This window comes from Oncorhynchus mykiss, chromosome 24 (assembly GCF_013265735.2).
Source record: "Oncorhynchus mykiss isolate Arlee chromosome 24, USDA_OmykA_1.1, whole genome shotgun sequence".
Lineage (NCBI taxonomy): Eukaryota > Metazoa > Chordata > Actinopteri > Salmoniformes > Salmonidae > Oncorhynchus > Oncorhynchus mykiss.
Window position 1 is genome coordinate 26459739 of NC_048588.1, and position 142961 is coordinate 26602699.

At 42.5% G+C, this 142961-nt stretch overlaps 2 protein-coding genes across 2 annotated transcripts; both read left to right on the forward strand.

Moving 5' to 3' along the window:
- The first annotated feature begins 38713 nt into the window (after positions 1–38713).
- Positions 38714–102743, forward strand: LOC118944061 (chloride channel protein 2-like). The gene is made up of 23 exons (XM_036961697.1): positions 38714–38902; positions 44605–44758; positions 52122–52253; positions 56109–56237; positions 56308–56441; positions 60436–60513; positions 64110–64188; positions 64661–64786; positions 74572–74656; positions 75989–76090; positions 76385–76469; positions 77964–78119; positions 85786–85855; positions 85984–86094; positions 87703–87916; positions 89094–89227; positions 89839–90035; positions 92683–92800; positions 93089–93159; positions 94706–94744; positions 97712–97816; positions 98569–98655; positions 101060–102743. The coding sequence occupies exons 1-23, from the start codon at positions 38858–38860 to the stop codon at positions 101264–101266; spliced, it is 2658 nt and encodes an 885-aa protein (XP_036817592.1). The 5' UTR covers positions 38714–38857; the 3' UTR covers positions 101267–102743.
- A 20922-nt stretch (positions 102744–123665) lies between these two features.
- On the forward strand, positions 123666–131789 carry LOC118944053. Its single transcript, XM_036961606.1, has 11 exons — positions 123666–123744; positions 124889–125050; positions 125203–126741; positions 127108–127200; positions 127789–127893; positions 128074–128183; positions 128399–128593; positions 129160–129322; positions 129687–129852; positions 130587–130681; positions 130978–131789. The coding sequence occupies exons 2-11, from the start codon at positions 124894–124896 to the stop codon at positions 131061–131063; spliced, it is 2709 nt and encodes a 902-aa protein (XP_036817501.1). The 5' UTR covers positions 123666–123744; positions 124889–124893; the 3' UTR covers positions 131064–131789.
- The last annotated feature ends 11172 nt before the right edge of the window (positions 131790–142961 follow it).

The following is a 142961-nucleotide window of genomic DNA, read 5'->3' on the forward strand; positions in this document are numbered from 1 at the left end:
CAGGCATTGTAGGGAGGTAATACAGACACGTGGAGGCCACACACACTACTGAGCCTCATTTTGACTTGATTTAAGGACATTGCATCAAAGTTGGATCAGCCTGTAGTGTGGTTTTCCACTTTAATTTTGAGTGTGACTCCAAATCCAAACCTCCATGGTTTGATACATTTGATTTCCATTAATCATTTTTGTGTGATTTTGTTGTCAGCACATTCAACTATGTAAAGAAAAAAGTATTTAATAAGAATGTTTCGTTCATTCAGATCTAGGATGTGTTATTTTAGTGTTCCCTTTATTTTTTTGAGCAGTGTATTTTTTGGTCAATGGTCACAATAGCTTCCTGCTGATAAAATATACTTATGCGGTCAATCTTCATGGTATGAAACTGGATCTTATTAGTAGAGGGTCTGAAATACCCCCCTTTAATGATGATGACTTCTATCAAAATAAATGTTATAGAATCAAACATCTGTAGATCATCGATCACATTTATTTCATAAAGCCCTTCTTACGTCAGCAGTTGTCAAAAAGTGCTTTACAGATACCCAGTTTAAAACCCCAAAGAGCAAGCCATGAAGATGCAGAAGCACAGTGGCTTGGAAAAACGCCATAGAAATCAGGAACCTGCTGTGGGAAGAAACCTAAAGAACCAGGCTCTATATTTTTTGTCTTTTCAATAAATGTATGTTTAAGTGACTTTAAACTATATATGTTTTGTGGTTTTAAATGAAAAAACGTCCTCTAACAGTCAAGTAAAACATTTTCAGGGGACTTTGTTATTAGAAAATTAGCGTATGATTATGTCAAGTTAATGGCGCTAGCTTTTGTGATGCTGGTCGTGTTCGAGAGCATCAAATCCATGATGCATTGTGGGTTAATGTTGACTGACTGATCTACAAAGTAGTTATTTATTATGCAAGGTGATTTGTAGATCAGTCAATCGGCAATTGCCTCCGTTTACTTGAAGTCTTCTAAACGGAGGACTTTTATTTTGAAGCTATTTGCGCAATTTGGGACCCGTTGATGTCGCTTATTGGTGCTGATTTCATGGAGCTCAATCCGTTCACTAGATTTATCATGTGACGCCAGGATTTTCTAGTTTGTCATCCGATCATATGATCCAGCCCGTTCGTCCAATCAACTCTCTCCAACTTGTAAATGCACTTTGGCTATGTCTTAAAATATTACATTGTAAAAACCTCCATGTCTTACTTCCTTATTACTGGAAACTTTGTATCTAAACGAAAGTTGACACCTGTTTAGACTCAACAAGTAACATTGTATCGTTGGAATACATTTGCCTACAGTAATTCCGTTGCGGTTAGCTAATCCTTCTATTTACCATGGAATTGCAACCTAAAAACGGCCAAATAAATCACTGAGTCCAACACTGATACCCAAAATGCACACTCTTGGATTAGATTTAATCTTATACTGATGTAGTCTATAAATAGAAACCAAGGGTGGGCTAATTGTTATAACATTCCATGTAACAGTCTGTATCATGCATATAAAAAAAATACAGAAATAAGAAGCAAATAATATTTCAATATAAAACATGACATAGCCAAACAATTTGTTTTCGACAAGGACACTTTAATATCAATCCTTATACCCAGAGAGAGATACATATAGAATACAACACACAAACTCTTTCTCCCTCTCTCCACATTTTCATTCAGTCTTTTGGCTCAACTTTTTCCAAACCACTCATTCTTCAAAAGTATGCCTTTTTACAAATATTCCTCTTCCATTCTTCCAACCAGTGCAGTAATCCATTTTAACCAACTATACTTCCACCGTGGATGTTTCTTTCCCTCCTGACATGGCTGGGAAAATCTATGCATGTTAGGCTACCTTTACTCTGTTGATATTCCCATTTGAAAATACTGTTGATAGTCTTCTTCCAATTTGGCACAGAGGCACTTTAAAGTCAGGGAAAAGTCTTTAGAATTGTCTAATCTAATAAGAGCATAGGTCCAGTCTCTTTGGTCTTGGTTTCTCGAATAGTGCCTGCTTCTGATAGAGCACAATAGTAATGGAGTCTTTTTAAAGGCACCAGCTCTGCCATAGCTCATTGGCCAAAGCCAATGGGGAAATGAATGGGGCTTTTGTAGGGTTTTTGGATAAATGCTGAAAATAAGGTCTGTGGTAAACACAGGTTTAGGAGATATAAATGTTTTGCTCTATGAGATCATTTTCATTAGCTAACGTCACATTTTCTGAATTTTGATGCATTTATATAATCAAAACTAGCACATAATGCACATAAAGGCTTCAAAAATCAGAAATGTCAGGTTAACTGACTGATATAATCTCATAGAACAAAACGTATAAGATCTCCTAAACCTGTGTTAACCCCATTCTTTCCACATTTCCCCCATAGGAATGGGTGAACGAAGCAGAAGTAACTCATTCCTAGTTTTTAGGACTACAAGCTGGCGAGCTCTGTAGAAGCCAGTTGTAGCCTACAGATTGCACCTACTCGTCAACAGGTACGGCACCATGTCATAATGTATATCACCAGAAGAGGGCGAGCTAACTCCATCAATAAATCTAGGTGGCAGCGAAACACTGCCATGTAGTACAGACAGCCTCCACCAGGGAGTGCTAGTGCAGTCTTCTGGTCACCCTAGATTCCTCAACCAGTTCAGCCTTGATAAAGTGGGAGAGAGCTAGAAGAACTCCCAGGCTATTATCCCTGATCACCGAAAACGACAAGACAGCCTATAAGGAGGAGGTCAGACACCTGGCAGTGTGGTGCCAGGACAACAACCTCTCAACGTGAGCAAGACAAAGAAGCTGATAGTGGACTACAGGAAAAGGAGGGCCGAACACACCCCCTTCACATCGAGGGGGCTGCAGTGGAGGGGGTTGAGAGCTTCAAGTTCCTTGGTGTCTACATCACCAACAAACTATCATGGTCCAAACACACAAAGACAGTTGTGAAGAGGGCATGACAATGCCTATTCCCCCTTAGAAGACTGAAAAGATTTGGCATGAGTCCCCAGAATTTTCAAAAAGTTCTTCAGCTGCACCATAGACTGGTTGCATCACCACCTGGTATGGCAACTGCCCGGCATCCCACCGTAAGGCGCTACAGAGGGCCGTGGGTACGGCCCAGTACATCACTAGAGTGACTCCAGTCACCCAAGTCATAGACATATCTCTCTGCTACCACATAGCAAGCGGTACCGGAGCTCCAAGTCTAGGTCCAAAAGGCTCCTCAACAGCTTCTACTCCCAAGCCAAAAGATTGCTGAATAATTAATCAAATGGTCACCAGAACTACTTGCATTGACACCCCCTACATGTTCATATTACCTCAATTACCTTGACTAACCTGTAACCCACACATATTCACTCGGTACCGATATCCCCTGTATATAGCCTTGTTATTGTTATGTTTTTGTGTTACTTTTCTGAACTACATTTTCTTAAAACGGCATTGTTGGTTAAGGGCTTGTAAGTAAACATTTCACGGTAACCTGTTGTATTCATTGCATGTGACAAATGCAATTTGATTTGATTTGGTCCAAGCAATTGTCTCTGAGGTCCAGTGAGAGCCACTCCAGCTTCCCCCGGAGCAGCCTGCCGTACAGCTGCAGCACCTGGGTCTGCTGGCTGGGACAGCCTGGGTCTGGATCTGTCACCCTGTGGACCAACAGACACACAGTCAAGTGTTTGTGAGGGCAGATTGGGAGTGAGGAAGAGAGAGAGAGCTGGCATGAATGAAAGAGAGTGAGTGTGTGTGTGCCTCTGTCTGTGCATGCGTGAGTTTGTGTGTATGTGTGTGCATGTCTGTGCGTCTCACTGTGATGTCCAGGTTGGTGACTGTGCAGGTAGTTTGTGATTCCATGCACCAGTCTCTCCAGCAAAGATGACTGACAGCTGAGTTTTCCGTGTCCTCACTCTTCCCACACCATCCAACAACACCCCCAGAGCACCTCTCACCTCAGCATGCTTCTGCTGCAGCTAGGGAGTCACACACAATCGATTTGCAACTTTGACTTTATGTGTTATAGAGCATTATAGATGTAAGTGTTATAGAGAAACACTTACAGATTTGTGATGCCAGGATGGCTTTAGAATCCTGACACAGGGTAGCTGAAGGGAGGAGGGGAGTTGGTCTGAACCACTACAGCCAACCTGTATGGATCAGGTAAACATAAAAGATACATAAAACAGACAAGATAGACACAATGTGTAGATTTCTGTGTGATTGACAAGTCTCTCACCATGGCAACCTCCAGGTTGTTCATGTTCCACCTTGTGCGTACGTCGCACACAAAGTTGAGTGATCTGGTCTGGAAGTTGGGTACCTCAGAAGAAAACATGTACAACAGCAGGAGCAGAAGTCCTAAAGAAGTGAAGAGCAGAGATTTTTGGCCTTCATGAGTACATCCAACTGTTATTGGTTCAGCAACCTCATCCCTCCAGTCAATGGCAATTAGTTTAGTATTTTTAGACTTTGGCGATTTCTTACAAATGTTTATTGACTTTACATAAAATAATATTTCCTTAAAGCCCCCTGCAGGCACGCAGCTCCCCACAGGACTGCCACACAGAAGAAATAGCAGCCCGTGCTAAAACGCATGAGATTGAACTTCACTCAACTTTACTAGAACTTTGCACGTTAGTTTACACTATCAACATTTCCCTCTACTGTGGGAATTGTGATCAAATCAACATTATATTAGCCCCTTTCAATGCAACATACCAAAACAAGTCTGTGATTTTGTTTTAGGCAGAGTGTATCAGATGAGGATTCTGTTTAGAGATCAAAGCGTTTAGCCACTTGTGCACATTTATTCATATTCTTTGCTAGTTAGTGAGTTATTAGCCTAGCTAATTTCTGGTCAGCAATGGGGGAGTGACAGAGACTACTCTGGCCGTTTTAGAGCAGTGTGTGACCAATTGACTACTTAAAGAGGATCATAGTTACCCACCGAATACCCTGCTTCATTCATTTCTTCACTTTGACATGAGGAGCACCGGCGAAACGGGGCTTGGCTCCTTTGAATATCATCAATATGTCATTCGGTTCAGCCACATGTCAGTTTAGTTCTAATCCTTTTCTGGTTTACAGACTGGTCGTCAGTCACCTTGTCTAGACATCAATGTGCTACGCATTTACTTACCTGGAGAAGAGAGATCCAAGACCTGACGCTACTACCCAGGGTCCTTCAGCTGGGTTTATTTTCACTGCTTGTCCCTGTCCAGAATTCGGAAAGACCTGAAGGCAATACAAGAGGGATTATTTGGCTGGGAATTGGATGTATGAAAGTGTAAGACTATGTGTGAGTTTTGCCAGTGTGAGTGTGTGTGTAATACTTGGTACCAGACCGTCTCTGCGCTTCTTACCAAGCGTGCATATGTGTGTGAGTATGGGTGGATGTATGTTGTGAGCATCTCCTGTTTACTCTCTTTGGCCTGCACCGTCACCAGAGTCCCACATTCCACCAGCTTAATTGGCTTCCAACCGCGGTTAGGGTATTCGTTTTATGGAGTAGGGAGGAAGATCATTATGCACTTAGCCTGTGTGCCCCGGGTTGTTTAAATACCCTTGTGCCTTTGTGCATCTTCCTCGAGCTGGTCTGCACAGAATAATTCTCTCAGCAGATCTATGGAGTAGAACAGGACACCAGCTTACCAGCTTTGTGAAGGCCGCTCTTCGGGACCGAGATACTCCCATGGCTCGCAATACTTGATTGTTATGAGTCGGCCACTTGCCCCTGGCCCCTACCGGGAACCCAAAGAAGGTGGCCCTATTGACTCCTTGCAGAATGTTTATGATTGAGCACTACCTCCCTGTTGCTCCATCCATTCTTTCAGATCTAGCCATCTCGAAGGTGTCAAAGGTGACTTCGTATCGCACCGTAACATCAACAACCAAATTTGCATAGTTTTTTGCAAATAACTAGTCTGGTTTCCTAAGTCCCCCATCCAGTGTGGAGATGCGCATCTCCTTGATAAAATTCCATCTGTTTCTTTCGGCTTCCATTACTAATAGGTCACACACCTTGTTGTGCCTAATTATGCGTGCTCCTTGGATCGACGGGCATTGACCCAGGATGTGTGAGCAAGATTCATACAAGGCTGCCAGCACCTGCAAGAGGAATCCATCTCCGGGCTTCCCTTTGCGAGTATCCAGGTGGGATAAACATTGGCCCTCAACTTAAGTCCTTTGCTGTACGGACCTTGCTTGAATCCCACTGTGGAGGGATTAGCAAGGCCTGGAGGGATTAGCAAGGAAATGTGGAAATGGATCAGCCTGGCAACTCAAGGTATGGGGACGCAAGCCTTTGGTAATTACAAGACCAGTACTGGATTGGGCACTGCGGCGTCACTAAGCCAGTTGTCAAGGGAGGGCATCTTTGTGTTGCTCCCACAGTCTGTCAGACATATTTCTTTGAACTCTGATTCATTAACTGTGCAGTGAGCTATCCTCCGGGTGCACTCATCTGCTGAGTGCCACAGCCGGTAGATCTTTCTGGCCTGGATCGATGGAATCTGGTGGGCCAACTTCACAATGCCGGGCCTCCTGTCTCAGTGTTTCTCATACAACAACCTGTTAGAGGTGGGAAGTGGAGCCATTCCTTCACCACAGTTCTATTCACGTACAGTTGGAGTCGGAAGTTTACATACACTTAGGTTGGAGTCATTAAAACTAGTTCTTCAACCACTCCACAAATTTCTAGTTAACAAACTATAGTTTGGGCAAGTCAGTTAGGACATCTACTTTGTGCATGACACAAGTCATTTTTCCAACAATTGTTTACAGACAGATTATTTCACTGTATCACAATTCCAGTGGGTGAGAAGTTTAAACATTAAGTTGACAGTGCCATTCAACAGCTTGGAAAATTCCAGAAAATGATGTCATGGCTTTAGAAGCTTCTGATAGGCTAATTGACATAATTTGAGTCAATTGGAGGTGTACCCGTGGATGTATTTCAAGGCCCACCTTCAACCTCAGTGACTCTTTGCTTGACATCATGGGAAATTCAAAAATCAGCCAAGACCTCAGAAAACAAATTGTAGACCTCCACACGTCTGGTTTACCCTTGGGAGCAATTTCCAAACGCCTGAAGGTACCACGTTCATCTGTACAAACAATAGTATGCAAGTATAAACACCATGGGACCACAAAGCCATCATACAGGTACAAAAGTATCTATATCCACAATAAAACAAGTTCTATATCGACATAACCTGAAAGGCCACTCAGCAAGGAAGAAGCCACTGCTCCAAAACCACCATAAAAAAGCCAGACTACGGTTTGCCACTGCACAAGGGGACAAAGATTGTACTTTTTGGAGAATTGTCCTCTGGTCTGATTTAACAAAAATATAATTGTTTGGCCATAATGACTATCGTTATGTTTGGAGGAAAAAGGGGGAGGCTTGCAAGCCGAAGAACACCATCCCAACCGTCAAGCATGGGGATGGCAGCATCATGTCTTGGGGGTGCTTTGCTGCAGGAGGGACTGGTGATACGTCACAAAATAGATGGCATCTTGAGGAAGAAAAATGATGTGGATATATTGAAGCAACGTCTCAAGACATCAGTCAGGAAGTTAAAGCTTGGTCGCAAATGAGTCTTCCAAATTAACAATGAACCCAAGCATACTTCCAAAGTTGTGGTAAATGCCTTAAGGACAACAAAGTCAAGGTATTGGAGTGGCCATCACAAAGCCTTGACATCAATACTATAGAAAATGTGTTTGCAGAACTGAAAAAGTGTGTGTGAGCAAGGAGGCCTACAAACCTGACTCAGTTACACCAGTTCTGTCAGGAGGAATGGGCCAAAATTCACCCAACTTATTGTGAGAAGCTTGTGGAAGGCTTCCCAAAATGTTTGACCCAAGTTAAACAATTTAAAGGCAATGCTACCAAATACTAATTGAGTATATGTAAACTTCTGACCCACTGGGAATGTGATGAAAAGCTGAAAAAAAATGACCCTCTACTATTATTGTGACATTTCACATTCTTAAAATAAAGTGGTGATCCTAACAGACCTAAGACAGGGAATGTTACCGAGGATTAAATGTCAGGAATTGTGAAAAACTGAGTTTAAATGTATTTGGCTACGGTGTACGTAAACTTCCGACTTCAACTGTAACTCTAATTCTGTGTACACCTATTACTATGACATCTTTAATGGGGCACCACTTGCTACAAATCAGCAGGAAACTATAAAATAGTTACAATTATAACTACAGTTAATTTATAATTTTGAGGCAATTAAATTCTTAAAATGACAAGGCAATGCATTCCTGGAGACTGTAGATATTTTATAAAACAAATCAGATTTATTTAGAAATAACCAGGGTAAAGGCTTCCCGAGTGGTGCAGTGGTCTAAAGCTGTGCCACTAGAGATTCTGGGTTCGGGTCCAGGTTCTATCGCAGCTGGCCGCGACCTGGAGATCCATGGGGCGGCGCACAATTGGCACAGCGTCGTCCGGGTTAGGGGAGGGTTCAGCCGGCAAGGATGTCCTTGTCCCATCGCACACTAGCGACTCCTGTGGCGGGCTGGGCGCAGTGCATGCTGACACGGTCGCCAGGTGTACCGTGTTTCCTCCGACACATTGGTGCGGCTGGCTTCCGGGCATTGTGTCAAGAAGCAGTGCGGGGTTGGGTTGTGTTTAGGAGGACACACGGCTCTTGACATTCGCCTCTCCTGAGTCCGTACGGGAGTTGCAGTGATGAGACAAGACTGTAACTACCAATTGGATACCATGAAATTGGGGAGAGAAAAAAATGAAATTCATACAGATGGGCCCAAAACAAAACAGGAGAATACCAGAAAGCAACCAGTAAATCCAAACACTTAGATAACTTTCTGGACATCACATCCACTCACAATGGAGGCATCAATCTAGCAGTAAAAAACATCAACTATATATTCAGGCATTTTTTTGTTTACATAACCCGGGTAAAACAATTGAATGTACAGGATAAATGAATAGTGGAGATTGTGATTGCATAATGATGTACTAATGTGATAGGCTACAGAATTAGAGTCACAAACAGGGAATGGGGATTAGAGGGCCTAAAATCAAACAAACATTTATTCTTTATATTTCAGAATGAAACAAGGCAGGGATTATAGGAGAAATATAGATAGTAATAATAAAAGTAGTAGAATAATGTGTTGTTATACAGGGTCAGCCATAGTAGTATAATGTGTTGTTTTACAGGGTCAGCCATTTTTGATTTTTTTTTATTTCACCTTTATTTAACCAGGTAGGCTAGTTGAGAACAAGTTCTCATTTACAACTGCGACCTGGCCAAGATAAAGCATAGCAATTCGACACATATAACACAGAGTTACACATGGAATAAACAAAACATAGTCAATAATACAGTAGAACAAAAGAAGACAAAAAGTCTATATACAGTGAGTGCAAATGAGGTAAGATAAGGGAGGTAAGGCAATAAATAGGCCATGGTGGCGAAGTAATTACAATATAGCAATTAAACACTGGAATGGTAGATGTGCAGAAGATGGATGTGCAAGTAGAGATACTGGGGTGCAAAGGAGCAAGATAAATACATAAATACTGTATGGGGATGAGGTAGGTAGATAGATGGGCTATGTACAGGTGCAGTGATCTGTGAGCTGCTTCCCTGAAAAGTTGCATATCACGGGGGCTATTCGATGCTAATGCAGAACGCAACAGGATGTTTTTGTGCTGGTCAAGGGCAGACAAGTCTGGAGTGAACCAAGGACTATATCTATTCCTAGTTCTGCATTTTTTGAATGGGGCATGCTTATTTAAGATGGTGAGGAAGGCTTCTAATGTAGGCTTCTAATGTTAACATGCATGAAAACAAGGCTTTTTCGGTTACCTAAGTCAACAAATGAGAGCACCTGGGGAGTGGGAGTGGAGCTAGGCACTGCAGGACCTATATTAACCTCTACATCACCAGAAGAACAGAGGAGAAGTAGGATAAGGGAATGGCTAAATGCTATACGAAATGGCCATCTAGCACGTTCAGTAAAAGGAGCAGGTTTCTGGGCACGATAGTATAGATTAAAGGCATAGTGTACAGACAAAGGTAAAGTAGGATGTGAGTACATTGGAGGTAAACCTAGGCATTGAGTAATGATGAGAGAGATATAGTCTCTAGAGATGTTTAAACCAGGTGATGTCATCATAAATGTAGGAGGTGGAACAACATGGTTGGTTAAGGCATATTGAGCAGGGCTAGAGGCTCTACAGTGAAATAAGACAGTAATCACTAACCAGGACAGTAATGGACGAGGCATATTGATATTAGAGAGAGGCATGCGTAGCTAAGTGAACATATAGGTCCAGTGAGTGGTTGGGCTGACTGGGAACACAGCGATTCAGACAGTTAGCAGGCCGATGCTAACACTCTAACAGTTAGTAGGCCGGGGCTAAACAAGCTAGCAGTTATCAGACCGGGTTAGCAAGCAAGCAGTTAGCAGGGGCTAGCAGTTAGTAGACCGGGGATAGCAAGTTAGCCTTTGGGGGACGTCGCGATGGGGGTAAGTCTGTTTTTGCCTCTTTGTGAGGTGACGCCGATAGACCAGTCGTGGAATTAGTAGGGTTCCAAGTAGGTCTAGGTAGGAAAGCATGTAAGCAGAATGGGCCTTCAGCGGGCGTCGTGCCTGAGGGGCCTGTTAGAATCCTCGGGCAGATTATGTCGGTATTCCAGTCGTAGAGGATCGGCGGGTTTCCGTGCCCCATACCGGCGTGAGCCGGGAGATGGTTCTAGAATGGGCTATCCCCAGGCTAGTTGGTGCTAGAAATGGGATGGAAACGTTAGCCAGGAGTAGTCAACCCTGGTTGCGGTTAGCTAGCTGTGATGATCCAGATGAAAAGGTTCAGAGTTTGTGGTAGGAATTCGGGGATATGGAGAGAAAGATAGGTCCGGTATGCTCTGGTTTGAAACGCGTTGTACGAACTGGTGAGAGCTTTCCGAGCTAAAGGTTAGCTGATGACCACTAGCAGTGGTTAGCTGACTGATAGCTGGTAGCTAGTTAGCTAGCTAGCGTCAGTTGAGGTATTCCAGTTCGGAAGTAAATATAAATACTTTAGGGGGAAAAAAACAAATCCACACCACATTGGGTGAGGCAGGTTGCAGGAGAGTGTTTTGAAGTTGAGGTTTAGGAAAAATATTAAAAAGAATGTGAAGAAAAAGATATATACACATGGGACGAGACAAGACAAAGACGTCTGACTGCTACGCCATCTTGGAAGTGAGTGAGCCATTGTAGTATAATGTGTTGTTTTACAGGGTCAGCCATAGTAGAATAATGTGTTGTTTTACAGGGTCAGCCATAGTAGAATAATGTGTTGTTTTACAGGGTCAGCCATAGTAGAATAATGTGTTGTTTTACAGGGTCAGCCATAGTAGAATAATGTGTTGTTTTACAGGGTCAGCCATAGTAGAATAATGTGTTGTTTTACAGGGTCAGCCATAGTAGAATAATGTGTTGTTTTACAGGGTCAGCCATAGTAGAATAATGTGTTGTTTTACAGGGTCAGCCATAGTAGAATAATGTGTTGTTTTACAGGGTCAGACATAGTAGAATAATGTGTTGTTTTACAGGGTCAGCCATAGTAGAATAATGTGTTGTTTTACAGGGTCAGCCATAGTAGTATAATGTGTTGTTTTACAGGGTCAGCCATAGTAGAATAATGTGTTGTTTTACAGGGTCAGCCATTGTAGTATAATGTGTTGTTTTACAGGGTCAGCCATAGTAGAATAATGTGTTGTTTTACAGGGTCAGCCATAGTAGAATAATGTGTTGTTTTACAGGGTCAGCCATAGTAGTATAATGTGTTGTTTTACAGGGTCAGCCATAGTAGAATAATGTGTTGTTTTACAGGGTCAGCCATTGTAGTATAATGTGTTGTTTTACAGGGTCAGCCATAGTAGAATAATGTGTTGTTTTACAGGGTCAGACATAGTAGAATAATGTGTTGTTTTACAGGGTCAGCCATAGTAGAATAATGTGTTGTTTTACAGGGTCAGCCATAGTAGTATAATGTGTTGTTTTACAGGGTCAGCCATAGTAGAATAATGTGTTGTTTTACAGGGTCAGCCATAGTAGAATAATGTGTTGTTTTACAGGGTCAGCCATAGTAGAATAATGTGTTGTTTTACAGGGTCAGCCATAGTAGAATAATGTGTTGTTTTACAGGGTCAGCCATAGTAGAATAATGTGTTGTTTTACAGGGTCAGCCATAGTAGAATAATGTGTTGTTTTACAGGGTCAGCCATAGTAGAATAATGTGTTGTTTTACAGGGTCAGCCATAGTAGAATAATGTGTTGTTTTACAGGGTCAGACATAGTAGAATAATGTGTTGTTTTACAGGGTCAGCCATAGTAGAATAATGTGTTGTTTTACAGGGTCAGCCATAGTAGTATAATGTGTTGTTTTACAGGGTCAGCCATAGTAGAATAATGTGTTGTTTTACAGGGTCAGCCATTGTAGTATAATGTGTTGTTTTACAGGGTCAGCCATAGTAGAATAATGTGTTGTTTTACAGGGTCAGCCATAGTAGAATAATGTGTTGTTTTACAGGGTCAGCCATAGTAGTATAATGTGTTGTTTTACAGGGTCAGCCATAGTAGAATAATGTGTTGTTTTACAGGGTCAGCCATTGTAGTATAATGTGTTGTTTTACAGGGTCAGCCATAGTAGAATAATGTGTTGTTTTACAGGGTCAGACATAGTAGAATAATGTGTTGTTTTACAGGGTCAGCCATAGTAGAATAATGTGTTGTTTTACAGGGTCAGCCATAGTAGTATAATGTGTTGTTTTACAGGGTCAGCCATAGTAGAATAATGTGTTGTTTTACAGGGTCAGCCATAGTAGAATAATGTGTTGTTTTACAGGGTCAGCCATAGTAGTATTATGTGTTGTTTTACAGGGTCAGCCATAGTAGAATAATGTGTTGTTTTACAGGGTCAGCCATAGTAGAATAATGTGTTGTTTTACAGGGTCAGCCATAGTAGAATAATGTGTTGTTTTACTGGGTCAGCCATAGTAGAATAATGTGTTGTTTTACAGGGTCAGCCATAGTAGTATAATGTGTTGTTTTACTGGGTCAGCCTACATTTCACTGCACCTATCTGGTGCATGTGACAATAAAAAAATATATATATATTTTTGCACAGATACCAAACAACATACTTTCCCTTGGACCACTGAGCCTGTTCATTTTCAGCAAAATATAGCGAACACATCTTGAATATAAAATCACACACATCTCAACACTTTTAACCATGTCATTTTCAATCTGTTTACTCTGTTTGCTTGAGAAAATCAGAGAGTTTGAGGCACTTTCGCATGTAGTGTATTGTTAGCCAATGGAACAACAGGTGTAGGCCTTACCGTGAAATGCTTATTTACAAGCCTAACTAACAATGCACTTTAAAGAAAAGAAAATATTTACTAAATAAAACTGAAGTGGAAAAAAGTAGCACAATAAAATAATATAGTGAGGCTATATACAGGGGGGGTACCGGTACAAAGTCAATGAGCGGGTGTACAGGTTAGTCAAAGTAATTGTAGGTAGGGGCGAAGTGCCTATGCATAGATAATAAACAGCGAATATCAGCAGTGTAAAAAAAAGGGTGGGGTTGGGGTCTTATGGCTTGGGGGTAGAAGGTGTTAAGGACCCTTTTGGACCTAGACCTCATTTCTTGGGCCTTCCTCTGGTACTGCCTAGTATAGAGGTCCTGGATGGCAGAAAGCTTGGCCCCAGTGATGTACTGGGCCGTACGCCCTCCCCTCTGTAGTGCCTTACGGTCAGATGCCGAGCAGTTGCCATACCAGGCGGTGATGCTAACCATGTGTATGTGACAAATAAATTTGATTTGATTTGATGCAACCACGCTCTAACTATATGAGTATTTGGGGACCCATGCCAAATCTTTTCAGTCTCCAGAGGAGGAACAGGCATTGTCGTGCCCTCTTCACGACTGTCTTGGTGTGTTAGGACCATGATTGTTTGTTGGTGATGTGGACACCTAAGAACTTGAATATCTCGACCCACTCCGCTACAGCCTTGTCGATGTGAATGGGGGCGTGTTCGGCCCTCCTTTTCCTGTAGTCCACGATCAGCTCCATTGTTTTGCACACGACAATTTACCACTGCTACACCTGGCTTTCAGCGGAGCCTTGTCTGGCAGCGAAACAGTTCATTCAGCCTCATTTACTGCCTTTTAAAAAAACATAGCTGATATGGCTGACTTGTGTAAACAAATGTGTTTTTTTCTGACAATTGAGATGTACAAACTTTATTGTAAATAAGAATAGAATATGTTTCTAAACACATCTACATGAATGTGGATACTACCATAACTATGGATAATCCTGAATGAATTGTGAATATTGATGAGTGAGAAATTTATAGACGCACAAATATCATATCCCCCCCAAAATGCTAACTTCCACTGTTATTGTAACGGTGAGAGGTTAGCATGTCTTGGAGTTATGATATTTGTACGTCTGCAACTTTCTCACTCATCATTATTCATGATTCATTCAGGATGATCTGGAATCATTCATGTAGAAGTGTTTAGAAACTATTATATTCTTATTTACAATAAAGTCACACCAAAATGAAACAAACAAATGTATCATACATTTATTTCTATTGGACACAAAATAATCTGAAACACAACCAAAACACACACTAAATATATCCAACAAATGTGTAGAGTAACAAGATTAATGTGGTCATTGGGTTCTATGAATGTGGGACCAATTCATTTACTTTCTACTACTTTAGACATACAGGTGAATTCGTCCCAATACTTTTGCTCCCCTAAAATGGGGAGACTGCGTACAAAAAGTGCTGTAATTTCTAAACAGTTCACCCGATATGGATGAAAATTCCCTTACATTAAAGCTGCACTTCTTGGTGTACATTACATTATCCAAGACCATAATCAATGGTTCAATAATTGAAATGACCAGTATTCCCAGATCCCAGACTGAAGCTTTAAGCTGCTGTCATGTAGCTACTATAGACCTACCTATCAACTCTAAATTGAACTTTTTATCTATTCACTGATTGTTACAATACACTGCAAAATTCACCTGAGCTCTGTAAACTGGTTTTCCCTGGCTGTCTGACCCTGCTGGGACACCTGTCACCATCTAATGCTGCTAAGACATGATGAGCATTGTGTTGTGTAGTGTGTACTGATTGTGCACAATGAGTCATGACAGTGAAGCCTTTAGAGCTGTTAATGCTGTGTCAGTGTGAAAAGTAGGGAATTATACTGGCTATACTGGCTCTAATGAAAAAAACTCACATTGTGCTGTCAGAAAATGTAAAAACAACGGTCTTTAATCGTTTGGCCACTGGCCACTGGTTTCAGCAGTGTAAAAAAAAGGGTGGGGTTGGGGTCTTATGGCTTGGGGGTAGAAGGTGTTAAGGACCCTTTTGGACCTAGACCTCATTTCTTGGGCCTTCCTCTGGTACTGCCTAGTATAGAGGTCCTGGATGGCAGAAAGCTTGGCCCCAGTGATGTACTGGGCCGTACGCCCTCCCCTCTGTAGTGCCTTACGGTCAGATGCCGAGCAGTTGCCATACCAGGCGGTGATGCTAACCATGTGTATGTGACAAATAAATTTGATTTGATTTGATGCAACCACGCTCTAACTATATGAGTATTTGGGGACCCATGCCAAATCTTTTCAGTCTCCAGAGGAGGAACAGGCATTGTCGTGCCCTCTTCACGACTGTCTTGGTGTGTTAGGACCATGATTGTTTGTTGGTGATGTGGACACCTAAGAACTTGAATATCTCGACCCACTCCGCTACAGCCTTGTCGATGTGAATGGGGGCGTGTTCGGCCCTCCTTTTCCTGTAGTCCACGATCAGCTCCATTGTTTTGCACACGTTGAGAGAGAGGTTGTTTTTCTGGCACCACACTGCCAGGTGTCTGACCTCATCCAGTTGCGATTTTAGCATGTAAATCTTGGTGGGGCAAAAAAATTATAAGTGGGATGCATGCCAGCAAAGCCATTAAACAATACATTAATTGCACTCTAAGGGTGACAAACGGTGACCACAAACTGTTAGGGTCTACATAAAGCTGTCCCAACAGCAGATTATCAACAGCAGTCCCAACAATTTACCACTGCTACACCTGGCTTTCAGCGGAGCCTTGTCTGGCAGCGAAACAGTTCATTCAGCCTCATTTACTGCCTTTTAAAAAAACATAGCTGATATGGCTGACTTGTGTAAACAAATGTGTTTTTTTCTGACAATTGAGATGTACAAACTTTATTGTAAATAAGAATAGAATATGTTTCTAAACACATCTACATGAATGTGGATACTACCATAACTATGGATAATCCTGAATGAATTGTGAATATTGATGAGTGAGAAATTTATAGACGCACAAATATCATATCCCCCCCAAAATGCTAACTTCCACTGTTATTGTAACGGTGAGAGGTTAGCATGTCTTGGAGTTATGATATTTGTACGTCTGCAACTTTCTCACTCATCATTATTCATGATTCATTCAGGATGATCTGGAATCATTCATGTAGAAGTGTTTATAAACTATTATATTCTTATTTACAATAAAGTCACACCAAAATGAAACAAACAAATGTATCATACATTTATTTCTATTGGACACAAAATAATCTGAAACACAACCAAAACACACACTAAATATATCCAACAAATGTGTAGAGTAACAAGATTAATGTGGTCATTGGGTTCTATGAATGTGGGACCAATTCATTTACTTTCTACTACTTTAGACATACAGGTGAATTCGTCCCAATACTTTTGCTCCCCTAAAATGGGGAGACTGCGTACAAAAAGTGCTGTAATTTCTAAACAGTTCACCCGATATGGATGAAAATTCCCTTACATTAAAGCTGCACTTCTTGGTGTACATTACATTATCCAAGACCATAATCAATGGTTCAATAATTGAAATGACCAGTATTCCCAGATCCCAGACTGAAGCTTTAAGCTGCTGTCATGTAGCTACTATAGACCTACCTATCAACTCTAAATTGAACTTTTTATCTATTCACTGATTGTTACAATACACTGCAAAATTCACCTGAGCTCTGTAAACTGGTTTTCCCTGGCTGTCTGACCCTGCTGGGACACCTGTCACCATCTAATGCTGCTAAGACATGATGAGCATTGTGTTGTGTAGTGTGTACTGATTGTGCACAATGAGTCATGACAGTGAAGCCTTTAGAGCTGTTAATGCTGTGTCAGTGTGAAAAGTAGGGAATTATACTGGCTATACTGGCTCTAATGAAAAAAACTCACATTGTGCTGTCAGAAAATGTAAAAACAACGGTCTTTAATCGTTTGGCCACTGGTTTCATCATTTGATTCAGGTCTAGTGTAATTTGCTAGCTGACGTTAGCCAACTTTTGGCTAGCTCTAATGGTACATCAACTGGTGAAAACTATCCAAGATCATTTACTTCTGTTGAAATGGGACAAAACAAAGGCTACAAAACATTTCCATTCACAAGACAGCAGTTAGATACTGCTACCGGACAGATACTGAGACAGCTAGAGGCTAGAGCTGAACTGGCTGTGGTAGCTACTAGCTAAAGTAGCTACTGTGAAACATTAACTAATGTTACAGTTCAGTTAGCTACACTATTAGCTCAGCACTGTGAATCTACATTTTTCCTCTGAAGTCAATCAGTAGTTACCTTTTATCAGTCAAATAAAAAAGTAGCCAGTTTCTGCTCTGCTTGCTTTTACAACTCTGAGAAAAATCACAACACAGACTGCACCTGCCTCTATTCATCTCTCCCGTGAAGGTCCTATAAGCCAGCTTTGCCTCCACACAGCTTATCCGCACACTCTCTGGTGTCCGCACAGAGTACCCTCCAAGCTTGTCATCAAGCTCGAGACCCTGGGTCTCGACCCCGCCCTGTGCAACTGGGTACTGGACTTCCTGACGGGCCGCCCCCAGGTGGTGAGGGTAGGCAACAACATCTCCACCCCGCTGATCCTCAACACTGGGGCCCCACAAGGGTGCGTTCTGAGTCCTCTCCTGTACTCCCTGTTCACCCACGACTGCGTGGCCACGCACGCCTCCAACTCAATCATCAAGTTTGCGGACGACACAACAGTGGTAGGCTTGATTACCAACAACGACGAGACGGCCTACAGGGAGGAGGTGAGGGCCCTCGGAGTGTGGTGTCAGGAAAATAACCTCACACTCAACGTCAACAAAACTAAGGAGATGATTGTGGACTTCAGGAAACAGCAGAGGGAACACCCCCCTATCCACATCGATGGAACAGTAGTGGAGAGGGTAGCAAGTTTTAAGTTCCTCGGCATACACATCACAGACAAACTGAATTGGTCCACTCACACAGACAGCATCGTGAAGAAGGCGCAGCAGCGCCTCTTCAACCTCAGGAGGCTGAAGAAATTCGGTTTGTCACCAAAAGCACTCACAAACTTCTACAGATGCACAATCGAGAGCATCCTGGAGGGCTGTATCACCGCCTGGTACGGCAACTGCTCCGCCCACAACCGTAAGGCTCTCCAGAGGGTAGTGAGGTCTGCACAACGCATCACCGGGGGCAAACTACCTGCCCTCCAGGACACCTACACCACCCGATGTTACAGGAAGGCCATAAAGATCATCAAGGACATCAACCACCCGAGCCACTGCCTATTCACCCCGCTATCATCCAGAAGGCGAGGTCAGTACAGGTGCATCAAAGCTGGGACCGAGAGACTGAAAAACAGCTTCTATCTCAAGGCCATCAGACTGTTAAACAGCCACCACTAACATTGAGTGGCTGCTGCCAACACACTGACACTGACACTGACTCAACTCCAGCCACTTTAATAATGGGAATTGATGGGAAATGATGTAAATATATCACTAGCCACTTTAAACAATGCTACCTTATATAATGTTACTTACCCTACATTATTCATCTCATATGCATACGTATATACTGTACTCTATATCATCGACTGCATCCTTATGTAATACATGTATCACTAGCCACTTTAACTATGCCACTTTGTTTACATACTCACCTCATGTATATACTGTACTCGATACCATCTACTGTATCCTGCACTCGCTACACTCGCATTAACATCTGCTAACCATGTGTATGTGACAAATAAAATTTGATTTGATTTGATTTGACAGTCCTAAATCCAGCCGACTTAAACCGCCGAACAGCTACCCAACTGCTCTTATGCATCCGCATGGTCCTAAAGCATACAATACCTATTTTTGTACCCCAGTGTAATGATAAAACTGGAGCTGGGACAAAAATGCAATTTCAGATTGTGGAGGGGTAAAGTCCCCCGTCCCGAGTGAAAGTTGTGCCCCTGTATCATACTAATTTGAGTATCCAGGATTTATTTTTACTATGTTACGTCTAGTCTATAAGATCAGGCTACACGAGCTGCTCACCTCTCCGTCTAAGATTAGGGCGCCCAGTTTTGACTGCTCTTTGTCAAACAACAACGGTTGCCGACGGAAGTCTGCCAATTTTTTCTTTCATCTCTTATTTCCACTCATAGCCAAAGACCTGCTTCCCGCTGCAGCGCTCTGCCCAACTTCTCCTCCCGCAACTTCTGTATTTCCGTTGTCAAAGACTCGATCCGTGCAGGACTCTGATCAACACCCCTCAAAGGGTAATGTGATGGCCCAGATTTCTAAATCTTTATCCACCCCACCTTGGCCTAGACCGCAGCCCGAAGTTTGTTGCAGGCCCAGTGTCTTGAGGGGCTTCCTCAAGACCACCTTTCGAATTGCCGGAGTTAATTGAAAATAATGCCATTGTTGATTAGATGCTTTTTCAATATTAGGCTATTTTCTTTTGAACCATATGGTCTATACATTCGAAACAAATGGACAATATGGACAAAGATATAAACATATACACATACTATAGTTTTCAGCTGTGCTAACATAATTGCAAAAGGATTTTCTAATGATCAATTAGGATTTTAAAATGATAAACTTGGATAAGATAACACAATGTGCCTTTGGAACACAGGAGTGATGGTTGCTGATAATGGGCCTCTGTACGCCTATGTAGATATTCCTTTAAAAAATCAGCCGTTTCCAGCTACAATAGTCATTTACAACATTAACAATGTCTACACTGCATTTCTGATCAATTTTATGTTATTTTAATGGACAAAAAAGTTGCTTTTCTTTCAAAAACAAGGACATTCCTAAGTGACCCCAAACTTTTGAACGGTAGTGTATATAAATATAGTTATTCAATAATTAATTTCCAAAGTTACCATAGATTACCTTTTACTTACCAAAATTACAGAAGATTCCGGGTAAATTTGGTAAACCCTATACTGCAAACAACAGCCAAAGGTGAAATGACAACTGTTCCACTTTCATCAAATACTGTACATATTTTCTCTTCAATGTTGTGTGTGTGTGTGTGTGTATCATTTTGTCTGTCTGTCTGTTAGTTTTGTGGCACCATGGTCGGTTTGACTGAAGACATTCTAGAAAGGTCCTTTTGAAGATTAAGCAAGGATCCATCTCTTTGTGTGCATAAAAAAATTGTGATAACACTTTACTTAAAGCCGACTTGTAATGCTTTAAATGCTGCTTTTTTGATGAATATACAGCCAGCAATAAACCTTTCAACTTGTTATATTCAAATTAATCTTCCACCTTCTTAGAACTACAGTGTCACCTCTATATTTAGGATACTGGATACAATCCACAAACTTAATACAGAGAACTAATCTGTTTGTTTCAGCATCTGCCAGTCTGTCTTGTATGTAGCCTGCAGCAGAAAGTAAGTTGGGAGGAGATATGGCTTTGAGCCAGGAGAGGACACACCTGAAGAACATTTTAAATTAGCAACCATAACATGACACTGCCATTACCTAGAAACGGGTTCTTGTTGATAGTAATTTCTCTTTTCTACTTAAGGTGTGAGGGTTTGTGTGGGATCTGTATCATGTGTGTGGGATGTGCATCATGTGTGTGTGGTTAACTGAATCATTTAATGTTCATTGCCAATCAATAATTCACTCCACTTACAAAGGTAGACAAAACACACAAATTAATGAGTCAATATCCTATGGTCAATATGCTGTACAGGTAGGGTTGCAAAATGTCCAAATATTCTCAGGTTTTCCAGTACTTCTGGTTGGAGGATTCCCTGAATTAGCAGGAAATCCAGAAGCATCCAACCAGGATTTCTGGAAAACTGGGGAATTTAGAGAAAGTTACTGGAATCTGCCATCCTTATAGCTAAACCTAACAATGAACTATGGAGAGAGAATGAGTTGGGTACTTTCCTTGACTCAGTATGAAGAATGGAGGTCAATGAGGAGAGGGCGGTGCAATGACAAACAATATAGTATTTTATTATTATTATTATTCATTTCTAAAATATATTGTCACAGAGATCCAACTTATACATACTATATTGTATGGATTAAACATACAGTATATGAGATGGATATTGAAAAGATAAACATATGTGTTGCTGCTCTATGGTTTAGTCTGAGTGGGAGTGTCTATAGAATAAATTGTATTGTTCACGTAACATATTTTCCTAGCTCCAACAGTGCAGTAAAACCTAACAGGCAAATCCCAAAAATAAAGGAATTTAGAAATATTAGAACGAGCAATGTCAGAGTCCGGAATATAAATCTATTCAGTATTTATATGATGGTGGGTATAGACATTATGGACAGTATACGAATAGACAAGGTGTGTACAGCAGTAGTTACTATATACTGTATAGGATGAGCCTTGACTAGAATACAGTATATATACTGAACAAAAATATAAACGCAACATGCAACAATTTCAACGATTTTGCTGAGTTACAGTTTATATAAGGAAATCGGTCAATTGAAATAAATTCATTAGGCCCTAATGTATGGATTTCCCCACAAAAAGGGCTTTATTACAGACAGAAATACTCCTCAGCTCATGGAATATGGGATCAAGTCTTTATATGTTGCATTTCTATTTTGGTTCAGTATACATATGAAGTGGGTACAACATTATGTAAACATTATTGAAGTGACCAGTGTTACAATGACTATGTACATAAGGCAGCAGTGTCTAAGGTGGGCTGAGCAAGCACCTGTGTCGAGAATCAGCGTAGCGGAGGTGTTGTTGCCTACCTTCACCACCTGGGGTCGATCCTTCAGGAAGTCCAGGACCTAGTTGCACAGAGTGGGGTTCAGACCCAGGGCCTCGAGCTTAGTGATGAGCTTGGAGGGCACTATATGGTGTTGAAGGCTGAGCTGTAGTCGATGAACAACTTTCTTACATAAGTATTCCTCTCGCCCAGATGGGATAGGGCAGTGTGCAGTGCGATGGTGATTGCATTATCCATGCATCTGTTGTGGCGGTCTGCAAATTGTAGTGGGTCTAGGGTGTCAGGTAAGGTAAGGTGGAGGTGATATGATCCTTAACTAGCCTCTCAAAGCACTTCATAATGACAGAAGGGAGTGTCATTTAGTTAAGTTACCTTTGCTTTCTGGGTACAGGAACAATGGTGGACATTTTGAAGCAAGTGGACACAACAGATTGGGATAGGGAGAGATTGAATATGCCCATAAACACTCCAACCAGCTGGTCTGTAATGCTCTGAGGACGAGGCTAGGGATGCCGTCTGGGCTGGCAGCCTTGCGAGGGTTGACATGCTTAAATGTCGGCCACAGAGAATGAGAGCTCACAGTCGTCGTGACTGTGTTTCCCTCGAAGCAGGCGAAGAAGGTGTTTAGCTTGTCCGGGAGCAAGGCTGATGTTCCCTTTATAATCTGCGATTGTCTAGAATCCCTGCCACATGTGTCTCATGTCTGAGTCATTGAATTGCGACACCACTTTGTCTCTTCGCTGACATTTTGCCTGTTTGATTGCTTTACGGAGAGCATAGCTGGACCATTTGTGCTCATCCATGTTCCCAGTCACATTTCCATGGTTAAATGTGGTGGTTCGCGCTTTCAGTTTTGCTCTAGCCACAGTTTTTGGTTTGGATACGTTGTAATCGTCACAGTGGGAACAACATCGTCTATGCACTTCCTGATGAACTCAATCCCCGAGTCAGTATATACGTTAATGTTATTCTCAGATGCAACCCGGAACATATCCCAGTCCGAGTGATCAAAACAATCTTGAAGCATATATTTTGATTGGTCAGACCAACGTTGAACAGTCCTTACCACGGGTACTTACGGTTTCTCTCAATTTGCCCTACCTGAGTCGGATGGAGATGCGCTTGGACACCAGGGTTGGGGTCAATTACATTTAAATTCCAATCAATTCTCTTCCATATTTTTAATTTGGAATTGGGTTTTCTTTCTGATTTAACTGCAATTTAAATGGAATTGACCCCAACACTGTTAAACACTGAATTTAGGTACGTTTTCTGATTAGGGGTTTACAGCGAAGCTTGTTATTCTTAAATATGTTTTTCCCCTTGCCAGGGTATCTGCAGGTAACTTCAAGTTGAATTTAAGACTTTAAGACCTTTTTAATGCAACTTGGAATGCAATTTAATACAAATGTTGAGGACTGCACACGCCACACACCTTATAATATCCCTCCAGAAATGAGCCCATGTTGGCAAAAGTTGTATTTTTAGGGGTGTCTCTTTCACCTAAGGCTATAGCCTACAACCAAAAAGTCTAATAAAATAATGCACTCATTCAGTGAATCATGTATCAAATGGCTATACTTCGAAGAAAGGTAGCTAAGCAAAAGGACTCTAGACTGACTTTTTCCAGTGCCAAGTAAGACATAAAAGAAGTTAGCTATTTCATCTAACATGTTCAGGGAATGCATGATGGACATTTTGATTTGAAACATGTCAAAATAGATTCCAGAATAATTGGGTATCTTTTTGGCTCTTTAGAGATTATTTTGCCTTCATGTTTATTGTGTATATTGTCCTAGCCTATAGGCTACAGAATTATTGTTGTTAGATAGCCATGCAATTGATCTAACAGTAAATTAAATGTCCAACATAATATGTTCCATTGGTAGGCCTATAGGCTGCTTGATGTATTCACCGCAAATGGCACGCTCCGCTCTGTTCCGCTGGTGCATCATCTCAAACACATACTCTGCTAGACAGAGCAGATACTTTCATTATAGTAAGCAGGTTAGTGTACATTACTGTTGACAAAATAATGGTTTTAGAACCAAAAAATCTACAGGAATGTTCTGTAGCCTAATCACTGAAATTACCGATGCAAGCAAAATTGCTTTCACATGAGGTAAGGTCATTTTTGGTTCATCGTCCCACCTCTTGTTAGTGTTGTCATCTATCAAATTGTATAGGCTACCTTGCAGACCAGGCGCCAGGATAAAGTGACTAAGGGGGCAGTTGAAATTGGTGATTGGGCACAATTTTGGAGGGTTCTTGCATTGGTATAATATTGAATTCTGCTTATATCACGCTATACCACAAACATTAAGTTCCAGTGCAGAGACCCTGAGACCATTGAGTGTTTTGAAGTGACAGGTTGGCATGAAATCTGTAGCCTATCTCAAATTTACTGTATCCGCACAATGGCCAGCAACCTACACACTAAAGCAAGGCTATTTAGGTAATGAATATAGGCTACAAGATATTTAGGCTGTTTGCAATAGGTGATTTACACTATGTGAATGCAGCCGTACACACATCTCTTTTACCAAAAAAACACAAACTAAATGCTGAAAGTGGTAACCTAGTTATTCATGCATGCAAACAAAAATACTGAATAGCAGTTTGGCTTAGAATACCGACACAACTGCGAATGCAAACGAATGAACACGAATGAACGCTAACAGAACAAAACAGCGGTACCAAGTAGGCCTAGTAAACTCAATATCTGATGGATAAAGGCAGGACACAATCTATATGTAGGCTAGTTACATTAACAGTAAATAAACTCAGTAAATAAAAGGCAAATGGAGATCCAAATAACCAAAACATAGCCTACAAACTACTACTGAGATGCAGCCATGCACAGCTGTCTTGACAAACAAATAGGCCTATAGGCCCACTTATAGGAAAACCATGCTGCTCCTGAGTAGAGCAACAAGTTGTGATATGGCACAATACACTTCTGTGGATCACATTTCACCCACGTAATCAATTAAGCAATGCCAGCCTACCATAAACACATTTCCAATACTTACAGTTCTATTTACAACCAAAACCAACAACCAAGAAAACCATAATAGAATGCATCTATTTCTATGATGAAACATACCGATATGTAGCTATACCCAGGGGCGTCATTTGGGTTCTTGCATTGGAATTATATTGAATTCTGCAGTACGAATACTCTAGACACTCTCTTCCTATGAACCCGTTGCTATTAAATAAAACATTTTTGCACAGAAAACCTGTGGCTAGGGTAGGATTCTAGGTTAACCTGGGCTGACTCCTATGTTCCAAGATAGTCAGGAACAGTCAGAGATGGAGGATGCTGTGGAGCGATTATCCTGGCGATGCTTGTGGAAGGGTGGGTAGGCTCTGCTAGCGGAGCTAGCTGGAGCTCATCGCTGCTGACCTTACCAGCGGCCTCTGTGGTTTGATGTTGCTGCTCATCGCTCTCCTTCTCCTTTTGGAAGTGGCAGATTAGCTGGTACAAGCTAGCAGTTAAATTTTTTATTTAACCTTTATTTAATTAACTAGGAAAGTCAGTTAAGAACAATTTTGAATTTACAATGATGGCCTACCCTTCAGGCTAAGGCTAAAAACACGAATGCTTTTTACAGCTAGCTAAGAACCTAACTAAACTCTGTAGTGGTGGGGCGTGAGGCAGAGTTAATTGAAGGAGCTTCAACTGTAAACTTGCCCCCGCCCTTATAAATCCAAATCAAACTCAAAGGAGTCATACCTAACCACCCCAATGGCTTTCCATAGCCCCCCTACAGACACTGTGGCACGCTCGGTCCATTGTGCTGATACAGCGCAGCAGAGATACAGATTTTTCTCCAAACTGTCACTCAATCATTTGAACTTTTTTTGGTATTTGTATATAGGGACATAAAACTAAAACTGAGGGGGCACAAGTTTCAACTGAGGAGGCTAAGCCCCCTTTTGCCCCCTCGTGGTACTGGGTCCTCTACTTCGTGCTCTCCTGTCTCTCTTCTGGCAACGGCCTGACTCGCACTGGCACACGCACATGACATGCACACACAGAGGCGTGCCTCAAGTATTATTTGATGTTCATTTAAAAAAAGATGTATTGCCGCAGTGGCAACAACTAAGCAGCAGCACAATATAACGGAAATACTGTAGTCATCTCCGTCACATTTTTTGGGTTAAGAGATGGCTGAATTATTGAGAAATCAGGAAATCTGATTTTATCTGTCCATTGGCCTATGGACTTAACTTTTTAGGGTCATCAAAGACATTACCATGATGAACCATGTTAGGTTTGGCATTGATATCTTAAAAGAACAAGGAAACTATTAGCAATTCACTTTTTTATATTTCTTAGATATTTTATTTTCCCTTGACATCCATTTTTGGGAGACAGGGTTTTTGCATATCCGGTTGCGAATTTCCTTTAAGGAGGCAAAGTCATTAACGTCTGTCACGTGATTGGTTGAGGCTTCTTGGGTGTATGACGTCACTCCGAATATCATACATGGCAGACAGTTTCTCTTGCTATCTGAAGCCAGTAGTAACCACCAAATTCAATTAAAAGATGAATGTAACATTCCCACACCCCAATAACATTGTCACCAAGAAGGGCTTGCTATCTAGTTACAGTGTTTGAGTCATCTCAGCCATTTTCTTTTAAAACAAAACTAGCATTTTGCTAGCTGGCTAAGACATTAGACAGACTTCTTCAAGACTCAGTCATTGGGGCTTCAGAAAAAAGAAACTGCTGCATGTAGACCCGTGTGCACATTTGTTGATATTTCCTGCTAGTTAGTTTTCCCAGTTATAGCTGATTTTTGGTCAATAAACAGTGTTGCACATCAAAATATCCATCATGCATTCCCTGAGCATGTTAGATTAAATAGCTAACTAATTTGATCTGTGTAATGGTTGTTCAACTGATATCCGCACTCAAACAACGAAGATGGATAACTATTTCCACTGCTTGAATTCATTTTTCTAATTTCTTCCACAATAATGAATAATCAACAGAGACTGTGTGGGCGTGGAGAGGAGGGGCTGCAACATGATACATGGGCTAGCAGTTTCCAAAGTAAAGGCTGTGTGACTAATATTACCTGACAATCACACCAGCTAGCAAGCTAGCCTTCGCCAGGTTAGCTATAATAAGGGCCACCAACAAGTAACATTAGTTAGTTAGCTAACCCTGGGGGCATCTTCAACACCCCCGCACCTGTTACTTCCGGCGCCGACAGAGATGGCCGCCTCGCTTCGCGTTCTTAAGGAAACAATGCAGTATTTTGTTTTTTTATGTGTTATTTCTTACATTGTTAGCCCAGGAAATCTTAGGTTTTATTACATACAGTCGGGAGGAACTATTGGCTATAAGAGCAACGTCAACTCACCAACATTACAACCAGGAATACGACTTTCCCGAAGCGGATCGTCTGCTTTGCCCACAACCCAGGACAATGGACCGGATCCCAGCCAGCGACCCAAAACAACGACGGCGTAAAAGGGGCAGATGAAGCGGTCTTCTGGTCAGGCTCCGGAGACGGGCACATTGCGCACCACTCCCTACCATACTACTCGCCAATGTCCAATCTCTTGACAACAAGGTAGACAAAATCTGAGCAAGGGTTGCAACCTGTCGGGCTGTTTCACCGCCTGGTACGGCAACTGCTCCACCCACAACCGTAAGGCTCTCCAGAGGGTAGTGAGGTCTGCACAATGCATCACCGGGGGCAAACTACCTGCCCTCCAGGACACATACACCACCCGATATCACAGGAAGGCCAAAAAGATCATCAAGGACAACAACCACCTGAGCCAATGCCTGTTTACCCCGCTATCATCCAGAAGGCGAGGTCAGTACAGGTGCATCCAAGCAGGGACCGAGAGACTGAAAAACAGCTTCTATCTCAAGGCCATCAGACTGTTAAACAGCCATGACTAACATTGAGTGGTTGCTGCCAACATACTGACTCAACTCGAGCCACTTTAATAATGGAAAAATTGATGTAATAAATGTATCACTAGCCACTTTAAACAATGCCACTTCATATAATGTTTACATACGCTACATTACTCATCTCATATGTATATACTGTACTCTATACCATCTACTGCATCTTGCCTATGCCGTTCTATACCATCACTCATTCAGATATTTTTTTATGTACATATTCTTAGTCATTCCTTTACACTTCTGTGTATAAGGTAGTTGTTGTGTAATTGTTAGGTTAATTTACTCGTTGGATATTACTGCATTGCCGGAACTAGAAGCACAACCATGTGTATGTGACAAATAAAATTTGATTTGATTTTTACCTTGAGGACACACATTCTGGCTGCATATCAATAGTCTATTAGCTTCCTCTCACAGGCATTTTACTTAGGAAAATACTGTTCTTGTTATCACTTGTCACTAGTATGTACAGAGGCCCTCGAGATCATCAAATATGATTGTTTTAATGGATGTTTTGTATTTTATTTAGTGATTATGTTTCTAATGTCTACTGTTTTTGTTTGTATGAGCTGCACTGAAACAAATTCCAATAAACTCTGTTGCTATGGCAATTGCAAGAGTTACAGTTATGTCAGTTGATGTCAATAAAATAAAATGTATTATTTCATAACTTGTATATTTTCCATGCTTTATTTCTGTTAATAAATGCTTTGGCTCTGATGTGATGCCCCCATAAAATAGTAAGAATAAAGTTATAAATGAAAGTAATGATATGGTTTGGATAACTTTGCTGCCCTGATTTCCTAGGTATATTATAATGTGTACTCCCAACACATATCAATTAATTAAATCCATCAAAACATGAAACGGCTTAATCTACCAAACAATCATCTCCCACAACACCTTCCCCCTAACGCTCCCCTGTACGCTAGCACCCCACAAGCACAGAGGCATGCCTCGCAGTTGTGTGATTGGCTAAAATGTATTGATGACAAATACTTTACTCAGTAAGTCCCATAGATATCTATGGTCACTCCCAGTAAGGCCAACTTTGAGTGGTCGATATCCCAGGCTTACATGTGTTGTGCACGATAACCTGGACAAGGTTATGTTTGGTGTGACCGTGTATTGACCCTGTTGTGTGGTTAATGTATGGTCTATCTGTGGTCAGAGGGAGCTGGCGTGCAGACAGTGGGAGTGGAGGTGGTGGAGGTGTTTGGAGAGGACATTGGAGTCAGTAGAGGACAAGCCAGCCACTTGGCAGTGTTGGCACTGCTACTTCCTACCTGAAGGGTAAGAGGACATAACTGTTACTTCCTACCTGACGGGTAAGAGGACATCACTGTTACTTCTCATCTGACGGGTAAGAGGATATCACTGCTACTTCCTACCTGACGGGTAAGAGGACATCACTGCTACTTCTCACCTGACGGGTAAGAGGACATCACTGCTACTTCTCACCTGACGGGTAAAAGGACATAACTGTTACTTCCTACCCGACGGGTAAGAGGACATCACTGCTACTTCCTACCTGACGGGTAAGAGGACATAACTGTTACTTCCTACCTGACGGTTAAGAGGACATCACTGTTACTTCTCACCTGACCGGTAAGTGGACATCACTGCTACTTCCTACCTGACCGGTAAGTGGACATCACTGCTACTTCCTACCTGACGGGTAAGAGGACATCACTGCTACTTCATACCTGAAGGGTAAGAGGACATCACTGCTACTTCCTACCTGCCCGGTAAGTGGACATCACTGCTACTTCATACCTGAAGGGTATGAGGACATCACTGCTACTTCTCACCTGACCGTTAAGTGGACATCACTGCTACTTCTCACCTGACCGGTAAGTGGACATCACTGCTACTTCTCACCTGACCGGTAAGTGGACATCACTGCTACTTCTCACCTGACCGGTAAGTGGACATCACTGCTACTTCCTACCTGACAGGTAAGAGGACATCACTGCTACTTCCTACCTGACAGGTAAGAGGACATCACTGCTACTTCCTACCTGACAGGTAAGTGGACATCACTGCTACTTCCTACCTGACAGGTAAGAGGACATCACTGCTACTTCTCACCTGACAGGTAAGAGGACATCACTGCTACTTCCTACCTGACAGGTAAGTGGACATCACTGCTACTTCTCACCTGACCGGTAAGTGGACATCACTGCTACTTCTCACCTGACCGGTAAGTGGACATCACTGCTACTTCCTACCTGACCGTTAAGTGGACATCACTTCTACTTCCTACCTGACAGGTAAGAGGACATCACTGCTACTTCTCACCTGACAGGTAAGAGGACATCACTGCTACTTCCTACCTGACAGGTAAGTGGACATCACTGCTACTTCCTACCTGACAGGTAAGTGGACATCACTGCTACTTCCTACCTGACCGTTAAGTGGACATCACTTCTACTTCCTACCTGACAGGTAAGAGGACATCACTGCTACTTCCTACCTGACAGGTAAGTGGACATCACTGCTACTTCTCACCTGACCGGTAAGTGGACATCACTGCTACTTCCTACCTGACAGGTAAGAGGACATCACTGCTACTTCTCACCTGACAGGTAAGAGGACATCACTGCTACTTCTCACCTGACAGGTAAGAGGACATCACTGCTACTTCCTACCTGACAGGTAAGAGGACATCACTGCTACTTCCTACCTGACAGGTAAGAGGACATCACTGCTACTTCCTACCTGACAGGTAAGAGGACATCACTGCTACTTCTCACCTGACAGGTAAGAGGACATCACTGCTACTTCCTACCTGACAGGTAAGAGGACATCACTGCTACTTCCTACCTGACAGGTAAGAGGACATCACTGCTACTTCTCACCTGACAGGTAAGAGGACATCACTGCTACTTCCTACCTGACAGGTAAGAGGACATCACTGTTACTTCCTACCTGACAGGTAAGAGGACATCACTGCTACTTCCTACCTGACAGGTAAGAGGACATCACTGCTACTTCCTACCTGACAGGTAAGAGGACATCACTACTACTTATACAATCAATAAATAATTTAATCAAGTACAATTATATATGGCATTTTATTTTACATCAGCAGTTATCACAAAGAGCCTTTACAGTAACCCGGCCTACACCAGAGAAACCCAGGACATACAGGGCACCACTGCTCCTGGCATCTCTTTCTCTCTGTGTAATGTGGTATCCTGTTCCTGTTTAGGGCCAGCCGAATGCAGGTGTGCTCTCCCGTCAACATGAGGCTCATGCTGCTCCCGCCCCAAATACAAACAGGTACACAGACACACACACACACACAAACACTATTAGGAATGTTCCCCTATTTACATGTTTGTGTGTATGTTTGTTGTGTGTCAGAGTTGAGGGACGATAAGCCAGTTTTTGAGAAGAGGCGTGTGGTGTGGGAGGAGGACATGCAGATGCACTCCAAGTTCCTGGACAGAAAGGTGACATATTTGTTTTCCCTACACCCTACCATTACCATGTACTGTCACCTTAGCCCCTAAACCAATAATCCCTACGTTTCCAACATACGTTTCCAACACGACCTGATTTGTGTGTGTGTGTTGAAGGCAGAGCATGCCTCATACCTGTGGCTGGCAGCTCCGCGCATGCCTCGTACCTGTGTTATATATATATTTTCCATGCTTTATTTCTGTTAAGAACTTTATCATCGAGTGTGATCATTTCAGTAACTGCTACTTTGCTTTGGCTCTGAGGAGGTGTTGAAGGTGCGCAAACATAAGATGTCGCTTGGTTTTCGTAGTAACAGGTACTGCAAGAAGTCGGCCATCATGGCGAGGAGCTCTGCGTTCTACTGCAGGTACAAGACAAGCTTCACCTTCAACTCCTCCTGTAACACACACACACGTCATGTTAGAAACTTAGGGGCTAGTGGTTTAAGGTTAAGGGGCAAAGTTGACAGTAAGGGATAATGGTAGGGTGTAGGGAAAAACTAATATGTCACCTTTCTGTCCAGGAACTTGGAGTGCATCTACATGTCCTCCTCCCTCACCAGATGCCATAAAATAGTAAGAATAAAGTTATAAATGAAAGTAATGATATGGTTTGGATAACTTTGCTGCCGTGATTTCCTAGGTATACAATCATGTATACTCCCAACATATATTAATTAATTAAATCCATCAAAACATGAAACGGCTTAATCTACCAAACAATCATCTCCCACAACACCTTCCCCCTAACGCTCCCCTGTACGCTAGCACCCCACAAGCACAGAGGCACGCCATGCAGTTGTGTGATTGGCTAAAATGTATTGATGACAAATACTTTACTCAGTATGTCCCAATAGAATTCTATGGTCACTCCCAGTAAGGCCAAATTTGTGCGCAATAGACAGGACATGAGGTTACGTTTGATTTGACCATGTCTTGACCATGTTGTGTGGTTAATGTGTGGTCTATCTGTGGTCAGAGGGAGCTGAGGTGCAGATGGCAGACAGTGGGAGTGGAGGTGGTGGAGGTGTTTGGGGAGGAGAAGACGGTGGACTCAGAGTTGTACACCGCTGCCACTTGCTACCTGATGGGTAGCAAGTGGTATCCTGTTCCTGTTTTGGCCAGCCGAATGCAGGTGTGCTCTTCCGTCACCATGAGGCTCATGCTTCTCCCGCCCCAAATACAAACAGGTACACACATACACAGATACACACACAAACACTATTAGGAATGGTCCCCTATTTACATGTCCGTGTGTATGTTTGTTGTGTGTCAGAGGTGAGGGACGATAAGCCAGTTTTTGAGAAGAGGCATCTGGTGAGGGAGGAGGACATGTAGATGCACTCCAAGTTCCTGGACAGAAAGGTGACATATTTGTTTTTCCCTACACCCTACCATTATCCCTTACTGTCAACTTTGCCCCTTAACCTTAAACCACTAGCCCCTAAGTTTCTAACATGACGTGTGTGTGTGTTACAGGAGGAGTTGAAGGTGAAGCTTGTCTTGTACCTGCAGTAGAACCCAGAGCTCCTCGCCATGATGGCCGACTTCTTGCAGTACCTGTTACTACGAAAACCAAGCGACATCTTATGTTTGCGCACCTTCAACACCTCCTCAGAGCCAAAGCAAAGTAGCAGTTACTGAAATGATCACACTCGATGATAAAGTTCTTAACAGAAATAAAGCATGGAAAATATATTACATTTTATTTCATTCACACCAACTTACATAACTGTAACTCTTGATTTGAATTAGTTTCAGTGCAGCCTCATACAAACAAAAACAGTAGACAGTAACAACAGAATCACAAAATAAAATACAAAACATCCATAAAAACAATCATATTTGATGATCTCGAGGGCCTCTGTACATACTAGTGACAAGTGATAACCAGAAGAGTACTGATCTCAGTAAAGTGCCTGTGAGAGGAAGCTAATAGACTATTGAGATGCAGCTACAGTGTGTGTCCTCACGGTAAGGAGGTGTTGAAGGTGTTTGGAGGGAGTGGAAGGGAGAGAAGTCCTCACGGGCGACCATGAAGACATTGCTTGGTTTATGTAGTAACAGGAACTGCAAAAAGTCAGGCATCATGGCGCAGAGCTGACAGCCGCAGGTACGAGGCATGCGCGGAGCTGCCAGCCGCAGGTATGAGGCATGCTCTGCCTTCAACACACACACACACACACAAATCAGGTCATGTTGGAAACGTATGTTGGAAACGTAGGGATTATTGGTTTAGGGGCTAAGGTGACAGACAGTACATGGTAATGGTAGGGTGTAGGGAAAAACGAATATGTCACCTTTCTGTCCAGGAACTTGGAGTGCATCTACATGTCCTCCTCCCTCACCACATGCCTCTTCTCAAAAACTGGCTTATCGTCCCTCACCTCTGACACACAACAAACATACACACGGACATGTAAATAGGGGACCATTCCTAATAGTGTGTGTGTTTGTGTGTGTATCTGTTTATGTGTGTACCTGTTTGTATTTGGGGCGGGAGCAGCAGGAGCCTCATGTTGACGGGAGAACACACCTGCATTCAGCTGGTCCTAAACAGGAACCGGATATGACATCACACAGGGAGAAAGAGATGGCAGGAGCAGTGGTGCCCTGTATGTCCTGGGTTTCTCCGGTTCAGGCCAGGTTACTATTAAAGCACTTTGTCATGGGGCCTCTCGAGTGGCGCAGCGGTCTAAAGCGTCACTACAGACCCGGGTTAGATCCTGGGCTGTATTACAACCAGCCATGATCGGGAGTCCCATAGGGTGCCGCACACTTGTCCCAGCATCGTCCGGGTTATGGGAGGGTTTGGCCGGAGGGGCTTAACTTGGCTCATTGCGCTCTAGCGACTCCTTGTTTTTGAGCCGGGCGCCTGCAGGCTAACCTCGTCATCAATTGAAGGGTGTTTCCTCCGACACATTGGTGCGGCTGGCTCCCGGGTTAAGCGGGCTGGTTTTAAGAAGTGCGGTTTGGCAGGTCATGTTTTCGGAGGACGCATGACTCGACCTTTGTCTCCCGAGCACATTGGTTATTTGCAGCGATGAGACAAGACCGGAAAAGGGGGTAAAATACAGCTTCCTGCCAGGACCTCCATACCAGGCGGTGTCAGAGGAAGGCCCTAAAAATTGTCAAAGACTCCAGCCACCCTAGTCATAGACTGTTCTCTCTGCTACCACACGGCAAGCGGTACCGGAGTGCCAAGTCTAGGTCCTAGAGGCTTCTAAACAGCTTCTACCCCCAAGCCATAAGACTCCTGAACATCTAGTCAAATGCCTACCCAGACTATTCGCATTCCCCCCCCCCCCCCCCCCCCCAGTGCCCCTGCACATTGACTCTGTACAGGCACGCCCCTGTATTTATTGTTATTTTATTGCTGCTCTTTAATCACTTGTTACTTGTATCTCTTATTCTTATTTCTTTTTTTTTTAACTGCACTGTCAGTTAGGGGCTCGTAAGTAAGCAATTCACTGTAAGGTCTGTTGTATTCGGCGCATGTGACTAATAAAATTTGATTGGATATGTGACTTAGTCACAAAAAATCCATATATAATTGTGCTTAATTGATTGATTGTACAAGCAGAAGTGATGTCCTCTTATCCATCAGGTAGGAAGTAGCAGTAGCAACACTGCCAAGTGGCTGGGATGTCCTCCACTGAGTCCACTGTCCCCACCACCTCCACCACCTCAACCCACCATCTGTCATCTGCTGTCTGCATTCCACCTCCCTCTGACAACATATAGACCACACATTAACCACACAACATTGTCAATACATGGTCAAATCAAACATAATCTCATCCCCAGGCTATTGCGCACAGCGCATATAAGCCTGGGATATCAACTACTCAACGTTGACCTTACTGGGAGTGACCATAGAATTCTATGGGACCAACTGAATAAAGTATTTGTCATCATTTAATTTGAGCCAATCACACGACAAGGTGTGCCTCTGTGATTGTGGTGTGCTAGTGTACGGGGGACGGTTAGGGAGAAGGTGTTGTGGAAGGTGATTGGTTGGTAGATTAAGCCGTTTAAGCCAATGCTTACACACCAGGAATATCGCCCGGCATTCTGTATTGGCTAACGAAGGCCAAATTTGACGCAATGGACCAACAGACTCTTTGCGCATTTGGGCGAAATATATTGATAAAAGTCGCCTTGTCCGAGAGATTTACATGGTTATCAAAACGTCACAACAGGGTAAGCCTACATGAAACACAACCCTTATTTTAAGTGTTTCTAAAATCTCCTATGGAAAACAATGAATGGTTGAAAAAACAATTGGAACCATTTCCCTGTTTGACCACTAGGTTATATTGTTTTTTGACACCACTATGGGGCTCTATTGTGGAGGAACCGTGAGCTCACGAGGAAAAACATGCTCACAAAAGAGATGAAACACCCACTTACACGGACAAGAACCGTTACAATTTTTTTCAATGGTAAACGGTATGACTAAACAATCTTATCTATCCACCATCTTTGACTGAACTTTCACTGTTCAGAAAACAAGAGGACAGACTGTACCATTTGAACGAGCTAGAGGGGTGTGTCATACATCTGACCAAGCCACACAAATCCAGGGGTGTAGTGCTGCCGAAGCATGAGGGCTCTCTAACTTTTTTCAATTTGAGAATACACAAAGCTGGTAAAAATATTTCTGGGACATGATTTCTGAAGCTCAATCAATGCCTGGCAAGATCACATAATAATGAATTAGTATTTACAAAAATCTAATCAAATCAAAATTGATTGGTCACATACACATATTTAGCAGATGTTATTGCGGTTGTAGTGAAATGCTTGTGTTCCTAACTCCAACAGTGCAGTAAAATCGAACAATTCACAACAATATACATCAATCTCAAAGTAAATTAATGCAATTAAGAAATATATAAATATTAGGATGAGCAATGTCGGAGTGGCATTGACTAGAGTACAGTAGAATACAATATATTATCACGGCTGTTGAAGGATGAGGACCAAGGTGCAGCGTGGTGAGCGTACATTTTCTTTATTTTAAGCAAAATGACGCCAAACAAAACAATAAACACTACAAAAACAAACCGTGAAGCTTACAAGCAAAGTGCTCTAAACAGAGACAGAACCTCCCACCCCCAAAAGACCAAGCAGCGTGGTGTAATGGACTCCTGGACATGGGAGGAGATCCTGGACAGGTAGGGACCCTGGAGGCAGGCTGGGGAGTATCGCCGTCCACAGGAGGAACTGGAGGCAGCTAAGGCTGAGTGGCAACATTACGAGGGAACACGGCTGGCAAGGAAGCCCGAGAGGCAGCCCCAAAAAATGTTTTTTTGGGGGGGCACACGGGGAGTGTGGCAGAGTCAGGTTGGAGACCTGAGCCAACTCCCCGTGCTTACCTTGGCGGGCGTCGTACTGGTCAGGCACCGTGTTATGCGGTGGAGCGCCCAGTGTCTCCAGTGCGCGTTCTTATCCCGGTGTGCTACATCCCAGCTCCCCGCATCTGCCGGGCTAGGGTGAGGATCCAGCCAGGACGGATTGTGCCCTACTCTCCAGACCTCCAGTGCGTCTCCCCGGGCCAGGATATCCTGCGCCGGGTCTAAGCACGGTTTCCCCAGTTCGCCAGTAAAACCCAGTGCGGCCTGTTCCAGCTCCCCGCACGTGCCGGGCTAGAGTGGGTATTCAGCCTGGAAGAGTGGTGCCAAGGCTATGCACCAGATCTCCAGTGCTCCCCCACAGCCCGGTCTATCCTGTGCCTCCTCCACGGACCAGGCCTCCAGTAGGTCTCCCCAGCCTGGTGAGTCCTGTGCCTGCTCCCAGAACCAGGTCTCCTGTGTGTCTCCCCAGCCTGGTGGGTCCTGTGCCTGCGCCCTGTCCAGAGCTGCCAGAGTCACCCTCCTGTACGGAGCTGCCGAGTCGCCCTCCTGTCCGGGGCCCGCTGCGAGGGTTCCAGTCCGGGGTCGGCGAGGGTCCCCTCGAGAGGCGCCACCTAAGTGGGCCAAGCCTGAGGTGGAGCGGGGTCCACGTCCCGCACCAGAGCCGCCACCGCGGATAGATGCCCACCCAGACCCCCCCTATAGGTTTAGGTTTTGCGGCCGGAGTCCACACCTCAATCAGGAACAGCTGTATATCGTTGTCTCTGATTGGGAACCATACTTAGGTACCCTTTTCACACCTGTGTGTGTGAAAACACCTTGGGTGGTTAATTTTGTTGGCAATTTTGGGGATTTGTCCAAAACATAACGCTTTGTATTCAGAGCAAAAAGTAAATTTCTTTGGCACATTTCTGCAGTATTACTTGAGTGCCTTGTTGCAAACAGGATGCATGTTTTGGAATCTTTTTTCACTCTTTCATTTAGGTTAGTATTGTGGAGTAACTACAATGTTGTTGATCCATCCTCAGTTTTCTCATCTCACAACCATTTAACTCTGTAACTGTTTTAAAATCATCATTGACATCACGGTGAAATCCGCTCTGGAAACTGAGTTAGGAAGGATGCCGGTACCTTTGTAGTGACTGGGTGTATTGATACACCATCCATAAAAAAATGTATGTTAACCACTATTATTGAACACGGAATGAGTCCATGCAACTTATTATATGATTAGTTAAGCACATTTTTACTCTTGAACTTATTTAGGCATGCCATAACAAATGGGTTGAATACTTATTGACTCAAGATATTTCAGCTTTACATTTTTTATACATTTCTAAAATGTTCTACAAACAATATTCCAATTTGCCATTATGGGGTACTGTGTGTAGATCAGTGACACAAAATCTCAATTTAATACATTTTAAATTCAGGCTGTAACACAACAAAATGTAGAAAAAGTAAAGGGGTGTGAATACTTTCTGAAGGCACTGTAGGTATGCCAAACTTGGTATACCAAACTTGATGTTTGAGGGTATTAAAAATATACGTTTCTTGAGACAATATGTATGGGCATAGGCAGACGTTGCAATTGGAGGATACATTTTATTAATATTCTATAATAATATTCAATAAGCTACATCTGTCGGTACAAACTTTGATTGCGAAATAATGATGTAACTAACTTTTTGGAGGGCGCTCCCGCACCTAAAGCACTACACACCATTGCACAAGTCCCGCCTCTGGATTGAAGAGATTTGGGGATATAAAATGAAGGATGCATGCACTTTTGAGTTCATCTCGTGAACGTCATCATCTTCACAACACGTTAATTCGCGTAGTGTTCTAGTCACTAGCAAACAAGAGAGAGCTTTTGTGTCTCCTACCTCAAAAGAATTCCTCATCCTCATCTCTCGCACCTCTCTGCCGGTAGCGCGAGCCACACAGCGCAGTCATGGCCAGCGACGATCAGCGGGGGCTACATTATGAACAAACGTTGGTAAGTTAACTTGTTGCTAGCTGAGAAACGCTTTTCTCCGTTCTCTCGATATACAAGACCAGTTGAGCGTTCGTCAGCTAAATTGTTGCCACTTCAACTTCACTTCGTTACACGAGTGAAAGGGCGGCAGGGTAGCCTAGTGGTTAGAGCGTTGGACTAGTAACTGGCAGGAAACCGGCAGGTTGCAAGTTCAAATCCCCAAGCTGACAAGGTACAAATCTGTCGTTCTGCCTCTGAACAGGCAGTTAACCCACAAATCTGTCGTTCTGCCCACTGTTCCTAGGCCGTCATTGAAAATAAGAATGTGTTCTTAATTGACTTGCCTAGGTAAATTAAAGGTATATATATTTAAAGAAACACAGTGAAATCGGTGTGTGTTGTCCGTTACATCTGCTTGATTATTGTTCATTGTTTTTACTTCAAAGCTTCAAAGTTTTGGGCTCGCACCTGGACTGGACTTGGTAAAATTTTATTTTTTATTTTTTTAATTAAAAGGCCTATTTTAAAACACTGTGCATAAGGTGAGAGTATATTATTCACAAATGTGCTAACAGGTGTTGTGCCGAAAATCTCCCCCTGCCAGAATCCCCCCTTCGCGTGAACGCGCACACACTCAATTCTTCATTGCTGCGATTTTCTTGCTAGTAGAGTTCTGCTCTTCAGTCCGTTGTCAGTTTAGCCTACATTTTACTGATCTTAGTAGCAGAAAGCATTTTTATTTGTGTCCTTCAAGGAAGCTGTCAATGATAACGTCAGACTGCGTTTCATATAAAACATGTTTTATGACGTTTTGGATCGCGGGGGAGGCACTAGTAATGTCTGCAGTTTTCGGTTTGGCTATTTGTTTAAAGTGTATTAGTCTATAAATAAGTCGCTTTGCCAAAATTCGTTATCTCTCCCAAGTCTTATTAGACTAGTAGTTGTTCTGAAATGTGTATTGCTTGCCAACATTGTACTCCCTCTATGTTTAACACACATACAGTACATTGAGTATTAATTTCAGTTGCTTATCCTGACGTGAAGTTTGTTCTATAGAAAGTATTTGACTGATGTGTGCCACAGAAAGTATTTGACTCTAGTGACAAAATTAAGGAAATTAGAAGGAGGGGGGGGGGTGGGGGGGTTCGGCAAGGCCATTTACTTGCCCTGCGGACCCCCCCCCCCCCCCTTTCTATCTTGAGACTGCAAGACCTGGCACACATCATAATCATTTTGGTAGCTCACACCAGTAGTGTGTGCCACAGAAAGTATTTGACTCTAGCCACAAAATGAAGGAAATTTGAAGGGGGGGATTCTGGCAGGGGAGAGGTTTTCGGCACAACACCAGAACGAACACCTTACAGAATCATTGCATTGTCATAACCCCCATCATGATACCGTTCTAAATATCTTAAGAACTCTACTTTACTATACAGAAAACTTTTTTTGCAGTCCATACTGGTATTTTGGGACACTTTGATTGGCAAAGTGGGACACTTAATTCTTTATTGTAAAGAAGGATACTTTAGAGAGTATATGAGTCATTTCCATATTTTTTTTTATTTTTTTTTAAATACTCATCAACCTACACACAATACCCCATAATGACAAAGCGAAAACATGTTTTTCGCAAATGTATAAAAAAAATATATATATATCTTATTTACATAAGTATTGAGACCCTTTGGAATGAGACTCGAAATTGAACTCAGGTGCATCTTGTTTCTACTGATCATCCTTGAGATGTTTTTACAACTTGATTGGAGTCCACCTGTGGTAAATTCAATTAATTGGACATGATTTGGAAAGGCACACACCTGTCTATATAAGGTCTCACAGTTGACAGTGCATGTCAGAGCAAAAACCAAGCCATGAGGTTGTAGAGCAGCATTGAAGGTCCCCAAGAACCCAGTGGCCTCCATCATTTTTAATTGGAAGAGGTTTGGAACCACCAAGACTCTTCCTAGAGCTGGCCGCCCGGCCAAGCAATCGGGGAAGAAGGGCCTTGGTCAGGGAGGTGACCAAGAACTTGAGGGTCACTCTGACAGAGCTCCAGAGTTCCTCTGTGGAGATAAGATGATCTTCCAGAACAGTGTTTCCCAAACTTTTTATAGTCCCATACCCCTTCAAACATTTAACCTCAAGCTACGTACCCCCTCTAGCACCAGGGTCAGCACACTCTCAAATCATTGTAAGCCTGCCACACACACACACTATACAATACATTTATTAAACATAAGAATAAGTATGCATTTTTAAGTGTGCATTTTTGTTATAACCCAGCTTGTGGGAAGTGACAAAGAGCTCTTATAGGACCAAGGCACAAATAATAATATAATAATAATCAATAATAATTTTGTTCTTTATTTTGCCATTTTACATATAAAACCTTATTTGTTCATCAAAAATGGTGAATAACTCACCACAGGTTAATGAGAAGGGTGTGCTTGAAAGGATGCACAGAACTCTGCAATGTTGGGTTGTATTGGAGAAAGTCTCAGTCTTAAATCATTTTCCACACACAGTCTGTGCCTGTATTTAGTTTTCATGCTAGTGAGGGCTGAGAATCCATTCTCACATAGGTACGTGGTTGCAAAGGGAATCAGTGTCTTAACAGCGCGATTTGCTAAAGCAAGAAACTCTGAGCGCAGCCCTATCCAGATATCTGGCAGTGGCTTCTGATTCAATTAAATTTTCACAGAACCGTTTGTTGCAATTTTGATGAGGCTCTCTTGTTCAGATATCGGTAAGTGGACTGGAGGCAGGGCATGAAAGGGATAACGAATCCAGTTGTTTGTGTTGTCCGTTTCGGGAAAGTACCTGTGTAAATGCGCACCCAACTCACTCAGGTGCTTCGCTATATCACATTTGACATTGTCCGTAAGCTTGAGTTCATTTGCACACAAAAAAATCATACAATGAGGGAAAGACCTGTGTGTGGTCCTTGTTAATGCAGACAGAAAAGTCTTAACCATAGCCTCAATTCTGTCCCGCACATTGAATATAGTTGCGGAGAGTCATTCAGGCGAGAAAAAACATCACCCACATTTTTTATTTATTTATTTAACCTTTATTTAACTAGGCAAGTCAGATAGGCCAGTCGTGTGAAAGTCATCATCATGCAATCGGTCAGACAAGTGAAAATTATGGTCAGTAAAGAGAACTTTAAGTTCGTCTCTCAATTTAAAAAAATATGTCAATACTTTGCCCCTTGATAACCAGCGCACTTCTGTATGTTGTAAAAGCTTTACATGGTCGCTGTCCATATCATTGCATAATATAGAAAATAGACGAGAGTTCAAGGGCCTTGCTCTAACAAATTTAACCATTTTCACTGTATTGTCCAAAATGTCTTTCAAGCTGTCAGGCATTCCCTTGGCAGCAAGAGCCTCTCGGTGGATGCTGTAGTGTACCCAAGTGGCGTCGGGAGCAACTGCTTGCATGCGCGTTACCACTCCACTATGTCTCCCTATTGTGGTTTTTGCTCTGTCAGTAGAGATACCAACACACCTTGACCACCAAAGTCCATTACTTTAAAAATATCCTCTCATGTTGTCCTGGTTTACAGTGGTTTGCAGAAGAGGATGTCTTCCTTAATTGACACCCCATAAACGTAACGGACATATTCCAGGAGATGTGCCAGGCCGCCATGTCTTTTGACTCATCCAGCTGTAATTCACTGGCTTGTATGCGAAGCAGTAATTGTTTCAAAACATCTCCTGCCATGTCACTGATGCGTCGTGAAACAGTGTTGTTTGATGAAGGCATTGTCTGTATAGTCTTTTTGTCCTTTTCCCCTCAGCATTGTCCCAGCCATACCCGCGGCAGCAGGAAGAATTAAGTCCTCCATAATAGTATGGGGCTTGCCTGTCTGTAACGTGTGTGCTGGGAGTGGTGACCTAGAGGCCAGAGAGGGAGCACACATCTTAGCCACTCGGTAGCTCACCATATAAGACGCTTCTAGACCCTTCTTATTAATGGTGTCTGTTACTTTTATACACGTCTTACTACTCGAAAGGCGTCTTTATTCTCGCTCCAAACACTCTGTGGCTTATTTTTCAAATTGTCATGTTATGTTTCTAAATGTCTGTGCAAGAGTGAAGGTTTCCTGTGAGAGAGTAACGGTTAATGTGATTGGATGTTAATTATTTGACTAGGCTACTTGTATTTCACATTGTGTTGTTATTTCGCTGAACATTAGATGGTTTAATTTTAATTTTGGCAGTGAAACGAGGCTACTCATGCGAGAAAAAAAACTTGCCCAAATGTACAGCCCCGTTGGAAAATGTAAATGTACTGTTTGAAAATGTGAAGATAATACAAAATAAAAAGTGAAATGTGAATCACATTTTTATTTGGCTTACCTCCGACTGCATTGCTACCCCAGTTTGGGAATACCTGTTCCAAAAGGACAACCATCTCTGCAGCATTCCACCAATCAGGCCTTTATGGTAGAGTGGATAGATGGAAGCCACTCCTTAGTACAAGGCACAAACATACTGTTCATCATATATCTGCTGCAGAGGGACAAGAGAGAGCCATGAGAAAAGGAGTTTTGATCAGTCATGGAAATAAAAGTGCAGAAAACAAATTGGCTCCCTATTTAAAAAGAAGATGGAGAACAAGCTATGAAGGAAAAATACTGGAGTTTTGGTGCAGGTACAACAACCTAGTGCAAAAATAATATTGTGATGTTATATTTCGTAAAACATATTTCGGTATGTAACTATATCGATTCCCCCCCATCACTACTCTTCCTCCCCCTCTCTCATATATCCTACCTGTTGTTCTGGCTGATACAGTCCTATACACTGTAGATATGGTCAGTTGTTCTGGCTGATACAGTCCTGTACACTGTAGATATGGTCAGTTGTTCTGGTTGTTCTGGCTGATACAGTCCTATACACTGTAGATATGGTCAGTTGTTCTGGCTGATACAGTCCTATACACTGTAGATAGGGTCAGTTGTTCTGGTTGTTCTGGCTGATACAGTCCTATACACTGTAGATAGGGTCAGTTGTTCTGGCTGATACAGTCCTATACACTGTAGATATGGTCAGTTGTTCTGGCTGCTACAGTACTATACATGGACCATCTACATAGGCCATACTTAGACCGTCATTGCAATGTGCCATTGGGACCCATTCATTTAACAAGATGTCTAGAAATGTCCTCTACAGTATGTGTAAGTAAACTAGTGTTGTAGTAGGTAGGGTTGTCTAGTGTGACACCCAGTCCTTGCTGTAAGAACATGGCATGTCTTGTATATGTTTGTGTGTGTGTGTTACCTACTGCTCTCCCTTAACCCTTTCTGTGTGTTCTTCCAGATGTATGGTCGCTACACACAGGAGTTGGTACTGCTCTCCCTTAACCCTGTCTGTGTGTTCTTCCAGATGTATGGTCGCTACACACAGGAGTTGGTACTGCTCTCCCTTAACCCTTTCTGTGTGTTCTTCCAGATGTATGGTCGCTACACACAGGAGTTGGTACTGCTCTCCCTTAACCCTGTCTGTGTGTTCTTCCAGATGTATGGTCGCTACACACAGGAGTTGGTACTGCTCTCCCTTAACCCTTTCTGTGTGTTCTTCCAGATGTATGGTCGCTACACACAGGAGTTGGTACTGCTCTCCCTTAACCCTTTCTGTGTGTTCTTCCAGATGTATGGTCGCTACACACAGGAGTTGGTACTGCTCTCCCTTAACCCTTTCTGTATGTTCTTCCAGATGTATGGTCGCTACACACAGGAGTTGGGGGCGTATGCCAAAGAAGAGGCAGCTCGCCTGAGGGAGGAGGGGGTGAGGAGGCGCTCGGTCACAGAACGCTCACGCTCCCTGGAACTTCTGGAGAATGACAAGGGCTGCTGCGCCAAGTGTCGCAGTGAGTACTGACCAATACTCACCACTCCAGCTGGACATACTGTAACCAGACCATATTCTCTGACCAAGTCTCTCTCTGTCTCTTTGTTACTGTGAAACAAGTCTCACTTCACATAAACTTTGCCAGATACCATGTGGTTACATTGTTACTAACATAAATAAACTGGAGTGTATTTAAGGAGGGATTTGGGAGGGAGAGTTTTTGAGTGTTTGTGCAGTCAGTGTGTGTGTGTGTTGATGTTTATTTGCTAGTACAGTGTTTGTGGTGTGTGAGCCACCTCATTCTATTTACTGTTGATGGTGATAATAATGATTCATATGTTTGTTTTTGGTAGACTGAACAGCCTGTTAACTAGAAATAGACTGCACATGTAGAAAACATTATGAACACCTGCTCTTTCCATGACATAGACTGACCAGCTGTATCCAGGTGGAAGCTATGATCTCTTATTGATATCACCTGTTCAATCCACTTCAATCAGGCTAAAGAAGGATTTTTAAGCCTTGATGCAATTGAGACATGGACTGTGTATATGTGCCAATAAAATGGTGAATTGGAAAGACAAAATATTTAAGTGCCTTTGAATGGTAGTAGGTGCCAGGCGTACCAATGTATGTTAAGAACTGCAAAGCTGCTGGGGTTTTCACGCTCAACAGTTTGCTGTGTGTGCCAAAAATGGTCCAACCCCCTTGAATAATTGCCCAGCAGTGGGAGCGAAGTTGTAATGGGTGGAGTCAGAGCACACTGCTCAGACCAGAGCTCCACTGCAGTTCACATTTCTCTAGCAAGCCTGAGAATACTTGATGATACAGTAGTTGATGGAAACAACCATAGCCCTAACCGTAACCACTCAGACCCATAATGACAAAGCGAAAACAGGTTTTTCGACATTTTTGCAAATGTATTAAAAATAAAAAACAAAATACATTATTTACATAAGTATTCAGACCCTTTGCTATGAGACTTGAAATTGAGTGCAGGTGCATGCTGTTTCCATTGATCATCTGTGACAGGTTTATACAACTTAACCACCTGTGGTAAATTCAATTGATTGGACATGATTTGGAAAGGCACACACCTGTCTATATAAGGTCCATAGTTGACAGTGCATGTTAGAGCAAAAACCAAGCCATGAGGTCGAAGCAATTGTCCGTAGAGCTCCAATACACTATTGTGTCGAGACACAGATCTGGGGAAGGGTACCAAAAAATGTCTGCGGCATTGAAGGTCCCCAAGAACCCAGTGGCCTCCATCATTCTTAAATGGAAGAAGTTTGTAACCACCAAGGCTCTTCCTAGAGCTGGCTGCCCGACCAAACTGAGCAATCGGGGGAGAAGGGTCTTGGTCAGGGATGTGACCAAGAACCCGATGGTCACTCTTAAAGAGCTCCAGAGTTCCTCTGTGGAGATGGGAGAAACTTCCAGAAGGACAACCATCTCTGCAGCACTCCACCAATCAGGCCTTTATGGTAATGGGCAGAAAGAAGCAACTCCTCAGTAAAAAGCACATGACAGCCTGCTTAGAGTTTGGCAAAAGAAACCTTAAGACTCTCAGACCATGAGAAACAAGATTCTCTGGTCTGATGAAACCAAGATTGAACTCTTTGGCCTGAATGCCAAGCGTCACGTCTGGAGGAAACCTGGCACCATCCCTACGGTGAAGTATGGTGGTGGCAGCATCATGCTTTGGGGATGTTTTTGAGTGTCAGGGACTGATGCAAAGATTAACAGAGCACAGTTCTGTGAGATCCTTGATGAAAACATGCTCCAGAGCACTCAGGACCTAAGACTGGGGCATAGGTTCACCTTCCAACAGGACAGAGACCCTAAGCACACAGCCAAGACAACGCAAGAGTGGCTTCGGGACTCTGAATGTCTCTGAATGTCCTTGAGTGGCCCAACTAGAGCCCACACTTGAACCTGATCGAACATCTCAGGAGAGACCTGAAAATAACTGTGCAGCGACGCTCCCCATCCAACCTGACAGAGCTTGAGAGAATCTGCAGAGAAGAATGGGAAAAACTCCCCAAATATAGGTGTGCCAAGTGTCACGTATACTCCCTCTCTGGCCTCTAGGTCATCAAGCTGCTGATTTAACCCGCACACCTGTCACCATCGTCAAGCGCACCAGCATGACACTCACCTGGACTCCATCACCTCCTTGATTATCTTCCCTATATCTGTCACTCCCCTTTGGTTCTTTCCTCAGGTGTTATCGACTCTGTTTCATGTTGGTGCGTTGTTTTATTGTTTAGTTTATTTATTAAAACACTCGCTCCCTGTACTTGCTTTCCGACTCTCAGCGCACTCGTTACACCAAGCTTGTAGTGTCATACCCAAGTCGACTCGAGGCTGTAATCGCTGTCAAAGGTGCTTCAACAAAGTAATGAGTAAAAATGGTCTGAATAATTATGTACATGTAATATTTCATTAAAAAAAGAAATAAAAAACTGCTAAAAATTCTAAAACACTGTTTTTGCTTTGTCATTATGTGTTATTGTGTAGATGAGATTTTTTTATTTATTTAATCCATTTTAGAATAAGGCTGTAACCTAACAAAATGTGGAAAAAGTCAAGGGGTCTGAAGACTTTCTGAAGGCACTGTACACCACTCTATGGAAAGATGAGACTCTCATGAACACGATGGTGTTCTCCGTTTTGCTCCCACAAGCGTCACAAGTCAATACCGCCGAAGTCTGTACCGCCGATCTGCCAACTTCTGTCTGTAGCGACCAAACAGTTTGGGCTACACACTAATATGACCCCTCTGTGGAAAGGTGAGACCCTCACAACCACGTACATGTCAGTAGATGTTTTGCTCTAGGATGCACACAAGCCTCACAAGACTCGTCTGAAGGTTGCCCTGTACCAGTTTAAAAAATTTACGAAACTGTATATAGAAGTAGTTTAGGGCAAATTTTTGGGTTGTTAAATATGGGTAAAAAAAATTACAAAAATCCTGATCTTTCTTATGTCTTTCAGATATAGGACAGACATTTTAAAACAAACTTCCTTTTGATTTATTTTTGGACTATCTGATTTTCCATGTATGAATCAGTTATTTGTATGTGCTAATAGCAGGTCAAATTCAATGTTTCATCAAATTATTATTTTTTCTTATACCTAAAGTGGTCCTCTAAATCAAATAGCTAAATGATCGTTGGCATAACCATCTTTAAAAAATACATATGTTAGCTTAGTAGAAGCGTTTGCCCATTATTCATTTCAAAACGATTCAAGTTCTGTGAAATTGGTTGTTGACCATTGCTAGACAACTATTTTCAGGTCTTGCCATAGATTTTCAAGCAGATTTAAGTCATAACTGTAACTCAGCCACTAATGAACATTCACCTTCTTCTTGGTTTTATTTTTATTTTATTTTTTTTATTTCACCTTTATTTAACCAGGTAGGCTAGTTGAGAACAAGTTCTCATTTGCAACTGCGACCTGGCCAAGATAAAGCATAGCAGTATGAGCAGACAACACAGAGTTACACATGGAGTAAACAATTAACAAGTCAATAACACAGTAGAAAACAAAGGGGTAACTCCATTGTAGATTTGGCCTTATGTTTTAAGTTATTGTCCTGCTGAAGAGTGAATTCATCTCCCAGTGTCTGGTGGAAAGCAGACTGAACCAGGTTTTCCTCTAGGATTTTGCGTGTGCTTAGCTCTATTCCACTTGTTTTTTATCCTGAAAAACTCCTTAGTCCTTAACAATTACAAGCATACCCTTAACATGATGCAGCCACCACCATGCTTGAAAATATAGAGAGTGTTGCTCAGCAATGTGTTGTATTGGATTTGCCCCAAACATAACACTTTGTATTCAGGACAAAAAGTGAATTGCTCTGTCACATTTTTTGCAGTATTACTTTAGTGTCTTGTTGCAGTGACTTAGAATATTTGTTTTCTGTGCAGGCTTCTTTATTTTCACTCTGTCAATTAGGTTAGTATTGTGGAGTAACTATAGTGTTGTTGATCCAGCCTCAGTTTTCTCCTATCCCAGCCATTAAACCCTGTAACTGTTTTAAAGTCACCATTGGCCTCATGATGAAAACCCTACACCATCTCCTTCCTTTCCGGCAACTGAGTTAGGAGGGGACTGGGTGTATTGATTAGAGGTCGACCGATTGTGATTTTAAATCGCCGACACCGATTATTGGAGGACCAAAAAGGCAGATACTGATTCATTAATTAATCAAACAATTTTTAAATTTGACAATTACAACAATACTGAATGAACACTTATTTTAACTTAATATAATACATAAATAAAATCTATTTAGCCTCAAGTAAATAATGAAACATGTTCAATTTGGTTTAAATAATGCAAAAACAAAGTGTTGGAGAAGAAAGTATAAGTGCAATATGTGCTATGTAAGAAAGCTAACTTTCAGTTCCTTGCTCAGAATATGAGAACATATGAAAGCTGGTGGTTCCTTTTAACATGAGTCTTCAATATTCCCAGGTAAGAAGTTTTAGGTTGTAGTTATTATAGGAATTATAGGACTATTTCCCTCTATTCCATTTGTATTTCATTAACCTTTGACTATTGGATGTTCTTATAGGCACTTTAGTATTGCCAGTGTAACAGTATAGCTTCCGTCCCTCTCCTCGCTCCTCCCTGGTCTCGTACCAGCAACACAACGACAACAGCCACCATCGAAGCAGCGTTACCCATGCAGAGCAAGGGGAACAACTACTAGAAGGCTCAGAGCGAGTGACGTTTGAAACGCTATTAGCGTGCGCTAACTAGCTAGCCATTTCACTTCGGTTACACCAGCCTCATCTCGGGAGTTGATAGGCTTGAAGTCATAAACAGCGCAATGCTTGACGCACAACGAAGAGCTGCTGGCAAAACGCACGAAAGTGCTGTTTGAATGAATGTTTACACGCCTGCTTCAGCCTACCACCGCTCAGTCAGATACTTAGATACTTGTATGCTTGTATGCTCAGTCAGATTATATGCAACGGAGGACACGCTAGATAATATCTAGTAATATCATCAACCATGTGAAGTTAACTAGTGATTATGATTGATTGTTTTTATAAGATAAGATAAGATACGTTTAATGCTAGTTAGCAACTTACCTTGGCTTACTGCATTCGCGTAACAGGCAGTCTCCAACGAGAGAGAGCCAGGTCGTTATTGCGTTGGACTAGTTAACTGTAAGGTTGCAAGATTGGATTCCCCGAGCTGACAGGGGCAGTTAACCCACCGTTCCTAGGCCGTCATTGAAAATAAGAATGTTTTCTTAACTGACTTGCCTATTAAATAAAGGTATCATTTTTTTTAAGCGTTTAAATCGGCGCCCAAAAATACCGATTTACGATTGTTATGAAAACTTGTAATCGACCCTAATTAATCTTCCATGCGACCGATTGGTCGACCTCTAGTATTGATACACCACCCAAAGTGTAATTAATAACTTCACCATGCTCAAAGGGATATGTTGTGGAGGTTCTACACAGGGACACTCAAAGTTAGTCTTATTTACCCCCAATTTTGATCTTGTCTCATCGCTGCAACTCGCCAACGAGCTCGGGAGTCGAAGGATGAGTCATGCATTCTCTGAAACATGACCCGCCAAACCGAGCTTCTTAACACCAGCTTATCCCGGTAACCAGCCGCACCAATGTGTCAGAGGAAAACCGTTCAACTGTTCAAGTTACTCTCGGAGGATGTGTTGGTACCATTCTTTATTCATGGCTGGGTTCTTAGGCAAAATTGTGAGTGAACCCACTCCCTTGGATGAGAAGCAACCCCACACATGAATGGTCTCAGGATGCTTTACTGTTGGCATGACACAGGACTGATGGTAGTGCTCACCTGGTCTTCTCCGGACAAGCTTTTTTCCGGATGCCCCAAACAATCGGGAAGGGGATTTATCAGAGAAAATGACTATACCCCAGTCCTCAGCAGTCCAATCCCTGTACCTTTTGCAGAATATCAGTCTTTCCCTGATGTTTGTCCTGGAGAGAAGTGGCTTCTTTGCTGCCCTTCTTGACACCAGGCCATTTTCCAAAAGTCTTCGCTTCACTGTGCGTTCAGATGCACTCACACCTGCCTGCTGCCATTCCTGAGCAATCTCTGTACTGGTGGTGGCCCGATCCCGCAGCTGAATCAACTTTAGGAGACGGTCATGGCACTTGTTGGACTTTCTTGGGTGCCCTGAAGCCTTCTTCACAACAATTGAACCACTCTCCTTGAAGTTCTTGATGATCCGATAAATGGTTTATTTAGGTGCAATCTTACTGGCAGCAATATCATTGCCTGTGAAGCCCTTTTTGTGCAATGCAATGATGACAGCACATCTTTCCTTGCAGGTAACCATGGTTGACAGAGGAAGAACAATGATTCCAAGCACCACCCTCCTTTTGAAGCTTACAGTCTGTTATTCGAACTCAATCAGCATGACAGAGTGATCTCCAGCATTGTCCTCGTCAACACTCACACCTGTGTTAATGAGAGAATCACTGACATGATGTCAGCTTGTTCTTTTGTGGCAGGGCTGAGATGCAGTGGAAATGTTTTTGGGGGATTCAGTTCATTTGCATGGCAAAGAGGGACTTTGCAATTCATTGCAATTCATTTGATCACTCTTCATAACATTCTGCAGTATATGAAGATTGCCATCATACAATTTGAGTCAGCAGACTTTGTGAAAATTAATATTTGTGTCATTCTCAAAACTTTTGGCCACGACTGTACACCCCTATCCATGTCATCAACATTACAACCTGTTGCCCTATACAATAGCACACACAGGCTGTACTATAGAGGAGGAGGAAAGTGTGGAGTCAGAAATGGGGAAAGTAGTAATGCTTTAGATGAGGAAAAGGAAGAATCTTGTACTGTGGTAAAGTAGCATTAGTGTGGTTTAGTACATTGGTGAGATGAGAGAAGACTGAATAAGATGACTGGGGAGCAGGAATAATGTTATGACGGTTTTCGGGAAATAGGGGAAGAACTGGTAGTGTGTGTGTGTGTGTGTGTGTGTGTGTGTGTGTGTGTGTGTGTGTGTGTGTGTGTGTGTGTGTGTGTGTGTGTGTGTGTGTGTGTGTGTGTGTGTAGGGGAGGGGGAGTTAGAGGAGAGGATCACTGTGTTAAATGATACTAGTCTGTGCAAAAGTTAACTTAGTAAAAATTGGCGAGGGTGTTACATTGTATGGTGGGTATGGGTGGTCCTGACTCCAAGATGGGCAATGTAGTTTTAACAATGCTACACTTCTCTCCTCAGTCTGTAAGATGTGTTGGTTTGTTTATATTGTAGTTCTGACTGACTTGACTCACTGGTACTGTAGTAGTAAGTGTTGCTGTTGTCGTCTAACAGTGTGCACCTGTATCTCTCTTCCCTCCAGTCTGTACAGTGCGCTGTCAGAAGTTCCTCATCTCTTGTGTTGGTGAAGACTGGATCTTCCTCATCCTCCTGGGTCTATTCATGGCTCTACTCAGCTGGCTGGTCGACTTTGGTATCGGCATCTGTCTACAATGTAAGAGAGGGAGTTGGGAAGGAGGGAGTTAGGAAGGGAAAGAGAGGTTTGGTAGACTCCTTGGTCCTCCTTGGTCTACTGATGGCTCTAGTCAGCTGGGTCATCAACTTCTCTATCGCAACCTGTCTACAAGGTGAGGGAGGGAGGGAGGGATAAGAGAGGAGAGAGGGAGGGAGGGATAAGAGAGGAGAGAGGGTTGGCGGGTGAGGATCCAGGGAAGGCAAATGGTGCACAGACTACTTAGACCCCATGGTGTGTGTAAGCACATTCTCAGTGTTCTCCCATTAGGTTTGAATGTATCTTTTGTGTGTATATCTTGTCACGGTGGAAGTCTTCTAACTTGACACAAACAAGCTGTACAGCTTTTTTAACTGGATACATGATGACTAACCACCTGTCCACTAGAACACACACACACACACACACATTAGGACACATACTTTGAGAGGCTGGTCATGGCCCACATCAAGGCTAGCATGCCAGGCACACTGGACCCACTCCAATTTGCCTACCTCTATTCACACGGCTGTAACACATCTGGACAAGAGGAGCATCTATGTAAGAATGCTGTTCATTCACTACATTTCAGCATTCAACACTATTGTTCACTCCAAGCCTGACACCAAGATCAGGGCCCTGGGTCTGGACACCACCCTTTGCAACTGGATCCTTGACTTCCTGATGGGCAGACCATGTGACGATTGGTAACAGCACCGCCTCCACACTGACTCTTAGCACAGGGGCCCCCCAGGGGTGTGTCCTCAGCCCTCTGCTGTACTCCCTGTTCACCCACAACCGCATGGCTTTGCACGATACCAACTCCATCATAATGGTTGGTGACGACACCACAGTTGTAGGCCTTTTAACTAGGTAGGTAAGTGAAGTGGCATTGTGGTGACAGGATAACAACCTCTCCCCTCAACGTCAGCAAAACCAAGGAGTTTATTGTTTACTTCAGCAAGCAGAGGAGGAACATGCCCTGATTCACATCAATGGGACTGGAGAGCGAGAGAGTCAGCAGTTTAAAGTTCCTCATCATCCACATCACCGAGGACTTGTCATGGACCATCAACACCACCACTCTTGTCAACAGTGTCTTTAACTTCCCAAGGCGGCTGAAGAAATTCGGCATGCCATTCCGGGTACGCTCCAAATGTTGCCCCTGCACCATCGACAGCGTCCTGACCTGTTGCATCACGGCCTGGTACGAGAATTGCTCTGTCCACAACCACAAAGCCCTCCAGCGGTTGGTGAAGATGGCCCAGTACACCCATCCACAGTCTACTCAAAACGGTGCCTGAGGAAGGCCCGCCACACCATCAAAGATCCCGCACACCCGCAGTGGCAGACGGTATCGGAGCATGAGTTCTGATACCAACAAGCTCAGAGACCGTTTCTATCTACAAGCCATCAAACTGCAGAACCCTTTAATTGGACTGGCCAGCTGCTCTGATTCTCTGCACCTTCGCACACATGCATTCACTCACTCACTCACTCTCACACACACACACACACACACACACACACACACACACACACACACACACACACCACTGCTTTTACCAGACTCTTATTATGATTGCTAAATACTGCACAATTTAAACACTTACCCCCCCCCCCCCCCCCCCTCACCAGAACACATGTACATATTGGACCATAAATTGTGCCGTCCTGTATTATACTTATGCTAAAATGTTTATTTTATTCTACTGAACCATTTACTTTATGTTCGTATTATTGTCTTTTCTTATTTCTTATTGTTGTTGCATTTTTGCGAAGGGAACTGCAAGTTTGCATTTCGTTGGACGGTTTATACCATGTACAGTTGAAGTCGGAAGTTTACATACACCATAGCCAAATACATTTAAAAACTCTGTTTTTCACAATTCCTGACATTTAATTCTAGTAACAATTCCCTGTCTTAGGTCAGTTAGGATCACCACTTTATTTGAAGAATGTGAAATGTCAGAATAATAGTTGAGAGAATTATTTTTTTTCAGCTTTTATTTCTTTCATCACATTCCCAGTGGGTCAGAAGTTTACATACACTCAATTAGTATTTGGTAGCATTGCCTTGAAATGGTTTAACTTGGGTCAAATGTTTCAGGTAGCATTCCTCAAATTGGGGGAATTTTGGCCCATTCTTCCTGACAGAACTGATATAACTGAGTCAGGTTTGTAGGCCTCCTTGCTCACACACACTTTTTCAGTTCTGCCCACACATTTTCTATAGGCTTGAGGTCAGGGCTTTGTGATGGCCACTCCAATACCTTGACTTTGTTGTCCTTAAGCCATTTTGCACAACTTTGGAGGTATGCTTGGGGTCATTGTCCATTTGGAAGACCCATTTGCGACCAAACTTTAACTTCCTGACTGATGTCTTGAGATGTTGCTTCAATATATCCACATCATTTTCCTGCCATCTATTTTGTGATGTGCACCAGTCCCTCCTGTAGCAAAGCACCCCCACAACATGATGCTGCCAACCCCGAGCTTCACGGTTGGAATGGTGTTCTTTGGCTTGCAAGCCTCCCCCTTTTCCTCCAAACATAACGATGGTCATTATGGCCAAACAGTGCAGTTGCAAACCGTGGTCGGGCTTTTTTATGGCGGTTTTGGAGCAGTGGCTTCTTCCTTGCTGAGCGGCCTTTCAGGTTATGTCGATATAGCACTCATTTTACTGTGGATATAGATACTTTAGTACCTGTTTCCTCCAGCATCTTCACAAGGTCAATTGCTGTTGTTCTGGGATTGATTTGCACTTTTCTCAACAAAGTATGTTCATCTCTAGGAGAGAGAACGCGTCTCCTTCCTGAGTGGTATGATGGCTGCGTGTTCCCATGGTGTTGATACTTGCGTACAATTGTTTGTTACAGATGAATGTGGTACCATGAAATACACAGGTACACCTCCAATTGACTTAAATGTTGTCAATTAGCCTATCAGAAGCTTCTAAAGCTATGATGTAATTTTCTGGAATTTTCCAAGCTGTTTAAAGGCACAGTCAACTTAGTGTATGTAAACTTCTGACCCACTGGAATTGTGATACAGTGAATTATAAGTGAAACAATCGGTTCCTAAACAATTGTTGGAAAATACTTGTGTCATGCACATAGTAGATGTCGTAACCGACTTTCCAAAACTATAGTTTGTTAACAAGAAATTTGTGGAGTGGTTGAAAAATGAGTTTTAATGACTCCAACCGAAGTGTACGTAAACTTCTGACTTCAACTGTACATACAACTAATAAAACTTGAAACACTGTTCCTTTGGCTGAATCATTTAAGTTGACACATCTCCTGCATGCAGCTAACAAAGACATTAAGCCACACTCAAGATAATCTCAGACACTGTGGTTTACACACATACACTCGTCAAACCAGGGTGTGTCTTTTTCTGCCGTTAGAAATCCCTCCTCTGATTTTTTTTATCATGTCTTCAGTCAAACAGACATTTACACACATTGCTGCATTTTTGTGTGTGTGCTAATGGGGAGACTGATGCATGTGGAGAAAGTGAAGAGAGGGTAATCTAGAAGCAAGACGCTCATATAGACACATCCTCTTATCCCCTTTCTCCACCTACACACAAACACGCGCGCACACACACACACACATGCACACACACAAGCACGCACACACTTTTGATCTCTCCCTGTAAAGCAGCCCTTTTAGGGAGGGGAGTCCTGCGTGTTCTACTGTTGTTGAGGTACTAATCCTTCTGTCTGTCTCAGTTGAAGCATGACTTTGGATGTACTTTTACTTTATGATTGACATCAAGTTGATTTTGGTGTGTGTGTGTGTGTGTGTGTGTGTGTGTGTGTGTGTGTGTGTGTGTGTGTGTGTGTGTCCACAGCACAGAAGTGGATGTATGTGAACCTGGAGAGTAATGTGTTTCTCCAGTACCTAGCCTGGGTCACCTACCCTGTGGTGCTCATCACCTTCTCAGCTGGCTTCACACAGCTACTGGCCCCACAGGCCGTAGGTAAGACACACACACACACACACACATACTGACCATAGCATACCCACACTAACCCCCTCTCCCCCTCTAGGTTCAGGTATCCCAGAGATTAAGACCATTCTGAGGGGTGTAGTGCTGAAAGAATGCCTCACCTTTAAAACCTTTGTGGCCAAAGTCATCGGCCTCACCTGTGCCCTGGGCAGTGGCATGCCTCTGGGCAAGGAGGTAACACACGCACTCTCTACACACAGTACACACACACACTCTGTAAACATTCTTCTCACCTCACACAGTCCTCTGACGCATACACACACATCCTCTTCTCACAGTCAGGCTTGTGTGAGTGTGGGTAGTTGTCACTTGTTGCTGGCAGTACAGTACTGTTATGCAGACACACACACCATTTGACAGCCAGCAGATGAATTCTGGCCCGAAGACCCGCAAAATCAATAAATTCATCTGTAATTCACAGGACAAGTGGTTCTCACGGTGAAGCACACACACACACAGGCATGTGGTTGTGGTTACACGTGTCCTGTGTCCCTGTCATACAGCCACACACGTTGCACTCAGGCCACCCCATTGGTCACAGTGGAGAGGAAGGGAGGGGGATAAGGAGGGAGGAAAGGAGAGGGGAGGAGAGGGGGGTGAATGCGGGTGGAGAGGAGAGGAAAGGGGGATAGATGAGGAGAGGAGAGGGGGATGAATGAGGGTGGAGAGGAGAGGAGAGGGGGATGAAGGAGGGTTGATTGGAGAGGAGAGGGGGATGAATGAGGGTGGAGAGGAGAGGAGAGGGGGATGAAGGAGGGTTGATTGGAGAGGAGAGGGGGATGAATGAGGGTGGAGAGGAGAGGAGAGGAGAGGGGGATGAAGGAGGGTGGATTGGAGAGGAGAGGGTGGTGAATGAGGGTGGAGAGGAGAGGGGGATGAAGGAGGGTGGATTGGAGAAGAGAGGGGGATGAATGAGGGTGGAGAGGAAAGCAGAGGGGGATGAATGAGGGCGGAGAGGAGGGGGGGTGGATTGGAGAGGAGAGGGGAATGAAGGAGGGTGGAGAGGAGAGGGGGATGAAGGAGGGTGGATTGGAGAGGAGAGGGGGATGAAGGCGGGTGGAGAGGAGAGGGGGATGAAGGAGGGTGGATTGGAGAGGAGAGGGGGATGAATGAGGGTGGAGACGAGAGGAGAGGGGGTGAAGGAGAGGAGAGGAGAGGGGGATGAAGGATGGTAGAGAGGAGACGGGGGGTGGAAGAGGGAAAGAAAATGTTATCATTTTAATCTTGAAAGAGCTGAGATTAGTCAATGATACATTGGAGGAGAGGAGACATTTATATGAACACACTGATGAGGGTGTTTGTGTACACACGTTTCTGAGAAGATGTACATGAGAGATGTGTGTGCGAGCGTTAATTATACTGTATGAGACAGTGAATACATTAAACCAATTGCATTCACAGGTGAGCCTACTGTCCTGAGAGGGATAGAATGATGATGCTTGGGTTAAATTACAATTTTTTAAATGACAGGACACATAGGGTGACTCCTCCCCCAGCATCTCTCCCTCTAGACAATAACACTTCAGCACCATTTAAAGTGTTCTACTCCACTCTGCTCTGTTGTGGCATAAATGACAGATGCCCAGCAGTGACTTCAGCAGCAGGGTTCAGGCTATGAATGAGTGTTAAACAGGGAGGGAAACATTTTTACATTTGATATTTTAGTGATTTATCAGATGCTCTTATTCAGGGTGCCTTACAGTAAGCAGTGAGTGCATACATTTTGGAAAGAAAAAGACTGTAGACCTCTCCCTCCTTTCAGACAGTTTGAAAAGTGGAGAGAGAGACATAGCGAGTGGTCATGAGTGAGTGTTAAAACAGGGAGTGAAACAGAGGTAAAGAAAGAAAGACTGAACACCTTTCATCCTCTCTGAGAGGTAAACAAAGTGGAGAAGGAGAGTTTTATTGTTTATTTCACTTTATATATTCACTGTATATATTATCTACCTCACTTGCTTTGGCAATGTTAACACATGTTTCCCATGCCAATAAAGCCCTTGAATTGAATTGAATTGAGAAAGACTGGACACCTTTCCTCCTCTCTAAGAGGTAAACAAAGTGGAGAAGGAGAGGGAGAGAGAGAAAGACTGGACATCTTTCCTCCTCTCTGAGAGGTTAACAAAGTGGAGAAGGAGAGGGAGAGAGAGAAAGACTGGACATCTTTCCTCCTCCCTGAGAGGTTAACAAAGTGGAGAAGGAGAGGGAGAGAGAGAAAGACTGAACACCTTTCCTCCTCTCTGAGAGGTAAACAAAGTGGAGAAAGAGAGGGAGAGAGAGAAAGACTGGACACCTTTCCTCCTCTCTGAGAGGTAAACAAAGTGGAGAAGGAGAGGGAGAGAGAGAAAGACTGAACACCTTTCCTCCTCTCTGAGAGGTAAACAAAGTGGAGAAGGAGAGGGAGAGAGAGAAAGACTGGACACCTTTCCTCCTCTCTGAGAGGTAAACAAAGTGGAGAAGGAGAGGGAGAGAGAGAAAGAGAAAGACTGGACACCTTTCCTCCTCTCTGAGAGGTAAACAAAGTGGAGAAGGAGAGGGAGAGAGAGAAAGACTGGACACCTTTCCTCCTCTCTGAGAGGTAAACAAAGTGGAGAAGGAGAGGGAGAGAGAGAAAGAGAAAGACTGGACACCTTTCCTCCTCTCTGAGAGGTAAACAAAGTGGAGAAGGAGAGGGAGAAAGAGAAAGACTGGACACCTTTCCTCCTCTCTGAGAGGTAAACAAAGTGGAGAAGGAGATGGAGAAAGAGAAAGACTGGACACCTTTCCTCCTATCTGAGAGGTAAACAAAGTGGAGAAGGAGAGGGAGAGAGAGAAAGACTGAACACCTTTCCTCCTCTCTGAGAGGTAAACAAAGTGGAGAAGGAGAGGGAGAGAGAGAAAGACTGAACACCTTTCCTCCTCTCTGAGAGGTAAACAAAGTGGAGAAAGAGAGGGAGAGAGAGAAAGACTGAACACCTTTCCTCCTCTCTGAGAGGTAAACAAAGTGGAGAAAGAGAGGGAGAGAGAGAAAGACTGGACACCTTTCCTCCTCTCTGAGAGGTAAACAAAGTGGAGAAGGAGAGGGAGAGAGAGAAAGACTGAACACCTTTCCTCCTCTCTGAGAGGTAAACAAAGTGGAGAAGGAGAGGGAGAGAGAGAAAGACTGGACACCTTTCCTCCTCTCTGAGAGGTAAACAAAGTGGAGAAGGAGAGGGAGAGAGAGAAAGAGAAAGACTGGACACCTTTCCTCCTCTCTGAGAGGTAAACAAAGTGGAGAAGGAGAGGGAGAGAGAGAAAGACTGGACACCTTTCCTCCTCTCTGAGAGGTAAACAAAGTGGAGAAGGAGAGGGAGAAAGAGAAAGACTGGACACCTTTCCTCCTCTCTGAGAGGTAAACAAAGTGGAGAAGGAGAGGGAGAAAGAGAAAGACTGGACACCTTTCCTCCTCTCTGAGAGGTAAACAAAGTGGAGAGGGAGAGAGAGAAAGACTGGACACCTTTCCTCCTCTCTGAGAGGTAAACAAAGTGGAGAAGGAGAGGGAGAAAGAGAAAGACTGGACACCTTTCCTCCTCTCTGAGAGGTAAACAAAGTGGAGAGGGAGAGGGAGAGAGAGAAAGACTGGACACCTTTCCTCCTCTCTGAGAGGTAAACAAAGTGGAGAGGGAGAGAGAGAAAGACTGGACATCTTTCCTCCTCTCTGAGAGGTAAACAAAGTGGAGAAAGAGAGGGAGAGAGAGAAAGACTGGACACCTTTCCTCCTCTCTGAGAGGTAAACAAAGTGGAGAAGGAGAGGGAGAGAGAGAAAGACTGCACACCTTTCCTCCTCTCTGAGAGGTAAACAAAGTGGAGAGGGAGAGAGAGAAAGACTGGACACCTTTCCTCCTCTCTGAGAGGTAAACAAAGTGGAGAGGGAGAGGGAGAGAGAGAAAGAGACTAGTTGTATTGGGGAGAAGTGTTTCTTCTCAACACCAGGAGTCGGTTAGTCTCCTGGAGGGTGTCACACTTTCCGATATGTTTCTGTTTTAAACCTCTGGACTACAATTGACCCTTTTGGCAAAATGTGACTTGTTTTTATTCCGGGGTGAGTGAAACTGAAGTTTAAGTGTGATGTGGTTTTCTTTAAGTATGTAACACAAATATATATACCAGGTGTTTTAAGAAATAATTCACGTCATTCTTTCTTCCTCTCTAGAGTCCGTTTGTTCACATTGCCAGTCTTGGTGCTGCACTTCTCTGCAAGTTCATGTCTCTGTTTGGAGGAATCTATGAGGTAAACTACACCTGTACACACACGTTACCACATTGTTACCAATATGTTCTTAATAAGCTTTCAACACTATACATGCCTCTGTCAGTATTTCACTTCCATACCCTAACCTCACAACTAAACCACAGTACATCTTATCACTATCGCTATATCTATTTGGATATCTATTTGGATATAAGAGCAACGTCAACTCATCATCATTACGATCAGGAATGCAACTTTCCCGAAGCGGATCCTCTGTTTTGCCCACCACCCAGGACAATGGATCGGATCCCAGCCGGCGAACCAAAACAACGACGCCGTAAAAGGTGCAGACAAAGCGGTCTTCTGGTCAGGCTCCGGAGACGGGCACATCGCGCACCGCTCCTGAGTATACTACTCGCCAATGTCATCTCTTGACAACAAGGTAGATGAAATCTGAGCAAAGGTAGCATTCCAGAGAGACATAAGAGACTGTAACGTTCTTTGCTTCATGGAAACATGGCTCACTCGAGACACGCTATCGGAGTCGGTACAGCCAGCTGGTTTCTTCACACATCGCGCCGACCGAAACAAGCATCTTTCTGGTAAGAAGAGAGGCGGGGGGGTGGGTTCCTTTATGATTAACGAGGCATGGTGTGATCATAACAACATACAGGAACTCAAGTCCTTCTGTTCACCTGACTTGGAATTCCTCACAATCAAATGCCGACCGCATTATCTACCGAGAGAATTCTCATCGATCATAATTACAGTCGTGTATATTCCCCCCCAAGCAGACACATCGATGGCCCTGAACAAACTTAATTTGACTCTATGTAAACTGGAAACCACATGTCCTGAGGCTGCATTCATTATAGCTGGGGATTTTAACAAGGCTAATCGGAAAACAAGACTCCCTAAATTCTATCAGCATATCGATTGTGCAACCAGGGCTGGTAAAATCCTGGATCACTGTTATTCTAACTTCTCCTTTCCCTAACTCTCCTTTCAGAAAAGCTGACCATGACTCCATTTGGTAGCTTCCAGCCTATAGACAGAAACTAAAACAGGAAGCTCCCGTGCTCAGGTCTGTTCAACGCTGGTTCGACCAATCTGATTCCACGCTTCAAGATTGCTTCGACCATCAATCAATCACGGATTACAAAAAGAAAACCAGCCCGTTGCGGACCAGGATGTCTTGCTCCCAGACAGACTAAACAGCTTCATTGCTCGCTTTGAGGACAATTCAGTGCCACTGACACGGCCCGCTACCAAAACCTGCGAACTCTCCTTCACTGTAGCCGACGTGAGTAAAACATTTAAACGTGTTAACCCTCGCAAGGCTGCAGGCCCAAACGGCATCCCCAGCTGCGTCCTCAGAGCATGCGCAGACCAGCTGGCTGGTGTGTTTACGGACACACTCAATCAATCCTTATCCCAGTCTGCTGTTCCCACATGCTTCAAAAGGGCCACCATTGTTCCTGTTCCCAAGAAAGCAGCCAGTGTAAGTGCAGGGGGTGCCAAATTCAAAACAACAGAAATCCCATCATTAAAATGACTCAAACATACAAGTATTTCACACCATTTTAAAGATACACTTCTTGTTAATCCCACCACAGTGTCCAATTTCAAAGAGGCTTTACGGTGAAAGCACCACAAACAATTATTTTAGGTCAGAGCCAAGTCACAGAAAAACACAGCCATTTTTCCAGCCAAAGAGAGGAGTCACAAAAATCAGAAATAGAGATAGAATTAATCACTAACCTTTCATGATTTTCATCAGATGACACTCATAGGACTTCATGTTACACAATACATGTATGTTTTGTTCGATAAAGTTCATATTTATATAAAAAAATCTCAGTATACATTGGCGCGTTATGTTCAGTAGTTCCAAAAACATCCGGTGATTTTGCAGAGAGCCACATCAATTTACAGAAATACTCAATGTTGATGAAAATACAAGTGTTATACATGGAACTTTAGATACACTTCTCCTTAATGCAACCGCTGTGTCAGATTTCAAAAAAGCTTTACGGAAAAAGCAGCAGCAGATGCAATTATCTGAGTACGGCGCTCAGAGCCCAAACAAGCCAAAAAGATATCCGCCATATTGTGCAGTAAACAGAAGTCAGAAATAACATTATAAATATTCACTTACTTTTGATGATCTTCATCAGAATGCACTCCCAGGAATCCCAGTTCCTCAATAAATGTTTGTTTTGTTCGATAATGTCCATCATTTATGTCCAAATAGCTCCTTTTGTTAGCGCGTTTGGTAAACAAATCCAAACTCACGAAGCGCGTTCACTATGAGCCAAAGTCAAAAAGTTCCGTTACAGTCCGTAGAAACATGTTAAACGAAGTATAGAATCAATCTTTAATATGTTTTTAACATAAATCTTCAATAATGTTCCAACCGGAGAATTCCTTTGTTTGTAGAAATGCAATGGAACAGAGCTCGCTCTCACGTGAACGAGCGTCACGAGCTCAAGGCATTCTGGCAGACCTCTGACTCATTCCCCTCTCATTCGCCCCCACTTCACAGTAGAAGCATCAAGCAAGGTTCTAAAGACTGTTGACATCTAGTGGAAGCCTTAGGAAGTGCAACATGACTCATCCCACTGTATCTTCAATAGGGAATGAGTTGAAAACGACCAACCTCAGATTTCCCACTTCCTGGTCAGATTTTTTTTCGCAGGTTTTTGCCTGTCATATGAGTTCTGTTATACTAACAGACATCATTCAAACAGTTTTAGAAACTGAGTGTTTTCTATCAAAATATACTAATAATATGCATATATTAGCAACTGGCACTGAGTAGCAGGTAGTTTACTCTGGGCACCTCTTGGCACCTTATTCATCCAAGCTACTCAATACTGCCCCCAGCCATAAGAAGTTAATATTTTCCTTCTCTCCCCCCTCCTCTCTGTGTTGTATCTGTACTGTATATGAATATACCTCATTTTATGGCTTTTGTTTGCGATTCCACATGAATTACTCTTCCATCCATGCATTTGTTCATTCAAATATTACCTACAATGTAATCATGTTTGGGAATGAACACTTTAGCGCTCTTGCAAAGCTAAAGAAATATAAATGCTTGCTTACTTTATTTTATCCTGGTAGTTGGAGAAGAATTCTTCATATTTCCTTGTTGTGACAGGCAAACTGAGGTGCGTTGGAGAGCGCAATGTTTAAACTGTTCATGCCAACCTGTTGGTGTGAAATTATATATTCCATGGTGAAATGCATTATCCCAATTTTCCCCTGTCACAACAGCTGTGACAGGGATATGTTGGGCTATACTTGCTGCTGTGCATGCTAATTGCTAACAGGCATTACTGAGGCCTGCCCAAGGGGAGGTCAGTGGGCTGAATTATTTATTTAAATCCAGTTGATATTGCTCTTCGTCCTGTTGACTATTTTGTAAATAATGTAGTAGCCTACTTTTCATGCTTATTTATTCCCCATTTTTGCTCATAAAAGCCCTGACCTTGTGCAGAAAAATGTAGCATCATTGTCTGCCTCCTTCCACACTACTAGGCCTACATCCATCCTGACAACAGCCTACCTCACAGGCTGTGTTTGTGTGTGTGTCTGTAAATGTAAACACACCTCTCCCAATGTGCTTACAGAATGAGTCGAGGAACATTGAGCTGTTGTCAGTTGCCTGTGCTGTTGGGGTGAGCTGTGTTTTCGCTGCCCCTATAGGAGGTGAGTGGCACCAACATAACACTCACTGACTGATACACTGGCTGGTTCGGAGAAGGTTTACTTCTTCCCCCCTGTTAGCAGTTGATGTTACTCTTCAATAACACAGACCCCAAAGCAAATCAGGGGGAGAAAAACTGGGCCAATGGCCAAATAACAAGTATCCTATTTCAGGCTCAATGCCTAGACAAATTCCTCCCACTTCTCTGACCCATTGATCAATATTTCCCTATTAGAGGAAAAACACTATTTCCATGGTCCTCTCTTGACTTTTAGTCCTCTTGACCTTTAGTCCTCTTGACCTTTAGTCCTCTTCTTTGTGTATTTATCTTGGAAATAGTCTTACACCCGTCACTCCCCTGATTGGGGCATAGTTACTAATGATCTTCCTGTGTGTTTCTAAGTAATGTGTGTGTGTGTGTGTGTGTGTGTGTGTGTGTGTGTGTTTGTGTGTGCCTATGCGTGTGTGTGATAGGTTTGCTGTTCAGTATTGAGGCAATGTCTACTTTCTTCACTGTGAGGAACTACTGGAGAGGGTTCTTCGCTGCCACCGTCACTGCCTTCATGTACAGAGTTCTGGCCGTGTGGAACAGAGACGAGGGTAAGACATGTTTACATGTGTACCCAGCAGACTGGGAGCATTCCCAGACCATTAACTTATGTTATAGTTCGGGTTTTATCGAACTTTAGGATGAGAACATCCTAAAAACATTCTAATAATGTTTTTGATAACCAAATATTGTTTTTTAAGGTGTTTTAAATGTATTATACTTGGAATTTTCTCATAACGTTCACTAAAATGTTGTGTACAACATCTGTAACAACCACAGCAGAACATTCCCCAAACATTCTCATTAGGATTCCAGGTAATGTAATAACACAATGTACAAGTACTTTTAAAACATACTGACACAGGAAAATGTGAGAGCAATAGAAATGGCTCTGAGAATATATTACGTGAACGTTCTGCTAATGTTGATGAAGATGTTATCAAAAACATGCAAAACAACAAGCAGGGAATATTCCCACTCTGCTTTCATGACGTTACAGTGTGACATTATGACATAATTATTCCAATAATGTTCCCTAAACATTCTTCAGCAATCATCTGCATTCAATTAAATTAGTTCTGAGAAAACATCACTGGAATATTTCACTAATATTAATGGATATCCGAGACACCTATCCAGGCATAGGATCTTAATGGGACCAGTTTCTCACAGCAGGAAAATAATCTTGCAGCAACAGGAAATGTGAATTAATAAGTGGATTATGATTAATGGACATTTTTGTATGGGTTGATACATTTTTCATTAGGGAAAATCAAGTCTGACGTTTTAAAGAGGAAACTTTAGAATAATTTTTCAACCTACAATATTCTTTCCAAAATATTCAGTTAATGTTGAGGGAGACATTACTACTAACACCTATAACAACAAACAACAAACATTCCTGGAATATTCAGTTAATGTTGAGGGAGACATTACTACTAACACCGATAACAGCAAACTTCTTGCAAGACTCTTATAAAATGATTCTGTAAGTTTATGACATGATGATCCAGAATTGTTCTAAAAACAAACTTCAACGATAATGGAAGTATTTCTCAAAGCGTTGCTACAATGTTCTGCAGTGCATTGGTAAAGTATTCAGACCCCTTGACTTTTTACACATTTTGTTACGTTACAGCCTTTAAAAAAATCATCATAAATCTACTGTACACACAAATACCCCACAATAACAAAAACAAAACCCCGTTTTTAGACATTTTTGCAAATGTATTACAAATAAAAAACTGAAATATTACATTTACATAAGTATTCAGACCCTTTACTCAGTAGTTTGGCAGTGATTACAGCTGGAGTCTTCTTGGGTATGACGCTACAAGCTTGGCACACCTGTATTTGGGGGGTCGCTGCACAGCTATTTTCGATCCGTTTCAAGTCTGGGCTCTGGCTTGGCCACTCAAGGAAATTCAGAGACTTGTCCCAAAGCCAGTCCTGCAATGTCCTGGATGTGTGCTTAGGGTTTTTGTCCTGTTGGAAGGTGAACCTTCACCCCAGTCTGAGGTCCTGAGTGCACTGGAGCAGGTTTTCATCAATGATGCCTCTGTACTTTGCTCTGTTCATCTTTCCCTCAACCTGACTAGTCTCCCAGTTCCTGCCGCTGAAAAACATCCCCACAGCATGATGCTGCCACCACCATTCTTCACTGTCGGGATGGTGCCAGGTTTCCTCCAGACGTGACGCTTGGCATTCAGGCCAAAGAGTTCAATCTTGGTTTCATTAGACCAGAGAATCTTGTTTCTCATGGTCTGAGAGTCTTTAGGTGACTTTTGGCAAACTCCAAGTTGGCTGTCATGTGCCTTTTACTAAGGAGTGGCTTCCGTCTGGCCACTCTACCATATAGGCCTGATTGATTGAGTGCTGCAGAGATGGTTGTCCTTCTGGAAGGTTCTCCCATCTCCACAGAGGAACTCTGGAGATCTGTCATAGTGACCATCGGGTTCTTGGTCACCTCCCTAACCAAGGCACATTATATTGATGTATAATGTTAAATTATTATATGAAGTTGCAAAACTTTTAAAGAAATGGCATTTCAATCTTCGTAAATCATTCTATTTCATTAGGATATTATCCAAAGAATGTTAATCAATTCACATTTTATTTGTCACATGCGCCGAATAAAACATGTGTAGTCTTTACCGTGAAATGCTTACTTAAGATCCCTTTCCCAACAATGCAGAGTTAAAAAGTAAGAACATTTGCAGATAAGAATGTTAAATATTAACACAATAAATAACAATAACTTGGCTATAAACAAGGAGTACCGGTACCGAGTGAATGTGCAAGGATACGAGGTAGTTGACGTAATATGTACATGTAGGAAGGGGTAAAAGTGACTAGGCAATCAGGATAGATAACAAACAAGGCAACAATAAACATGTCTTCCCCCATGAATGATGCCGTGCCCCCCATGGGCCAATAAGTGTAAATTATGGAGCTCTATGGCAAGACGCATTATTCACCATAAGTTTTGTCCAAAATCAGGCCAGTAGTTTCTGAGATATCTCGTGTGACTAATTTACAGTGGATTACTATAGCGCCCCCCCCCCCCCCCCCCTCTTGGGCTAATTAGTGTAATATTGTAAATGCAGGATCTCTATGGCAAGATGCATCATTCACCCAAGTTTCGTCAGTATCGGGTCAGTGGTGTCTGAGATATAGGGTGGTTTAGCTAGACTCATATCCCTGAGCATGCGTGCCAAATGTCATCATTCTGAGTCAAATAGATCAAGAGATGTGCCCGTTATAGCACCACCATGAATGTTCTTGCATAAGTTGAGTCTTGACAATATTTGCAACATGTGTACCAAATTTAATTATAATACGAATATCCTTGACTGATGTTTATGCACAGGGCCGGCCGGCCCTCCCATTAGGCAGGATTATGGTGGCAGCTTGACGAAGATGGCATTTTCCGAGCTAAACTGACCAAGCAGCACCTCCAACAACACATAACACCTCACATATTTCTTCCAAAAACAATGACAATTGTTCGGCGCATGTGACAATAATAGGCTGAGGATAACTCTTGATAAAGTTGTGTAGCTGATATTCAGAGCTTAAATAGTCAAATTGATTAGTCACAGGAATCAGGACTAATAAAGCCAATGCAACTGCCTGTTTTCTAAACGTTAGTCCTACCACAGATTCATACAATTCTATTGCGGCCGACACTGTAGGCTACACCCCAGTAAACACAGACCGATGTCTTTTTTCTGGTCCTTTCCGGACAGTCCGTCTTTTTTTGGTGTTTTACAAACGGTAGGTCTACCAGATGGATGGGCATTCATAAAATTCCATTGCGGGACCACACTGTAAGCTGCACCCCAGTAAGCACGGACTGACACCAATGTCTTTTGGGTTTCTTCTTTTGGTCCAGTCCAGACCAGCCTTGATTTCTGACATCGATTTTTGGTCCAGTGAAGGCCAAATCTGAACCAATTATAACCGTTTATGTTTGGGACAGATTTTGTCAGGTCTGGACCAGCCTTGATTGGTTCAATAAATGGCCTAATTTCAACTTTAATTCCGAACTGAAAATAAGTGTTTTCTACATCCGGAAAGAACGCTTTTTCACCTTTACTTCAAAACTGAAAATAAACCAGATTTCAACGACCAGAAAATACGTTTTTTTTTATGACCAGAAAATACGTTTTTTTCAATGTCTGGAAATACGTATTTTCACCTTTCACAGATTCTAAAATGAACCAAACTTCAGCTTCTGGAAAATACATATTTTAGATGGTAATAGGACCTTTCTAGTTTTGTAGGGTATAGGAGGAAGGCATCAATTTTCTTCTCTCACCTAGTGCAGCAGAACGGCCAAAACTGGACCTGTATGTGTATTTATGTGACTGCCCCCGCTCCCAACCACAGCATGAAAAATGCTGAATGGCCCACAACGGACCCGTAGTGATGCAGCCAGTCAAGATGCTCTCAATGGTGCAGCTGTATAACCTTTTGAGGATCTGAGGGGCCAAGCCAAATCTTTTCAACCTTTAGTCCTTGGTGATGTGGAAACTGGGGAACTTGAAGCCCTCGACCCGCTCCACTGCAGCCCCGTCAATGTGGATGGGGGCGTGCTCGCCCCATCTGTTTCCTGTAGTCCACAATCAGTTGCTTTGTCTTGCTGACGTTGAGGGAGAGGTTTTAGTAGTAGTACAGTAGTAGTAGTAGTATGTGTCTTAGAACATATACACATCTATGTACATCTCACCGCAATCTGCCAGGCAGTCATTTTACATGATTTCTGAAATGAAGATTGTAGGGAAAATAAATATAAAAACATCCCAATAGTACGGTATACACTCAGTGGCCAGTGTATTAGGTACACGAAAATGGTTCGCTCCTACAGACGTGGCCGTGGCATGTAGGCAGACAGCCATCGATGCATTCAGTTACTGTTCGATTGAGCATTAAAATAGGCAAAATGAGTAACCTAAGCGACTTTCAGGGTGGTAAAGCCTCCTGGGCTTGTCAAGCCTGACAACGTATAGGGTTTATAGAGAATGGTGCGACAAACAAAAAACATACAGTCAGCAGCAGTCCTGACGGCGAAAACAGATCGTTAATGAGGTCGAAGGAGAATGGCAAGAATTGTGCAAGCTAACAGGCAGGCTACATACACACTGTCAAATAACAGCGCATTACAACAGTGGTGTGCAGAACGTCATCTCGGAATGCAATACCCACACCGGGCTCCACTCCTATCAGCTAAAAACAAGAAGGAGCGCCTCCAGTGGGCACGCCACCCCCAAGACAGGACAATTGAGGAGTGGAAAACATTACCTGGTCCAACGAATCCCGGTTCCTGTTGCATCATGCTGATGTCAGAGTCAGGATTTGACGTAAGTAGCATGAGTCCATGGCCCCATCCTGTCTGCTGTCAACAGTACAGGCTGGTGGTGGTGTACTGGTGTGGGGAATGTTTTCCTGGCACACTTTAGGTCCCTTGATACCAACTTCTTGCGACTAGCAAACCCGTATCCGGGAGCGTAATCATAGCCTCAAGTGCATTAGCATAACGCAACTTTTCCTATTCATGAAAATCGCAAATGAAATGAAATAAATATATTCAAACACAAGCTTAGCCTTTTGTTAACAACACTGTCATCTCAGATTTTCAAAATATGAGTTACAGCCAACGCTAGACAAGCATTTGTGGAAGTTTAGCATGGCATAATGCTATGCTAGGCTCTGCTGGCAGCAGGCAACATTTTCACGAAAATAAGAAAAGCAACCAAATTAAATAATTTACCTTTGAAGAACTTCAGATGCTTTCACTCAGGAGACTCCAAGTTAGATAGCAAATGTACCTTTTTTCCTAAAACTATATTTTTGTAGGCGAAAAAAGTCCCTTTTGTTCATCAGTTTTGGCTGAGAAATCGACCGAAAAATACTTCAACTATAACGGCAAACTTTTTTCAAAATTTGCTCCATAATATCGACAGAAACACAGCAAACGTTGTTTAGGATCCATCCTCAAGGTGTTTTAAACATATATATTCGATAATATATCCATCAAGGCAATTGTTTTCTCATAAGAAGTGATTGGAAAAATGGCTACCTCAGTATTTTACGAGATTTTGTCCGGGAGACACCATGTGACCACTCGCCAAATATGGTACCTTACAGCCATTCTCCAATGGAAATGCCTAAAAAGACGTCACAATGCTGTAGACAGCTTGGGGAATGCGTGGAAAACATAAGCTCATTCGTAGCTCATTCACAGCCATATAAGGAGTCATTGGCATGAGGCGGTTTCAAAAAATGCGGCACTTCCTGATTGGATTTTTATCTGGGTTTCGCCTGTAACATCAGTTCTGTGGCACTCACAGACAATATCTTTGCAGTTTTGGAAATGTCAGAGTGTTTTCTTTCCAAAGCTGTCAATTATATGCATAGTCAAGCATCTTTTCGTGACAAAGTATCTTGTTTAAAACGTGAACGTTTTTCATCCAAAAATGTAAATAGCGCCCCCTATATCCAACTGCAACGTTTCCATGTCCTGAAGAATTCAGTTTGTTCTGGGGGCAAGGAGGTTCCGACCCGGTACTAGATGGGTGTACCTAATAAACTAGCCACTGAGTGTATAAAGAAGATTGGTAGAGTAAGAAATAATAGAGTATATTTTTTTTCTAGATTTAGTTATCTTCTCTTTTGCAAAGTCAAAGACCACTACCTGGAAGTCACAGTAAAGGTGTTAACAGTTTCATATTGGTGTCAGTCCCATCCCAGTGGTGCAGTGGATTTTTTCAAGGGTTAATACTCAAAATCTCTCAGGTCTGATCTCAGCTTGAGACGATCAACAAGATACAGAAAAAAATATGTTTCTACAATAAATGTTTAATAAATTGTCATGTGATTCCAAATTTCTACATGGTTTGTTGTTCAACTAACTTTCTCAACAGTAAGATAACACTAACACATGAAAGAAACCTTTAAAAAATGTTACTTATCATTCTGGGAACATAGAAAGAACATTGAGGGAATGTTTTGTGCACCCTGATGCAAACATTGTAAGTATGCCATCACATCTGGACATATTTTGTGTTTATCTCTCGTCATATCCCCACAATGTTCCCACAACCTAAATAAATGTTTAAGGGACTTTTAAAGAACATACAAAATCTGTTATCGGAACATTCTTGCTACATCAGGCAAATGTTTTTTCAACCTAATAGAAACATTGTAATCATCAGCACAACTGGACAGTTTTTGTGTTTTGGGAACATATCTTGTCATGTCCTTGCAATGTTACCACAACCTAAAGAAATGTGTAAGGAACTTTTAAAGAAAAAAATGTGCTTCCTCTAACATCAGGTGAATATTTTTTGCACCTTAAAATAAATATGATATAATCATCTTCACAACAGGACAGTCTTTTTGTTTTGCTTTGGGAACATATGTGCCCGACCGCCTTGATTCGGTCTTATGTAGCAACATTTGAAATTGTGCTTTTCACATTGCATAAAAGCAGAGACGCAAAGATGCAGAATGGTATATCAAGCACTGCATTTGAGGAACAATGGGAAAGTTATTCTGCTTTGGAAGTTGATAGACTTTAGAGATAATGGCCTTTGAATGTTTTGGTAAGTACTGGAGAGCTCTTCTTTGTCTACACCCATTCAGCATCGTTCACACCCTCTTAATCTTTAGCTCCACCAATCTCTTTAAGGGTTGATCCAAGCTTTCTGTCCTAACAACAGCAGTCAAGCATCCAAGTTAACTGGGTAACAGTTGTTGTAGTGAAATTCTATTAAAATGGGCACTTGCACAGTGGAGTCTTTTGTTAAGAGATGTAGCTAGCTAGCTAAACATTGAACCATAGTCACAACTCATGATGTTACTACCATGCATGCATCGGCAGGTAGCTAACCAACCAGGTTAGCTAGCTAACATTAGGCTATAACAAGCAAAACAAATGGCTCTGAGATATGACTAATAAGGTCATACAGGTAACGTTAGCTAGCTAGCTAACAGTACACTTTAACTTGAAATGCAAATACTTTATGTCAAAATTAGAAATGTGTAATTTCTGAAAATGTAGCTAGCTAGACTTTCTTACCCGTCTGAAATCAGAGTAGATAGCCAGAGCGAATTTACTGGCTATGTCTATCAACAGTTGTCGCAGTGACATTCTATTGCAATGGATACTTGCATAGTGGAGTCTTTTGTTAAGACATGTAACGTTAACACACCCCATTCCGTACAAATGTGCGCAACCGCAACATTCAAACGAGGCTACAAAGAAAACGAATGATATTGTAGTGACTGTATTGACGTCAAAATCAGGGGTGTGAACTAGGTTTCTATTTAAGCGTTGATCGACATGGTAATGACTCTATAGTATTTGAGAAAAGTTGAAAAAACTGACCCTCCGTTACATCTTGACGTGTCATGTCGTAACGTACAGCACGCATAAAGCAACTATTTCTGTCTTACAATCTCTCTCCACCAGGTGTAGCAATTCTATCATCCTTTAAAAACAAGAAATGGACAGTGACGGGGGTAAGGGGGGATACCTAGTCATTTTTTTCATCATCATTGCATGCGATCATCATTCTCAAAGCCGCTGTTTACTTCTAAGATCACTTTAGCACCGCCCTAAAAACCCGATTCAAATTCGACACAAACCTTCAAATAGGTATGTAATGACACATTATATAAACTCTTTATAGTGTTTTATTTACATTTTAGAGGCGATAAGGTGATAAGTTGGACATATCGAGTGAAAAAAAGCCATTTTCTCACACGACATCTCTCCTTCTCACTATCACGCATTAGTTTTGCTTCCCCACCCGCAATTTTTAAAAAGACCCGACGGGGCTCATTGCCTGCTTTAATTATGCAGAAACGGGCAGCGTTTAAGTCATGTAATTGATTTTGTTGGAAAGGGGAGAAATTGTGCTTTACAATGGTATTGACATTACAGTTGATCTGGAAGTATTACATTTTTGGGGCGCTAAAATAAGGGCAATTGTACAGACCAAGGTGGTGTACGAGTTTACGTTAGCTAGCTAGCTAGCCAAACAATGAACCATAATCCCAACTCATGATGTTACTACCCTGCATGAATCTGCAGGTAGCTAACCAACCAGGATCAATGTTAGCTAGCTAACATTAGGCTATAACTAGCCAAGCGAATGCCTCTGAGATACGAATAATAAGATCATACGCTTAACGTTAGCTAGCTAGCTAACAGTACACTTTAACTTGAAATTAAAATTACTTTGTCAAAATTAGAACATGTAATATCTGAAAATGTAGCTAGCTAGAATATCTTACCCGTATGCATCATGGTTGGATGCTTCTTCCTGTCACAGGTGCCATTGTTGCCTACAGTTTGAAGATGTAATCCGGAGACAGGTTTTTTCTCCATCTCCTTAGCTATCATACGCTAATTCCACTGATTTCAAAACTCGGTCCTCCAGAAAGTGGAGAGCAACACTTATGCAGCTCTACTAAGCAATATATATTTTTTTAAAAGCTGTGTTAGACAAGATTACCTACACATACTGACCAGCTCAAATAGACAAAATGTGTGCTATATGGCAGACCAATCCGAACTCATCTCTCGGCATGTCCAGCCCACTCATTATCTCAGCAATCATGGCTAGCGGGAATGTTGCTTGCTTTTTCTGTGGCTAAACCAACAAGGCTCTGTGGCTAAAACACATTTTGATATAAAAAAAAAGATTACGTTAAAATGGCTCTCGTGTGAAGTAGTGACTAGTTTCCTGAAACGGGTCACATATCTTTTGTGATGTCCCCACAATGTTCCTACCAGACTGTTACCACAACCTAATGAAACATTCTGGAAACCTTTAAAGAACAGACTATATGTGTTCTGGTAACATCCTTGCATTGTCAGGCTAATGTTTTATACGAACACTGTATAATCATCAGCACAACTGGACAGTCTGTGTTATGAGAACATTTGCCACAACATAACAAATGTTCTGGTAACTTTCATAGAACCAATTTTGGTTAGCTGTGTATACTGTATATTGCCTTAATAAAACATTGAGGTAAGGTCTATACTGTATATAGCCCAGTGTTTCCCAAACTCAGACCTCGGGACCCCAAGGGGTGCACATTTAGTTTTTTGACCTAGCACTCCACAGCTGATTCAAATAATCTTAGCTTGATGATTAGTTGATTATTTCAATCAGCTGTGTAGTGCTGGGGCAAAAACCAAAACGTGCACCCAGGGGGGCCCCAGGACTGAGTTTGGGGAACACTGATATAGCCCTTTAAAAACATTTTGATAACAATTAATCACTCTATTTCTCTCTCTCTATCCCTCTCTCCTACACAGTGACCATCACAGCTCTGTTGCCAACCAATTTCCGTCAGGACTTCCCCTTTGACCTCCAGGAGCTCCCAGCCTTCGCTGTCCTTGGGTGAGTCTAAGTTGTCCTCAATTAGCCAGTCTGCTCTTTGTTGCCTCTGTTAGCCAGTGAGCTCTTTGTTGCCTCTGTTAGCCAGTGTGCTCTTTGTTGCCTCTGTTAGCCAGTGAGCTCTTTGTTGCCTCTGTTAGCCAGTGAGCTCTTCGTTGCCTCTGAATTTATGAGCATTCATATACAGTAATTGGCTGTAACTGAGGGGGAACTTTGAGCTGGGTGATATGAACAAAATCCATATTGTGATAAATGTAACTATTTGCTTTAACAGTAAATACAACGACAAACAACAAAGTTAACGTTTTTGGGGCAGGGCTGTTTTTTCCAGTGTCAAGTAGGACAACTGAGATGGTAGCCTATGGTTAAAAAAGTCAGCTCTTTCATCTAACATATCCAGGGAATGCATGATTGATATTTTGATGTGTAACCTGATTTCTTTTTGGCTATATGACCATGTAGGTTAATTGATTCATCTATCAGTAAATATGGGTTAATGTCCTAAAACAACTTTCCAGTTTGATGTAGGCCATTTCTATTCCCTGAAAATGGCGTGCTCTGCTCTGCGAGCGCATCAACCATGCTACGGCCTACACTGATCAATGGTCATACAGGGAATTCGGAAAGTATTCAGACCCCTTTCCAAATCATGTCCAATCAAATTGTAGAAACATCTCAAGGATGATGAATGGAAACAGGATGCACCTGAGCTCAATTTCAAGTCTCCTAGCAAAGGGTCTGAATACTTCTGAAAATAAAGTATGTTTTTATTTTTATACATTTGCAAAAATGTCTAAAAACCTGTTTTTGCCTTATCATTATGGGCTAAAAGGTATATTGATGAGGATCATTTTTTATTTGATCAATTTTAAAATGTGGAAAAAGTCAAGGGGTCTTAATACTTTCCGAATGCACTGTATACTTGTACATCTCTCTCTCCTCACATAATGGGGTGAGGGAGTGAGAGCCTCCCACAGCAGCCGACAGCGAAACGGGATAGGCAGATCAACACAACGTATAGGCTATTACTATTGACCAAATAATGATTTTAGAACAATCTACAGGAACGTTGTGTAGCAAAGTCACTGAACATGCAGGTGTCAGTAATTTTTAGTTCATCGTCCCAGCTCTAGGCTCTGCTACCACTTGGTTCTGGTGGCTGGAGAAACTCTGCTTCTCTGTCCTACTGTAACTTCCACAAAGTGGACACATACTTGGATACTTACTTAAAACACAAGCTTATATAAACAGGTCTCTCTCTCTCTTTCTACACCTGTCTTTTTCTCCTTTTAATCTCACCCTCCTCCCTCCCTTCCCCCTCTTCTCTCGCCACAGTATTGCCAGTGGTCTTGGCGGGGCGTTGTTTGTCTGCCTGAACAGACAGATAGTCCAGTTAATCAGGAACCAGAAGACCATCAAAAAGTTTCTCATGAAGAAGTAAGTCATCAACATCAGACAGTGGCCCCTACTGGGTCTTAGAGAGAGTACCTGTATCCCGGTGTGTGTCTCTCTCCTCTCTCCTCTCTCTCTCCCCTCCCTCTCAACCTCCCTCTCTCTACTCTACCTCTCACCCTCGCTATTTGCTCTTCTCTCTCTTTCTCTCTCTCCTCCCTCTCACCCTGCCTCCTTCTCTCTCCTCTCCCCCTCACCCTCCCTTTTTTCTCTCTCTCTCTCCCTCCCTCCCTCCCTCCCTCCCTCCCTCCCTCCCTCTCTCCTCTTCTCTCCTCTCAGGCGTCTACTGTACCCAGCCCTGGTCACTCTGCTTGTGTCTACGATAACGTTTCCCCCTGGCTTCGGACAGTTCATGGCAGCCAAGGTTAGTTTAGTTCCACCCTTCCAAACCATGGCCAGTGGGTTTTTGTGGATAACACAGGTGAAATCAGAGGAGAGTTGATAGTTAGAAACACAGATAAGTACTGTTGTGTGTGTGTGTGTGCGTGTGTGCGTGCGTGTGTGTGTGTGTATGCGGCTTCATTGCAAGTGTTTGATGAGAGCAGTGTCATTTGGCTTCAATTATATGAGGAGAGAGAGAGCGAGAGAGGATGGAGGTGTGTTTGTGTCTGTCTACACGTGTGTGCGCTTGTAGAGATGGTTTAGGGGTGACTAATGCATATGCCTCTCTGATTAAATTCCTCTCATCTGTGAAATTAAAACAATTAACAGCAGAAAATGCAGCGGATCCTCCGGCCTAACACACACACACACACAATCACACATTTACATAGAGGCACAGTCTCTCCCTACATCTAATTTTTTTCTTCCTATGTCTTCCTGCCCCCACCCCCCCTTCCCTCTCTCTCTGTAATGTGAGGGGGAGTGAAACTCTTGGTGTAGTTCTGCTGTTGATTCTAGGGATGTGACAAATAGATTTAGATTCTTAACGTTTAAACTGCAATTTTTCTTTTTGCTTAAACAATAAAAAATCATAAAGATTAGAAGAAATGAAATGTTTTTAAATTACAATTCCATGTACAGATAAATAGTTAAGCAGTTAGATTAAACAACTCCTTTGTAAGATATATATTTTTTAAATGAAACATGTATGGAAATAGGTGAATTAACACTCCTCATTTAGCAGGCTCAAGCAAGCTAAAACCCACATGGTAGCAAAAACTAACTAGCAGAAATTGTTAAATGTTAGAAATGATTTAAACACTTTGCTGGAGGCTACTATTTAATAGTTAACAAAAAATCATGTATGTCTTATAAAATATACTCACCCCACCCAGTATTGTAATCAAAACCAGAAAGCATGTAGTTCTTGGCTCAGATAGTATAGTAGTGTGGGCTCAATATCATCTCATTAGTGTGCAAGATCTTGAGAATCAGCTGTACATGTGATGGAAGAATGCACTGTGCATGCAGAGGGTTGCAATTCCATTGAATTGGGGAAAGTTTAACCAAAATATGACACAAGACCTAGAATTGCCTTGTGTATCCCACAATAAATTCACTGTCACAAGCTAATGTGTTTGATGAATTTAAGCAAAATAACCCAAATTCCCATGGAAAAATTCCAGACATTTACCAGAAAGTTTATGACCCTTTGCAACCCTATCCCCTAGCACCTACTCCATGGCACTTCATGTAGATTGGGATAGCACTAATGTAAAGCTTCTCCTTGCCCTCCGAAAGGAATCATTCTTGCTGTGTTGCTTATACCTATCCAATCATATCTTTCATATCTGCTTCAATGCTTTGGGTAGGAGCTTGGGACCAATATGGGATATATAAAAAATTACATAAATGCCTGCTGACTTTAGGCCTCCATCTGTCTGATATGATGTCACTTCCTGTTTCCCCCATGCAGCTGACCCAGATGGAGTCCCTGGAGACGTTGCTAGATAACCAGACGTGGTCTAAGCAGGGCATACCCGAGGAGTTTGACAGCAACAGCCACTCCCAGGCCTGGAAACACCCCCAGGTCAACGTCTTCGTCACCCTCACCCTCTTTGTCGTCATGAAGGTAGGCACACAGGAGCCTAACCTTTCTCCTGTTAGTGATCTTAAAGGAAAGGAGTTAAAGAAACAATTTGACCATCCAAAACTGCTTAAAAGTCCTGTCCTGTCCTCTTGTCCCATCCCTCTCTCCTCTGTCCTAAAATCAGACACCTTTACCTTCACTCCTCTGATGGTGCTGTCCCATCCCAACCCCTCTGTTCTTCCAATGTCACTTCCAAGGTTGACACAGCCAATTGTGTGTGTGTGTGTGTGTGTGTGTGTGTGTGTGTGTGTGTGTGTGTGTGTGTGTGTGTCCAGCCCCCTACTGTATATGTAGCAGTATTTCTGGCATATATTTCGACGTTGTCACTGACTTTGTGTTTGTGCCCATTGTCCTCAATAGAGGTACTATTTTAGTAATCCCCTGTGTGTGTGTGTGTGTGTGTGTGTGTGTGTGTGTGTGTGTGTGTGTGTGTGTGTGTGTGTGTGTGTGAAAGCAGCGTAGGGTGTAGAGTTACTGACATAGATCCATTAGATCACATTGGCAGCTGGCCTTAATTACTGCTAACTAGACAGTAATTTCTATGCAATCAAATCAAATTTTATTGGTCACATACACGTGTTTATCCAGTGTTATTGCGAGTGTAGCGAAACGCTTGTGCTTCTAGTTCCGACAGTGCAGCAATATTTAGCAAGTAATATCGAACAATTTCGCAACAAATACCTAATACACACAAATCTAAGTAAAGGAATGGAATAAGAATATATAAATATATGGATGAGCAATTTCAGAGCAGCGTAGGCTAAGATACAGTAGATAGTATAGAATACAGTATATACATATGAGTTGAGTTATGAAAAATATATCCATTTTATTATAGTGGCATTATTAAAGTGACTAGTGTTCCATTTATTAAAGTGGCCAATGATTTCAAGTCATGCTAGTGATGGCTATTTAACAGTGATGGCCTTGAGATAGAAGCTGTTTTTCAGTCTCTCGGTCCCAGCTTTGATGCACCTGTACTTACCTCACCTTCTGGATGATAGCGGAGTGAACAGGCAGTGGCTCGGGTAGTTGTTGTCCTTGAGGATCTTTTTGGCCTTCCTGTGACATCTGGTGTCCTGGTGGGCAGGTAGTTTGCCCCCTGTGATGCATTGTGCAGACCGCACCACCCTCTGGAGAGCCCTGCGGTTGTGGGCGGTGCAGTTTCCGTACCAGGTGGTGATACAGCATGCAGGATGCTCTCAATTGTGCTTCTGTAAAAGTTTTAGGTGACAGGCTTAATTTCTTCAGCCTCCTGAGGTTGAAGAGGCGCTATTGCGCCTTCTTAACCACACTACTTGTGTGGGTGGTCCATTTCAGTTTGTCAGTGATATGTACGCTGAGGAACCTAAAACTTTCCACCTTCTCCACTGCTGTCCCGTCGACGTGGATAGGGGGGTGCTCCCCCGCTGTTTCGTGAAGAATAAGGCTTGCTCTGAAGGATCAGCGAAGTGGAGATGTTGTTTGCTACCTAGGAAGTCCAGGATCCAATTGCACAGGGCTGGGTTCAGACCCAGGGCCTAGAGCTTAATGATGAGCTTGGAGAGTACTATGGTGTTGAATGCTGAGCTATAGTCAATGAACAGTATTCTTACATAGGTATTCCTCTTGTCCAGATGGGATAGGGCAGTGTGCAGTGTGATGGTGATTGCATCGTCTGTGGACCTATTGGGGTGGTAAGCAAATTGAAGTGGGTCTAGGGTGACAGGTAAGGTGAAGGTGATATGATCCTTGACTAGTCTCTCAAAGCACTTCATGATGACCGGAGTGAGTGCCTACGGGATAATAGTTAAATTATCTTTGCCTTCTTGGGTACAGGAACAATGCTGACCCTTTTGAAGCATGTGGGTGTGAGAAATTGAATATTTCCGTAAACGCACCAGCAAGCTGGTCTGTGCATGCTCTGAGGACGTGGTTAGGAATGCCGTCTAGGCCGACAGCCCTGCGAGAGTTAACACATTTAAATGTCTTACTCACGTCGGCCACAGAGAAGGAGCGCAAACAGTCCTTGGTAGCTGGCCTCGTCGGTGGCACTGTGTTGTCCTCAAAGCAGACAAAGAACGTGTTTAGCTTGTCTGGAAGCAAGACGTCGGTGTCCGTGACGTGGCTGGTTTTCCTTTTGTAGTCCGTGATTGTCTGTAGACCCTGCCACATACTTCTCTTGTCTGAGCCATTGAATTGCAACTCCACTTTGTCTCAATACTGACATTTTGCCTGTTTTATTACCTTGCGGAGGGAATGACTACTTTGTTAGTATTCGGCCATATTCCCCGTCACCTTGCCATGGTTAAATGTGGTGGTTCGTGCTTTCAGTTTTGCGCGAATGCTGCCATCTATCCACGGTTTCTGGTTAGGGTAGCTTTTTATAGTCACAGTGGGTACAAGATATTCTCTATACTTCTTGATAAACTCAGTAACCGTCTCAGTGTACACGTCCACATTATTCTCAGAAGCTACCCGGAACATATCCCAGTCCGCGTGATCAAAACAATCTTGAAGCGTGGATTCCGCTTGGTCAGACCAGCGTTGAATAGTCCTTATCACAAAGTTTCTGCTTATAGGAAGGGAGGAGAATTAAAAATATATATATATTTCACCTTTATTTAACCAAGTAGGCTAATTGAGAACAAGTACTAATTTGCAACTGCAACCTGACCAAGATAAAGCAAAGCAGTTTGACACATACAACAACACAGAGTTACACTTGGAATAAACAAACATACAGTCAATAATACAGTAGAAAAAGTCTATATACAGCTTGGGCAAATGAGGTAGGATAAGGGAGGTAAAGCAATAAATAGGCCATGGTGGCGAAGTAATTACAATATACCAATTAAACACTGGAATGGTAGAATGTGCAGAAGATGGATGTGTAAGTAGAGATACTGGGGTGCAAAGGAGCAAGATAAATAAATTAATTGGATGTGCTATTTACAGATTGGCAATGTACAGGTGCAGTGTTCTGCGAGCTGCTCTGACATCTGGTGCTTAAAGCTAGTGAGGGAGATATGAGTCTCCAGCTTCAGTGATTTTTGCAGTTCGTTCCAGTCATTGGCAGCAGAGAACTGGAAGGAAAGGTGGCCAAAGGAAGAATTGGCTTTGGGGGTGACCAGTGAGATATACCTGCTGGAGCAGGAAAATGTAGTCGTGGTCTGATTTGCTGAAAGGAGGGTGGGGGAGGGCATTGTATGAATGACGGAAGTTAGAGCAACAATGGTCCAGTGTTTTTTCAGCGCGAGTGCTACAGTCGATATGCCAATATAATTTAGGTAGTATCGGCTTGAGGGGGGATGTACTTGGCTGTGACAATAACCAAAGAGAATTCTCTAGGGAGATAATAAGGTCGGCATTTGATTGTGAGGTATTCTAGGTCAGGTAAACAAAAGGAATTGAGTTCCTGTATGTTATTACAATTACAACATGAGTCGTTAATCATGAAATATACACCCCCGTGCTTCTTCCCGGAGAGATGTTAATTCCTTTCAGCACGATGCACTGAGAGTCATGTTTCCGTGAAACAGTGTATGTTACAATCCTGATGTCTCTATGGGAAGCAACCCTTGCCCTGATCTCGTCAACTTTGTTATCTAGGGACTGAACATTAGAGTAATATACTTGAAAGAAGTGGGCGGTGTGCGCACCTCCTAAGTCTCACTAGAAGACCGCTCTGAATTCCTCTCCTCCGCGGGCATTGTTTTTGGTCGGCCTCTTGAATCAGTTCAAATGCCCTGGCTGGTGCGAACAAAGGATCCGCTTCGGGAAAGTCGTATACCTGGTCGTAATGCTGGTGAGTTACCACTGCTCTGATATCCAATAATACTTCCCGGCTGTATGTAATAACACATACAATTTTCTGGGCTAACAATGTAAGAAATAAGCAAAAAAGCAAAATACTGCAAAGTTACCTAAGGACTAGAAGCGAGGTGGGCCTCTCTGTCGGCGCCATCTTGGTCTCTTATGCTGAATCAGTGCTGGAAAATGCAACATTACCTGTTTATCTTTAATTATACTGTTAAAGACCTTTAAACATCCCAACTAGCCCACAGTGTTACCTGGAAACAGAGATGGTAGTTGCTATGTAATAACACAGAATCTGTGCTGGAAAATGCATCACTACTTGTTTCTCTTTTGTTGTATCCCTTCACCATTACAAATATAACATAACAATGACACGTCCTATGCAAATATATGCACAAGATATGACTAAGGATTTAAATGGCAATTCAGTGACATGCTGTATCCCCAGCGGCGTGCATACATTGTCCCAGTATTTAAAAAAAATAGTTATAGATTTGTATTATTTAAGACAATGGATGCCATGTCCATTTAAAAAATGTTTTGTGATTTCCAATAAGGAAGTACAACTACTGTAAATGATTATGTGTGCATAAATGATCAGATGAAGAGTGCCAGTAGTCCATGTTCCCTGGATCAACAGGTGACAACAAATACATCCAGTGAAATATCACAGTGCAATCGCAACAAAAGTGACATAGTATTCAAAGTGACAGAGTAAAGGAATAAAATAAGTGACATTGTAAAAGTACACAAAAAAGAAGAAGAAAAAAAGACCTATAGGAATATAGTATGGACATTGTTTGTGCATAGAGTGGAATAACTGCAGTGCAGTAGCAGCATAGAATTATAATTAAAGTATATCTACATAGTGGAGTTAGGTGACATACCTATTACATTGGTCCGTAAGACTAAAGTGGGCTGGTTTTGAGATAGGTGGTCCGAGACTTAATGTTGAATCGTCACTGCAGCGGATCCCTCTCCCCTGTGCACCGCCTTCTCCCGCCTTCCATTGGAGGCCCCTTTCAGGTAAAGGGCTACCTGAATCTGGACCTCTCGTTCCAAGCATCCCGGGTTGCAGGGTTCTTTCTAATGGCTCCTATACACAAAGAATTAACATTTAGTTACATTTCAATTGCACAAGGTCTTACGCAACGAGTTTAAAAAATGTACTGAAAAGTAACACATTTAATAATAACAGAACTTACTGTGAAGCATAGTCTTTAGAAACACGCCTTTGAAACAGGCCTTATTCCCTGCACCAGTCCAGGTTGTGGCAATGGCAAGCAGGTTTGACAGAATGCAATGTAGCATCTTCCACACTGTTAAATTCAGGTCCTTGACACCCTTTACTACTGTTTCCTATAGTTAAAGACCACCAGTTGTAAACATAGCCTAGCCAGCTAGCTAGACACTGGTAGTTACAAATATCAATGTCCACAATTTTAGCCAGTCAATAAGAGATTCTATGCAGCTACAAAAATACACAACATACATATAGAGCGATTTCCCATTATAAAACGGTTTTCAGTTGGCTAGATGGACAGTGTGATGCATTTACCATGAATGCTAGCTATCTACGTTAGCTTTGAAAGCATGGGTAGGGTAGCCTAGTGGTTAGAGCGTTGGACTAGTAACCGAAAGGTTGCAAGTTCGAATCCCCAAGCTGACAAGGTACGAATCTGTCGTTCTGCCCCTGAACAGGCAGTTAACCCACTGTTCCTAGGCCGTCATTGAAAATAAGAATTTGTTCTTAACTGACTTGCCTAGTAAAACAAAGGTAAAATGCTATGACACAAACTGTTGACTAGCCTCGCTAAAGCTTAGTCTCTTACCTTTCGACCGAAGATTAGTTTTATGGACTGGATGAGGCAACAAGGTTTTTCATCCTTGAGGCCATCTCGGAAAAACATCCGATATCAATCATTTTTCTGCCTTTCTCTTTCATGAACGACCCTATAATTCAATATCTAAATATAGTTCTCTTTCGGGCCTGACATCATTAATAGTATTATTTATTAATAGCATTCTAGCTACATTATTAATAGCATTCTAGCTACATTATTAGCAGAGTTGTGGCTGGATAAAGCTACCTCTTTTCATTTATTTTATTTCAGCTTTATTTAACCAGGTAGGTCAGTTCCAATCTATGGCCGGCTTGAGTGAGAGAAAGAGAGCTACGTGCATGACATTTTTTTCCGGAGAAAGCACAATCATGTGATCAGGTCTAATGAGGTTTCACAGTGAAAGAAGAAGAAGGCTGGCCCAGGCCTACCAAGTGTTACCCAATTAGGTTGAAGGGTGGGTTGGTAGCATTGCCTTTAAACTTGGGTCAAATGTTTCGGGTAGCCTTCCACAAGCTTCCCACAATAAGTTGGGTGAATTTTGGTCCATTCCTCATGACAGAGCTGGTCTAACTGAGTCAGGTTTGTAGGCCACCTTGCTCGCACACGCTTTTTCAGTTCTGCCCACAATTTTTCTATAGGATTGAGGTCAGGGCTTTGTGATGGCCACTCCCTTGACTTTGTTGTTGTTAGCCATTTTGCCACAACTTTGGAGTTATGCTTGGGTCATTGTCCATTTGGATGACCCATTTGCAACCAAGCTTTAACTTCCTGACTGATGTCTTGAGATGTTGCTTCAATATATCCACATAATTTTCCTAACTCATGATGCCATCTATTTTTTTAAGTGCACCAGTCCCTCCTGCAGCAAAACACCCCCAAGACATGATGCTGCCACCCCCTTGCTTGACGGTTGGGATGGTGTTCTTCGGCTTGCAAGCCTCACCCTTTTTCCTCCAAACATAACGATGGTCATTATGGCCAAACAGTTATATTTTTGTTTCATCAGACCAGAGGACATTTCTCCAAAAAGTACGATCTTTGTCCCCATGTGCAGTTGTAAACCGTAGTCTGGCTTTTTTATGCGGTTTTGTAGCAGTGGCTTCTTCCTTGCTGAGTGGTCTTTCAGGTTATGTCGATATAGGACTCGTTTTACTTTGGATATAGGTACTTCTGTACCGATTTCCTCCAGCACCTTCACAGGGTCCTTTGCTGTTGTTCTGGGATTGATTTGCACTTTTCTCAAGAAAGTATGTTCATCTCTAGGTGAGAGAACGAGTCTCCTTCCTGAGCGGTATGACGGCTGTGTGGTCCCACGGTGTTTATACTTGCGTACTATTATTTGTACAGATGAACGTTTGGAAATTGCTTCCAAGGATGAACCAGGCTTGTGGAGGTCTACAAAAAAAATTCTGAGGTCTTGGCTGATTTTCTTTTGATTTTGCCATGATGTCAAGCAACGAGGCACTGAGTTTGAAGGTAGGCCTTGAAATACATCCACAGGTACACCTCCAATTGACTCAAATTGTGTCAATTAGCCTATCATCCATGACATAATTTTCTGGAATTTTCCAAGCTGTATAAAGGCACTGTCAACTTAGTGTATGTAAACTTCTGACCCACTGGAATTGTGATACAGTGAATTATAAGTGAAATAATCTGTCTGTAAACAATTCTTGGAAAAATTACTTGTGTCATGCACAAAGTAGTTGTCCTAACCGACTTGACAAAACTATAGTTTGTTAACTAGAAATTTGGAGTGGTTTGGAGTGGTTGAAAAACAAGTTTTAATGACTCCAACATAAGTGTATGTAAACTTCCGACTTCAACTGTATGTGACACCGTACGTGATTTTCGGGGACCACTTTTGACGCATGTGCGCTACTTTCAGAAAAACTGTCAAAAAAGTAACCAAAACTTCTGGTAGCATCTTTAAATTAAATATTGTCCTGTTCCTTAATTGAAATGCCACACTGTTCCCTGTGTGACTCTGTGTCTGTCTGTCTCAGTTCTGGATGTCTGCTCTGGCCATGACCATGCCTGTGCCCTGTGGAGCCTTCATGCCCGTCTTCGTCATTGGTAAGAATTGTGTGCGAATGTGTGTGTTTCAACAATAATGGTAACCCTGTGGATATGCTATTCAGTCTTGTGAGTGTCTGTGTACCAATATGTTACTTTCTCATTAACAATGTGTGTGTGTGTTCTAGGGGCAGCGTTTGGCCGCCTGGTCGGGGAAAGCATGGCCGCCTGGTTCCCTGATGGCGTCCACTCTGATGGCACCATCTACCCCATAGAGCCAGGAGTGTACGCAGCCGTAGGTGAGTTACTGTAGAAATATACACACAAAGACTAAGTTTGGTACAAATAGACAAGATTATCAATACCTATTTATGACTAGACACAACTAGGCACCATTATTGTAACAATTAGGTAGTGCAAAGACAGATAAAGCAAGAAAGCCCTTTAAGTCACAGACAAAAACAATATGATGTCCCCTTTGGTAAGATGCATCTTAAAGGAAAACTCCACCAAAAACAATCTTTTTGTATTTGTTTCATTAGTCAATTGTTGACATAGTTCCAAATGTTTTGCTTGCCAGCAATCAAGCTTTCAAGATACGTAACTTTCAAAGTACAGAAATCAAATTGCATCATACGTGGATGATTTCTGTATTTTGAAAGTTTCAAATCTTGAAAGCTTGATTGCTGACAAGCAAAACATTTGGGACTATATCAACAATTGACTAATGAAACAAATACAAAAAGATCGTTTTTGGTGGAGTTTTCCTTTAACGTTGTTGCTATGAGTGATTCTGTTAGCGTTGTTGTTGACTGTTGTGCTGATTATGCTGTTGTTCAGTGTTGGGGTTGATGTCATCTGTGTTTGTGTCTAATGGGTGCTGATGTTCACTCACCTCAGCTTTCTGTCTCTCTCTGATGAGCCTTCTTTCATCTCAGCATGGCTAGATTTGCCCTCTCTCTCTCTCTTTCTCTCAGTTGCTCTCTCTCCCTTTTTCTCACTCTCTTGCTCTCTTGCTCTCTCACGCCCTCTCTCCTCCCTCCTAATAAAGTTAGGAATAATCAACCTTACCTCCCTCCCCTCTATCTCTGCACCCCCCCACCCACTCTCTCAACTCCTTATTTTTTCTCATTTTATCCACTCATCTCTTTTTCGCTTCAATAACGATTCTTAAATTTTAAAAAATGTGTGAGGTACAATGTAATCTCAATCCAACCCCTGTCTCTACCTACCATCTCCTTCCCTCCCCTCTCATCCCTCCCTTCTCACTTTGTTGCTCCAGTATTATTGATGAAGGCTCGGTATAGAGTTGAGTTGAAGAGAAGTGTGATTACACTGATATTGCTTTTACTACTTTAGTCATGTCAATGGACAGTAACCTGTATGGACACTAACGGGTACAGTAACCTGTACCCATTCCCTCCTCTCCTCTGTTCTTCTCTTCTCCTCCTCTCCCCTCTCCTCTCCTCTGTTCTTCTCTTCTCCTCCTCTCCCCTCTCCTCTGTTCTTCTCTTCTCCTCCTCTCCCCTCTCCTCTGTTCTTCTCTTCTCCTCTCCTCTGTTCTTCTCTTCTCCTCCTCTCCCCTCTCCTCTCCTCTGTTCTTCTCTTCTCCTCCTCTCCCCTCTCCTCTCCTCTGTTCTTCTCTTCTCCTCCTCTCCCCTCTCCTCTGTTCTTCTCTTCTCCTCCTCTCCCCTCTCCTCTGTTCTTCTCCTCTCCTCCTCTCCCCTCTCCTCTCCTCTGTTCTTCTCTTCTCCTCCTCTCCCCTCTCCTCTGTTCTTCTCTTCTCCTCCTCTCCCCTCTCCTCTGTTCTTCTCTTCTCCTCCTCTCTCCTCTCCTCTGTTCTTCTCTTCTCCTCCTCTCCCCTCTCCTCTGTTCTTCTCTTCTCCTCCTCTCCCCTCTCCTCCCAGGTGCGGCGGCCCTGTCTGGAGCAGTCACTCACACAGTGTCGACGGCAGTTGTTGTGTTTGAGCTGACGGGTCAGATCAGCCACATCCTGCCGGTGATGATAGCGGTGATACTGGCCAACGCCGTGGCCCAGTCCCTCCAGCCCTCGCTATATGACTCCCTCATCATGATCAAGAAACTACCCTACCTCCCTGAACTGGGCTGGGGACACCACGAGTATGTAGGACTACACCTATCTGTCCATCTATCTATCAACAGCACCCCTGGAGCAAATTAGGGTTAAGTGCCTTGCTCAAGGATAAATCAACAGATTTTTCACATTGTCAGCCCTGGTATTTGAAACAGCAAGCTTTCATTTACTGGCCCATCACTCTAACCACTACGCTACCTGAGGGTTAACCTTTTGTTTCCATTTTCTAACAGTCATCACTCACAAGCTATGTTTCCATTAACTTGTCCGATTATTTTTGGTCGACATTTAGAAAGTTTGCTCAGAAAATCGATGTGACAATTGCCTGCTACAGTGCATTTCCATTGAACTATCTTTTGTTCAAAAAACAGCTGGACGTGAAGATGTCACACGTACAATTTTTTAAAAGTTTTTCACAAAACCCTGGTGTTGAATAATGAAGTGGTTGAAGTGTTTCCGTTACCCATTTAGACAAACTGCTCATTGAATAAATTGGTGACTGCCTGTATGCCCTCCCACCTATCTGTTTAACGTCTCAGGTAGTCCGCGAACACCAGCACGGATAGAATGCATTCATTTACTAATATTTGCCATATTCTAATAATTCTCATGTCCCAACATATTGCCACGGTGAAACTTGCACTCCTGTAGGCCTAGATCTGAAATAATTGGATGGTGAAACTTGCACTCCTGTAGGCCTAGATCTGAAATAATTGGATGGTGAAACTTGCACTCCTGTAGGCCTAGATCTGAAATAATTGGATGGTGAAACTTGCCAGACAACCAGAAAAGCAAGGTGAAGCAATTCAGTCATTCTTGAGTCAGGACAATCCATGTCCTGCAAAGAAACATAATTTTTTATAGTTGAACGATAGATTTTGCTAGCAGTATGCCTTTAGAATGAAATGTGGAGTTTTATAGTTACTTGATGACAAAACGTACCTTCAAAATGATTTGGAAATCATAATTTATTAGAAAAACACAGATTCCATAATTTCTCACAATAAAGAAAGTTTGGCAAAATAACCCCCCCCCCCCCCCCCCCCCCGTTGAACAGTTACAAATGTGGTCGATCTCTAGAACATTTCTTCTTTTGTGACATGGAGTCAATGGAAAACTGTACTGACTGTATGGGTGGTGCTAATACCCCCTCCCTCTCTTCCACTCCTCCTCTCGTCATCCCTCTCTCCTATCGTCCTTCAGGAAGTATAATATTCGTGTGGAGGACATCATGATCAGGGATGTGATGTACATCACCCTCAACTGCTGCTACAGAGACCTGCATGATGTACTGCTGACTGGACACCTCAAGACCCTGGCCCTGCTCGAGTCCAGTGGTGAGACACACGCACACGCCCACAAACACACACACATTACACACTAATACTTTACAGATGCAGACACGCATACACACACATTATAGACACTACAGAACATTTTCAGTCAAATAAATGCTCCCCCACACACACATTCAAGTAATGTATTCTTATGCCAAGTCTGTTGTAATTGTGAAGCGATGCCAAAGCAATTAGCTGGGGCATTTAACCAAGATATAATAAGCAAATTCCACACACAAAGGCTATTATTTAAAACAAACAAACATACCCCCTCATACACACTGTACTGTAGTACACACACACACACACACACACACATACACACACACTCCTGGCTGTTCTCAGTTACATCACTCACCATGTTGTTGTGATTCGAGTCCACTGCAGTCTGGACATTAATTACTGTTCTAAAATACATCTTCTCCTCTCTTCCATCCCATCTTCCCACTCTGTCCTCCCCCTCCTCTCTCACTCTAATATCCTGGCCCCTCTCTCTCCACTTCTCCTCTCTTCCATCATTCTTCTTATCCTCTGCCCATCATCTCTGTCCTCTCTTCACCCCTCCTTACTTTTTCTCCCTCTCCACCTCTACCCCCTCGTCCCCCCCTCAGAGTCGATGATCCTGCTGGGTTCTATTGAGCGTGCCCAGATCCAGGCCCTCCTGTCCCTACAGCTAGGCCGGCCACGGAGGCTGAAGTACCTGAGAGACCGGGCCACAGCTGAGAAGCGCCTGTCGGTGGTCTCCCACCCGGGCAGTGAGGACGGCTCCACCATGGTCAACCAGGAGGTCCACTTCCAGGTCAATAAGGTAAAAGTACAAATACATCTGTATACGATGTGGTGCTTACCCTCAGTCTTGAAGTCTGGATCAGTGAAGGAGAGTAAGAGAACCTAGGCACTTTTCATAGTGAAAGGGGAAATAAAACGATATGAAATTCTTCTAATCTCATGGTTGATAAAGGTTGTATCTGTGAGAGAAAGAGTTTTAACAAGCCTTTACCATCCCATCAGCAAGAGGCCAGGAGAGAGAGACAGACAGAGGGAGAGAGAGAGTCTTGGGGCTCTGTTCACAAACACAGAAAGACCCCACAGGAGAGCAACACAATTAGACCCGACCAAATCAGGAGAAAACAAATAGAGAATTACTTGACACATTGGAAAGAATTAACAAAGAGCAAACTAAAATGCTATTTGGCCCTAAACAGAGAGTACACAGTGTCAGAATACCTGACCACTGTGACTGGCCCAAACTTAAGGAAAGCTTTGACTATGTACAGACTCAGTGAGCATAGCCTTGCAATTGAGAAAGGCTGCCGTAGGCAGACCTGGCTCTGAAGAGAAAACAGGCTATGTGCACACTGCCCACCAAATGAGGTGGAAACTGAGCTGCACTTCCACTGGCAACCAGTGAAGAACAAACACCATTGTAAATACAACCCATATTTATGTTGATTTATTTTCCCTTTTGTACTTTAACCATTTGCACATCGTTACAACACTGTATATTATATGTACATAATATCACATTTGTAATGTCTTTATTCTTTTGGAACTTCTATGAGTGTAATGTTTACTATCTACTTCACTTCCTTTGGCAGTGTTAACATATGTTTCTCATGCCAATAAAGCCCCTTCAATTGAAATGAATTTAGACAGAGACAGAGAGAGAGAGAGACAGACAGAGAAAGAAAGAAACAGACAGAGAACTAGAAACAGACAGAGATAGAGAGAGAAAGAAACAAACAAGAGAGAGAGACAGGCAGACAGAGAACGAGAAACAGACAGAGATAGAGAGAGAAAGAAACAGACAGAGATAGAGAGAGAAAGAAACAGACAGAGATAGAGAGAGAAAGAAACAAACAAGAGAGAGAGGGACAGACATAGAACGAGAAACAGACAGAGATAGAGAGAGAAACAAACAAACAAGAGAGAGAGAGAGAGACAGACAGAGAATGAGAAACAGACTGAGATAGAGAGAGAAAGAAACAAACAAGAGAGAGAAACAGACAGACAGAGAACGAGAAACAGACAGAGCGCCGCTCCAGAATCTCACATAACTGTTCAATTTGATTGAGATCTGATGACTGAGACGCACAGGCACACACACACACACACACAAACACACCCTTTAAACCCCCTATGCTACTTTGAGACCATTCTATCAAAGTCACTGAGATCTCTTCTAGTCATTGTAGTCAAAATAATGGGCAATTGGGAATTTTTAAATATGACCATAAGCACAATGGGATGTTAACTGCTTAATTAACTCAGGAACCAAACCTGTGTGGAAGCACCTTTCAATATACTTTGCATCCCTCATTTACTCAAGTGTTTCCTTTATTTAGGCAACAGGTACAGCATGAACTGTACTATTGATTATATATATTCAGAGTGTATTCATAGGTTGCACCATCGTGAATTGGTCGCGTCATGCCATTGTTATGAACGTTCTTCAGCCGTCCTCTGCCGCCCAGTCATTCTGGACAGAGGCTAACTACTATTTTGTCAAAATTACACTATAGTGCCTAAAAATATGATGACATTGCTAAAGTAAACAAATATTTAGTAGGAAACAACTTTATCTGCATTATCATGCGTTTAAATTTACTTTAGGCAGATGGCAATGTTGTCATTAGCTTGCTAAGTTCATCATTCAAATTTACTTTAGGCAGATGGCAATGTTGTCATTAGCTTGCTAAGTTCATCATTCAAATTTACTTTAGGCAGATGGCAATGTTGTCATTAGCTTGCTAAGTTCATCATTCAAATTTACTTTAGGCAGATGGCAATGTTGTCATTAGCTTGCTAAGTTCATCATTCAAATTTACTTTAGGCAGATGGCAATGTTGTCATTAGCTTGCTAAGTTCATCATTCAAATTTACTTTAGGCAGATGGCAATGTTGTCATTAGCTTGCTAAGTTCATCATTCAAATTTACTTTAGGCAGATGGCAATGTTGTCATTAGCTTGCTAAGTTCATCATTCAAATTTACTTTAGGCAGATGGCAATGTTGTCATTAGCTTGCTAAGTTCATCATTCAAATTTACTTTAGGCAGATGGCAATGTTGTCATTAGCTTGCTAAGTTCATCATAAAATAGCTAGCAATGCTAACGTTAGCTAGCTACAATCTGTTGACCTCTCAGTTAATCTGGCGACATCAAAATGATGACAAAAGGTTTTCCTACTAATTATTTTCCTCCTTTTCAATGTCATAGTATTTCCAAGCCACTGGAATGCACTTCTGAGGAAATATTCATTCGCTCTCATTGACAATGCATTGAGTAGAATGCTCAGTCAGGCATCAGTCCCAAACAAATGTTCGAAACAATATTGTGACGAAACATGCAACCCATGAATAGTAACGTGTGTGTGTGTGTGTGTGTGTGTGTGTGTGTGTGTGTGTGTGTGTGTGTGTGTGTGTGTGTGTGTGTGTGTGTGTGTGTGTGTGTATAGATCTCCACAGAGGAGACTTCCCTCAGTTCCACCCCTACCCCCTCCATGAAGCCACTGAAGCCGGCCCTGAAGAGACCCTCTGTGGTGGACTGCCCTACTGAGATACCCATGCCCACAAGTAAGAGCAAACACACACAGAGGAACTTGTATTACCAACATCAATGGTCTCTATCTCTCCTTCCATGTCTCTCAAATAATTGTATTTAATTTATTTTTTATTCCGAAAGGGTCCTAAAATTGTAAATCAAATAGCTAAACGATCAATAGTATGACCATCTTAAAACAATTCCATAAGTCAGTTTAGAACCCCCCTCAACTGCTTAGACTTTTGCAAATTATTAAACAACTAAGTACGTTTTGAATTACGTAGAGCTTCTTCAATAGTCTCTCTCTCTCCCTTTCTCAGGTCCACAGGACCACTCAGGCAGCACCTTAAAGAACCTCTTCCGTGTCAGACCTGATATAGAAGGCCTGGAGGTGAGACACCCGTCAGAAAACACACACACTCCTACCTCCTTTACAAACTCTCCCTCTTCTAGAAGTTCACGGTCAATCACTCTCCGATACATAATCACTTCCTGTTCAATCACTTCCTGTTACGCCTCCAACTCAAGCCTCCACACCTCCACTTAGATTAGGCATGACTCTATTTGGGGGTACATTTGCCCAGCGTGGCAGAGATGTTGTGTTAACGTTGTTCTTGTCTTTGGCTGCTGGAAGAACAACAATGTCAACATCAACATAAAGGGCACTGCATCGAGCTCTGCGTCTCCTGAGTTAAGGAGGCCACCCAAGCGCGTCAGGATATCCGTTGTGGTAAGAACGCTGGGCATGCCCCAGGAAACTGGTCAGCCATCCAATCAACCATTCGCCATCCGCTGCAGGGCTAATCCATGCCTGTGGACTTTGATCTGTGCCGAGCTGAGCCTTGCCGATCTGTGCCATCAGGACAAATGTGTTGAATGCCCTCCTCCCTGTCTGTGAACTCTTACTGCTCTCTGACACATAGTCCTCCTCTTCTGTTAGGTAGTTTTAACTCTGACCTCATCGTCAGAATGCAAACTGATTGGTCAAGAAGTCAGTAGTGGTCAAGAAGTCAGTCGTGGAGAACTCAACCGCCTCTCTAGCTATGACACCCTAAACCCCAAAAGACTACAAACCGTGTCTATGTGGTCCAAACCTGGTCTTTCCATGGTCAGGGTGGTGTGTTTAAGCTGCGGGCAACTTAAGGGACGTCGCAGTTCAACCAAAGCATGCTGCTACGCTGTCTATCATCAGCCATGTCATTAGAGGAGTCCAATCAGTGACCTTCTCCTGGTTTGTGGGTGGGGCCCGCCCCTCCACAGAACCAAACTCCTCCCCTTTTCATATTCTATAGTCGTTCATACCACTTGCCATGAAAACATATGTCATACTGAAGATGGAGGGGTGGGGGGGGGGTGGGGGGGGTTCCATGCATGTCTATCTATGGAGGACAACAAAAATCAGAAGAACATCCTGTTGGTAAGACGGGCAGTTCTTATCCTCCTGTCCAATGACAAAGCAATTACACTTACATCCACCAAGGAACCCATAATGCATGAGAGGAGGAATTATTTGAAGTGTCTGGAAAATGACACCATAAATCATGATACGCTGTCTAATTACCAACGCTGCTACGCTCAAACAGCCATTCATGTCCATCAATGAAACAACTGCCCAATTCTGAATTAAGAATGATGATTACAACATATACAACATAACACTTTGTATGTACACCCCTGACAAAATATAAAATTGTAATTGTGTTATTCATAAATAGTCAAGAGAACAGCAATCTGGAAATGAAATAGTTCAAGGTTTTATGTCATTAAACATTGATTTTATTTCATATCCATAGACTACATGTATGACACATCCATATCATAAAATCATTCATTTATCATATAGCTAGATTATAGAAATAAAAGCTTGAACCATTTATCGCTTGGTGTGTGTTTGCAGTGTAAGTGTGTTGATCTGTTTCCTGTCCCTCTCCTCTCAGGATGACTTCGATGTGGATGATGACATGACCATCAGAGAGGTGAGACCCTACACTTTCTCTCCCTCTCTCTCCCTTTTCTCTCAGGATGTGTCAGTGCTGTCTGTCTATGCTACAGTGTATTTACTGGTTATCAGGGGAATAATTAGTCACTGTGTATGAATAGCCTTATCAAAGCTGGAATCTCTATGGGCATCTATTATCTCTGCTACACTGTGTAGCCACATAAAAGAGGAAACCACCTAGGCTTAAAGGAAGTGGAGTTTGGATAGGGATTGAGGGTTGATGTTTGGGTAGGGATTTAAATTAGCGATGGGGTTTGCAAAGTGATTTGGTTGGTATCAGGAATGATTGGATTTTAGATTAATGCAGGAATTATTGGTGGTACCTCAATTGAAATATTCTGAGATTTTTTTCACTGCATTCGATAATCTATCATTTCTTTAATCTCACGTTTCCGTTTCAACTGCTACCATGCTTATTATGCATATCACTCTCATATTTGCTCAACTATTAGCGTTTAGATATGCAGAAGCCCATATAGGTAACAATCACTGGAGTTGAATGTCTATTCCAAAAGGAATGATTCTGTCTTCTTAAATATTAATGAATGCCCCACAAAAAAACTTTTTTCAACGAAATACGATGTTTACCCATGTTGCACAACGATTGAAGTCAATAAATCATGGTTTTAGTCAAAGTATGATATATTTGGGCTTGAAGAGACGAATCCGGAAAGCCCATTTCGTGCAAATCGTTGTGAATGTAGTATCTTTTCATATGATATGATGAAGAAATTATTTTCAGCCTACGTTTAATTTCAGCACTGGGTTTTATTTGTTTTAGTTGCCACCCACCAGCATGACATAGTTTTATTAATCAGAAACATCTGCAGTTATTCGTCTTTGTGACTGAGATGAGAAACAGCCTTGTGTCCACTTGGCCGCCTGAGCCGTTTTATTAATGGTCTGAGATAGCCTTTTACAAACCCACTTCCCCCGTCGCCTCCAGATGAATGGTTTTGACCACTAAAGTTTTGCTTCACTAGACGCTCCACTGCTTTGATTGGTGTAAAGTTAGCTGGAAACCACAAGTGTTTATCCAGGTAATGAAAAGGCACCCGCAAAATAAAATGTATAGTAGTTACATGTCATCTGCGGAGTACATGATCATTTCACTTCCCCTGTGAGCCATGAGCATGGGTTGATTTGGCTTTGCTGTACCGCAGCCTGCCAGCAGTCTACTTACCAAGGGTTGCAACGTGTCCATTACAATGTAGAAAACGCATATCAGCTATCTTTCAATATCCATATTACTGGAGCCTATTCTTTCTAACTATCTTTATGGCGGATTCGCGGCCGCAATTTATGGACGATGCCAAACGTTTGGCGATAATAATAGATGGCGAAGTCAAAGATGACTGTGGTTTCCATCTGTGGTGAAGTTTTCCCTAAATCAATGCTTATGACAAATCCAGTTCCAGAACTAGCTATAGAGCCAGCTGGCTAATCTTTTGAATATTGTGTAGTTATAAAAACAGCAACATATAACATGAATTAGCTAAATAAGGTTAACTAGCATGTTAGCCAGCTACACAGACAGGTGTCAATGCCCTATTTGTTGACATGTATCAACTCCATGTGGAAATTCCCACATCCAATTTGTGAATATGTACAAGTAGGCTTCGTCATTCTTTGGAGGAGGAACCTAAACATGGATTTCCTCTCTGGGACAGGAAATTACGTTTAAATAGTGGTGGCAACTTCCTCGTGAGTCCTTTTAAGGAATTGAAGATAAAAGCCATAGCCGTTCTTTCTCACCATGGATGTAAAGACCATTTAAATATTCTATACGTCTAGTAGGGCTGTGACGATCATGGGACTTTGGATGACGATAACTGGCCAGCCAAATGACCGCTGTCACCGTAATAACCGTTCGAATAGCATTTTAAAACATGAATAGAATGAAGAGAACAGGTGTCCCACCCATTCAAGTCAATGACAGCATAATGGGTGGATAATAATGACTGGCAGTCATTGCTAGCGTACCCATCGGAGCTGTTAGGTTCTTATTTTTCAGAGTAAATAACTCACTAGAGAAGCTTTAACCAAGTTTAATCATTCCCAAAGGTTCTGTACAGCTGAAATCAGACGGCCAAACATTTCAGACATCAGAGTTTATATACATTCTACTTAAGACACTCCTCTTCCTTACAGTTTATGGCTCCACAGGAAAGAAGGTAACCAGATAGCAACCCTGATTACTCCCTTATCTGACCCACAGATATCCATCTGCCTTCCCTATATCAACACATCGCTCTCTTCTCCTCCATCAAACACGTTCCAAAGCCTTCTGTCTTTCTTCAGAGAACCATTAACTTCTAACATAGTCTCTTTATTTCCTGTCATTCATTTGCTACCTCAATGATCAAAGTTTAGCTGATTCCAACAGAGCAAAGCAGAAAGGAAAATATTTGCTAAAATATGTGCTGTGCTTTGTTGATTCAGTATGAAAAAAGTATGAAAACGTATGCGCTCACTATCGTAAGTCGCTAAATGACTCAAATGTAAATGTAATTCAACTCCACTAACATTACAAAAAAATACTTTCCTGTGCATGAGCCACATCAGTTAACATCATTTGAATTAACATTCTGCATATATTACAAAGCAAATGATTCAATCACAATACCAGGTAGCCATTGTGAGTGCACCCATGACTACCTGTCAACTTGCCAGGGTTACAGGTTCCAAGCCTGTTCTATTCACCTATTTCTGTATTTGCTGCCGCTGAATTGTAGTCATTCTGTCAGCTGTTTGTTAGGAAAAAAATATTAATTTGATCAATTTATTTATTACAGGTATGACATTTACTTTCTGTCCATGACGGTCTTCATCCATAACTGTAGTTTACATGGTTATACGGTAATTGTGCCAGCCCAATGTCTGTGTTTGAGTACTTCCATAATGTTTCTCTCCACTTTCCTCTTTATCCTCCCCGGGTTTGCAGATTGCAGAGTGGGAGGAGAACCAGCTTGACGAGCAGGTGAACTTCGACAACTGCATGATCGACCCCGCCCCCATCCAACTGGTGGAGAACACCTCACTACATAAGGTCTGTCTGTCTTTATTTCTGTCTGTCTGTCTGTCTGTCTTGTCTGTCTTGTCTGTCCTGTCTGTCTCCGTTATACTGCTCAGAACCCCTTTTCGCTAAATAAATCCAGGATTATTTTGTCAAATGCACTTTGTAGATGGATGTTATTGCTATTGCTATTATAGCCACTGCAGTACAAGCGCACAAACTCACATTTGTGTGTGATTTATGGAAACTGGTGTTTGTTCTCTTGCATCTATCAGTCTGGGTAACGTGTATTCCATGCTGTTTTATGTGTCTGTTTCCTGGAACATTGTAATGGTTAACTCCCATTGCATTAAATATTGAAATAACAACAAGGTTATTCTATTTCCTGTGATTTGGGTTTAGGCTCAAGCTGCTGTCTGTGTGGTTCACTTGAGGTTCTAGCAGCTTACAGTATCAGTAGGGATGTTGTACCTTTCACAACAATCTAGCTCAAACACCCGATTAGGCTAATCAAGGTGATTACTTTTGATGACTTGCTGATTTACTTCATTAGTTGAATGAGGAAGGAGCTTGTACACCATTCAGCTCTCCAGTGACCACTGAGCTGACTGTTCTAATGCACTAAGTGCTGTAGTTTAATAGCTGCTTTCAGATGTTTATTGTTTTTTGATTCAGAAGGGCCTCCATATGAATGTCAAAAGGGAATCTATGGTTCTAAGTGTTCTAGATGTTGGTTCTAAGTGTTCTAAATGTGGGTTCTAAGTGTATTGTTCTCTTGTCCCCAGACCCACACCATATTTTCTCTGCTGGGGTTGGACCATGCCTACGTCACCAGCATTGGACGACTCATCGGAGTGGTGTCCCTCAAAGAGGTGAGTGACACAGATCATCTGGGGTTGTGCACATCAACATGTCACTGTCCCATCATCATCATCATCATCATCATTGATTACAACAGCCACCATTGTCATAGACCTCTCCATCATCATCATCTTTCTCACTGTCACAATCATCAGCATAACTGTCTCCACCATCACACACATACCATCAGTATCAATGACCTTCGCTCCTTCCGTGCCTTGTTATGTGACAGACAGCGAGACAAATGTCTGGTTAATGTCCCTTGCAGTCTCTCCTCTTTCTGTCTCTTGTTCTTTCTATATTTTTCTCTCTCTCTCTCTCTCTCTCTCTCTCTCTCGCTCTCTTCACAAACAAAGCAGGCGGAGGCTCTCTGTCTTTGTCAGTTGGCTGTAAAACAGAGGATTGTTGCTAAGCACAGTGTTGTTCCACTGGCTGACATTCAGGCCTTTTGTTTGGTATTAAACAGCAGCGAGATGAGCCTCACCTCTCCTTGCCTCTCCTCTTCTCGCCCTCTCGTCTCCTCTCCTCTCTTTGCTTCTCCTCGCCTCACCTCTCCTCGTCTCTGTCACACAGCACTGCTGCATTCAGCTCTCCTTATGCTTTCTAATAACTGGGGAGGGTGTGTATGTGTGTTTGTAAGTGAGAAACATGTCTGCCTAGAAACCGTTGTTTCCCAGACGTCTGTCATTGTTGGGGAAGGAGAGGGGTGGAGTACAGTATATGACAACATCTTATTAGGGCTATTGTTGGAGCCAATATATGTTGAGTTAAAAAAAAACATTGTTCATCATCTTTAATTTATTACCATGGTAGCATAGCCACACTCCCTATATTATCACCTAGAAACACCATAGCAACCGCCCTGTAATATTGCCATGGTTAAACATCACCATTCCACTTTGGTCTACACTTGCCTAAGACTGTCAATAGTTTATATATGCACTAGATGACTGACAAGGGGCGCCGTTTTGAAGCCACCGCGCCTCCATATTGGCACTCCCCCACGGTTGTAAAAAATATATTTTGGAAGCTATAGAAATGCCTTTATTAATAAATAAATACAAATTGCCATGTTCATTCTATTACAGGCACCTTAATAAATAATTTTAAATTATATTATGTAAGCTAAACATACAAATTTAAAAAATATATAAAAACTTTTTAAAGTACTGTTCCCACTAGGGTTGCAAAGGGAGAGTATATTACTGGAAACTACCAGTAAACTACCAGAATTCAGCATATGTGGGAACTCCTTCAAGACTGTTGGAAAAGCATTCAAGGTTAAGCAGGTTGAGAGAATGCCAAGAGTGCGCAAAGGGTCATCAAGGCAAAGGGTGGATATTTGAAGAATTTCAAATATAAAATATTATTTGATTTGTTAAAAACTTTTTGGGGTTACTAGATGATTCCATATGTGTTATTTCCTAGTTTTGATGTCTTCACTATTATTCTACAATGTAGAAATTAGTAAAAATAAAGAAAAACCCTTGAATGAGTAGGTGTTCTAAAACGTTTAACTGGTAGTGTACATCATGGATGGACGCTTCTCCCTGTCATGGATGCCATGGTTGCCCTTAGTTTGAAGATGTAATCCGGAGACAGATGTTTTCTCCATCTCCTTAGCTATCATACACTAATTCCACTGATTTCAAAACTTGGTCCCACAGAAAGTGGAGAGCAACACTTATGCAGCTCTACTAAGCAATACATATATTTTTTAAACTGCGTTAGACAGGATTACCTACACATACTGACCAGCTCAAATAGACAGAAGTGTGCTATATGGCAGACCAATCCAAACGCATCTCTCGGCATGTCCAGCCAACTCATTATCTCAGCCAATCATGGCTAGCGGGAAGGTTGCTTGCTTTTTCTGTGGCTAAACCAAATAGGCTCGTAATTTAATAATTTTATTCATGTTTTTCAAGTATAAATAACCAAAGTTGCGATGGATTCCCATAGATTTTCTGTTAATTACCAGATTCCAGTAACTTTGGTAAATGACCGGTAGTTTTGCAACCCTAGTCCCCACTACAACAAAGAATACTTAAATAGATGTAATTTTGTCCTTGAATCATTTCATTGAAATAATGTAAAATTACATTCATTCCAATGGAGGATTGCTCCTTCTGGGGAGTGCCTATATGGCTGGCTGGTGGCGTCAGTCTTTCATTGGCCAATACATAGCATCAGCAATCCAGGGTTTACATACATACATTATTGGTCACTGTACAGATTGAATTATCCTCTCTGATACCGAGCCTAATTTATACTCAATCCCAAATTGACTGGTACTCAACGACTGTGACCCGTAGTCCGTAAGTGTCAAAAATGTACAGGCTAGGGGTTGGGTTTGTATTGGGCAAGTCTCTTCACCTTTGTTGACCCACTATTTCTTTGTCATTATCTCTGTAGCTGCAGAAGGCCATCGAGGGCTCTGTGGCAGTGAAGGGGGTGAATGTGCGCCCCCCTCTGGCCAGTTTCCGGGACAGCGGCACCAGTGGCACCATTATGAATAACGAGAACAAGGCCAGAGATCTCCACAAGCTGTGGAACCGCCGAAAGTTGATGTCCCTCCCCCAGGAGCACCGAGCCTCCGACTCTGACGAGAAGTCCAAGTGAGGTGGACTGGGATAGGTTGACGGGGATGGGGACAGGTGGATGGGGACGATGATGCGGACAGGTGGACGGGGATGGGGACAGGTGACACAGGGATGGGGACAGATGTGTTGGCGAGGAGTAGGAGGAGCATTGACCCCCCCCCCCCCCCCCCCCCCAACTCAAAACCACAACCGATGCTGCAAACTCATGGCTAAGGTGTCACTGCTTAACAAAGGTGATCAGAGCAAAATGTATAGAATATGCGTGTTTTGACTATAAAAGGAATTGCATTTTTTTTACCAATTTTGCAGACTTGGCTATTGGTCTGACTTTGAGAGGAAATTTACAAAAGAAAATCCTATGTGTACCTTCTCAGAAAATACAGTCTCAAACACACACGCACAAGTTTTAATAAGAGCCAGTCTGCACACTCCAAGACAATGGAGTTCTCTCTAAAAATAGCTCTTTATAACCTTGAAGAGAGGAAGAAGGAGAGGGGGAAAGAGTGAAAAAGGCTAAAATATGACAATATGAAAGCGTTTTCTGTTATCTAATCTGCTGCTGCTTTAGGGTGTCCCCCCCCCCCCCCATAGAACCCAGGGTAGCTTTCTGGTTGGCCAACTTCACATCCCCACTGTATATGTCCACTGTCCAGTAACACTACACTAGTGATCAGAGTAAGGTCAGACCCAGACCACATAGAACCAGTTTGATTCAGTCCCATTCTAAATCCTATTTTCCCTACCCTTAACCCTAGCTCCAAACCCTAACCTTAACCTTAAACCTAACCCTAGCTCCTAACCCTAACCCAAATTCTAACCATAACACTAATTCTGACCTTAACCCTAAACCCCCTAGAAATGGCATTTGACCTTGTGGGGACCAACAAAATGTCCCCAGTTGGTCCCCCCAAAAATTGGATAATTCTTGTGAGGACTTCTTGTCCCCACAAGTATAGTTAAACACGTCCACACAAACACACACACACACACACACACACACTGACTGACTGACTGACATTTCTGCAACCTGGATGTGTTATTGCATAAATACGTTTTCATTTCAATGGTGAGTTCTTGCCTTGTTCACCGCCACTGAAAAGAAAACACACACACACACATTAACATCTTCACAGACTGACATGCCCGTCCTGACATGCAGAGAGATGCACACTTATGAGGAGAAGTATGCTGTTGTGTATATCATTTTAATGGACAATATCATTATGATGGCTATTTATTTATTCTGGTTTATTTTGTATCTTTTCTCATTGAATTCATTTTGATCTAGGTTTGATTGGCATCATTCATTCATCCAATGAGCTTTAATCATAGCTTAATTTGGGAAAGGGGCAGTGGTGTGAAGTACTTAAGTAGTACTTTAAAGTATTTTTACTTACGTAGTTGTTTTGGGTATCTGTACTTTACTATTTATATTTTACTTTTACTTCACTACATTCTTAAAGAAAATTATATACTTTTTACTCCATACATTTTCCCTGACACCCAAAAGTGCTCATTACATTTTGAATGCTTAGCAGGACAGGAAAATTGTCTAATTCACACACTTATCTCTGATCTGGACTCACTAAACACACATGCTTTGTTTGTAAATTATTTCTGAGTGTTGGAGTGTGCCCCTAACTCCTTAAATTAAAAAATATATATATATATTAAAAATGGTGCCATCTGGTTTGGTTAATATAAGGAATTTGAAATGATTTATACTTTTGATACATAAGTATATTTTAGTAATTACATTTACTTTTGATACTTAAATATATTTAAAACCAAATACTTTTAGACTTTTACTCAAGTAGTATTTTACTGGATGACTTTCACTTGAGTTATTTTCTATTAAGGTATCTTTATTTTTACTACAGTATGACAACTGGGTACTTTTTCCACCACTGGAAAGGGGATGGGGCTTTTTGGGGAATGTGTGGATTTAAGACTTTGCTATACGTTTACAGATTTAACATAGTTAACATCATTGCTGTAATACATGATTGTTAATTTAAAATCTAACTGATCTACATTTCTATCTATGGAGTTGCTCTTCCTGCAACTCCTTTTTAGTTTTTGTTGGGTATTGCTCTTCCCTGTGGAAAAAACAGTTATATGGCAGTCCAGTCATATGGCAGTCCAGTCATATGGCAGTCCAGTCATATGGCAGTCCAGTCATATGGCAGTCCAGTCATATGGCAGTCCAGTCATATGGCAGTCCAGTCATATGGCAGTCCAGTCATATGGCAGTCCAGTCATATGGCAGTCCAATCTCAATATTCCAAAGCTTTATTTGAACATGCATGGGAAAACCAAAACCAATTCAACTCGCTCTTTGTTCTCACAGACCGAGGATGGGTGGGGTGTTACACATGCCCTTCGAATGAGTCCGGTCCTTCTGCTCATCACCACAGATAGTAAAGGAAAAATAATGACTAATCATGCCAAGGACATGACCACTCCCCCACACATCCTGGGATAGCAGGACCTATGAAGGATATTCTAACTCTCTGTGAAACACAGTTCTAAAATAGACTACAAAAAGGTAAAGGGACAACTTTCTTTAGGATTTAGCAATCTAAGAGAAACAGGATGACCTGTCCCTTCTTCAGGCCAAATAAGATAACAAATTACATTTCTCTTCCACACTACTAATAGTCTACTAATTGGTTGATGATGTCATTGGAAACACTCATCTTCCTCTCCTCTGGAGATGATGAGTATGAAGTTGAAATGTCCCTTTAATCCACAATTGGAACAATGAATGTGTAATTACACATCCTCTTGCTGAAAGTTATTCCACGTGGTGTAACTACTGATGTTATTACACATTTTCTTGTTTAACTATGTAAGTAATGTTTTGTACTTACACATTTGAAAGTCACCTGTGAATTCCCATGTTAATAACTCTAACCAACATCTGACCTTGTTACATGTAACAAGGTGCCACTACCATCGAATCTACATGTAATACCAGGGTTGATAAATAGGCTAGGACCTGGTAACAACAATTGTAACAAGGCACACCCGTTCATTTTCAATTAGTTTATTTCTATGTTATGACCTGGCTCCAATGCTATACCAAATCAAGTTTAATGTAAGAACAATGTAGTTACATAGGTTACCAGGATATTGCTTGCTCTATCGCTCTGGACAAGTATTTGTTGTTGTTCATGAGTTTTCATTAGGTTTTTTTCGGGGGGGGGGGGGGGGGGGGGGGGGGTCTATCTGCAACCTGGTCTGAACGTTTCTTTGACCAGGATGCACTGTGTGTGTATGTAATAAACCAAACCCCATGTTACTTTAATATGGTGCAATGTTAAAGATACATTCTTTATTCTTTTAATGCATTTAATTTATAAAGGTCATCCATTTATATATTATTAGGCGGCAGGTAGCCTTGCGGTTAAGAGTAGCCCACAGTAGCCAAAGGTCGCTGACATCTATAAATGTGCCCTTGACCAAGGCACTTATCCATAGTTTCTCTGGATAAGAGCGTCTGCTAAAGGACAGAAAATGTATGTAACAAAATGTATTAATTCATCAACACCTAAACCCACCAATAAAATAATACTGAAATCGAATCATAAATGTTTTATCTATCGCATTTCAGGACATCACATCTCTTCTACAGTATGTGTAAAAACAGGTCAGAGGCCTGCCTCGGAGCAGTATGTGTAAAAACAGGTCAGAGGCCTGCCTCGGAGCAGTATGTGTAAAAACAGGTCAGAGGCCTGCCTCGGAGCAGTATGTGTAAAAACAGGTCAGAGGCCTGCCTCGGAGCAGTATGTGGAAAAACAGGTCAGAGGCCTGCCTCGGAGCAGTATGTGGAAAAACAGGTCAGAGGCCTGCCTCGGAGCAGTATGTGTAAAAACAGGTCAGAGGCCTGCCTCGGAGCAGTATGTGTAAAAACAGGTCAGAGGCCTGCCTCGGAGCAGTATGTGGAAAAACAGGTCAGAGGCCTGCCTCGGAGCAGTATGTGGAAAAACAGGTCAGAGGCCTGCCTCGGAGCAGTATGTGTAAAAACAGGTCAGAGGCCTGCCTCGGAGCAGTATGTGTAAAAACAGGTCAGAGGCCTGCCTCGGAGCAGTATGTGTAAAAACAGGTCAGAGGCCTGCCTCGGAGCAGTATGTGGAAAAACAGGTCAGAGGCATGCCTCGGAGCAGTATGTGGAAAAACAGGTCAGAGGCCTGCCTCGGAGCAGTATGTGGAAAAACAGGTCAGAGGCCTGCCTCGGCGCAGTATGTGGAAAAACAGGTCAGAGGCCTGCCTCGGAGCAGTATGTGGAAAAACAGGTCAGAGGCCTGCCTCGGAGCAGTATGTGTAAAAACAGGTCAGAGGCCTGCCTCGGAGCAGTATGTGGAAAAACAGGTCAGAGGCCTGCCTCGGAGCAGTATGTGGAAAAACAGGTCAGAGGCCTGCCTCGGAGCAGTATGTGTAAAAACAGGTCAGAGGCCTGCCTCGGAGCAGTATGTGTAAAAACAGGTCAGAGGCCTGCCTCTGAGCAGTATGTGGAAAAACAGGTCAGAGGCCTGCCTCGGAGCAGTATGTGTAAAAACAGGTCAGAGGCCTGCCTCGGAGCAGTATGTGGAAAAACAGGTCAGAGGCCTGCCTCGGAGCAGTATGTGGAAAAACAGGTCAGAGGCCTGCCTCGGAGCAGTATGTGGGGGGTGACGGGGGCTCTACAGATGTTGGGTCTTAATTTGAACCATTTCGTTGCAGGAAGAAAATAATCCTGCAGCAGGAGGATTTTAATGAATATTGAATATTTAGTATTTGCAGCCAGGGGGCAGCTGGAAGCGGTGTTTGTAGGCTATACAATTCCGTACCTACATTGTACCTTAGACTGAAAGTCCACTGGGCGTCAGTTCAAGTAGCCTATGTAGGCTGTAAATTCTTATGTGGATTATAATAAATTGACATTCGTAGTGGGGTAGATGTATTTTTAATTTGGGAAAATATGTATATGTTTTATATATCAATTGTTTTATTATACACTGAGTATACCAAACATTAGGAGTACCTTCCTCAGGGCATAGACTCTCCAAGGTGTCGAAAGCGTTCCACATGCTGGCCCATGTTGAATCTAATGCTTCCGACAGTTGTGTCAAGTTGGCTGGATGTCCTTTGGGTGGTGGACCATTCTTGATCAACACGGGAAACTGTTGAGCATGAACACCCCAGTATTTTTTGTCTTGCCCATTCACTCTCTGAATGGCACACATACATAATCCATGTCTCAATTGTCTCAACAACACAAAAGTCCTTCTTTAACCGGTCTCCTCCTCATCACCTACATTGATTGAAGTGGATTTCACAAGTTACATCAATAAGGGATCATAAGTTTCACCTGGTCAGTTTATGTCATGGAAAGAACAGGTGTTCCTAATGTTTATTATACTCAGTGTATTTCAAGGTAAGCTGCCCTTTGACCCCTATCTTTCCAACAATGTTCTTCAATTGAAGCTTAAAAAAAATATGAAAGGAATGGGACTTCCCCACTCCTTAATAAAATATCTTTAATAAAGATTAAATAATTGGACAAATAATAGATTGTGAGCACACCTTTCATTATGCAACAATGGATAGGGTAACAGGTAGCTTACAGAATGATTTGAAATGTAATCAAATAACCAGGGGCGCAACTTTGGTTTTATAAATGAGTGGGACATAATTATAAAACAAAATGTACTGGATAAACACTCCAAACAGCCTACCCGACCGCTCGGAGGAGTCTGCATGGCCCTAAAGCACACCTGGCCTAATTTTGTATGACATCCCAATTATAAAATTGGGGGGGACAAAAATGCAATGTTCAGATGTCCCCATCCCCCATGTCCCCATCCCCGTCCGAATGTCCCCCGTGAAAGTTTCACCCCTGCAAATAACTATTGCTAGCACTAGATTGTCAGCTGATGCCTCCTTAAACCATCAATACATTCTAAATTCACCCGAACACGGCTGATCTCATGATGCCAGTGTTACCTTACTCCAGTTTGCAAACAAAGTCTTTCAATATATGTTTGCCCTCTAGTTGGAATTATCATAACAATTTAGTCCTTGTTAAACAGACTAAGCGTGATTTATAGTATCTATTTGACACGCATAAAGTATTTTCTCTTTCACCACAGCAAATCCCCGTGGAAATTGACCCGATACTTTGTATGAAAGATAACTAATGTTGGTGTAGCTTACTGTTATTATTTTATGTGTTTCCTATTTATGTTATCCATTAACATATGTTGAAGCGTGATTCATCACTCCAGAGAAAGCATTTCCACTGCTCCAGAGTCCAATGGCGGTGAACTTTACACCACTCCAGCCGACGCTTGGCATTGCGCATCTTAGGCTTGTGTGCGGCTGCTCAGCCATGGAAACCCATTTCATGAAACTCCCGTTGAACAGTTCTTGTGCTGACTTTGCTTCCAGAGGCAGTTTGTAACTTGGTAGTGAGTATTGCAAACGAGGACAGGCCATTTTCACGCACTATGTGCTTCAGCACTCAGTGGTGCTGTTCTGTGAGCTTGTGTGGCCTACCACTTCGCGGCTGAGCTGTTGTTGCTCCTAGACGTTTCTACTTCACAATACCAGCACTTACATTTGATCGGGGCAGCTCTAGCAGGGAAGAAATTTGAGGAACTGACTTGTTGGAAAGGTGGCATCCTATGACGGTACCACGTTGAAAGTCACTGAGCTTGGGCCATTCTACTGCCAATGTTTGTCTATGGAGATTGCATATGTGCTCAATTTTATACACCTGTTAGCAACGGGTGTTGCTGAAATGGCCAATTCCACTAATTTGAATGGGTGTCCACATACTTTTTGCCATATAGTGTATTTGAAAGGGTACTCACCGGATAGGAGTACACCAGGCTGGTTTCCAGAGAAACAGATCCAAGATTGACAATATTTTATGGCTATCAGAGGGAATCCTGAGAAATGTCCAAAATAAAAATCTTGCTGTTTTATTCGACATAGAGAAAGCATTCGACAAAACGTGGCATAAAGTTACAGACAATAACCTCCAACTCCCACATCCAATCAGAAACATAATCTCAAGCTTCCTCCATAACCGCCAAATAAAAGTTAAGGTGTCCACAGCCATCTCTACACATTTACTCCAGAAGCTGGTGTCCCCAAAGGTACAGTCCTCAGCCCACTCCTGTTCATCATCTCCATCTCAGACATTTACTACCCCCCATCTTCCATTGGACAGGTAGCACAATTTGCTGATGACCTATGCCATTGGACCAGCTCCAAGTGGCCACAGCTAGCCTCAAAGATACTCACAAAGTGCATATAAAAAAATAGAACACTGGTCAAACAACTGTCAAGTTAAAATACACTCTGTCTTTTTGGGGTTTATCTTATTTACCAAAAACACAAACCTATAACTAAAGAAACTCGTAACCCTATTACATGCTGACCACGCCACTTGCGTCGCTTGCGTGAGCTTGACAAAATAAATGTACACATACATGTTATTCAATCATTGCATCCACAGTGCTAGCTAGCGTCTGCGTGGCCAGGCGCTAAAATAGAAATTGGTTCTATTTGTGACGTTCAACGCGCTGAAAGTCCGGCCTCTCTCATCTCCTCATTGGTTTTAGTAGCGTATACCCACGTGCCTTCTACTCATTGGTTTTTAGGAGCATATACCCATGTGAGTGATTGAAAGATAAACTTAGGTCCACACTGGTCGGTTGTAGTAATTCTGTAAAGTTGGTTGCCAATCACAAAATAAAGTCCAAAGAAGAAAAAGAAGCCTGAAGGAAGGAGGAGAGACGAAGAAAAACAAATTCTGCTTATCGTTTCATCTGATTAATTGTCAGAGTAGAGGACCTTATGCATTTCAGGTAAAATAACAACCCAATGTTTATATACTAGGACAAATTAGCTAGCAACAGGAAGCTAGCTAGCTAAATTGCCATAAATGTTTAATGCTTTTTGACTGGTCCCCAAATGAATATTATTGGTTCAGAGTTTGTTTTTATATTTCAACCTGCATGTCCTGATTGCTTCTGGTGTGGGTAAACAAAATCAACTTACGCGCACGCCTGCGCTTTAGTCAGCATGTAAAAATGTACAACAAAACAATAAACATTTAAAAATATGTTCCTGGGGGTAACATTTCAAAGAAACCTGCTGTGGACCACGCATATTGGGAACATTGAGAGAGAAGGACAGAATAATTATTTGAAAGCACTTTGTGGAAATAAACATGGAGCAGCACCCAAAACTATTTTATAATCGGATCAATTCTTGAATATGCACTGGATTACAACCTCCTCACATCAAATGAACAGACTACTAAAAATACAGAACAAAGCAATACAACTGGCATACAGATTACCTGGCTTCATCAACACAATACATTCACCACATACTGTATCTGGAGTCAAGACCATCACAGAAAGACAGACAATAATAGGACAGAAATACCCAAACAGCGCAATCCACAACACATCACAAGAAGACTGTAGAAGAAGCATAATGGGCCACAGAAACACCTGTCAGTCATGCTCCAGATGTCAAAGCCAGACTGATACAAACTTAACCTCACATCCCACACCATATCAACACACCTCACTTATAAACACAACATAACCACAATTAACATGTAACCTACCCCCCTCAAAACTCCTTTCCTATTTGAACTACTTTCCCACTAACTACCTTTAACTACTTCCGTTCACACTCTTGTTTCCTTTATTAACATTAACTAACGTGCTATTACTGTCACCATTTAAAAAAAATAAAAATAATTATCCTTATTTTTCCTTCTGTTTTCTTTAAGTTTACTATACTGTAGGCACAACACAAAAAGGCAGTCTAGCGACTTCATGTTCTTTTTAGTTCCTGAGCTACATGCAGCTATTTACTCTCACCACAATATCAGCATATATGGCATAACTATGGCACCAGTCTGCCCATACTCAGACTGAGCCCTGACAGACTCTTTTCACTAGTCTTGATACATGCTTGGCTGCGTAGAACATTCGTCATGTGGAAAGCAGCAAGACAGTAGCAGGTTTCCAACCAATTGGCGATATGTTTTCATATGAATATTCTAAAAGCCCACAAGTAGTGTACATGCTCAGATTATTATTATGGACAAAGAGCAAGATTATTTTCATCTGTCAAAGGTCAACCAAGCATCGACTATCACGTCACCAGAATAAAACTCAATATTTATTGGAAAGGAGCATCAAGCTCATCATCTTGCACTTTCACCACCCTGTGAATATCATCATAATTGATTTAATCTGTAACCTAATATCAATCAATCAATAAATCAAATGTATTTATAAAGCCCTTCTTACATCAGCTGATGTCACTAAGTGCTGTACAGAAACCCCAAACAGCAAGCAATGCACATGTAGAAGCATGGTGACTCCCTAAAAAGGCCAGAACCTAGGAAGAAAGCCTGGTTCCTCTCTAGGTATGAGGGGTGGCCAGTCCTCTTCTGGCTGTACCGGGTAGAGATTATAACAGAACATGGCCAAGATGTTCAAATGTTCATTGATGACCAGCAGGCTCAAATAATAATAATCACAGTGGTTGTAGAGGGTGCAACAGGTCAGCACCTCAGGAGTAAATGTCAGTTGGCTTATCATAGCCTATAGCCTACATCCTATGTCGTTCTACATTAGCATCGAACAGCCCCCGTGATATGCAACTTTTCAGGGAAGAAACCAATATACACAGGCAGTTAGAAAAGCCAAGGCTAGCTTTTTCAAGCAGAAATTTGCTTCCTGCAACACAAACTCAAAAAAGTTCTGGGACACTGTAAAGTCCATGTAGAATAAGAACACCTCCTCCCAGATGCCCACTGCACTGAGGATAGGAAACACTGTCACCACTGATAGATCAACTATAATTGAGAATTTCAATAAGCATTTTTCTACGGCTGGCCATGCTTTCCACCTGGCTACCCCTACCCCGATCAACTGCACTGTACCCCCCACAGCAACTCGCCCAAGCCTTCCCCATTTCTCCTTCTTCCAAATCCAGTCAGCTGATGTTCTGAAAGAGCTGCAAAATCTGGACCCCTACAAATCTGCCCAGACTAGTCAATCTGGACCCTTTCTTTCTAAAATGATCTGCCGAAATTGTTGCAACCCCTATTACTAGCCTGTTCAACCTCTCTTTCGTGTCATCTGAGATTCCCAAAGATTGGAAAGCAGCTGCGGTCATCCCCCTCTTCAAAGGGGGGGCACTCTTGACCCAAACTACTACAGACTTATATCTATCCTACCCTGCCTTTCCAAGGTCTTCGAAAGCCAAGTCAACAAACAGATTATCGACCATTTCTAATCCCACCGTACCTTCACCGCTATGCAATCTGGTTTCAGAGCTGGTCATAGGTGCACCTCAAGCCACGCTCAAGGTCCTAAACGATATCTTAACCGCCATTGATAAGAAACTATACTGTGCAGCCGTATTCATTGACCTGGCCAAGGCTTTCGACTCTGTCAATCACCACATCCTCATTGGCAGACTCGATAGCCTTGGTTTCTCAAATGATTGCCTCGCCTGGTTCACCAACTACTTCTCTGATAGAGTTCAGTGTGTCAAATCGGAGGGCCTGTTGTCCGGGCCTCTTTCCGTCTCTATGGGGGTGCCACAGGGTTCAATTCTTGGGCCGACTGTCTTCTCTGTATACATCAATGATGTCGCTCTTGCTGCTGGTGAGTCTTTGATCCCCCTCTACGCAGACGACACCATTCGGTATACTTCTGGCCCTTCTTTGGACACTGTTAACAACCCTCCAGACGAGCCATACAACTCTCCTTCCGTGGCCTCCAACTGCTCTTAAATACAAGTAAAACTAAATGCATGCTCTTCAACCGATCGCTGCCTGCACCTGCCCGCCCGTCCAGCATCACTACTCTGGACGGTTCTGACTTAGAATATGTGGACAACTACAAATACCTAGGTGTCTGGTTAGACTGTAAACTCTCCTTCCAGACTCACATCAAACATCTCCAATCCAAAGTTAAATCTAGAATTGGCTTCCTATTTCGCAACAAAGCATCCTTCACTTATGCTGCCAAACATATCCTCGTAAAACTGACCATCCTACCGATCCTCGACTTCGGCGATGTCATTTACAAAATAGCCTCCAATACCCTACTCAACAAATTGGATGCAGTCTATCACAGTGCAATCCGTTTTGTCACCAAAGCCCCATATACTACCCACCACTGCGACCTGTACACTCTCGTTGGCTGGCCCTCGCTTCATACTCGTCGCCAAACCCACTGGCTCCAGGTCATCTACAAGACCCTGCTAGGTAAAGTCCCCCCTTATCTCAGCTCGCTGGTCACCATAGCAGCACCCACCTGTAGCACCCACTCTCTGAAACTGGAAACACTTATCTCCCTCACTAGCTTTAAGCACCAGCTGTCAGAGCAGCTCACAGATTACTGCACCTGTACATAGCCCATCTATAATTTAGCCCAAACAACTACCTCTTCCCCTACTGTATTTATTTATTTATTTAGCTCCTTTGCACCCCATTATTTTTATTTCTACTTTTCATATTCTTCCACTGCAAATCTACCATTCCAGTGTTTTACTTGCTATATTGTATTTATTTCGCCACCATGGCCTTTTTTTTTGCCTTTACCTCCCTTATATCACCTAATTTGCTCACATCGTATATAGACTTATTTTTCTACTGTATTATTGACTGTATGTTTGTTTTGCTCCATGTGTAACTCTGTTGTTGTATGTTGTTCTCAATTTACCTACCTAGTTAAGTAAAGGTGAAATAAAAATAAAATAAATAAATAGCCGATCATTCAGAGTATCTCTACCACTCCTGCCGTCTCTAGAGATTTGAAAACAGCAGGTCTGGGACAAGTAGCACGTCCGGTGAACAGGTCAGGGTTTCATATCCGCAGGCAGAACAGTTGAAACTGGAGCAGCAGCACAAACAGGTGGACTGGGGACAGCAAGGAGTCATCAGGCCAGGTAGTCCTTAGGCATGGTGTTAGAAAGAAAGGAAAAAAAGGAAGAAAAAAAATTGGTTTTTTTTTTTTAAAGAAAGAAACTAAATAAAAGTTCAAATTAAAAATGTAAATAAGGGCCTCCCGGGTGGCGCAGTGGTTAAGGGCGCTGTACTGCAGCGCCAGCTGTGCCATCAGAGTCCTGGGTTCGTGCCCAGGCTCTGTCGTAACCGGCCGCGACCGGGAGGTCCGTGGGGCGACGCACAATTGGCCTAGCGTCGCCCGGGTTAGGGAGGGCTTGGTCGGTAGGGGTGTCCTTGTCTCATCGCGCACCAGCGACTCCTGTGGCGGGCTGGGCGCAGTGTACACTAGCCAAGGTGGCCAGGTGCACGGTGTTTCCTCTGGCGCATTGGTGCGGCTGGCTTCCGGGTTGGATGTGCGCTGTGTTAAAGAAGCAGCGGCTTGGTTGGTTGTGTATCGGAGGACGCATGACTTTCAACCTTCGTCTCTCCCAAGCCCGTACGGGAGTTGTAGCGATGAGACAAGATAGTAGCTACTACACAATTGGATACTACGAAATTGGGGAGAAAAAGGGGTAAAATTCAACAAAAAAATAATAAAAAATGTAAATAAAATAAATAAAAATGGAAGGAAAAACGGGAAAAAATAAATAAAAATAATGAAAGTACAAAAGAAAAAAAAGGAGATAAAAAGATACGTTTATTTTTTAAAGAAAGAAAGAAAATAAAGAATAGAAAGAAATACCATACTTAAATTCACACCAGATAAGACAGGAGAAATACTCCAGATTTAACCGATTAAATTGGAATGGCCGATTAATTGGGGCCGATTTCAAGTTTTCATAACAATCGATAATCAGCATTTTTGGACACCGATTGTGGCAGATTACATTGCATTCCACGAGGAGACTGCGTGGCAGGCTGACCACCTGTTACGCGAGTGCAGCAAGGAGCCAAGGTAACTTTCTAGCTAGTATTAAACTAAGGTTTGTGCAGTAACAGCAATATTTAGACTTAGGGTTGCCGCTCGTTCGATAAAATACGGAACGGTTCCATATTTCACTGAAAGAATAAACGTTTTGTTTTCAAAATGATAGTTTCCGGATTTGACCATATTAATGACCTAAGGATCGTATTTCTGTGTGTGTAGTATATGCTAATTAAGTCTATGATTTGATAGAGCAGTCGGACTGAGCGGTGGTTGGCAGCAGCAGGCTCGTAAGCATTCATTCAAACAGCACTTTAGTGCGTTTTGCCAGCAGCTCTTTAGGACTTCAAGCTTATCAACTTCTGAGATTAGGCTGGCAATACTGAAGTGCCTATAAGAACATCCAATAGTCAAAGGTAAATGAAATCCAAATGGTATAGAGAGAAATAGTCCTATAATAACTATAACCTAAAACTTCTTAACTGGGAATATTTAAGACTCATGTTAAAAGGAACCACCAGCTTTCATATGTTCTCATGTTCTGAGCAAGGAACTTAAACGTTAGCTTTATAACATGGCACATATTGCACTTTTACTTTCTTCTCCAACACGGTTTCTGCATCATTTAAACCAAATTGAACATGTTTCATTATTTATTTGAGACTAAATTTATTTTATTATTGTGTTATATTAAGTTAAAAAGAAGTGTTCATTCAGTATTGTTGTAATTGTCTTCATTACAAATATGTATAAATAAAAACATTTTTAAATTGGCCGATTAATCGCTATGGGCTTTTTTCGGTCCTCCAATAATCGGTATTGAAAAATCATAAATCGGTCGACCTCTAGTAGATAGCAGTTATTTTATTCACATAAAGACAAGTTTGATTACACCACACATACGTTATTGCATGATTGAAAATGTACTTTGATGGTTATTATATCAATATTTGTGCATAACAGCATTCATTTCTACCGACATTTCACATCATTAATTTTACTGACACAAAAGATCCCACCCCGTCTAATGTATTTTGTTTCGTCAACATTTGGAAATGTTACCGAAAAATGTTCTGTTTCCATCAGGCCTGTCATGGCATTTTGTTTATCTGACTATACTCCCATAACTAGGTTGGATGAAAACCTGCTTACAGACAGGCAGTCTAATTAGCGATTTAAATATATTTTTTTGTCATTATTGCAAACATTGGCTAAGCCGCGCAGGGGGCAGTCAAGTAGTGTTCTTTTTTCAAGAACTACGATATGGCAGCAACTATAAAAAGAGTTTACAGCATCACATAAAACGCTCAATAGTTTTTTCTCCAAAGTGTAGGAACTGCGTACTGCTTGTGCAAATGCAATATCTGTTACAACAGACAGACAAATACAGTGCATTCGCAAAGTATTTACTTGGCTCATCGTGCTCTAGCGAATCCTTGTGGCGGGCCGGGCGCCTGCAGGCTGACTTCGGTTGTCAGTTGAACAGTATTTTCACCAACATATTGGTGCGGCTGGCTTCCGGGGTAATCAGGCGGATGTTAAGAAGCGTTTTTTGCGGGACATGTTTCGGAGGACGCATGACTCAACCTTCACCTCTCCTGAGAGCATTGGGCAGTTGCAGCGATGAGACAAGATCGTAATTGGATCGCAATTGGAAATCATGAAATTGGGGAGAAAAAAATATTTTATAAAAATTATAGAAAAAAAATTATATTATTCAGATCGTTTGCAGTGAGTCTCGAAATTGAGCTCAGGTGCATCCTGTTTCTATTGAACATTCTTGAGATGTTTCTACAACTTGTTTGGAGTCCACCTCTGGTAAATTACATTTTTTTTTTTTTTACAATTTCAGAACCTTGATGTCATTTTTCAAAACTCCAGACACAAAACTCACAACGGATGATCAGAATTGTAACGCCCATCGGAAGAAATGGACCAAGGTGCAGCGTGGTACATGTTCATGATTCTTTAGTTAATCCGAACACCAAACAACAAAAGAACGTCACGTTCTGAAGGATACACAGAGTTAACAAAAAAAACAACAATAATCCCACAACCTAAGGTGGCAAAACAGGCTGCCTAAGTATGATTCCCAATCAGAGACAACGATAGACAGCTGTCCCTGATTGAGAACCATACCCGGCCAAAACATAGAAACACAAAACATAGAAATAAAGAAAATAGAATGCACACCCAAATCACACCCTGACCAAACCAAATAGAGACATAAAAAGGTCAGGGCGTGACAAGAATGCACATTTTTCAAAACTCTAACACTTTTTCCAATTGTTTGGATACAACACACATAAAGCTAAGATCATTTGTTCAATGAACTAAAATCCCCTTTTCAAAGTGACACAACTTAACCTAAAAGTATTACCATTTCAAAATGCAATTCAGACATTACATGACTGTCTATTCATTTCATTACAATGATCTAAGTATCAATTGATACAACTGCTCAAAATGATAAGTAACTGTTGCATTACTCTGAATGCATAGTTTTATGGAAACTAACAAACAATATTCCATATTTAGATCATTAAACTTTCAGGATAACGAGATCCATTGACACCAATTACCGTGAAACATGAACCAAGTGGACTACATTATCTATGGATGTAATATTTCATCATCATTCTTTATCAGACGCTGTTTCTATTGTCCCATGTACCACTTTTCCAGACCATGTTTTCAGATTTGACATTACTGTACACTCTTCGGCCACTTTATTAGGTACATCTATCTAGTACTGGGTAGGACCCTCTTTGCCTCCACAACACCCTGAATTATTTAAACTCAGTTTCACAATTCCTGACATTTAATCCTAGTAAAAATTCCCTGTTTTAGGTCAGTTAGGATCACCACTTTATTTTAAGAATGTGAAATGTCAGAATAATGGTAGAGAGCATGATTTATTTAAGCTTTTATTTCTTCCATCACATTCCCAGAGGGTCAGAAGTTTACATACACTCAATTAGTATTTGGTAACATTGCCTTTAAATTGTTTAACTTGGATCAAACGTCTCGGGTAGCCTTCCTCAAGCTTCCCACAATAAGTTGGGTGAATTTTGGTCCATTCCTCTTGACAGAATTGGTGTAAATTAGTCAGTTATTTTCTATAGGATTGAGGTTAGGGCTCTGTGATGGCCACTCCAATACCTTGACATTGTTGTCCTTAAGGCAATTTGCCACATCTTTGGAAGTGTGCTTGGTGTCATTGTCCATTTGGAAGACCCATTTGTGACCAAGCTTTAACTTCCTCACTGATGTCTTGAGATGTTGCTTTAATATATCCACATAATTTTCCTACCTCATGATGCACCCCTACAACATGTTGATGCCACCCCCGTGCTTCACGGTTCGGTTGGTGTTCTTCGGCTTGCAAGCCTCCCCCTTTTTCCTCTAAACATAACTATGGTCATTATGGCCAAACAGTTCTATTTTTGTTTCATCAGACCAGACGACATTTCTTCAAAAAGTATGATCTTTGTCCCCATGTACAGTTGCAAACTGCAGTCTGACTTTTTTATGACGGTTTTGGAGTGGTGGCTTCTTCTTTGCTGAATGGCCTTTCAGGTCATGTCAATATAGGACTTGTTTTACTGTGGATATAGGTACTTCTGTATCTGTTTCCTCCAGCATCTTCACAAGGTCATTTGCTGTTGTTCTGGGATTGATTTGCACTTTTCGCACCAAAGTACGTTCATCTCTAGGAGACAGAACGAGTCTCCTTCCTGAGCTGTATGACGGCTGCGTGGTCCCATGGTGTTTATACTTGCGTACTATTGTTTGTACAGATGAACATGGTACCTTCAGGTGTTTGTAAATTGCTCCCAAGGATGAACCAGACTTGTGGAGGTCTACAATTTTTTTTCTGAGGTTTTGGCTGATTTCTTTTGATTTCCCTATGATGTCAATCAAAGAGGCACTGAGTTTGAAGGTAGGCCTTGAAATACATCCACAGGTACACCTCCGATTGAAGCTTCTAAAGCCATGACATCATTTTCTGTAATTTTCCATGCTGTTTAAATGCACGGTCAACTTAGTGTATGTAGACTTCTGACCCACTGGAATTGTGATACATTGAGTTATATGTGAAAAAATCTGTCTGTAAACAATTGTTGGAAAAATTACTTGTTTCATGCACAAAGTAGATGTCCTAACCAACTTGCCCAAACTATAGTTTGTTAACAATTAATTTGTAGAGTTGTTGAAAAACAAGTTTTAATGACTTCCGACTAAACTTCCGACTTCTGAGGGAATCCACTGTTTAAAGTAAACTAATAGACAGGCTGGTAAAATACCACACAAACAGACCTGTAAGCATTTATAATACTTATATCACAGCCCCATAGAGAGCACCAGAGCAATGGTCCAGTCCTCACGTCTTGGAGATGTTGTGAGCCTCGTTGGAGAACCTCATCAGTCGTCCGTGGAACTCTATTCCAATGTTGAAGGCCAACAGAAAGTCTCGCCCACTAGGCTTTCTATTATTGGGCAGTATGTCGCTGACCACCAGTAGATCGGGAAGGACCGCCCCCGAAAGGTGAATGGCTGGACAGAACAACCGACACACAACAGGCACACAGTAGTTATCTTGGACAACAGACATACAATGGAGACAGACATCAGAAAGACAACAGTTATTAGCAGACTCATTGTTTTAAAGATTCAAATGTTAGGTTTTTTACAAAACAAATGAAGACAGTAAGTGTACACAGTTGGTTTCCCACAAGACAGTAAATAGTGACAAATACTGACAATTATATGTCTGTTGCTAGATGTTTTTTCTGGCTTTATGACCTGTCTGTCTGTTTCTCTGTCTGTCTCTGTCTGCCTGTCTGTGTCTGTCTGTCTCTCTATCTGTCTGTGTCTCTGTCTGTCTGTGTGTCTGTCTGTCTGTCTGTCTGTCTGTCTGTCTGTCTGTCTCTGTCTCTGTTTCTCTGTATTTCTCTATATGTATCTTTGTCTGTCTGTCTTTCTGTCTGTTGTAATAGGAGCCCCATAGTGTCCACATACAGTACCAGTCAAAGGTTTGGACACACCTACTCAAGAAAAGAAAAGAGCAACAGTGCTCAGCATATGTGGGAACTCCTTCAAGACTTTTGCAAAAGCATTCCAAGTTAAGCTGGTTGAGAGAATGCCAACAGTGTTCCAAAGGGTGGCTACTTTGAAGAATCTCAAATATTTAAATATTTTTGGATTTGTTTAACACTTTTTTGGTTACTACATGATTCCATATGTGTTATTTCATAGTTTTGATGTCTTCATTCTTTTTCTACAACGTAGAAAATAGTACAAACAAAGAAAAACCCTTGAATTAGGAGGTGTGTCCAAACTCTTGACTGGTACTGAATATCTACACTTATGTGTATGCAGATCTACTGTAGATGCATCTACTCACAGCCACTCTGTTGAATAAAGACAGCGAGGGTTGGGGAGAGTCTGGTTCGTCTGCGTCCGTACACAGAACTGATGTCATCCGGAGCGTACATATGTTGCAGGACAGAGGATCGACAGTAGGGGGCGTTAGAGAGACAGAACAGAGACAACATAACTGTTAAAACAACCTATTTTTCTCCTCTTCCTAACAACACTGTGTCCATATCACAATGTGTTTCCACACATCCACACAGGAACTGTCACCATGGCGACTGTGAGTGACCAATCTTTACAGAGTACACTCTATTCCTCCATTCCTGTCCTGACTATTTAATGGATGACAGAGTGTCTGCCTCTAACAGTTATGTAGTCTGTCAACTGTCTCTGTCTAACCTTAACCCTGGGTCCAGTTACTGTGTTTTGTCTGCAGGCTGTCTCTGCCTCTTACAGACTGTTACAGCACTCGACTGGATTCATATAGTTGTCCGTCGGAGAAAAGCCCTTGCCTCGTTTCCTTGTGTCTTCTTCATCTGCACTGTTCTGCCAACTTGGTAGATTGACATCACTACAAGGTATCTGCTTTCACATCAATTAGGGGTAGGTTGATGGGAAGGAGACAAGGAGAAAAGGAAGCTGAAAGTTGCTGGTTCAAGTCCCAGGTGACACAAAAATGGGAATGAAACTGAACTAGCAGATGAAAAGCTGCTGGTCTCTGATCCCATATACCATCCCTTGGCGTTGGGCCCTTGAGCACGGCACTTAACCCCTCACAATTGTTCTCCATCCAGGGGCGCTCTGTGCGGCTGACCCTGTGCCTCTCAATGGGTGTGCATGTGTATATCTAGGGGTGTTGGGAAAGGCAGAAGACAAGTATACGTTGTAACCAATGGACAGTAAAGTTATATCACCTGACAGTGTTGTAGGGCCAACTGGAAGATGTGTGTGGTGCTGCACAGTAGTCCCACTCCGATGGAGTCCAGAACCATCCTCTTGCTGCGGTGGAGCAGGATGGAGAATTTGGTAGGATTGGACACCCTGGATGAACTGTCCAAAACTGTCTGTCACACTGTCCTCTGAGCCTGGATGGTCTGTCACTGGAGGGAATGAGGGGAGGGAATGGGAAGGAGGAGAGGAGGAGGAGGGGGAGAGGAGGGAGAGGGGAGAGGAGTGTTGAAGAGGACGAGGAGAGGGGAGAAGAAGGGAGACGAGGACAGGAGGAGACAGGAATGTTTAAAACCTCCTCAGTGTGTTCTTAGCTCAGTTTACTTACGTCTGAACTGAGACGAAGAACCAGAGGAGAGGTAGACAGCCAACACAGACAGCCTGTGTCAATGTAGGTCTATGTACAGCATACTGTAGACCTCAACAAGACAGCCTGTATGAATAGAACAGCTCAGACCAATATTTACGTGTGTACAGTATATGTACAGTATATGTGTGTGTGTGTGTTTTGATATTGTGGTAAAGGAAAATCCTAACACAGGAAGGAGACAGCAGAGAGTACACAGTACAGAGTAGAGTGCTGACCTGAGCTGAGCTTACTGTCCAAGGCAGACTGGTGGAGTCCTCTCAGCGTAGCAGACATGGGTCTGAAGGATCTCTGACAAACACGCAAACAGACGGACAGCAGGAGGGTATGTCAGTAAAACAGTCCTGAGGGAAAGATAGAGAGAAAGAATGAAAACATAAAACAGCAAAACAATGAAATGTTCTTTATCATACTCTACTTTTTCTTCAGTTTTAGGCCTAGCAGAATTCCTTACAGTTTGTTGTTCTCAGTAAAGAAAAATCACCTGGGGCAACTTTAGAGCAGGCTCAACTTGCCATACTGCTCAGTTCACTTGCCCAGGCAGTAGGGCAACCCTTACAGTCCCTGCTACAACTAGGTTCCAAAGTTATACCTGGTTACCATCAGGTGAAAAAAATTGGCCAACCACTCAGGGACCTGTGCTGCCACCTCTGGCATACGTACCAGTTAATCATTGTGACGTATGAATTACGAGTGATAGTGTTATCACTACGTAAACATTTTATGTAGATCTACTTGTTAAATTATTTTGTGACTTGCAGTAATATTCAAGTCCTGAGAGGTCAATAAGCTTATTTGACACATCAATTAGTCGTACAGACAGACAGGCAGACAGGCAGGCAGACAGCTTTATTCTCTCTGGGCTTCTAACCTCACACACTGACTGTCAGTTGAATAGAGAGAGACCCATATATTCAATATATCATGAATCATGAAGCAGTGAGAGGCAGGGAGGGGGAGGAAATTCCAAAACATGAACCTCTACTCCCATCACATGCTGGGATTTTCCCTCATCATCCCCATCATCATCAGGAGGAATGTATTTTCTTCTTAGGTAAGGTGTGATGTTATCCCTGATACAGGACAGAGATGGACAGGATGTCATTGGCTTCTTAGTTGCGGACTTTCCACCAATTCGGTGCCTTTTGAGATGTGTAACTTGGTGAAAAAAAGCTTTTGATTTCACCTAATTTGAACATTCTGTCATAAAAAGTTCAACCTAAAATAACCTCTCAAGAGGTTAAATAAAGAATGTCTATAGTAACTGCCTATTAAGTGCCAATTAAAGGAACAGTTTGACTGTAACAGGGTTGACGATTTCACCTTAAATCGGCCATAATTCCCCTGGAAGCTTGTTGTGTGCAACAGGGAGGGGCAAATGAATGCAAATTTCACCAAAAATCATTTCAATTGTTAAAACATGTCTAGCCTGTCTGTGTATGGGTAACAGGGTTGACGGGTTATACTCGACCCACCCAGTATTCCACCACAAAATGGCCAAAAAGAGTAGAACCAGCCCACCTGCTTTTACACTATGATTTGACTAATAGATGTTCAATGTTCCTTTTAAAGTAAATATTTAAAAGGAATAGTTTCACCATATTAAAACAAGAGTTCAGTTCAGGTAACAGGGTTGATCTTAAAAAGAGGGCCAGGTTTATAAAAATAAATAAATCATGTATTTCACTAATCTTCAGAAATTACGTTGTCAAAGCAACAAAACGTTTTTACAATGATAGTGAACATTTTGAGAAATGTTGGTGTCAAGTGGGTTAAACGCTTCCTGCGCAGAGAGGGACTCTCTGAAGTCTATTCATATAAAAAGTATCAGATTTGTGGAATTTTCCATGTCGTCTATATTAAAGGGCATGTCATTAAATATGAAAGGCTTTTAAAATGCAATATTGGTGTACATTTTCTACGTAAAAGCTCACTGTAATCAAAAACATGATTTACCTGTGTTTTATATTCCCTGCGTGTACATGATTCTTTCCAAGACATAGACTGACCAGGTGAAAGCTATGATCCCTTATTGATGTCACCTGTACTGTAATGCTGCTGGGTTTTTCACACTCAGCAGTTTCCCTGTGTGTATCAAGAATGGTCCACCACCCAAAGGACATCCAGCCAACTTGACTCAAGTGAAAAGCATTTTAGTCAACATGGGCCAGCATCACTGTGGAACGCTTACGACACCTTGTAGAGCCCATGCCCTGACAAATTGAGACTGCTCTAAGGGCAAAAGGGGGTGCAACTCAATATTAAGAAGGTGTTCCACACTGAGGTTGGAATAATACTGTGAAATTGTGAAAATGATGATAATGCCCTTTTAGTGTAAGAGCTTTTTGAAACCTGTTTTGGTGAGATGGAGTTTTAACGAGATATAGTTTTGGCCTGCCTGTTGACATCACCAATCGATAAATGAGTTAATAGACAAATAAGAAAGAGAGTTCCAAACCTCTCTGCCAATAACACGTTGCCATTTTTCCCCTTCCAACTCAGACCACTCCCATATAGTCCCAGCAACGTTTTTGCTTCAGAAATGGTTCTTTGCTAAGAAGCCCCAAAAAATAATCCAACATTTTAATTGAAAACAATCACAGTAAGGTATGTAATTGTTACCCAGAAATGATTTGATATTGAGATAAAAACAGCTGCATTGGACCTTTAAAATATCAAATGGAAGCAAAAGGTACTAATTTCATGGAACAACCCAGGTAAGGTCTGATGTCACCTCTGGAGGGGTGAGGGGGGTGAGGCTGGAACATCTGGAACTCCTCCCACTCTCAGGACATTCCTCCAAAACATATGTCAAGCAACGTCTTCTCTCTCTGTCCGATCATCTCACCTTCTCTTTCTTTGTCTGAGCATCATCATCATTGTCCTCATCATCAGAAGGTAAATACTCCTTCTCTTTTAACTGCGTGCTGTATCCATCTCCTCTCCTCTCTGTGTTAATGCACTGTGTAGGCTAGTTTCAGGACAGCAGAATATTATATTCAAACATTCATGGCATGATTAGAAATAACTGATATCTCATGTAAATATTTGTCATGAAAACATAGAGAATGTAAAGAGCAGCTTATGATACTGTGGAGAAGTTGTCTGAACAGTTAGAGGAGGCTAGTAGTGTTGTGATGGTAAGATAGTGATGGAGAAAGAGGGAGAGAGAGAAGAAGGAGAGAGCGAGGAAGAAAATAAGATTGGCTAGGCAGCAGCCTATCTCTCTAGGCACCAGCCTCCTATCTCACTAGGCACCAGCATCCTATATCTCCAGGCACCAGCCTCCTATATCTCTAGGCACCAACCTCCTATCTCTCTAGGCATCAGATATGAGAATCAGCGTTTATCTGGCACTAAGCAGGACAGGGAGTAGAGAGGCACTGCTGGGTAGGTTACTGTTTTACATATAGAAGGCGATGGAATCTTTATGTTCAGTAATAAATAACATGAAGTACTGAGGTAAAACTTAACCAGAGCCCGTTCTAGACAGTAAGCTCCAATGCCACCTGTTTCTCTGGTGATGACCTGTTTCAACTCATCTGTCCCAGTCAACCTAACATTTATCCTCCATGACTGGGCCAGTGACATCATCAACTCTGCAAATATATCCTCTGGTTGTTCATTGTCCAAACACATTTATACTAGAAACACATTCATACTTTATTTCCATTCCACAGAATAAAGAAACAGGCAGGACAGGAATAAGCCAATATTGGGTTTAAATATAGAGCAAGAGGAAGTCTTAGCTCTGGGTTGGAGGAGAGTGTTGAGAGACAGACCAGCCAACCACACCAGTCTAGTTTGCGTCCCAAATGGCTTTCTATTCCCTATATAGTGCACTAAATAGGGTGCCATTTGGGACCCCAGTCTAGAGCCTTATAGTTAAACACTTCACCCCAAACTGATGCTGGAATAATATGCTACTGAATAGCTTGTATTTTCATCATTTATTTTCTCATTATAATTGTTTTCTTCGCTGTCCTCTCTCTCATGTTCATATAATATTATTACTTTTGCTATTGTTTTACTGAAACGACAGACACCATGGCAACCGTGGATGGTTTTCCTGCCAGTTTCTATGGTGAGCCGGGGGTGTTGGGCATGTTATCCAATGGGATCAGTGCGTTCCTGGTTCTACTGCAGAACTTTAACACCGCTAGAACCGGAGTACCGGCGCAGGGGGTGGAAAACATTCTGGCAGGTACGCTAATCAATCCATCCATTCATCATGATCACTATTTAACTCTACTCTGTTCTTGCTGTTGTGTTTCAGTTGGTTGTTCAGCATGACTAACAGTGTTGTGTGTTTGTAGGTGGTTGTTCAACATCACTAACTGTGTTGTGTGCTTGCAGGTGTTCACCTGATTCTGATAGGTGGTGTGTGTCAGCTGATCGCCGGCCTCCTGTCGTTCCGCAAATACGACCACCTAAGCAGCACTGCCTTCATCGGCTACGCAGCACTCTGGGGGAGCTATGGCGCCACACGCATCTTCCAGGGTGCCTCACAACCAATCACAAACAACTTGACCCTGTCACATGACCTGATGAGCAACATGACAATGCACACTTCCCTCATAACCAACCTATCCCTGTCAGCGGAACTCATCAACGGCACCTCACGGAGCCCTGATTGGCTGTTCTTCCTGCACATTCCCCAGACTGCCATCGCGGGATTGGTCCCGTACATCCTCCTCTCCTTCCTATTGGCCTTCTGCTCGGCCACGGTAAACGTCATCATGCCCTTTGTGTTCGGCGCCATCACTCTGACGCTGCTGTTTGAGGCCGTGGTATTGGGAGTGTCCTCCGCCTGGCCGCTAATCGTCTCCGGTATTCTAGAACTCCTCATCCTTCTTTTCGCCATGTACGGCAGCGCAGCCCTGCTGGTGAAAGGCCTGGCACAGCGCTACGTCTTGAAGGGATTTGGCAACCCCCTGTTTAATGTGCTCCTACTGGGAACCAATCAAACTCCCAAGGCCAGCGCTCAGAGCCTGGGACAGGAGAAGAAGAAGAACACAAAGTACGCTGAACCCCAAGCGCTCTGCTTTTTTTGTGACACCGTGTCTCCATTCATCCTGTTGTTCTACAGCTTCAGCTACGTCACGTCCTTTTCCCTGGGGGCCGTGTGGGTGTCCATAATCTCTGCTGCTCAGCTCCTCTCCAGCTACTACGCTCACCTGCGGCATGATGGCTACCTGGCCATCAAGGCTGGGCTACATGCCACCTACTGGCTGACCAAGGCGTGGGAGGAGTTTGTGTTGTCACCCCTGATCATGTCGGAGCCGAAGGTAGAGGTGGCTGCTGGGAGACAGGCAATGGTTGGTGATTGGTTCTTTGTGACGGCAGCGCTGCTCCTTTTAGTGGTTAGTCTCAGTAATGACGCCCTGGAGGTGGCCCACAATGCATTGTTCCTGCTGCTGTCCGTGTCCACGGTCCCCCAGATCCCCCTCCAGGGGTACTACATGTTCTTCGGGGTGTCCTGCTCCCTGTTTGCCGCCGCCTCTCTTTACGGGACGTTCTGCCGCCTCATCAACTCCATTGCTGAGAAGATTCTGATCCCAGTGGGTCCTCAGCTCGTCTCTTCTGACCGCCTCCGCTCCGTCCTGTACTGCTGCTCTTCCCCGGCGCTGTCATTATCACCACCGACAATTCAGATCACTGACACTCTATTCTACCTGACCAACGGGGTGGCAGCTCTCTCGGCACTCCACTCTGCTTCGTCCAGTCAGAGTGGGGTGTTCCTGCGGCTGAGCGTTCCGTGGGTGCTGGTGTCAGGAGCGTTGGTACAGGGGTTGGTCAGCAGACTGCAGGTCAGGGGAGGACAGAGATTTGGGTCTGTCATCCCATCCTTCTACATGGTTGTCTGGGCTACATGGACATGGTACCGCTTCGCAGGTACATGGTTGACTTGTGCTGCCTCCTAAATGACACCTTATACCTTATACAGGGCTCTTGTCAAAAGTAGTGCACCATATAGGGAATAGGGTATCATTTGGGACTGAAGGATTAGATTAGAAGACTTTATTATCCATTAGGTTTACGCAAAATGAAAATTTGGCCTTGGTGCTGACATACATATAGAATTTTACACATTTCATACATTGACAGATCCTAACAGGAAGAATGTGCCTTTAATTTTAGCCTAAATTATACAATAATGTCAAGAGGAGGCTTGCAGGACAGTTTGTCCGTGTTACTGTTGTTGTTGTCTCCATGCTCTGTGACCTGTTTAGTAACCAGTACTCTCTGTTCTATTCTCAGGCCTCATGCTACAGATCTCTCCAGCAGGGTCCTTAGGGTTCACAGCTGGAACCATCGCTTTCCTGGTCATCAACGCTTTCCTCATGCTCATCGGTCAGTCTCTTCATGAAATGACCAAAATCTACCTGTTCACCTGCTTCAACAGATAAAGAGAGTGAAAAATGGAGGTTGTTTTTGGCACCCTATTCATTATGTAGCCCTATGGGCCCTGGTCACAAGTAGTGCTTCACCATAGTGCAGGGATCATCAACTATATTCAGCCGAGGGCCAAATACAAATAATTTGTAGACTGCAAATGAACCGTAAGAAGCCCGAACAGATAAAACATTTGACTAAAACATAGTAATTTCAAACATTGCTTACATTTCTACACAATCACATATATCTCTCTATTATGTGTGGGAATACTTTGGAACAGATCTCCAAAATAAAATCAATTGGAGCTGATTTGCTGGTGTTTTTACAGTCTTTTATATCCAACAATTGTTTTTGCTCAGAAAAATGTATAGGCCAAATAAATGTGTCCGTGGGCCGCCGTTGGGGAAGCCTGATATAGGACATAGGTGACCATTAGGGACACATGCAGTCTATTCATCCTGTATTGCTAACTTTCTCCATGTCTTCTCCCCTCCACCTCTCCATTTCTACATCTCTCCATATTTCCATGTGTCCACCCCCCAGCTGCATATGGGAACCTGGTCCTCTTGTCTCTGACCACAGTCATGGAGGTGGTCCTGGTCTGTTTCCTCCTGTCCACCCTCCAACAGCTCCCCTACCAGTTGGAGAGTAAGGAACCTGCTTCTCACCTCACTACCCTTACGGTCTCAGACCTACTGCACAGTATCTCTACCATAGTGAACATGTACGCTTTCTGTTCAAAACATTGCATCATGTACACATTGTTTTGAAACCTAGATGTCAGTTGAATGTCACTGTTCTAACATTGCTCTTGCGTTCTTCCTACAGTTGCTATGCTAGCTGTGTTCTCTATCATCTGTGTGTATGGAGCCCTGGCATCGCTGGTCAACTCTACCTTCTCTCAGAGTCTGCTGCCCCTCGGCCCGCCATTGTTCAAGGTGAGAACAATACACTCCATTCCGTATTTCATTATGTTCCATTCTATTCCATTCCGTTCCATTCTATTCCATTCCGTTCCATTCTATTCTATTCCATTTGGTTCCCGTTCCGTTCCATTCCATTTGTTTCTGTTCTGTTCCATTTCATTCCATACCATTCCATCCTACTCCATTCTGTTCTGCTCAATATCTTCTCTCTCTGTGTTGTGTCTCAGGATGTGAAGCAGCGGAAAGCGTTGTCGCCTGACTCGCCCTGTCCCGTAGCAGACTCCAGGCTGACTAGTGGACTCCTGAAAATCAACAGACTGCTAGACAACGGGGGGGTCTGTGGAATCCCCACCGACACTGTCTACGCCCTGGCTGCCTCCTGCAAGAACCCTCACGCCATCGAGAGCATCTACAACATCAAGGTAACACTCACATTATCAGTAACATACTGTCCTCATACTCTTAAACAAGCCAATGTTACTCCAGCAAGTAGGCTACTGGTCCTTCGAGCCTGATATGGACAATTGTCCTGGAACAACCCTAATGTTATACTGTGAATTGTCATGCACTGGCTCACAAAATTTTGTTTTTGGATGAAACTGGATAACACCTGACCTTTGACCTCTAACCTCTCTTTGACCCCTTTCAGGACTGCCCAGCAGAGAAGCCAATCTGTATCTCCAATGTAGAGCAGCTGAGCCAAGCCCCTTGACCTCTAACCCCTAACCTGTCTCTCTGACCCCTAACCAGGACCGCCCAGCAGAGAAGCCGATCTGTATCTGTATTTCCAGTGTGGAGCAGCTGGTGGCTGCCAAGCCCCTTGACCCCTGACCTCTAACCCCTAACCTGTCTCTCTGACCCCTAACCAGGACCGCCCAGCAGAGAAGCCGATCTGTATCTGTATTTCCAGTGTGGAGCAGCTGGTGGCTGCCAAGCCCCTTGACCCCTGACCTCTAACCCCTAACCTGTCTCTCTGACCCCTAACCAGGACCGCCCAGCAGAGAAGCCGATCTGTATCTGTATTTCCAGTGTGGAGCAGCTGGTGGCTGCCAAGCCCCCCTTCAGTCCTCTACTCTGGGAGTTCATGAGGAACGTCTACCCTGGAGGAATCAGCTGCATCGTCTGCAAGGGAGATTGGCTACTCAGACTGGGTCAGTACCATGATGGCAAATTACCAGTGAAGGCTGCTGAGGGGAAGATGGCTCATAATAATATTTTGAATGGAGTGTAATAGATGTAATGTAGTGAGTGAATGGTTGATACCATTCCATTGACTCCATTCCAGCTGTTATTATGAGCCGTTCTCCCCTCAGCAGCCTCAACTGAAAACTTCAGTTTTGGTGGTATTTAGATATTATTTTATTTATGTTGCACTGGGATAGGTTAACAGAAATTATTTGAATCATATGTTGACTTTTGGGGGTTTACCTAAACTAAAATAGTGTTTTTAATCATTGTGTTCGCACCTGTGTCGGTCAAGTTCGGCTGAGGTAATGGTCTACATGTGTTGTCCAGGTGTGGGTCCAGCCTACGACCGCGTGGGGACCAAGGACAGCATTATGATCCGAGTCCCTGACCACACCGTCACCGGACACCTGTGTGACATCACCGGCCCACTCGCCATCACCTCAGCCAATCCCAGCGGAGAACCTGACAGCACGCACCACGACATGGTCATCAGGTAACAGTTTAGCATAATACTCACCTGTACTCAAGCGTGTTGGTGCTTATTGATAAAACATTATAGTGGTAAATGATCACCATTTATAACATGTCATAAATGGTGCACACTGCAGCTCCAATGTAATAATTAGACATTTCCACAGCTGTGCTGCCTTCTTCACGGTTTCATCAAATTATGACTATTTAACCTGAAGAGAACTATTTGATGTGATGCTGAGAGTGATGTCATTATTGAAGTATTTCTGCATCCAGGAGTCTTGTTATAGACCGGTTTGATCTTTCCTGTCAGACTGGTTTGGTATCAGTCAGCCTGCTGTGTAAATGTACAGTTATGCTAATGTATCTGTGTTAGTCCTCTACTAGTTATTGGGTAATAATGTATCTGTGTTAGTCCTCTACTAGTTATTGGGTAATAATGTATCTGTGTTAGTCCTCTACTAGTTATTGGGTAATAATGTATCTGTGTTAGTCCTCTACTAGTTATTGGGTAATAATGTATCTGTGTTAGTCCTCTACTAGTTATTGGGTAATTATGTATCTGTGTTAGTCCTCTACTAGTTATTGGGTAATAATGTATCTGTGTTAGTCCTCTACTAGTTATTGGGTAATAATGTAGCTGATGTTCTTTACTCTGGATGCTGTTCTGAACCTGAACCTGTACCTGAACTTACTCTCAAACTGTCTTCCTAATGCTGATAGTGATACTGTCTCCTCTATCTGTGTGTGTTTCAGTCGTCTGGGCCATAAGATCCAGGGTGTTTTGTGTGACGGGGATTCCAACGAGGTCGTAGCCTCCACAGTGGTCAACTGCCTCAAGATAGATGAAGGTATGATGTCACAGTGCAGTACAGAAGCCCACTACAATAAGTCATAACTAACCTCTTAGGATGTGTGTTGTCCCACCTAGGGTTGCAACATTCCAATAACTTTCTCAAAATTCCCAGTTTTTCCAGATACCCTAGTTGGAAGATTCCTGGATTTCAGAAGGATTTAAGTAGGAATTTCCAAAATCCTCCAACCAGGAATTTAGTTAAAGTTACTGAGACTTTGCAACCCTAGTCCCACCCAATGGCTCCTTGTGTGTCAATGATCACTTAGTCAGAATTGTTTCCTTCTCCCCCAGGTACAATTAGCATCGTGAGGGAGGGCTGTGTCCCGGCTATCAAGGTTCGACAGATCTTTGAGAGGGTGAAGAGCAGTATGCTATGAAGAGGACCTTCCCACTCTATCCTCTCCTACATTCTCGCTTCCATCCACCTCTCCTTCCCCCATTCCCTCCTTCCCCCATTCCCTCCATCCTATGTTGACCAATGATGATGCTCAGATCAGATACTGGACCCACACATCTCAGGCCAATGAAGAGTGCTCTCTTGAAGATAACTGAAGATTAAATGTGAAGAGTGTAAAAATGTGGCATAATTGTTGTAATGTTGGGCTAACTGAATGCTAATCAATTCGTTGTGATGAGAAGACTGTAGTGAAAGCCAAATGCAATCTTTGCTGACCTTATTGTTATAATAAATGTTTTCATCGGGGAAATTACCTATTTATTCAGTATATTTGTTGTAGTTTTAGAGGTACGATACAGATGTTGTGAATTCTAGATTGATGTTAGATTTTTGTTCTGTAATAACGTGCTACCAGAAAACTCTAGGTTAGAAACACCATAATATCTTGACGTTGAATTAAGTCTAAAATTAGCATTTATTAAGGACTATGTACTGTGGATGAATGTGTGATGCTTCTGGGGAGAAATGAAGGATGATTTATTGTAATGGTGTGGTAAGATTTATATGGGAGATTTACACACGCCAAACAGCACACATGCAACATTTACATTTCTATCATTTGTCCTGACAATGTGTTGCAATGGTTATATGTGTATATGTATGTTATTGTTTAAATCTATTTCACATTAAAACTCAACTAAACTAACATCTCTAGTTTCTTTTCTGTTTTTAATACCGCAATCAATATTTCTCACGTCTTAACAATGAATAAACAAGTGTCAATGATCAGCCTAAAACAAGATGAGTCCACCACCACATTAATGAATAGAACATTATTATAGGAACTCCATGTATGAAACAGGTCTCTTTTGCGTCTAGTTTTAGAGGATACTTTATATCCTGCTTTTAACGTTACAGCAGACACTGGGGAAATCCACTTCCTGCATATTTTGTCAACTAGAAACCAATTATCATTTGCAATGAATCCTGGGCAAGAGGAAATACAGCTAAGATAATAACATTTTCATTCAAAATGGTCTCCGATAGAAATGGGTCATTCCAGTAGAGATCTGAGGTGCATGCATTCATTTTGAGGTACATGTAGGCTATAGAAAGTCATATCCATCACCATTCAAAATGGCCTCCAAAAGAGCTGGGACATTCCAGTGGATCTCTGAGGTGGGGTTCTAGTAGCCTCTACCCAGGAGCTCTGCTTCACAAACACACGTAACCACAGGATGCAGTCAAAATAGCAATAGCCTTCAATTCCTACTTTATTGACTGTGTCAGGGTACTGACACAGAACCCCTCCACTGGTTTCTTGGGCTCAGTGCTAGTGAATGACACTCAACCTGTCTTCATCATAAGGGAGGATTCTGAGTCAAAGGTGGACAAGGTGATTAGCTCAATAAAGAACTCTAAAGCCAAAGATGTGTTTGGGATGGACTCTACCTTTCTTATTAAAAACTACAAAGAGTCACTCATTGGCCCCATTACTAAGGTCACCAACACATCTATTGGTCTCGGTGTGTTTCCAAGGGTATGGAAGTCGGCCATAATAACAGCCATCTTTAAATCGGGCGACCGTGCTGCCGTGAGTAACTACAGGCCCATTAGTATACTACCTGTGGTGTCAAAGGTTGTTGAAAAGTGTGTAGCAGAACAACTGATCGCCCACCTCAACAACAGCCCCATTCACATTACACTCCATGCATTTTGGCTTCAGAGCGAAACACTCCACAGAAACGGCCAACTGCTTTCTTCTGGAAAATGTGAAGTCCAAGATGGACAAAGCGGGAGTTGTTGGGGCTGTGTTTCTGGACCTAAGGAAGGCTTTTGATACTGTTAACCATGAGATTCTCATCACAAAATTGTCCAAGTTCAACTTTTCCCCCGATGCCTTGAGATGGATGAAATCATACCTTGAAGGCAGAACTCAGTGTGTCAGAGTGAGCAATGAGCTGTCGCCCACTCGTAGCTATGATGTGGGCGTGCCCCAAGGGTCAATACTGGGGCCCCTCCTGTTCAGTCTGTACATAAATGATCTGCTTTCTGTCTGTACTGGGTCTGAAGTTCAAATGTATGCAGATGATACAGTGATATATGTGCATGCAAAGAGCAAGAAACAAGCAGCACAAGAACTCACTACTGTAATGGTCCAGGTTACAAAGTGCCTCAGTGACTCGTGTTTGCATCTCAATGTGAAAAAAACTGTTTGCATGTTCTTCACAAAGAGGGCAACAGATGCTACTGAGCCAGATGTCTATGTGTCAGGGGAGAAGCTCCAGGTGGTATCTGATTTTAAGTACCTTGGCATCATACTCGATTCCAACCTCTCTTTCAAAAGCATGTGAAAAAGATCATTCAGATCCAAATTCAACCTAGCTAATTTCCGATTTATATGAAATTGTTTGACTACAGAGTAAGCAAAACTGTACTTTAAATCTATGATACTCCTCCACTTAACATACTGCTTGACTAGTTGGGCCCAAGCTTGCTGTACAACATTAAAACCTATTCAGTCTGTCTACAAACAGGCTCTCAAAGTGCTTGATAGGAAGCCCAACAGCCATCATCACTGTTACATCCTCAGAAAGCATGAGCTCCTGAGTTGGGAAAATCTTGTGCAATACACCGACGCATGTCTTGTATTCAAGATCCTAAATGGCCTGGCTCCCCCTCCACTGTGTTTTTGTTAAACAGAAAACCAAAACATATGGCAGCAGATCCACAAGGTCTGCCATGAGAGGTGACTGTATAGTTCCCTTAAGGAAAAGCACCTTTAGTAAATCCGCTTTCTCTGTGAGAGCTTCCCATGTCTGGAATACACTGCCATCAGACACACATAACATATCACACTTTTCTACATTGTATATTAATAGTGAAGACCTCAAAACTATGAAATAACACATGGAAACTTGAAGAAACCAAAAATGTGTTAAACAAATGAAAATAGGACTGACATTAAGGGTTGCCCTATTGCCTGGGGCAAGTGAACTGAGCAGTCACGACAGTCGCAGTCACGCAGAGGTTTCCCCATTGGGAAGGTGATTTTTTGCAAATAATTCCGATAGCCTAAAACTGATATATCTAGTTCAGCTTAAAACTGATATATCTGGTTCTTCCCCATTGTTTAAGTGAAAGACAGACAATTTATGGCATTTATTGCAGTCGGGCAAGTTGAGCCTGTTACATGTGGTTTGTACAGTGTCTAGTAAAAGTCTACATGCCTATTGCACAGGTTCTACATGGCTATACCATTCCCAAGAGCCTCTTTCACCCCTCAGAAACTATCTCACCCCTTTCTCAGCTCTCAGAACCTCTCTCACCCCTCAGATCCTCTCTCACCCCTCAGAACCTCTATCATTCCTCAGACCTCTCTCACCCCTCAGAACCTCGCTCACCCTCAGAGTCTCTCTCACCTTTCATAACCTCTCTCAACCCTCAGAACCTCTCTCACCCATCAGAGCCTCTCTCACCCCTCAGAACCTCTCTCACCCATCAGAGCCTTGGCTCACCACTCAAAGCCTCACTCACCCCTCAGAGCCTCTCTCATCCCTCTCTCACCTCTCAGAACCTCTCTCGCCCCTCAGGATCTCTCTTATCCCTCAGAGCCTTTGCTCACCCCTCAGAGCCTCGCTCCCCCCTCAGAAACTCTCTGACCCCACTCTCACCCCTCAGAACCTCTCACCCCTCAGAGCCTCTCTCATCCATCTCTCACCCCTCAGAACCTCTCTGACCCCACTCTCACCCCTCAGAACCTCTCTCACCCCTCAGAGCCTCTCTCACCCCTCAGAACCCATCTCACACCTCTTTCACCCCTCAGAGCCTCTCTCACCCCTCTCTCACCCCTCAGAATCTCTCACCCCTCAGAGCTTCTATCATCCATCTCTCACTCCTGAGAGCCTCGCTTACCCCTCAGAACTCACCCCTCAGAACCTCTTTCACCCTATTTCACCCCTCAGAGCCTCTCTCACCCCTCAGAACCCCTCTAACCCCTCTTTCACCCATCAGAGCCTCTTTCACCCCTCAGAGCCTCTCTCACTCCACTCTCACCTCTCAAAACAACTATCAACCCTCTCACCCATCCACATCTCTCTCACCCCTCATAACCTCTCTAACCCCTCAGACCTCTCTCACGCCTCAGAACCTCTTTCACCCGTCAGAGCATCTCTCACCTCTCAGAACCTCTCTCACTCCTCTCTCACCCCTCTTTCACCCCTCAGAGGCTTTCTCACCCCTCTTTCACCCCTCAGAGCCTCTCTCACCCCTCTCTCACCCCTCTCTTACCCCTCAGAGCCTCTCTCACCCCTCAGAGCCTCTCTCACCCCTTTCTCACCCCTCAGAGCCTCTATCAACCCTCTCTCACCCCTCAGAATCTCTTTGACCCCTCAGAACCTCTCTCACCCCTCTCTCCAGAGTTGTGGACTCGAGTCACATGACTTGGACTCCAGTCTGACTCAAGTCACAAATTTGAGGACTTGAGCCTCGACTTGATAGAAAATAAAATAACTTGAGACTTGACCTGGACTTGGAACCTAAAGACTCGGGACTTGACATTGACTTGAGACCGATGACTTAAAATCTTCTGGCCAGGTATTGTAATGTTTTGTCACTCATTTTGTAGCACAGCGTATACATGGATGGATTACTCTACACAAAGCCAGAGACAGTAGCAACATCGGCCTTGCAAAAAAACAGCAACAGATTGGCTAGTGAAACGCACACTCAGCACTCTGATTGGACTAGCCAACTGTCAATCAACACAGGTCGGGTGTGATTTGCTGTGCAGCTTGTGGCGGATGAATCAGAATTAGTTGGGTAACATAGATAATTAAGATGTTTTATTTGCATAATATGCTTATGTGAGATACTTGTCATTAGAATGTATCCTTTTGGACTAGAGTGTTGGCAGTTGCACTTTTCCCTCAGCTGGGGCTCAGTCACTTGGGGCCCAGAGAGGGGAGAGGTCAGGCTTGTCTTTCACATATCCCTGGTGCTATGCAGAATACCAGAAAGGGAAGAGGACAGGATGGAACATTGTCTTCATATGTGAATGTGTCTTTACCTATTCTTAAACCATGTGAAGGGATGGCGTGATTAATGGGCAACCAATTACTTGTCTCCACAACGTCTGTGTGCCAGTCACTCCCTCCTTTTCCCATTGGGGGGAGGTGAATGGCAGTGTCTGGAAACATTGTATGTCCTCTCTGATCTTACACTTATCCTGGGACAGTGTATGACCTAAAGGCTCACTCCCCTCAGTGAGCTTGTCCAGAAGTGGGGTCAAGAGGGAGTTTCCTTGAGATGGGAGTATCTAGAGTTGATAATTGATGTATGCCATTGGATGAGTTGGTGTTTTTGTACTATGAAGTACCAGGAACGAGATTAGAACCTCGTCGGAGGGACCAAACTGAACAATAATTTATAGCGAACGTTATCTGGCTAAGGGATACTCCTTTCTCAAGAAAAAGTATTTATTTGTGAACAGTTCCTAAGATCTGTGGTTCGTCATGTAAGTTGAGAGGGGTGTATCTTGGCTATAAAATATATTTTTATTTTTCTGTAGTCACTTCTCAACGGTTCATTAGAAATAGTGAATTGTTGAAAGTCAAATGCTATTGCAAAGCTTACTTTTATTATTAAAGATGTAGTTTAAGTATAACTCTGACTGGTGTGTAGTTTGTAACTCTCCTCATTTGGTAAAGCAGAAATATGCCACCACAAGCTATAGGAGTTATTTGTGAGAGCAAAATTGCAAGATTATGTTGTAATACCTTTATTACATTAAATGGTTGTTTTATGCAACAGAATAGAGTATTCTTAACTATTGTGTGTGTGTTCTACTGAGGATGGGCCTCTGGGAGATAACCCTGACAGGAGATTTACCATGTCTTTTGGGTGATAAAACCTAAAGAGCAGTCACGAGCATGAGTTAATGTTTCTGTTCTTTACCGTACCAGGGAGAGATGGTTCCAGTTTGGAGTCGGAGGGCCAGACACTGGTCTCTACAATGAAAACTGTTGACACAGCAGCTACTGTCTGCAATGTATTATATGTATCTTTCATACAGATCTTAAACTCGTGACCCATTATATATATATCTGTTGTTCGTCATGTAGGTTGAAAGGGGTGTATCTTGGCTATAAAAGACCTTTGTAGTTTCGTCTCGGGGCTCTCAAAGAATCATTTGATTGTGAATCGTCGACCAGCCATGACCAGCCATCATTATCGTAGAGCACTCAATCGATTCACTTTATATGTGTGCATTGTATTGACCTGCTCCCTTATTAATAAGTGATTAAAGATTTAGTTTAAGTATAACTCTGACTTGTTTAAGTATAACTCTGACTCTGTGATAAGTTTGTCTCTCTTCATTTGATAGTAAAGTAATTAACCACCACATAGTGCAGAGCAAAGTCAAATTTTAGGATGAGGATTGCCATAATAAATAGATATGCAGCTCCAAAAGTTGTTTGGTGATCAAGAATATGAACTATTTACTTTGTAAGCTCACCAGCAATGGGGCAAAAATGACTAGCATAGGCCTACTGGTCTTTTGAAAGTATTCAGAACCCTTGACTTGTTCCACATTTTGTTACGTTATAGCCATATTCTAAGATGGATTAAACAAATAAAAATCCTCAGCAATCTACACACAATACCGCATAATGACAAAGCAACATTTTAGAGAATGTATTAAAACACTGAAATACCTTATTTACATAAGTATTCAGACCCTTTGCTATGAAACTTGGAATTGAGCTCAGATGCATCCTGTTTCCATTGATCATCTTTGAGATGTTCCTACAACTTGAAATTGAGTGCACCTGTTGTAAATGCAGTTGATTGGACATGATTTGGAAAGGCACACACCTGTCTATATAAGGTCCCACAGTTGACAGTGCATGTCACAGCAAAAACCAAGCCATGAGATCGAAGGAATTGTCTGTAGAGCTCAGAGACAGGATTGTGTCGAGGCACAGATCTGGGGATGTGTATCGAAACATTTATTCAGCATTGAAGGTCCCCAAGAACACAGTGGTCTCCATCATCTTAATGGAAGAAGTTTGGAATCACCAAGAATCTTCCTCAAGCTGGCCAAACTGAGCAATCGGGGGAGAAGAGCCTTGGTCAGGGAGGTGACCAAGAACCCGATGGTCACTCTGACAGAGCTCTAGAGTTCCTCTGTGGAGATGGTAGAACCTACCAAAAGGACAACCGTCTCTGCAGCACCACCAATCAGGCCTTCATGGTAGAGTGGCCAGACGGGAGCCACTCCTCAGTAAAAGGCACATGACAGCCCGCTTGGAGTTTGCCAAAAGGCATCGAAATACTTTGAGAACATGAGAAACAAGATTCTCTGGTCTGATGAAACCAAGATGGAACTCTTTGGCCTGAATGCCAAGAGTCACATTTGGAGGAAACCTGGCACCATCCCTACGGTGAAGCATGGTGTTGGCAAAATCATGCTGTGGGGGTGTTTTTCAATGTCAGGGACTGGGAGACTAGTCAGGATTGAGTAAAAGATGGACGGAGCAAAGTACACTGAGATCCTTGATGAAAACCTGCTCCAGAGCGCTCAGGAGCTTAGACTGGGGCGAAAGTTCACCTTCCAACAGGACAATGACCCTAAGCACACAGCTTAGGGAACCCGATCGAACATCTCTGGAGAGACCTGAAAATAGCTGTGCAGCAACGGTCCCCAACCAACCTGATGGAGCTTGAGAGGATCTACAGAGAAGAATGGGAGAAACTCTCCAAATACAGGTGTGACAAGCTTGTAGCGGCATACCCAGGAAGACTCGAGGTTGTAATCGCTGCCAAAGATGCTTCAACAAAGTACTGAATAAAGGGTCTGAATTCTTATGTAAATGTGACACACAACAAATCTAAATAAGATCACTTCTTGTGACTCTCACCAACTTCCCACTTTCCTCCAACACATTCCAGATTTTTCTTGAGACTTAATTAAATGGATTCTCCAAGTAGCATTGATCCAAAACCCTCACTCCAACTAAAAACGAGTCTAGTTTTTCCTGTTTTCCACCACAGCATTACTTCTCTTGTTTCTTATTCTTCGCCACGGTAACCAACTCATTCTCGCTTTCTATACTATTAGCTTCACCCTTCACTCACTAGCAGCTTCACTAGCAGTTTCTTGGCAGAAATATTTGCTGTTGCTTTCACATGTTTAAATAGGCCATATGTGGTAAATCTATATTCCATCAAATACTACAATAATTGATAGCATTTCATCATTCCTTCCCGTACCGTTTCGTGCAACACGTAGACATTTCTGTTTGATAGGCCTACAATACCTTTTAATTTAGCCAACCTTTGCTTCCCCTGCTCTGAGTGGGCGCGATGTTTATAGTGCACATGAACAGTCTCAAGACTCGTGAGGTAGAAGTTATGTTTATTTAATTCAATGTATAGTTTCCTTTGTTCATATTTCCCGGGTTAGGTCGGAGTTCCGTGTGTCTGTGAGAAAATGTTGAAGTCAATTTACACATTCTGTCATTTATTATGACATGTTAATTTGCTATCTGCAGGGCTCTGGGAACATGCCCTGCATGCCCGTTCGGTAATCTGGCCCTGCCCAAAAGAGTCAGTGTTAGCACTTATCCTCTTCCTGCTCTACATGCTCCCACTTGGCCAGATCTTCAGACAGTACAGTGTCCAATTCCACTGCCCAGCACACGACACACAGGTTCTGCAAAATTGTAATTATTCGCCTACCTCCTCATGCCTTTTGCACACAATGTATATAGACTCTCTTTTTTTCTACTGTGTTATTGACTTGTTAGTTGTTTACTCCATGTGTAACTCTGTGTTGTCTGTTCACACTGCTATGCTTTATCTTGGCCAGGTCGCAGTTGTAAATGAGAACTTGTTCTCAACTAGCCTACCTGGTTAAATAAAGGTGAAATGAAAAAAATAAATAAAAATTGCAATAGGTCAAAATGATAAGATTCCCAGAAAGGGGCTCTGGGATTGTTTACTTTAGAAGCTGCCTATTCTGCTTAACAGGACACTGTATCTGATGTGTCTGAAGTAAGATGTTTTAAGACTGTCTAAGTTTACCAATGATTCTGTATCTCTCCCTTTGAAAGGCTTCCTGAGGCAGGTGCCTTAATAATAAGCAGGTTTAGCATAGGTGGAGTTGCGATATAAGTTAATAGACCAGTTCCAAACCCCTCTGCTAATAACAGCTAGTTTCAGGTTTGACTACATTTCCCTCCCATTAGGCTCTTCTTCTCTGATGACTTGATCCACACTGTGGTTAATGCACCACGTTGTTGCCCTTCCCGTCCCCACTCAGACCACACCCAGACAGTCCATTAACATTTTGCCATGAGAAATAGTTTTTTGCTAAAAAACAACTGTTTTTGTTTCTTTTTGACCCCTTTAACAGAAAAGTATTACAGTAAGTTCCAGTTGTTAACTAGAAATAATTTAATATTGAGATAAAAACAGAATTAATCAAATAAAAACAGCTGCATTGGGCCTTCAACATGCAGGAAATTCGTTTCTGCATCTGTGGGGGGGGGGGGGGCAATTACTCCTATTTACTTCAGAGAAACCTGGGCTTGGTTTGCACTCTGTTCACCCTGACCAAAAGTTACACTTCCAGTGTAGCAAGTAAGACAATTGACTGCTTTTGCGAGTCCCCAGTATAGCTCCTAGTCCTAAACTAATCTACTGGAATTATTTGCTGTTTGGTTAGTGTTTAAAAAAATCACCTGCTTAATGCGGCAACCCTGGAGCAGAGCAGGCTCAACTTGCCCGGCTGCCAGAAATGCCAGAAATTGTCCATCTCTTAAACAATGCGGATTAACCAGAAAACTCAGTTTGAGGTTTACTGGAATTCTTAACAGTTTTGTTGTTTTCAACAAACAACTTTAGAGCTAGCTCAACTTCCCAAATGACCAGTTTACTTTCCCCAGGCAATTGGACAACTCTTAAGGTCCCTGCTTCAACTAGATTCAGTAGTTTTACCAAGTTACCATCAGGAGAAAAATAAATTGTCCACAATGGGACCTGTGGTGCCACCTCTGCTCACATCTTTCATTAAGCCATTTTGAGAAAGAACCAAATAAAATAATAAGCCAATTAATTAATCGCCACATTCATTAATCTATAATAAATATAATATCATCGCTGTCTGATGAAAACCTCTTATTTCCAAACAGACTTTACAGGAAACATTTTTTTTTAATTATCATATTTTTTTCATTAACCAACATACAATTTTGGAACTTCAAGAAGCTATTTCGATAAATGTTATTGGTACTAGTCATTACATGTTCAGAGTGCATTGAGGGGAGTTACTTCTTTAAATAAATGTACAAAAAACATTAATTGGCAAAAATGGAGTTCATCAGACAGTGACGATATAAACCTTCATAAAAATATGTTTGATCATAATATTTTATATGAGACCTACTAGGATAATCCAAATAAAAGGAAAAATAACAACAAATAAAAGTTCCCACTCCTTTCTTTTTGTATAGAATATGCTTTGATTGTTGATCAATATACTATTATGAAGTCGTCAATAGTCAGTTTTCCATGCCAAGTATTGTTTTTACGATACATTTCTCAAACTCATACACTCATGCAATACAGGCCTACTTCTTTAGACGGTTTTAGGCTACATAAAAAGTGTTGTAACTAGACATGATCATTCAGAAATCAGACTTTTCACATAGATCTTCCGCCAGAGATCCCAAGGACGCCCACGAAGTTGTAGCCTGATGTTGAATAAGTCAAAATGTCAAAGCTAATCACGTCCTTCTTATCTATGTGAAAATGCTGAAAATGTGAAATTTTGTTATTGTCTTTTAAAGGGGCAACCTGCGATTGCTACATACATTTTTTTTGAGAGAGACAAATAATCATGTTTTTTTGCAAAATGCTATATTTCCACCTCACTCTCAGAAAAATAGGTAGTACTGCTAGGTTTTACACTCTCAAATGTAACAAATAACTACATTTAAAAAATTACAAAATAAATATTTTAAATTGTTTAAAATAATAATAATATTATATTTGACATTTTAGTCATTGAGCAGATGCTCTTATCCAGAGCGACTTACAGTAAGTGCATTCATCTCAAGATTGCTAGGTGAGAAAAGCACATATTGAACAACAGTGGATGTATAGCATTTTGCAAAAAATAAAAAATAAATGTCATACACATCTAAAAATCTATGTGATGGCAAATCTGAAAACGGTAATATTTTAGACACACATGAAGGTACCCATAAGCAATCATTATTGACAAGAAAAACACAAATGTGAAAAGTTGGTGGATATAGCTTTTTGGAAATAAACTCTTCAATTGCAAACAAACACTGTAGGCTATAGCCTCAAAACATGGTCAAAACTATACGTTTTACATAATGGATGATCAGTCCTTGCATCAATAGTACTGTCTATAAATTTGAGGATGGTTACATTTATTTCAGCCCCATCCCGCAGCTGTTTACCAAAACCAAGGAAGGGTGAACACTTTGTTATTGCCCATTTGAGCAGAGAGATGAAACTCATAATGCACCTTGTCTTGGTCATTTATGTATCACAGTTCCACTTCATGGTCATGGAAAGGTAGTCTGACGTGAGACAGATGCACCACATAACATATCATAGGTTGCACAGAAGGAAGCCTGGCATTGACTCTGTGTGGTTGATGTTGTTACAATTTGAAATTCACCTGTGAGAAACACATACACACACACACACACACACACACGCACACACACACACACACACACACACACACACACACACACACACACACACACACACACACACACACACACACACACACACACACACACACACACACATAGTTTGATAATAAGGCCTGAAA

Bases quoted from the DNA above. Each gene is read 5' to 3' on its own strand.
- LOC118944053 (XM_036961606.1), top strand. From the start codon at position 124,894: ATGGCAACCGTGGATGGTTTTCCTGCCAGTTTCTATGGTGAGCCGGGG. The intron at 125,051-125,202 runs GTACGCTAATCA...GTGTGCTTGCAG, and splicing joins GGTGGAAAACATTCTGGCAG to GTGTTCACCTGATTCTGATA. The intron at 130,682-130,977 runs GTATGATGTCAC...CTTCTCCCCCAG, and splicing joins CTGCCTCAAGATAGATGAAG to GTACAATTAGCATCGTGAGG.
- LOC118944061 (XM_036961697.1), top strand. From the start codon at position 38,858: ATGGCCAGCGACGATCAGCGGGGGCTACATTATGAACAAACGTTG. The intron at 38,903-44,604 runs GTAAGTTAACTT...ATGTTCTTCCAG, and splicing joins TACATTATGAACAAACGTTG to ATGTATGGTCGCTACACACA. The intron at 74,657-75,988 runs GTGAGTCTAAGT...CTCTCGCCACAG, and splicing joins CCAGCCTTCGCTGTCCTTGG to TATTGCCAGTGGTCTTGGCG.